At 45.5% G+C, this 122,514-nt stretch overlaps 1 protein-coding gene across 2 annotated transcripts; it reads left to right on the top strand.

Annotated features, from left to right (window-relative positions):
* The first annotated feature begins 19,925 nt into the window (after positions 1-19,925).
* Positions 19,926-113,113, top strand: LOC129712773 (aggrecan core protein-like). Of its 2 annotated transcripts, XM_055661496.1 has the most exons (19): positions 19,926-20,537; positions 52,924-53,000; positions 56,508-56,894; positions 57,751-57,925; positions 60,158-60,285; positions 63,293-63,586; positions 65,812-66,396; positions 67,537-67,711; positions 72,502-72,629; positions 74,827-75,120; positions 80,323-80,682; positions 84,534-87,167; positions 93,048-93,161; positions 95,520-95,633; positions 103,662-103,820; positions 105,016-105,098; positions 105,909-106,053; positions 107,380-107,562; positions 109,178-113,113. In XM_055661496.1, exons 2-19 carry the CDS (start codon positions 52,931-52,933, stop codon positions 109,270-109,272), a joined length of 6,123 nt encoding a protein of 2,040 aa, XP_055517471.1. In that variant the 5' UTR covers positions 19,926-20,537; positions 52,924-52,930; the 3' UTR covers positions 109,273-113,113. The 2 variants fall into 2 exon arrangements, with proteins under 2 accessions (XP_055517471.1, XP_055517472.1); XM_055661497.1 differs by lacking the exon at positions 95,520-95,633.
* Positions 113,114-122,514: the final 9,401 nt, after the last annotated feature.

Genomic DNA, 122,514 nt, shown 5'->3' on the forward strand with positions numbered 1-122,514 from the left:
TTTTGTCCTGCATGGTCATTCATTTACTTGTTCTCAGGTGATAGTTCAACACATCACTGACAAAGCCATCACTCCATCCCTGTTCCCGTGAGGAGGCGATGGTGATCTTTCAGTTCTTTTAGTTTAGTTTTGAGATGCAGCGCGGAAACAGGCCCTTCGGTCCATCGAGCCCGCGCTGACCAGCGATCCCCGCACATTAACATGACAGGGACAATGTTACATAAACACAGCCAATTATCCTACAAACCTTTACGTCTTTGGATCTGACTTCAAGAATCACGGCAGACATATAAACCAAAGAATACAGGTTTGTAGGTTAATTAGCTTGTTATAATTGTAAATTGTCCCTAGTGTGTGTAGATGGTGTTAGTGTGGGGGGGTCGCTGGTCGGCGCTGACTCAGTGGGCTGAAGGTCCTGTTTCCGTGCTGTATCACAAAAGTGGAACTAAACCAAAAACCACTGGCCAGTTTCCTCAGTTAGTTCAGAGGCCTGAAATTGTGCATATAGGCCAGACTGAGTAAGTGCAGCTTTCATGAGACTCACACCCTCAAGCAAACTCTCAAGCCCTCACGCTCAGTGGTGAGAAATTTTGTGATCAACGAAAATGTCAAAACTCGGAGAAAACCCACGCAGTCACGGGGTGAATGTACCCGGTGTCTCTGACACTGTTAGGCAGCAACTCTACCGCTGCACCACCTGATGGGATTTGAACCTGTATTATTATCATCAACCCAGCCTCTGCAGGGCTCCTTGTTCAGCACCTTCCAAACCCATCACTGCCTTCGAGAAGGACAAGGACAGCAAAAGCAGGGGAAATTCCACCACGTGGAGCTCGCCCTCTGAGCCACACACCACCCTGACTTGGGAATGTATCTGTGTGTTTCTGGGTCACGATGCTGGGAGTCCCTGCCTGGCAGCACCGAAAACGCACTCTTCATGGACCACGGCAGTTTCAAGGGCAACAAGGGATGGGCATTAAAGGCATTAATGGGCATCATACCACAGCGATGTGATGGATGTTTATGTAAATTATGTTGTGTCTTGGGTCTATTTGTTTGTAATGTATGGCTGCAGAAACGGCATTTCGTTTGGACCTCAAGGGGTCCAAATGACAATTAAATTGAATCTTGAATCTTGAATCTTAAATGCTGGCTCAGTCCACCAAGCCCACATTCCTTGAATGAATTTAAAAATCTTCTCCAGTCACTGCTTTCACATATGTGGGTGATATGTTTTGCGTGCACATACTGGTATTAGTCTATTACTGCCACCTGTACTGAAACGCAGCGAAAAGCTTTAGTTTGTGATTCATGTACTCCCACCTAGCTTGCTGAAGTGAATAATTAGCTCCTTCATCTTGCTGACATTAAGGGAAAGGTGTGTTGTCTTGGCATCATGTTGCTCAACTCTCAACCTGTTTCCTGTACTCCATCTCGCTGTTGTTTGAGATCCAGCTCACCTCAGTGGTGTCATCTGCAAACGTATATTGAGCAGAAATTGGCCTCGGTGCACAGTGAGTATAGTAAAGGGCCTGTCCCACTTACGCGATTTTTTTCGGCGACTTGCCGGCACCCGTCATAGTCGCAGCAGGTGACCGAAAAATTTCAACATGTTGAAAATCCAGAGGCGACTAGAAAAAGGTACGACTCTTTGGGCGACTACTCACGACCAGACAGGCGTCACCCCGCGACAATTCTTATTATTAATAATTATTGTGGAGGGTGTTTTGTCGCCTATCCTTTACTGAATGTGGTCAAAGGGTAAAGGGTCTGTTGTTGAAGTCAGAGAGGGCTGTTTAGTCCTAGATCCAGGATAAACATCGTCTTAGTTTAGATAGACACAAAATGCTGGAGTAACTTAGGGGGTCAGGCAGCATCTCTGGAGAAAAGGAATAGGTGACGTTTTGGGTCGAAACCCTTCTACTTCTTGAAGAAGGGTCTCGACCCGAAACGTCACCCATTCCTTTTCTTCAGAGATGCTACCTGTCCCGCTGAGTTACTCCATCATTTTGTATCTATCCTCGGTGTAAACCAGCATCTGCAGTTCCTTCCAGCACACAATTTTACCTTAGTTTAGTTTAGAGATACAGCACGGAAGCAAGCCCTTCGGCCCACCAAGTCCACGCCAACCAGCGATTCCCCCCCATACACTAACCCACACTACACACTAGGGACAATTTACAATTTTTACCAAAGCCAATTATCCTACAAACCTGTATGTCCCTTGGAGTGTGGGAGGAAACCGGAGCACTCAGAGAAAACCCATGCGGTAACAGGGAAAATGTCCAAACTCCGTACAGACAGCACCCGTAGTCAGGGTCGAACACGGGCCTCTGGTACTGTAAGGCAGTAGCTCTGCCGCTGCGCCACCGTGCCACCCTGAGGAGTTTGGTGATGATGTTGCCTCTAAGAGTAAACCCCCTGTCCCACTTAGGAGACCTAAACAGCAACCTCTGGTGACCTTGCCCGCCACCCAAAGAAAAATCAAGGTCGAGGTGACCTGCAACCTCCTACCACCTCCCGCGCACATGTTGAAAACCTTCCTCGACTATGAAGAAAACCGGCTTCGGCTAGACCTGCGACTAAAAAATGATCGATTTTTAAAAGGGCAACCGAGGCCGGTTTTAATCATGATGAAAAAACAGCAGCAACCTAGATGAAGCCTCCACCATGCAGAAACCACTTTTGACCATGAGGGAGAGTGACCAAAACCTCCGGTGACCTCATGGAAACCTTGGGTGGCGGGCAAGGTCACCAGAGGTTGCTGGTTTAGGTCTCCTAAGTGGGACAGGGGCTTAACAGTGCATATGCTGTCCCTGCCCACTGACCCAATACCAACTAACACAAAACTCTTCTGTGAAGAGAGGGTGATGCTAACCTTGTCGTCGAGGAGGAAGAGTAGGAAAAGTAAACGAGAATTCTCTTCCATCTTGAAGTGCTCCACCTAGTGTCCTGGGTTAATAACACCACAACCTGTCATACAAGTGAACATTCAAACTCAAATGTGAAAAACAACTTGGATGCAACTACACTTCGTGTGGGAGGAAACCGTTTTGAAAAATATCACGTTGACAATCTATGCAGAACAGCACGTATCACTTGCACTAAATTGCCCTGACACAGTGTTGGACAGACATCCTCTATCTTGGCATCCTGAGTGACAATCACTCACACATTGGATCATATGGAGTTGGGAGAAATGACATTTTTTTTCAGCACATTTGTCACTAGTTATTTATCTTTATGTGTAACTACCTTAGCAGCTAATTATCCCGAAATAAGACGTAATTTTGTTGAGAATTTATCTCACAAAACATAATGGTTATCTCTGTAAATTGCGGCTCAGGCAGCCATGCCTGGATTCCAAACATGGATAGGTGATGTGTCGGGTCAAGACCCGAAACGTCGCCTATTTCCTGTGCTCCACAGATGCTGCCTCACCTGCTGAGTTTCTCCAGCATTTTTGTCTACGTGAGATTTAATTTAATAGCCTTGTGCTCTTTCTATCTGAATGTTGAATGAACATAAGTCATAACCAACTGGTCAGTAACAGACTCGATCTCAGTGCAGGAAGATACCCACACACCCTACACACACTTGGGGCAATTTACACATACACCAAGCCAATCAACCTACATACCTGTACGTCTTTGGCGTGTGGGAGGAAACCGAAGATCTCGGTGAAAATCCACGCAGCGCCACCCATTGAACCCATGTCTCTAGCACTGTAAGGCAGCAGCACTACCGCTGTGCCACCTTGCAACAAGTTAGCGATGGCCATTACATACTGGCCGGACCACCGATTACCGTACTCTACGGATGAATTAAAAAAATGTTTCAACTACTATATTTCTTCCTCTCTGCAGATTATAGACTTTTCTGAAGCGCAAGGTAAACTTTGCAGAATATTCGTCTTGTTTTTTTAAACATTATTTTATTTTTAAATTCCAATTTTGATACTTGCTTGACCCCAATAAATGGTCTACTTGTGAGCTCAAAGACAAGGAGTGCCTTCTTTCTCATTTCAAGATTTGAATCCATCACAGACAGGTCTCATGAAGCTCCCTCTTTCTCTGACAGCTGGAAAGCTGTAAACAAAATTGAACGGAGGCAATCCAGTTCTTGGGGTGAATGAGATTCTACAAAATAAACCTGTTGTCAGCTCTCCGTCGATCAGTTTAATGCAGGTCCTCAAAAAAGGTGTGTACACTGACGGATACATGTAGAGGTGTAGAGATGCAGCGTGGTAACAAGCCCTTCCGCACACAGAGTCTGCATCGACCAGCGAGCATCCCGTACACTGGGGACAATTTACAGAAGCCATTTCACTGACAGACCTGTTCGCCTTTGGAAGGTGGGAGAAAACCGGAGCACCCGGAGAAAACCCACGGGGTCACAGAAAGAACGTACAAACTTTGTACAGACAGCACCCGTAGTCAGGTTCGAACTGGGGTCCCTGGCTCTGTAAGGCAGCAACTCGACCACTGTGCCACCACGCCCCCCTATTTGGAAAAATATTGTGCTTTAATTAAATGCTCATCCCAGTCCACAGCTCTCTCAAAGTGGCAGCACAAGTAGATGAAGGTAAAGAAGGCATACGGTGTGCTAGCCTTCTTCAGTAGAGGCTATGAGTATGAGTCAGGAATACATGATGCAGATTTATAGGACTTAGATTAGGCCTCATTTGGAATATTGTGTTCAGTTCTGGTCACCCCATTACAGGAAGGATGTGGAGGCTTTGGAGAGTGTCCAGAAGAGGTTTCCCCGAATGCTCCCTAGATTAGACTGTATTAGCTATCAGGAGAGGTTGGAAAACATGGATTAGTTTCGCTTGGACATCAGAGGCCTGATAAAAGTTCAAAAATATACAAAAGGCATAGATAGAGTATGCAGTCAGATGCTATTACCCAGGATGGGCATGTCGAAGACCAGAGGAAGAACATTAAGGTGAGAGAGACAAAGTTTAAAGGAGATGTGAGGGGCAGGGTTTTGTACACAGTGGGTGTCTGGAACATACAGCCAGGGGTGGTGGTGGAGGCAGATGTGATAGTGGTGTTTAGGAGGCTTTTAGAAAGGGACTTCGATAGGCAGGGAATGGAAGAGTATCAATCACTTCCAGATGGAGGGGATTACTGTGGTATTTTGTTTGAAACATATAAGATTGTTAAGGGCTTGGACACGCTAGAGGCAGGAAACATGTTCCCGATGTTGGGGGGAGTCCAGAACCAGGGGCCACTGTTTAAGAATAAGGAGTAAGCCATTTAGAACGGAGACGAGGAAACACTTTTTCTCACAGAGAGTGGTGAGTCTGTGGAATTCTCTGCCTCAGGGGGCGGTGGAGGCAGGTTCTCTGGATGCTTTCACGAGAGAGCTCGATAGGGCTCTTAAAAATAGCAGAGTCAGGGGATATGGGGAGAAGGCAGGAACGGGGGGTACTGATTGGGGATGATCAGCCATGATCACATTGAATGGCGGTGCTGGCTCGAAGGGCCAAATGGACTACTCCTGCACCTATTGTCTATTATCTATTGTTTAGCGTGGACATTGTGGGCTGAAGGGCCTCTTCCTGTGCTGGTACTGTTGTATGTTTTAGCCACTGGTTCAGTGACAGAAACAAGGTCCAAACCTTGATCTGAATGGAATTTACTGATGACTCTCTGGGAAACATTAATATAATTGACTTCTTATGTCACTGGATAAAGAATACAATGTTCAAGTAATGTTTGATGGTTCTATATTACCACATGTTCCGAGGGACAGTGAAAGTCTTTATTTTTGCATCAGTAAAGTATTACCACATATAAGCACAATCTTAGATTACGTAGAAACTGTGTAGAAATAGTTCACTGAGACAATATACAAGAGTTGCCAGGTTTTTAGAGTTTTACAGCGTGGAAACAGGCCCTTTGTCCAAACTTTCCCACGCCGGCCAACATGTCCCATCTACACTAGTCCCGTTTGGCCCATATCCCACCAAACCTGGCCTATCCATTTCTAAGGTAAAAGTTGCACTGTGCAACTGGCCATAGACGCCCGTTGTCCTGGCAGCATTTCAGTGTCGGCCTGGCCAAGCAAAGTTGTAGGCGTCCTCCACCACAGCTCCGCCATTCTGTGCCACTGCAGGCCGCGTCTGGTCCGATCCACTCAAGCCCCAGGTTGCTCAGCACGGAGACCATGAAGAGCACAATAGTCAACCAGATGAAGGAGTAGGCCAGCGTGGAACTAAATCAGACTTTATTGTAGGTAGTCCATGAACTCAACAGGATTTACTACTACCTCCTGGCCAATGTACTGGCCCTCATCTGGTGGTTATGGAATCCATCTCTCAGCAAGCATGAAAAATAGACACAAAATGCTGGAGTAACTCAGCGGGACAGGCAGACAATAGACAATAGACAATAGACAATAGACAATAGACAATAGACAATAGACAATAGACAATAGGTGCAGGAGTAGGCCATTCAGCCTTTCGAGCCAGCACCGCCATTCAATGTGATCATGGCTGATCATCCCCAATCAGTACCCCGTTCCTGCCTTCTCCCCATATCCCCTGACTCCGCTATCTTTAAGAGCACTATCCAGCTCTCTCTTGAAAGTATCCAGAGAACCTGCCTCCACCGCCCCCTGAGGCAGAGAGTTCCACAGTCTCACAACTCTCTGTGTGAAAAAGTGTTTCCTCGTCTCTGCTCTAAATGGCCTACCCCTTATTCTTAAACTGTGGACCATGGTTCTGGATGGGTGACGTTTTGGGTCGGGACCCTTCTTCAGACTGAGAGTCAGGGGAGGGGTAGTTTTTAGATGTGGAAGGGTAAGGTGTGAAAACGACCGATCAAAGCCGATGCTGATAGGGAAATGTAGAATGGTTGATTGCTAGCAGCGGGGAAGGTGACAACGAGGCATACAATCAGAAACATTTAATGAGGAGGACAGTAAAACTAGTCGAAGAACTCGTGTGGAGGAGAAAAGGAGAGAGAGAGGGAAAGGAACAGCTACTTGAAGTTAGAGAAGCAATATTCATACCACTGGAGTGTAAGCTGCCCAAGTGAAATATGAGGTGCTGTTCCTCCAGTTTGCGTTTGGCCTCACTCTGACAGTGGAGGAGGCCCAGGACAGAAAGGTCAGTGTAGGAATGGGAGGGGGTTAAAGTGTTGAGCAACCGGGAGATCACGTAGGCCGAGGCGGACTGAGCGGAGGTGTCATTATCCATTATCCTCAGAATCCTCATATCCGCGTCTTTATCCTCAGAAGGAAAATTGGAATGCCGCCCTTCCATGAACTGATACAGTATCTCCCTGTGTCTCCTGCTCGCCTAAGCTCAGTATTTCTTCAGGGTGGTGCAGCTTTTAAAATAAACCCTATTTGATAATGTTAAAATCTGGCACATTCCAGGCTGGAACGGGGCACAGAGAGCTTTCTGTCACCAGTATTACTGGAAAATCAGAGCTCTTCTCTGAAAAGGAGAAAGCTGTGGTGTTGAAGTTAAATGTGGAGACTGTTCTGCCCGCAGCGAGAGGGTTTGCTTCCAGCGCAGGGAGCCAACCTGAGGCACTCTTCCCCCCATTGGTTGTTGAGCCTCAAATCTAAAAGTTGTTTGGACAGCCGGTCTTACGCTTAATCTGCGGCAGCGTGGCGCAGCGGTAGAGTTGCTGCCCCCACGGCGTTTGCAGCGCCAGAGACCCGGGTTCGACCCGGCCTGCACGGAGTTTGTACCTTCTCCCCACGACCTGCGTGGGTTTTCTCCGAGAACTTTGGTTTATCTGTTCAAAAAGGAACTGCAGATGCTGGAGAATCGAAGGTAGACAAAATTGCTGGAGAAACTCAGCAGGTGCGGCAGCATCTATGAAGCGAAGGAAATAGGCAATGTTTCGGGACGAAACGTTGCCTATTTCCTTCGCTCCATAGATGCTGCCGCACCCGCTGAGTTTCTCCAGCAATTTTGTCTACTTTGGTTTCCCCCCACACTCCAAAGACGTACAGATTTGTAGGTTAATTGGCTTGGTATAAATTGTAAAAATCGTCCCGAGTGTAGGGGAGTGTTAATGTGTGGGGATCGCTGGTCTGTGCGGACTCGGTGGGCCGAATGGCCTGTTTCTGCACTGTATCTCTAAACTAAACCAAACTAAAACTAAAATCATTATCACCCTCAATGCCAACAGGCCTTTCAGCCCACTGAAGTCCGCACCAACCATTTAAGACCTACTTATACTAATCCTACCCTAATCCCATTTTATTCTCCGCATATACCCCGCAACCCCTGCAGATTGCGTTCAGCTTTCTGCTTAAGCCCCTGTCCCACTTAGGAAACCTGAACGGAAACCTCTGGAGATTTTGCGCACCACCCAAGGTTTCCGTGCGGTTCCCGGAGGTTTTTGTCAGTCTCCCTACCTGTTTCCACTACCTGCAACCTCCGGCAACCACCAGCAACCTCTGGGAACCGCACGGAAACCTTGGGTGGGGCGCAAAGTCTCCAGAGGTTTCCGTTCAGGTTTCCTAAGTGGGACAGGGGCATAACTCTCAGAAGGATGCCGTTCAGCTCGAAAGAGTGCAGAGAAGATATACAAGGAAGTTGCCAAGACTTGAGGGGCTGAGCTATAGTGAGAAGTTAGACAGGATGGAACGTTATTCCTTGGAGCGCAGGAGGCTGAAGGGTGATCTTATACAGGTATAAAAATTATAAGGGGAATAGATAGGGAGAGTCTTTCACCCAGTTAAGGATCAAGAACCAGAAAGCAGAAGTTTAATATGTGAGGGAAAAGATTTAACAGGAACCAGAGGAGCAACTTTTTCACCCAGAGGGTGGTACAGTAGGTATATAGAATGAGCTGCCAGAGGAGGCAGTTAAGGCAGGTAAAATAACAACATCTAAAAGACATGTGGACAGATACAAGATTGTGGTGCCTCACGACAGCGGCCTCTGCAGTCCGTCTTTTTTTTCTTTTTGTCCTATTAAGTGTATGTTTTGGTTGTATTTTATATAATATTTTTAGCTGTGTGTATGTGGGGGGGACTTTTAAATCTCTTCCCTCTGCGGGGAACTGCCCTTTCCCTGTCGGGTCTCCATTGTCGTTGGGCGCCTAGCACTGTGGAGCGGCCTCCAACCGGAATGACCTGAGGGCTCCAGTCGTGGAGCCTGCGGCCCCATCATCGCGGAGCTGGCCTACTTCGGAGTTATGGAGAGCTGTGGTGGCGCGCGGCTGCGACCCGACTTCGGAGCTTCAGAGGCTCCAGCTGCAGGCCCTGTGGACGGTAACATCGGGAGCTCGTGGGTCCCTGGTGGGGGGTCGCTTTTCGGAGCTCCCGCAACGGCAACCTCTCCCGCCCGAATCGCAGGGTTAAGGCGATCCGGAGCGGGGCCTTACATCGCCCGGCGCGGCTTTAACGTCGGGAGAAGAATAAAGAACAGGGGAGAGACAAGACTTTGCCTTCCATCACAGTGAGGAGGTGTTTGGAAATTCACTGTGATGGATGTTTATGTAAATTGTGTTAATTGTGTGTCTTGGTTTTTTTCTTGTTTGCATGACTGCAGAAACTTAATTTTGTTTGAACTTAAGTTGAAATGACAATAAACGGTATTCTGATTCTGTATTTTGACATGGACAGGAAAGGTTATAGTGGGACTTGGGCCAAACTTGGGTAGGTGGGGATAATGTAGATGGGGCAAACTGGGCTGAAGGGCCTGTTTCCATGCTGTATAACTCTTTAACTCTGTGACTCTATTCTATCACTCAGGTGCATATTAGGAACAATTTACCATGACCAGTTAACCTACCAACCCATGTATCTTTGGGATACGGGCGGACACTGTCACAACAAGAGCTTGCAAACCCCATGCCGTAATGATACCTAGACTAGAGGGCATTAGCAAGGAGACGATGAACCTATTTCCCAGGATAGCTGAATCATCGATTGTCTAGCTCAGAGGGAAAGTCCGTCTAATGGTGTTATGTTTGTAGTCCCCAGTGAGTGGATATAGAGATCAGTTTTTCTGATACATCACCACACCTCAGCTGCAAGTACACAATCACTCCCACCGGGGTCTTTTTCCCCTTGCAGTTTCTTCACTCTACCCACAAGGATTCTAGATAAGTTTTAGTATAGTTCTAGTTTAGAGTACAGCATGGAAACAGGCCCTTCAGCCCAGCAAGTCCATGCCGACCAGTGCTCATCCGTACACTAGTTCCACTCTATTCACTAGGGACAATTTACAGAAGCCAATTAACCTACAAACCTGCACGTCCGTGGGATGTAGAGCTCCCAAAGAAATTCCGCGCCTTCACAGGGAGAACGTACAAACTCTGTGCAGACAGCAGCCATAGTCAGGATCGAACCTGGATCTCTGGCCCAACGTTTCGGACTGAGGCAGCAACTCTACCACCTCGCCACTGTGTTGCCCTGATCTTGTGTCATTCCCTTACCAAGGGTTGAATTTCATTCCTTACCAACAGAGCCACCCCACCCCCTCTGTCCACATGCCTGTTTTTTCGATAATATGCGTATCCTTGGATGTTCAGCTCCCAGCTCTGATCATTTCAGCCGTCTTTCCGTGATGCCCACAACATCGTACCAATCAAGTTCTAACTGCACTAAAAGCTCATCCACTTTGCTCAGTTTACTAAGTGCATTCAAATATAACACCTTCAAGTGTAACACTCTTGACTCTTGACTTTAGTTCAGTATTCACAACCAGTCTTCCCAAACTGACCTTAGACTCTTATCCCTTCTGAAACTTTCTGGCCAATATAGTTTGCTGTCTGTTAAATGAAAACCATGACCAAATGGCCATAAGAGAAAAGAATCCTTGAATACTAGAAGTGTTTGGGGCAATCACACAAGCACAGTGTGAAGCTCAAAAGGAGCAAGTGTCCATTCATATGCTTGTGTGCACAAAGAGGAGTTATTTTGGTCTAGAGATAGATGTAAATGGATTGCAACCAGTCAAAGGAAAAATGGAAATAATTGTGAAAGAAAAGACATTTTTATTGCATTGGAAAAAAACGAATGACTTTCCAAAGAGGATGCATTGATGAACACATGAAAGGGACCAATAACTTCTTGGTACTTACAGTTAGTCTCGCTAAATGTTGGATCGTGTATCATTACAAAATGAATGGTTGAACGGGACATGTTGTTCTGGCTTACCAGAAGGGTCATTCTCTGAAAGTCGACTTGTTTTGCTCATTTATACTTGAGTGCATCATGAAACAAAGTAAACACTTATTTCACCAAGTCATTCCATGTCAGATGGTGCAGCTGACAGGTCATTGAGTTTAGGTCAGTTTAGTTTATTGTCACGTGTACCGAGGTACAGTGAAAACCTTCTGTTGCGTGCTAACCAGTCAGCGGAAAGACAATACAGGATTACAATAGAGTCCTCCTCCGCAGTGTATAGACACATGATAAAGGGAATAACATGAATAACGTCTAGTGCAAGATAAAGCCAGTAAAGTCCGATCAAAGCTAGTCCAAGAGTCGGAGAATTGATAGATCTGAGAGGAGATTAAGAAGATCATATTTAAAGTAAGAAATGCTGCTGTTGGAGTCGAGGTTTAAAAGAATGCGTGATCGCAGATCCACTTTGTGACCAGCACAAAGGCGTTGATCTTGATCTTGGATCAGTGAGAATTGTTGACGAAGTGCAAGTGTTAGAAAGGTGCTCAAGTTCGGCGTTGAGATATTGTGTAACAAACCTCTGACTCAACTCTGTGCGGTTCGGGCAGCACGGTGGCGCAGTGGTAGAGTTGTTGCCTTACAGCGCCTGAGACCCGGCTTCTGTCCTGACTGCCAGTGCTGTCTGAATGTAGTTTATATGTTCTCCCCGTGACCACATGGGTTTTCTCCGGGTGCTCCACTTTCCAAAGATGCATAGGTTTGTAGTTTAATTAGCTTGGGTAAAATTGTAAATTGTTCCTAGTGTAGAGAATAGTATTGGTGTACAGGGTGACCACTGGTCGCCCCGAACTGGTGGCTGTAGGGCCTGTTTCTGCGCTGTATCTCTAAAGTCTATGATCATATCTCATATCATGACAGGTACTACTTCTGCTGAGATCCTAATGCATAAAAGACTCAGAACACGGGGGACGTTTGTTCTGCCAAATCTTGAAGGAAGATTTGAAGATAAGCAATTGAAACAAAAATGAAATGATACTTCAAGTCATGGAATGAGATAGTTGTGGTAACTGAGTAGTGTGCGTGTTAATATTACAAAACAAATCAGACCTTCAGAATTTGCATGTGATAGTGATTGTCAAAGAGTTCCATGTAATATGCTATCTTATGAACAGAGGTAAACTACACTAAACTAGGTTAATTTCTTTCCATTAATGTTCTTTGAAAATCTCTTTGGATTTCCCTTTATATTATCGGCCAGAGCCCCTTATTTGCCCTTTTGATTTCCCGCTTATGCTCCTCGGTTCCCGAAACTCCTCCACTTGATCCCAGCTTCCACTAACTGTCCCATGCCTACTTCTTTTTCCTGACTAGAGCCTCAATTTCTTTCATCATCCAAGCTTCCTTGCTCCCACCTGTCTTGCCCTTCGCTCTAACAGGAGCATGCATGTTGTGAACTTTTGTCACCACACTTTTAAAAGCATCCCACTTTCCAGACGTTCCATTGCCTGCAGATAAGCTACTCCAATCAACTTCAAAGGTTCAAAGGCCAGTTTAATGTCACGTATACCAATTAAGGTACAGTGAAACTCGAATTACCATGCAGCCATACCAAAAAAAAGCAACAAGACACAAAACTACATAAAAGTTAACATAAACTTCCACCACAGCGGATTCCCCACATTCCTCACTGTGATGGAAGGCAATAAAGTCCAATCTTTATTTTCTTTATTCTCCCGCGGTCGGGGCAGTCTAACCATCCGCGTCGGGGCGATCGAAGCTCTTGCGGCTTGGAGCTTCCGAAGTCGGAGTCTAACCAGGGACCACGAGATCCACGATGTCAAGTCCGCAGGCTCCTGCAGTTGGAGCTCCCATAGTCAGTCACCAGCAGAGGCCGTCAGCTATTCGATGTTAGGCCGCAGTGCAGACAGAGATACGATATGGAAAAAAATCGCATCTCCATCGAGGTAAAGGATTAAAGAAAAGTTTCCCCCAACCTCCCACCCCCCCAACACGTATAACAAGCTAATGAACACCAAAACCTACATTAAACACATACTAAAAAACAATAAGGAATGAAGGGACGAGACAGACTGTTGGCGAGGCGGCCATTGCTGGCGCCACCCGGTGGTCAAAACTTGACCTGCCTAATACCATCAAATTTGAACTTACCCCAATTCAAAGTTTTAACTGAAGATAAACACAAAATGCTGGAATAACTCAGTGGGACAGGCAGCAGCATCTCTGGAGAGAAGGAATGGATGTTGTTTCAGGTCAAGACCCTTCTTCAGACCTTTCTTCAGAATTTTAACTGATAGGCCCACGGTGACTTTTCCCACCCTGGGGAATGGTTTCTGACTGTCTACGCTTTCCTACGCCTCTCATGACTTTGTATACTTCAGATAGAAGTATACCCTGTGGTTTGACAGTCCCTGTAGCTGTAACACTCTTCCTAGTCCAGTGCTTCCCTAGACTCAGATCTGCTGGTTCATAGAAACATAGAAAACAGGTGCAGGGGGAGGCCGTTCGGCCCTTCGAGCCAGCACCGCCATTCATTGTGATCATAGCTGATCGTCCCCAATATAGAAACAAAGCAAATAGGTGCAGGAGGAAGCCAATCATCCCTGACTGATTTGCTCGGAAATATTTTCGTCAAGAATTTCTTATGAATTTTGACCCTAAACTTTGTTGTCAATAGTAATTCCCTGCTCTCCCCGGGATGTGGGGAGTGAGAACATACATTTTGGAAAAGAAGGCATTAATAAAAACTGTTTTGATGAGCAGTCATTTGAAAGAATTGAAATACTGTAATGAAACTTGACTTCCTTTGATACCAACCCACACAGGGCAACAAAGGGGAGACTGTGGAGTTTTAAATAGTTTGGTTACAATCGGTTATGTTTTCGACCTTGCCTGGATTGTACTTTTGCTTCACGATCTGCAGTTAATTATAACAGAATAAACAAATTTAAGACTGGAAGCAAGAACTAGGTTCAGCAAAGAGAAGGCTGGTGTCATTGCAGAATGATCCAGACCTGAAACGTAAATCCCCTCTCCATGTTCTTCAGAGATGCTGCCTGATCCGCAGGGTTTTGCATCTATCAGTGTAATTGTCATATTTCGCTTGGACAGCTTACAACCCAACGGTATGAATCATGATGTCTCTAACTTCAAGTAACCCCTACATCCACTCTCTCTCTGTCCCTCCCCCACCCTAGTCCGTGTACTAGTTTCACTGCCGTGCTGTTGAGTTTTGCTGTCTGTATAACTCATTATCACCTATCCCACAGCCAACAATGAACCATTGTGGGCTCCACCTTTCCTTGAACATCGTTGCCTTTTGTATATCTTTCATTCATTTGTCCGATGTACCTTCGATAGCTCTCGTTTCCCTTTCCCCTGACTCTCAGTTTGAAGAAGGGTCTTGATTCGAAACGTCACCTCTTCCCTTTTTTCCAGAGATGCTGCTTGACCTGTTGAGTTACTCCAGCACTTTGTGTCTATCAGTGTAATTCTTGCACATCGCAGAAGGAATGAAATCAGGAGCTGGTCACAAAGTGCTGGAGCAACTCAGCGGGTCAGGCAGTATCTCTGGAGAACGTAGATAGGTGATGTTTCTGGACGGGAACCTTGTTTAGATCTATTGTGGAACGAGAGGGCGGGGAGCGGGGGTGGGGGTGTTTGGTGGAGAAAGCTGGAAAAGAGGTGGGGGCAAAACAACTGATAAGTGGAAACAGGATGAGAGGGAGCGGGGTTTTTCATAGGTAGATGGTTGGTCAAAGGCCAGAGTTGAAGAGACAAAAATTGTGGGATAAGCATAAAAGTGGTACGAATTGTGAAGCCAGAGGAAGGAACATAGATGGAAGAGGACAGGAGGAGGGGGAATGGGAGAAATAGGTGCAAATGGAGTTGGGGCATAGGGAAGGGGATGGGGGGATGGGTGGGGGGTTTGGTAGGTTTGATAATAAAAATTGGAGAATTCAATGTTCATACTGTTAGTTGTTAGTTGTAAGTTACACAAGCAGAATGTTCCTCTAGTTTGCATATGAAGTTCACCTCATTACATCACAAGGAAACCGACACAGTCACAGAGAAAACGTGCAAACTCCGCACAGACAACAACCGAGGTCAGGATTGAACCCGGGTCTCTAGCACTGTGAGGTACTAGTGACTAGAGACCCAACGTACCGCCACTTTGTGAACTTTGCCACTTTCCGGCCTGTAGCCCAGTCTATCACACAAACCCACAAACTAGCCTCCCTACATCATCTCCATGTACATGTCACGATGCATTGGGAAAGCAGTCTACATAATTAAGGACCATTTACACACCACTCATTCTTCCATCCCCACTCTCCTGTCAGGCAGAAGAAACAAAAGCTTCAAAGCACGCACTACCAACTTCTGGAACAGCTTCTTCCCCCACTGTTATCAGACTATTGAACAGACCTCTCATAAATTAGGGTGTGGTCCCGATCCCCCAACCTTCCTCATTGGCGCCCTTGCGCTTTTTCTTACCCGCACTTTATTTGTAAGCGTAATGCTATAACACTGTAACACTGCACTCTGATAATTTTCTTAAGACTTAAATCTTTCGAGATACAGCACGGAAACAGGCCCTTCATTCCACCGAGTCTGTGCCGACCAGTGATCCCCGTACACTAACACTATCCTACACACTAGGGACAATTTATAATTTTACTAAAGCCAATTAACTTGCAAACCTGCGCGTCTTTTTTTTATGATATCTTGATTTCGAACGATTAAAAAAAAAAAAGAAAAGATGAAAATGAATAAATAAAAGGAAAATTATATATATACATATATATATACATAAATACATACACACATACATACATATACATGTACATATATACATACATATACACATATACACACATACACATATACATAACATATATGTACATACATAAATTAAAAAATCAAAAGCCAATTTCAACATAATACACATTAGTCTCGTTCGAAAAGGGATAGGAAGGAGCCTATGCTTGTCAAGTCCTACTCCCATTTGTCTTTGGCATGTGGAAGGAAACCGGAGCACCCAGAGACATCCCTCGCAGGCCACAGGGGGAACGTACAAACTCCGTACAGACGGCACCCATAGTCAGGATCGAACCCGGGTGTTTGGCGCTGTGCAGCAGCAACTCTACCGCTGCACCACCATGCTGCCCCTTCTCTTTGCACCACCTGTTGTATTTGTACATGGCTTGTTGTACTAGTGTATATTGTGATCTGACTGGACAGCACAAAGAAAGTGTTTCACTGTATCTTAGCACATATGACAAAATAAACTAATACCAATGAGAAAAAAAAAATCCTGCCTCCATTTTATTGTATACTCTGTTATCTTGAAGCTTATCTTTGGTTTGTCCACCACTTGGTTTGGATCATCGTTGAACACAAACACCCTGAGGCCCACTAATGGAATACCTGATCCTGATGTTGTGTTTGATCAGTCTCACAATAGATTGATGGCCCTTTCTGTGGGCTCAGGAACTCCCCTACAATCCCTTCCTACCCCCACCAAGAGCGGACAAAACTCCTTCACATTTTTATTCGTTGCCGCCTATGCTTCTGGTCATCACCACTTATCCTAACACCACTTCCAGTGAAACTCAAGAGGCAAGAGTCTATATTGTCATAGGTACCGTAACGGCCAATGAGATTCTTACTCGCAGCAACGCAACAGGTTTGAAAATACTCTATTCAATAGGTAAAATAATAAAGAAATGTTTAAAAAAAGTTCAATAAATAAAAAATCCAACAAAGTATAAAAATGAAAACAAAGTCCAAAGTTCCTTGTGCAATGAAGGTTCACCCCTCAGCCTCCTGCACTACAAGGAATAAAGTCCTAGCCTGTCCAAACTCTCCCTGCAGCTCAGCCCCGCCAGTCCTGGCAACCTCCTCGTAGATCTTCTCTGCCCTCTTTCCAGTTTAATGGCATCCTTCCTCTAGCAGGGTGACCAAAACTGATCACAGTATTCCAAATGGGGCCTCACCAATGTCTTGCACAACTGTAACATAACATCCCAACTTCCATGTTCAATATCCTGATTGATGAAGGCCAATGAACCAAAAGCCTTCTTGGCCATTAGTCACCCACTAATGGGTGGAGGCAGGACAACCGGTTTACTGGCCTTTTCCTACCGACAGTCCCCCCCCCCCCCCCCCCTCTACTCTCAGTTGTCACCCATCCTTTTTCTCCACAGATGCTGCCTGACCCATTGAGTAGCTCCAGGACTTTGGGTCCATCTTCAGCATCTGTGGAGGGAATGGAGAGGCAATATTTCAATCCGCCTGAAGAAGGGTCCCAACCCAAACCATGTATGGAATGTATAGGTAACGTTTCGGGTCAGGACCCTGCCTCAAACTCATCTGTTTGAGGAAGGGTCCCCATTGAATAGTCACCTGTCCATTCCCTCCATGGATGTTGCCTGACCCCGCTGAGTTACTCCAGCGCACTGTGCAAACTGGCATTAGAAATTAAATTGAAACCATTAGTGCATTATTCTTTCATTGAAAAGGATGGTGGCAGGAAAAGACATGGGATAATGAGAGTTGCTGTCAAGACACGTGATGATAACAATTTGTTGGGTGGCCATCAATAAATGTGGCCGTCAATAAATGTCGCCAATTTATGCGTGATCTCTGATGGTTTAGCAGGTAGTAGTGCAGAACAGAGGAATTAGGACATGGTAAACATTTGTGTTTCAATGGAATTGGAGATGATTTGGGATCCACAAAGTGAACAGTGTTTGAGACTCACCTTTATGAAGGGTTCACATTTTATGTTGTAAATTCCACTGAAGAAGGAAGGGTTGACGTAGTGTCTTATAGATAAACCCCAGGCACAGTGAGCAAGTGAATAACTGATCAGGTATTCTGGTCACACTGCCTGCCTTTAATTTTCACTCAACCACCAAGGCTGCTCCTCCCTTAGTCAATGGACGCGAGGGAATATTTTATGGCAGGTCGCTTCAACCTCAAAAATGTGGAGGAGTTTGTGACAAATTGATCATGAAAGCTAAACGGCTGGCTTAGTTTACATTGGTTTGGAGATACAGTGGGGAAACAGGCCCTTCAGCCCATCGAGTCCACGCTGACTAATGATCACACTATACACTAAACTACACACACTAGGGACAATTTTACAACAGATCAAAGCTAATTTTTGAATGTGTGGGAGGAAACAGGGGCACCTGGAGCAAACCTACATGGTCACAGGAGCAACATACAGACAGCACCCATACGCAAGATTGAACCCACATCTCTGGAGCTACAAGGCTGCAACTCTATCGTTGCGCCACTGTGCTGCCCCTCTGGTTAGACACTCATTGCTAAAAGCAACATAGGTCCAGACTAATAACGTGCAGGGACTCTACTTTCTGAAGAAGGATCTCGACCTGAAACATCACCCATTCTTTCTATCCAGAGATGCTGCCTGGCCCGCTGAGTTACTCCAGCATTTTGTGTCTGTCTTTCATGAATTGTGCCTCTGTGCTGCATGGGGATGGAACATCGTGCGTCACTATGACTGATGGTTTCCTGCTAGAGGTTTGAGCTCAAAGTAAAGAGCAAGATCACCTCCCAGCTGGACTGCCGCGGGTAATACAATGAAGGGTGTTGCACACACCTTCATCACCAGAACCACCCGCAATCAGTTGGAGTTTAGTTCAGTTTTGTTTATTGTCACGTGTGCCGAGGTTGCGTGCTAACCAGTCAGCAGAATGACAATACATGATTACAATCGAGCCGTCCACTGTGTACAGTGTACTCGGTGTATTACAGTACGCTTACAGTACAGCAGAAGATAATAACTTAGTACAGGTCCGAAGATAGACAGAAAAATATGTCATTCCGTGACACCTATTCCTTAGAAACATAAAAACATAGAAAATAGGTGCAGGAGGAGGCCATTCAGCCCTTCGAACCAGCACCGCCATTCATTGCGATCATGGCTGATCGTCCCCAATCAATAACTCGTGCCTGCCTTCTCCCCACATCCCCTGATTCCACTAGCCCCTAGAGCTCTATCTAACTCTCCTTCTCTCCAGAGATGCTGCCTGTCCCGCAGAGTTACTCCAGCATTCTGTGTCTATCTTCGGATTAAACCAACATCTGTAGTTCCTTCCTACACATTAGTACAGTACAGTGCAGGGGAACTTAGTACAGTACATTTACAGTATAGTACAAGCCCAGGCTGGGAAAAGCAGCATCTATGGATAGAAGGAATGGCTGATTTTTCGAATCAGACCCTTCTTCAGCTGATCCAAAATGTCACTCATTCCTTCTCTCCAGAGATGGGCTACGTGTCCGGCTGAGTTACTCCAGCATTCTGTGTCGATCTTCGGTTTAAACCAGCATCTGCAGTTCCTCCCTACACATTTCGTCATGGTTCCCTGAGTTTTCCTTTCTCACCTCCTTCCCCTCCCTCGCCTTCTGCCAGCCTCTTTACTTCATCACCTCACCTCCCATCCTTTGGCAATGCCTGCCCCTTGCTCCCCCACCCCATACCCCCCCCCCCCCCCCCCCCCCCCCCCCCCCCCCCCCCCACACTCCCCACCCCACACACTCCTTGCTCCCAGAAACAACACGACTCTTCTCAATGGTTTGCAGTTGTTCAAAGTTCTGTTTCAAAGATCAAAGTGCCAGGTGACAAAAAACCTGCTGCTGAAATTCTCTCCCTCACAATGACCATGAATTATTGCTCTACCCCTTCCTAAATAACGAATGTGTACTTCACCAAAGATTTTGATTCCGTTTTGTTTCCAATCGGGTAGGAAAAGGTAACAATCACTTTAAAACTATATTTATTCGGTGGAGAGTTAAGGCAGTCACGTTCATGCATTAGTCACAGTGGATGTTGGACTGTGTGCTCGCCTTGTGGTATTCTGAAGAAGATGTTGCCACCCCTTCTACCCCACCTACTATGTGATTCAGTGTGTCCCACCTCCAGGTTCTGATCTACAGCTGCCTGGACCCCAGCCGGCGACCCACGGAGGCGGATCCACGACTAATTTGGTCATTTCGAAGCACAGGGGGGAAGATACCCAGAGGCTGCTAAGGAGGAGCCTTTTTGCATCCCAGTTCTCAGCCTCTGCCCATTCTGTGTGGCTCCTGATCTAGGCTTGGAGAAGTCTGCGCTGTCTCCCTCTCTGCCTCTCTCAAGGATCCTGTCTGCTAGGACACGGATAACACATCAGAAGGACAAGCGGAAAAAAAAACCCCAACAAAAAACATAAAAAAGGAAAAACACACACCAACCAAAAAAAAAAAAACACGGAAGGAAGGAACGAACCGAGGAGTGTGTCCACCAGCTCCGGGATCCAAGATTTTAAAACGAAGTTAGTCTCTCTGCAAGGTGTATGGTACTTTTCACATTTCTCGACAACAGCACTGAATTGTTCAAGGTAACTAGCCTTTTGAGCGTGGGCGAGATTGAAGCAAAGCAAACAATGTCCTAACGGTGGAGGCTTTTCGAAAACAGCATGTGCTAGATATTTCACTGGATGTAGAAATGCTTCTGTTCCAGATGTGTGTGTGTGTGTGTGGGGGGGGGGGGGGGGGGGGGGGGAGAGATAATGTAATAACGATTATGCCAGAGAAAAGCTAATTAATCTGTTCTACTTAATATTGAACCCTCGAACCGCGCGGGTTGTAAAGCAAGTCGTTTAGTCGTTGGATTGTGTTACGGACAACTTAAGATGCTGTTTGACAGTCGGTGACTAACTTCAGGATGTCTCATAACAATCAATGCAGTATTTAAACGGCCCTGGCATGATTATTGTTTCCACGGTCTGATACTTTCATGTTTGGAAAGATGCAGAGAGGAAGAAATAGATTGATAATGTTGGCTAGTCAGGAGAGTCTGACATTCCTGTACAAACACGGAGGACACAGTGGAGGCAGTGTTAGGCGCACTGTGCACTCTGCAGCAACCTAAAGATCTCTGTTCTCAGACAGATGTTCAAATATTGCCGGATGAGATGAATGCAGTGTGTGGTGGGTTGATAGACCCGTGTATGATTTTAGCTTGCAATGTTGAATTTGCCTTCAGTGTTGAACTTTAAACACCGTTGGAAGAGAAAGTTGTTTTAACAATGTTTTAAACTGTCAGGGAAAAATGAATGGCAGAGCTGCTGCCTTTCAGCGCCAGGATCCCAGGTTCGATCCTGACCTCGGGCGCCGTCTGTGTGGAGTTTGCACGTTCATCCCTGTGAGTGAACCGCGTGGGTTTCCCCGGGGCGCTCCGGTTTCCTCCCACACTCCAAAGACGCGCGGGTGTGTCGGTTGATTGGCCCCACAAGTGCGCAGTAGAATAACATAGAACTGGTGTGAACGGGTGATCGATGGTCGGTGTGGACTTGGTGGGCTGAAGGGACTGTGTCTCTAAACTAAAAACAAAGAAAGAATGACAAAAATCGGTTTACTTTCAATTGATCTATTATTAATTTATCACGCTTAGAAAATAATAAGCCATGTTTACGTTAGCCAGAAATGCTGGAGAAACTCAGCGGGCGAGGCTTCTTCTGAATATTCTGAATGGTGTAGTCGGCAGGGCGGTAATCTGCATATCGCCAACTTGGACAATTGTTACATTTTTAATCAAGCTAATCTGTGTGGGAGGAAACCGAAGATCTCGGAGAAAACCCTCGCAGATCACGGGGAGAATAATGTACCAACTCCGTACAGACAGCACCCGTAGTCGGGATCGAACCCGGGTCTCTGGCGCAAGGCAGCAACTCTACCGCTGTGCCACCGCGACCGATGAATGAATGATATTAGTGGTGAATCACACACTCAAATTTCCCCCTTCCTCAGCGACCGTGAGTTAGTTAGTAAGTCAGTTAGTTAGTGCGCGGCGTTTCAGCCACCAGATGACGCCTGGCTTCCCTTCTGGTCTTTGGTCTCACCGTTCTCCAAGTCTAATACACTGGCCTCTATGTCACTCCAGCGAGACTCACAGCAAGTAACAAAAGTAGTTTTCATCTGAGCGTTGGACCACATACAGAGCAAGGACGGATTGCCGAAGCTAGGAAAATGAAGGGCTGGATTTTTTTATTTTTACACAGAAAAAATACCCCAACCCCGAACCCAATGCACAAACGGAAACCTTAAGTTTACATTTTTTTGTTCAAAAACAAAAATCAGTCTTTCCATTTGTGTGCACGCCCTCTTGTTACACAGTGTCGGTCTCGGTGGAAATGAACGCTACTGATCTGAAGGGACTTTTTGTGAGGTGGCCACCGAGCCAAAGTTCAAGGGAAAGCAATCTAATCGACTGCAAGTAAAATGCGTTATAAATCAGCTGGCGTGTGGGATAGAATAGCATGAAGGATGATGAGGAAATTGCAATTGCTCAGCCTTTTAAATAAGCGCCTTAATGGTGATAGAGGGAATATTTCTCCTTTTATGGTCGAGATCAATAGTTAAGGCTGTGAACTGGCCAAGATTGAAACCGAACGGGGTTCACTATTATCGCTAAGGGGAAAAATATGTACAATCCTTCACCAGTTTCTACAGGGGTGAGCTCAGGGATTTCTATTTGGCAAATGTGGATGTGTGTGTTCTTAATGTTCTGGGCAATCATTTGTATGTGTGCGTCTGTACATTTGTGGGGTCCTTATCCATGCTGTCTCCCTCTCCTCCACCTTAAAACTATCAGCAGCATCCCGTTGAGTTTTAGTGTCTGTATAACTCGTTATCACCCACCCCATAGTTATCAATGGACCATTGCGGGCTCCACCTTCCCTTAGATTATCATTACTGTTTGCATATCTTCCATTCATAGAAACATAGAAACATAGAAAATAGGTGCAGGGGAGGCCATTCGGCCCTTCGAGCCAGCACCGCCATTTATTGTGATCATGGCTGATTATCCCCAATCAATAACCCGTGCCTGCCTTCTCCCCATTCATATGTCCACACTCTCTCGTTTCCCTCTCCCCTGAGTCTCAGTCTGAAGAAGGGTCTCGACCCGAAACATCACCCGTTCATTTTCGCCAGAGATGCTGCCTGACCAGCTGAGTTAGTTACTCCAGCATTTTTGTGTCTGTTTTCATGTCAACTCTTAATTGCCTTTTGAAATGTATCGGCAAACCATTTAGTGCAAGACAAGTTTGGGTGGGTGACAGTGAATCCAGTCTTACCAGCAATGGCCATGAACGCATTAATTTAAAACAAATATTTCACCTCAATTTTTTTTTACACTCACCTTTGTCGATGCCTGTTTCTGTGGAAAGGAATACGTGTCTTTTCCCCTCCGTCTGAGGAAGGGTCCCGCCTCGAAACGTGGTCTGTATGTTCCTCCAGCAATTGTTTTTTGTTTGCCCAAGAATCCAACATTTGCAATTCCGTTTCCCTCCTATAACAAACCCTATTTACTTTTAGTTGGTTTATTATCAATTTATCATGCTTATAATGGTATATGGACACACTGATCTGTTCTGTATTCATGCCTACTATGTTCTGTTGTGCTGAAGCAAAGCAAGAATCTCATTGTCCTATCTGGGACACATGACAATGAACTTTCTTGAATCTTGAATACTCAAGTAAATATCCTTCAGCCCGTGAATAAGGACAGATTGAGTGCAGGCTTTTCAAAAAGTCCCTTCAGATAAGTAGGGTTCGTTTCCAAATGCAATCAAGCTGCGTTTCACCATGTTGCTTAAGAAAGAACTGCAGATGCTGGAAAATCGAAGGTAGACAAAAATACTGGAGATACTCAGCGGGTGCAGCAGCATCTATGGAGCGAAGGAAATAGGCAACGTTTCGGTCGAAACCCTTCAAGGAAATAGGCAACGTTTCGGGCCGAAACCCTTCAAGGGTTTCGGGCCGAAACGTTGCCTATTTCCTTCGCTCCATAGATGCTGCCGCGCCCGCTGAGTTTCTCCAGCATTTTTGTCTACCTGTGTTTCACCATGTCCCGGGCTAATGTACACCTCCAGTCCCTGAACCGGGAGCAAGTACACACTTGCCCAAATGTACCTTTCATAGCTCTGTGATGCCTGATAACAAACGTGAGATCAATAAACTCATCACAGACCACATCTGATATCGGTCACCTCCTCCACAGCCTTTACGGAGAGATTTTAACTGCCCCGCTGGAACTAGCATAAGACGATGAATCAATTTAGGGTCTGTCAGGGAGCTTGAAGGAGTTTTGCTGGCTTCAAATGTTTCTTCCTTGTTATTGATTTAGCGAGAATGGGTTTTTTTCTTTTCGAATATGGCATTGAATCCGACCTAGTTTAGATCACTTATGATATCAGGTACTTCTGTATTGGGGAGAATCTTACAAAACAAACGATGCATCTCTTAAATTAGTTTCAAGTTTGGCATTCAGCTAATCAGTCGATGTACATATCTTTAACCTGTTCACTGCCAAGTCCCCCCCCCCCCCCCCCCCCCCCACTGTTGGCCATGACCTGAGTATACTCGGCGGGGGGCGGCACTGAACGGGTTAATGAAGTTTGACATTTTTAAAAACTGGAGTAACTCAACGGAACAGGCAGCACATCTTTGGAGAAGGAATGGGTGACATTTGTGGTCTAGACCCCTCTTCTTCAGACTCGAAAAGTCGCCCCATTCATTCAAGCCAGAGATGCTGCCTGACCCGCTGAGTTACTCCAGCACTTTGTGCCTTTCTTCGGTTTAAACTGGCACCTGCAGTTCCTCCCCACACGTGGTTAATGGAGTTTCACGCCACACACTTTTCCCGGGTGCATCACGGAACTAATATCTGACGTTGAGCCAATTATATAATGTGCGGGCAACCAAATTATTTCATCAAATAGCTTTGTTTTTAGTGGTTTATTAGAGGAAGAATGAAGGGGCCGGCAGGTGGATGGGCTTGTGATGGGCTCTCCAGAGTTGAGGGTCTTGATGTTTGAAGGCGTAGAGATTAAACGTGATGGTTTTCAAGAGCCCAGACTTGGGAGGCGTGCAGGTATCTTGGAGAGCTACAGGACTGAAGACAGCTAGCGGGACAGGGACGGGGTGAAGGGATTTGAAAACATTGGTGAACATTTTACAAGCCAGGGGTCGATGTAACTCGGCTAACCCGCAGGTGCTGGGTGAACTGAGCAACTCGACGAGAGTTTGGACCCAGGCAGCAGAACTTTCAATGACCTCCAACCATTTGGAAAATAGAATGTGCAAGGTCAGTTGTGGATCGCCGGGTTACAGACACCCACCTTATGAACAGCTCCCCTCCATACAAACAAGCTCCCTTAATATTATTACATCCAAAAGTCCAACATTGTACATACTTTAATTCCTATTAACAGTAGTACTCGTTTTCTCTCTCCCTCTCTCTCCCCCCTCCCTCCCCCCTCTCTCTCCTCTCTCTCTCCCTCTCTCTCCTCTCTCTCCCTCCCTCCCCTCCCTCTCCCCCTCTCTCCCCCCTCTCTCCCCTCTCCCCCCCCCTCCCCCCCCTCCTCCCTCCCCCCCCCCTCTCCCCCTCTCTCTCCCCCCTCTCTCTCCCTCTCTCCCCCCCCTCCCTCCCCCTCTCTCCCCCTCTCCCCCCCTCTCTCCCCCCCTCTCTCCCCTCTCTCTCTCCCCCTCTCCCTCCCCCCTCCCTCCCCCCCCCCCCCCCCTTCCCCCTCTTCCCCCCTCTCCCCTCTCCCCCCCCCCCTCTACCCCTCTCTCCGCCGCCCCCCGCTCCCTCCCTCCACTTTTAACAACCGTTCTTTGTTATCAGCCTTGCTTGTTTTTGATGTGAATCGGTGCAATGCTGGGGAGGTGTGGTCACCATATGGAGTGATTTTGTGTATGTTCCGACACAGATAAAATCAACTTGGGACATCTGTAATAACGGAACCCGTACTTTACCTGTGGGTAAGCCCCGTGGTGACGGCAGGGCAGCAGAGGTTTAGCTAAAGCAGGGAATCGGATAGCTTCAGAATATAGGAATAGGTGGTCCTAGCCCCGATAAAGGGGCTGAAGCTCCTCCCTAGCAGCAGTCCCAGGGAAGTGGATGGAGCCGATGACTAGGGCATGGCTCTTTGATTGGCACCAAAGACAATGGAAGATAGATACAAAATGCTGGGGTAACTCAGCAGGACAGACAACAGCTCTAGAGAAACAGAATGGGTGACATTTCGGGTCGAAACGTCACCCATTCCTTCTCTCCAGAGATGCTGCCTGTCCCACTGAGTTACCCCAGCATTTTAGACAATAGGTGCAGGAGTAGGCCATTTGGCCCTATGAGCCATTTTGTATCTATCTTCCTCCATAGATGCTGCTGCACCCGCTGAGTTTCTCCAGCATTTTTGTGTACATTTGTATCTATCTTCGGTTGAAACCAGTATCTACAGATTTTTTCCTACACCAAAGACAATGGCTTTAGTGTTCCAGTAATTAGCTGAGGGAAGTTAGTCCTTCTCTGAAACTTGATGTCAGACCATCAGCCTGTAAACCTGGTGATGGAAGGGGAGGCTGGGGAGCTGAGTTTTGCTAGGCGGCAGCTTAAATTGTGTGTGGACATAAATGCTGGAGAAACTCAGCGGGTGCAGCAGCATCTATGGAGCGAAGGAAATAGGCAACGTTTCGGGTCGAAACCCTTCTTCAGACTTTAATCGTGTGTTTGGACCTTGTGCGGAGGAGCAGCGTGTGGGTGGTGGTCGTGGAATGTGGACAAGGAAGTAGGTCCTCGAGAAACACCAGCAGTGACAGAGGAAGCCCAATACCGATGATCCTCCAGCCGCAGTCAGCTAGATTAAAAATATATATGTCGGCACTCCCACTCCACAATGGGGAGGTGCGTCAGAGAGTGGTGTGGCCACTGAGGCAGACAAAACATGTAGTCCAATGGAGTGAATTGAGGACCAGAGGACATCGGTTTAAGGTGAAGGGGGAAAAATTTCAATAGGAATCCGAGGGGTAACTTTTTCACACAAAGGATGGTGGGTGTATGGAACAAGATGCCAGAGGAGGTATTTAAGAAGGAACTGCAGATGCTGGAAAATTGAAGGTGGACAAAAGTGCTGGAGAAACTCAGCGGGTGCAGCAGCATCATAGATGCTGCTGCACCCGCTGAGTTTCTCCAGCACTTTTGTCTGCCAGAGGAGGTAGTTGAGGCTAGGACTATCCTTACATTTGATAAGCAGTTAGCCAGGTACAAGGATAGGACAGGTTTGGAGGGATATGGACCAAACGCGAGGAGGCGGGACTCCTGCAGCTGGGACATTGTTGGCCGGTGTGGGCAAGTTGGGCCGAAGGGCCTGTTTCCACACTGTCCGACTCTATGACGCTGTACAAGATGAGGTACATCAACAGTGCCAAAACCATCGAACATCATGGCAGGATCTGACGAAAGCCAGTTTGTTGCGACGAGATATAACATTAGCACAGCATGTAAAGATCCACTGTTTGATTCTCTCTACTAAATCTACTGCCTGGTTTATTTACATGCACAGGGAAAATTAAGCGTTCAAACATGTCATAAAAGTTACAGGTTACCTTAAGTGCTACAAGCGGATATTTATGTTTTGGTTCTATATGATTGAGGTCATTGCAAGAACACACCATTTTCCTGGCGAAACATTGGCCTGGCCTTTTAGCGTTTCTTCCATTTACTTAAAACATGTTTGCATTTTCACATGTCATTATGAATTACATCCGTCCACAGCCACCCACCATATTGGTACAAGCATTGGGTCTAAAATTAGCCAGAAATATTAAAATAGATTTCAATAAAAACATATGATTCTTTATTTAGGCTTGAGGGGAGGCAGCATCCGTGGAGAGAGAAACTGAATTAACGTCAGAACTCAGAAGACAGATTTTCAGATTACCATATAAGCAGACACATAAACTAGAAGTGGGCTATCAACAGCTAAGAATTGGATTGATAATCGATAAATTATTTAGTTTTGTTTAGAGATATCGCACGGGAACAGGCCCTTCAGCCCACTGAGTCGGCGCCGACCAGCAATCTCCGTACACTAGCATTATCCTACACACTAGGGACAATTTACAATTATGCCAAGCCAATTAAACTACAAACCTGTACGTCTTTGGAGTGTGGGAGGAAACTGGAGCACCCGGAGAAAACCCATGCAGGTCACTGGAAGAACATACAAACTCCTTACATACATGCACCCGTAGTCAGGATCGAACCTGGCGCTGTAAGGCCGTAACTCTAGCGCTGCGCCACCGTGCTGCCCTCAGAATTTACATATCCCTCTAACTGGGGAATTAATCTAAGTATAGTTTGGCAAATGAGATTTAATTTACAAATGCTCTGATTGTTTTAAGGGCCACACCTACACTGACAGCTTTTCTCCACTGCATATCATCCTTTACATTGTTAATGCATGCTGTACCCCATAGTCTTGATGGTGGAAGCAGAAATGGATGGAAGTTGTGATTGTGTTCGCAGTTTCTTAGTTCTACAGGATCACACAGTCTTTGTGAACTGAAGATTAGTATCACAGCAGATGATTCTGAGCAAACCCAGAGTTGTGAATACAAATGATCACTTTTATCTCCATTGTTTGGAGAACTTATGTTTGATGGTTGTCACCAGAATAGAGGTTAATTTAACAGGTGATGTGACTTATAAACCAGAAGACATAAGTTTAAGGTGAGAGGCGAAAGATTTAATAGGAGCCTGAAGGGGCAACTTTTTCATTCAGAGGGTGATTGATGGGTTATCGAGGTGTCAAGGCATGTAGTGAAGGAAGGTACTATAACAACATTTAAAAGACATTTGGACAAGTACATGGATTGGAAAGGTTTTAGAACTGGTCCCATTTGCCAAAGCTGGGAAATGAGTCGAGCTTAGATGGGCCATTTTGTTTACCATGGACGTGTTGGGCCGAAGGGCCTGTTTCCACGATGTATCACTCTATGACCTGGAGATAAGATGTGGGGTGAAGTCTTCTGGAGTATGTCCAACTGGAGTTACTACTTTGCTGACCATGAAGTCACATCTTGACCACAACAAGAACATGATATGGAGAAAGACCAACATGAGAAAAGGTACTACTGAAATTAGACCTTGATGATGTTGAGCGACAATAATAACTTGTGTTTATGCATTTGTACTTGGACTCGCCAGTCACATATAAACTGTGTAATGCAGTATAATAGTAATAAAACAAAACGTTACACTGATTCTCATAAGGTGAAACATCCACAATACATGATTAAGTTTTAAATTTTATGTCTATTAAAAGAGAAGAGAGTTGGTTACATTGAAAAGTTCAGGAAAGAAATCCTGACTCGAGAGCGTAGGTAGTGAAGGGAATGCAACCCAACTTTAACATCATGTTGAAATGTAGAAACAAGGAACTGCAGATGCTAGGTTGCACAAAAGGACACAAAGTGCTGGAGTAACTCAGCGGGTCAGGCGGCATCTGGAGAACAAGGATAGGCATCTTGTCCATATGGTGTTGGCTTATGCCCTCATGGGAATATGCTCACACTATTGTGCACCGTCTGATTTCTTCTATGTCTGCATGGTTTGCTGTCTTTCTTTCTCTCGTTTCTTGAGTTTTTAGTTTTTTCCTTTTAGATTTAGACACAAGGCCCTTCGGCCCACCAAGTCCAAGCCGACCAGAAATCACCTGTGCACCAGTTCTATCCTACACACACCAGGGATCATTTACAGAGGCCAATTAACCTACAAACCTACACGTCTTTGGAGTGTGGGAGGAAACCAGAGCACCCGGAGAAAACCCACATGGTCACAGGGAGAATGTACAATCTCTGTACAGGCAGCATCCATAGTCCGGATCGAACGCACATCTAAATGCAGCTAAAGCGCCAGACCTCAGGAAAACAGTGTGCCCACCTTTCTTTTCAACTACAGTGCCCTTGAATGCCTTTCTTTCTCTTGATAGGGTTTCCCTTTAAAACATGACTGTTTCGAGACTGTCATTTTAAACTTGATTGTGATTGAAGTGACAAGGTGAATCTAATGTGAAACCTTTCAAACTTTCTGCCTGGTTTCTTTGAAAAAGGGAAAAAAAAACAAGTTGCTGTAAACTGGCACAACTGTAGATGATTTGTGGCTAAATAAAAATTGGTAAAGGTTAAAAATAAATTAAAAAAAATAAAAATGAAAACTCTGGATGCTTTCAAGAGGAAGTTTGATAGGGCTCTTAAAAATAGCGGAGTCAGGGGATATGGGGAGAAGGCAGGAACGGGGTACTGATTCAGCCATGATCATATTGAATGACGGTGCTGGCTTGAAGGGCCGAATGGCCTACTCCTGCTCCTATTGTCTATTGTCTCCAGCACTGTAAAGCAGCAACTCTACTGCTGTGCCACAGTGCCGCCCCCAAACCTGAGAGGTTTGACTTCTGCTGGGAAGTCTTTCCATGTGATGTAAGTAGGCCAAGAATAAGCTGGAAGAACACCTTACGTGTACTAGTCTATACACAGGGTTTACAGACAAATAAACAGTTCCTGCCTCCACTTCCAGCAGGGTAGCCCCTCACTCTCACCACTGACCAAGGAGGACTGCAGGTTTATTTTTATTTCTTTCTCTGACAGCCCCTAACTAATAAAATAACAACAAGGGCAGCACGGTGGTGCAGCGGTAGAGTTGCTGCCTTACAGTGCCAGAGAATCGAGTTTGATCCTAACAACGCACGCCAATCCGTAGAGAGTTTGTACTTTCGTCCCGTGACCTGTGTGGGTTTTCTCCAAGATCTTTCGTTTCCTGCTGCACTCCAAAGCCATACAGGTTTGCAGGTTAATTGGCTTGGTATAAATGTAAATGTAAAATTGTGCCTAGTGTGTGTAGGGTAGTGATAATGTGCGGGGATCGCTGGTCGGCGCGGACTCGATGGGCCAAAGGGCCTGTTTCCGTGCTGAACTAAACTAACTAAACATACATTTATATGACACTTTACTCAACAGCTCTCCACAACCAAGAGAGTAGCACGGCAGAAACCTTTTTAGTCTAATCTGGAATGCGAGGCACTTTGATTTATAGAAGGGCTTTAGAGTTGTGATCACCATGACACCCAATCCTAAGAGACCTAAATGGATTGGTTGGAATTCCTAAAATTCCCAAAATTCCCGTCACGTTTTTCTGATTCAATTAGAATGTTTTATTTTTGTATTTATTTCCATAAATAGTCCTTGTCAATAAAGGACTTGCTAATACTGGGGAAGCCCAGTGGTGCAGCAGCTGTTAGAGCTGCCTCATGCGCCAGAGACCCGGGTTCAATCCTGACCTCGGATGTTCTCTGAGTGGAGTTTGAGCTCTTTATCCCTGTGACCGTGTTGAGTTTCCTCCGAGTGCTCCAGTTTCCTTCACATGTATTGATGCCGTCAAGAGAGAGATAAATACAGCTCTTAGTGCTAACGGAATCAAGGGATATGTGGAAAAAGCAGGAAGAGGGCACTGGTTCTGGATGATCAGCCATGATCATATTGAATGGCAGCGCCGGCTCGAAGGACCTACTTTCACCTACTTTCTATGTTTTTGTGTTGCTTTCTATGTCTCTACATCCCACTGATTTAAATCAGCAGGTCAGGCAACATCTCTGAAGAACATGGATCGGTGACATTTCGGGACGAGATGCTCCATTGAGGCTCTCTGGGACCTACATGCAATCCACTGCTTCTCACAAAACCTCTTCCATGCCCTGTGTTCTAGACTGGTCTGATAATGCCTCCCAACTCACCTATCCATGTTCTCCACAGGTGCTGCCTGAACCTCTGAGTATCACTTTGTGTCTTTTTTTGTAAACCAGAATCTGCAGTTCCTTGCATCTCTGTTTTAAATTAAGTTTGATTTGCAAAACCTCGCATGCTTGTGAGTGTCAAATCACTCTGGTATATGCCAATGATTGCCATGAAACTGATCTTATTTCACGGTCTTCATGCGACTGGACAAAAAAATCTGACTTAAAAAAACCACAGGAGGAAAAAATAACTTTCCACATATTCACATTAAACATCGTCAATTAAAAAAAAAATTAAGTCACTTTACAAGTTTGAAAGGATGTGGTTCCTAATTGCAAATCTGAACTACAAGCGACTTAGAGTAAAGCTCTTAATTGGTGGGGATTCTGTCCTTGTTCTTCCTCGACATCACTTAGGACATGTGGAACGGATGTGGCTACCAGATTCATTCAGATCTTTCTCAATGGAGAGGAACCACTGTTGGTCCAAAACTAATCTCATTGACTTAAAGATCTGCGGGATAATTATTCCAAATTATGGACCCCATAATGCCAATATTTAAGGACAAAGTGGATAAAAACTACAAAAGGGATAAGAGAAAACATCAGTCGCTGTATTGCAAGTCCTGCTGAACACCCAAGGAACAGTGGCCCGATTACTGTAAACAAAAGCATGACTTACAAAAACTGTTCCGAACCACTTTGAAAACCATAGCTCTAACCATTGCGGTAAACATTGGCCGGAACTTCCTGCCAGCAGCTTTCTGCCACACACGTTGCTGCCGACACGGTAAGTCCAGGATTGTGGATTGGCCAAGGACAGCTTCCTGGCTGTCCCGATCACCATTAGCAAAGCCTCCACCCCTGCAGGCAAACACCAGTACACAGAGATGGAACGGGAGAAGGAAGGAGCAGAGCTCAACTCGCTCGCGAAACAGATCAAAATCACTTTAACAACCAGATAAATCTTACGGCCAATAGGCAATGGGCAATAGTTGCAGGAGGAAGGCATTCGGCCCTTCGAGCCAGCATTGCCATTCAATGTGATCATGGCTGATCATCCACAATCAATGCCTTCTCTCCATATCCCTTAACTCCACTATCCCTAAGAGCTCTATCTTGAAAGCATCCAGAGAACCAGCCTCCACCGCCCTCATAAGGTCGTAAGTGATAGGAGCAGAATTTGGCCATTCGGCCCATTAGGTCTACTCCATCATCCAATCATGGCTCATCTATCTCTCCCTCCTAACCCCATTCTCCTGCCTTTGCCCCATAACTCCTGACTCCCATACAAATCAAGAATCTATCTATCTCTGCTTTAAAAATATCCATTGACTTCCCCTCCGCACATTTCTGCGGCAACAAACCCCACAGATTCACCATCCTCCATGGCTTAGCCAGCTGTCAAACCCTGCAAGAATGTTGATGGTCAGGATCAAACGTTATGCAGTGTGCCAGTCGGGATAAACAAAACCTACAACATTTAATACCATTCAGTCATTCAACATGGAAACAGACTCTTTGCCACAACAGAATAGCACAGGAACAGGCTCTTGGGCCCACGACGTCAGTGCCGAACATCAGGCCAAGCTAAACTAATCGCATCCGCCTGCACATGATCCATACCTGAAAGTCTGTTAAATGCCACAATCGTATCTGCCTCCACCACCACCCCAGCCAGTTAGTTATTGGCACCAACCACCCCTTGTGCAAAGAAAACCAACACATCTCCTTCAAACTTTGCCCCATTCAGTCTGAAGCTATGCCCTCTAGCCTTTGACATTTCCAGCCTGGAACAAAGGTTCTGACTGTCCACAGCTCCTATGTCTCTCATAATTTGATATACTTCTATCAGGTCTCCCCTCAGCCTCAGATGCTCCAGAGAAAAGAATCCAAGTTTGTCCAACCTCTCCTTACAGCTCAAGTGAGGTGGGATGGGGGAATTATTTTCAGGCTAGGAGTCAGCTAGTCTCTGTACGAACAACCATTGTAAGGTTCACATGTGCCCCTGGTCTCTCCCACTGGGCATTAGCCATTGGTGAACACATCTCCTCCATATATGGTCCCTCTGAAGTTAGTGGAGTTTAAAGTGAGGACTGATTCCCTCACACCCATTTGACATCACCGAAAAGACTCACATTTTTCCAGTTGTCTACTTCTTTCTAACGGCCTTCAAGACCGTCTGCTTCACGTTTTCAAATTTATGAGTTTGTCAGACCTAATGCAAAGGTTCAGTCAATATGACAATCTTTTTTCATTTAGTTTAGTTTAGAGATACAGATTGGAAACAGGCCCTTCGGCCCACCGAGTCCGCACTGACCAGCGACCCCTGCATATTAACACGATCCTACGCACACTAGGGCCAATTTTACATTTATACCAAGCCAATTAACCTACAAAACTGTACGTCTTTGGAGTGTGGGAGGAAACCGAAGATCTCGGTGAAAACCCACGCAAGTCATGGGGAGAACGTGCAAACTCCGTACAGACAGCACCCATAGTCGGGATTGAACCCGGTCTTTGGCGCTGTAAAGCAGCAACTCAACCATGCCGCCCCAAACACAATGTCTTCTGAAATTATTATGCCGGTGAATTTGTATAGTTAACTCCAATCCATAAGCACAGGTCATCACGGCCATTGCTCTCTGGATTATACAAGGCGATTAAAGCTGTGGAATTTTCGGCACTAATGTCTGAAATAACAATTTGCAAGTATGACAAAATTTAGGAAATTAATATAAGATTTCCCGAATACTAGGAAACGTTGTTTAGTTTAGTTTAGTTTGGTTTAATTTAGAGATACAGCGCAGAAACAGGCCCTTCAGCCCAACCAGTCCACACCGACCAACAATCCCCGCACATTAACACAAGTTTGCACACACTAGGGACCATTTACACTTATACCAAGTATACCAAGTATACAAACCCAAGCCAATTAACCTACAAACATGTACGTCTTTGGCTGTCTGACGATGACATGCGGGTTGGCTTGGGAAGGCTTATCGGCGACACGGCGGTGCAGGTGATAGAACTGCTGCCTCACCGCTCCTGAGATCCCGACTCGATCCTGAGCTCGGGTGCTGTCTGTGTGGAGTTTGCATGTTGTCCCTGGGACCATGTGGGTTTCCAACAGATGCTCTGGTTTCCTACCACATCCCAAAGACATGTGCATTTGTAGTTTGTATCCTGTATCTGTGCAGTGTGGATGGTTTAACTGTAATCATGTTTGGTCTTTCCACTGACTGGTTAGCATGCAACAAAAGCTTTTCACTGTACCTTGGGTGTGATTGATGGTCAGCATGGAGTCGATGGGCCGAAAGGTCTGTTTCAATGCTGTATCTCTAAACTAAACTCAACATCTGCTCAAATTACTACTGTTTGAGGTTTTAGAGTCACAATGTCGTACAGCATGGAAACAGACCCTTCAGCCCAACATGCCCACACCAACCAACATGTCCCAGCTACACTCGTCCCACCTGTCTGCGTTTGGCCCATTTCCCTCCAAACCTGTTCAATCCATGTATCTGTCTAACAGTTTCAACTTAATTGTTGGGATAGTCCCAGCCTCAACTACCTCCTCTGGCAGTTAATTCCATACACCCACCACCACCCTTTGAGTAACAAAATCACCCCTCGTATTCCTGTTAAATCTTTTCCCATTCACCTTAAACCTATGTCCTCGAGTCCTCGATTCCCCTACTCTGGGCACGAGACTGTTTGACATTTCATAATTCTCAAAGTCAAAGTTTAAACACAGGACACTTCTTGCAAAGAAATACACACTTGTTGGGTATTGTTTCGCTTCTAAACTGTACAATGAAAACTATTCTAAATCTCATTTATCCCTGTCAATGGGATGTTTCTGCCAGACCGAATATACAGTTGGCTTGACAGTGATATGAAGTCGTAGTGTCAGGTCATATGTAAATTTGGGATAAGCCCCTTGATGCAACAGATAAATTCCATTTGCAGAAGATAATGGGTCCAAATTGCACAAGTGTGAATTTAATTTATTATTAATATTGGGTTTTCAATGAAATTAAGGATATTGATATTGATCTAAGCAATGCTGGCCAAATTGGAAGGATTAGCCAGAGTTTCTACTGATAATCTGTATAAAACACCTCTGTGTCAGCATTGGTCTTGTCGAGTTATGAGTTTGCCTGTCAAATCGGGACTTATACGAGATATCTTTGCACATGGATGAGACACCACACAATGAGTAGAGTTGTTGCTTCACATCTCCAGAGACCCAGGTTCAATCCTCACCTTGGGTGTTGCGTGTGTGGAGTTTACATGTTCTCCCTCTGAATGTGTGGGTTTCCTCCAGGGGCTCCGGTTTCATCACACGTTCCAAAGACTAATGGGTTTCTTGGATAATGGGCCTCTGTAAATGTTTTTTGTGTGAAGGTAGTAGATGTAAAAATGGGGTAACATAGAACTAGTTAACAGATAATCAATTGTTGGCATGGACTCGGTGGGCTGAGGGCCTGTTTCCATGCTCAATCAATCAATCAATCAATCGATCGATCAATCAATCAATCAATCGATCAACCAACCAACTTCAATGTATAGATGTAACACAATCAAAATGGGTGGAACCAGACTTCTTCTTTCGTGTGGGGTGCACAGCCTAAAGTTGTTGGACAACTTGTTCTATTTGATCTTCCGTTTGTGCACGTCGAGTTGATTGCATTAGTCGAAACAGGGCGGGCCACGTGAAGGTTGCAATCTTCCACCCCGGTGGAATTAGACAAATGGGTGTCTTTGTACGGATAGATTGGACATTGCAACTGGATTGAATTGAGGATGGGTGGCATGCTGACAACCCTTGACACAAGTTATCTGCAAAGCTTAAACTAGTTACTGGGCAAGAGAAACAATCTCCATTCTTACAACTGACTGCAGGGATAAAAGGATACCCATGCCTATGATGTCAGCACAAGAGTCATTGTTGAATTCGTACCTGCCAAAAAAATTACAAACTAAGATTAGGTTTCATTGAAAAAGTAGCAAAGTGTCACTAGGAAATAGATACAAATCTCATCGTTGCAAGCTAACTAACTGATACTACCCATGCCTTAGATGGAGAGTAGGTTCCACAGAAGGTATCGCTGTTGGAATTGCATTTGTTCTATGTCATTGCATAATTTTGGAGGAAGTCAATGAAGTCTCCTATTCAAAGCGGGAGTTTCTTTGCAGAAATTTCTGGTCATAAGTTGCTTGGAGTTTTTCTTTGGGTTGAGGCATAGTTAGCTGGAGACCAAGTGCTGGGAAGTGGGGTAGTTGCGGCAAGACGTGATGGTCAACATGGTCATTTGAACTGGAGCGCCAGTTTCTTGGCAATATGACTCTACGACCCTAGACGTATCTTTCATTGGCAGTTCAACATTTTATTTGAGGTGTGGTACATTTGACAAGACAGTATTCACTAAGTTGTCAGACTGGATCGTGAAATGTAGTCTACTGTAGGATTCAACCCTTGAGAGTCCGACCTTGCCTTTGATATCAATTTTCTTGGAATATGTTCACCTTTTCATATTATTGTGCCATTATCAGTACAACATTACACATCAAATGTACATGACAACAAACCAAGGCCTAGCCTGCCCTGTCAGGTGTCAGTATTTAAAGGTCTAATATCATTATTTCACAAAACAGTGGGCCCTTACTCAAAGGACAAAAGACATTTATTATCACATGCACCAAGTGGTGCAGTGAAATTTGAGTTGCCATTGCAGCAAACAAATAAAATAAATACAACATTATAGAATTTAACATTAAACATATAAAAAACATCCCCCCACAGCGGGATCAACGTTTCCCACTGTGAGGGAAGGCAGCAAAGTTCAGTCCACTTCCTCCATGTTCCCCCCATAGTCGGGGCCTATTGAGGCCTTCGCAGTCGCCACAATGGCGGCCCGATGTTTCAGGCCCTCTCGCCGGTATGATGAAACTCCGGCATCGGAAGGATGCTCTCAGCGGCTTGGAGTTCCGAAACGGCCGCTTACTACATGTTCAAAAAGCCAAAATATTATTCATTAATTAATATTGGATATTAAAGAGCTATTTTAAAGCAGGTGACACATTTGTGAATGTTATGTGAGTGCAAAGCAGTATTTATGAAGGGCCTGTTTCCATACTGTATCACACGATGACTCTATGATATAGGTATGTCTGCCTTTAAATGCAATAGCCATTTGCAGTAGATTGAATAAACGCGCTCAGTCCATCAAGGTCTACTGGATCTCTCGATGCTGATGATTTAACTCCCCTTCCCATTCCCTTACTGACTTTTCTATCCTGGGCCTTCTCCACACACAAAACAGTGAAGAAAGCAAATGGCATGTTGGCCTTCATAATGAGAGGATTTGAGTATGGGAGTAAAGAGGTCCTTCTGCAGTTGTACAGGGCCCTGATAAGAGCACATCTGGAGTATCATGTGTAGTTTTGGTCTCCTAATTTGAGGAAGGACATCTTTGATATTGAGACAGTACAGTGTAGGTTCACAAGGCTAATCCCCGGGAAGGTGGGACTGTCATATGAGGAAAGATTGGCTTGTATTCACTGGAGTTTAGAAGGATGAGGGGGTTATCTTATAGAAACGTATAAAATTATGAAAGGACTGGACAAGCTAGAATGCAAAAATAGAGAATCGTGAAATCCCTGCCACACAAGAGAGTTAGATGTTCTAGGGGCTAGTGGAATCAAGGGATATGGGGAAAAGGCAGGCCTGGGTTATTGATTGTGGATGATTAGCCCATGAACTGGTTCAGGGGCCACCACTATATTTCTAGAATCAAACTTGGGAAAGCCTACAATCCAATGATATGAACATTGGTCAATTTTAGGTAAAAACCTCCCTTTATGACCCTGTGCCCCCTCTTGCCTTGCACCTATTTCTTCTCTATCCCTTCCCCCCATCACCAAGATTCCTTCCTCTGGCTTCACAATTTACAACTCTTAAACGGTTTTGTCACACCTTTTTTTTTCATCGATGGCCTTTGTCCAACCATCTGCTTATCAAGAAACACCCTCACCCGTGTTCACCTATTACTTACGCTTTAGCAGCCACTCCTGCCCACCCACGACAATCAGTCTGAGGAAGGGACACGACGTGAAACGTCCTCCTTGTCCTGTTGCCGAAACCAGGCTCCCATTTGACACAACCTTTGTTCCCTGCTCCTCAGACAAAGATTGTTTCAATAGTGGGTCATGGGCTAACAATACTACAAACACACACAGAGGGGATTGGCGATTAGTTTGGGTACTTAATAAAAAGAACATGGAGGAACTCAGCGGGTCAGGCAGCATCTCTGGAGAAAAGGAATACGTGACGTTTCGGGTCGGGACCTTTCAGATTCAGATGCAGATTCAAATTTAATTGTCATTGTCAGTGTACAGTACAGAGACAACGAAATGCATTTAGCATCTCCCTGGAAGAGCGACATAGCAACGATTTGAATAAATAATAATAAGAATGATTGGCAGTCACCACGTTGTTGAGTGAGTGACCCGGAAAGAGTTCCTCAACCTGCTGGTCGGAACAGACCTGTAACTCCCGGATGGTAGGAGGGTAAACAGTCCATGGTTGGGGTGAGAGCAGTCCTTGGCGATGCTGAGCGCCCTTTGCTTTGGAGAATGGGGGAGGGGAACCGGTGATGGGTTGGGCAATTTTCACCACCCTCTGCAATGCCTTCCGGTCGGAGACAGAGGGGCCATACCATACTGTGTGATGCAGTTGGTAAGGATGGGAGGTTATTGTAGAAGTTAGTCAGGAAAAAATAGAGATGAGCCTTCTTGATCAGAGTAGAGGTATTTCAGATGTTAATTCCACTGGTTTGTAAGCTGCCCAAGTGGAATACGATGTGCTGTTCCTCCAATTCATATGTGGCCTCACTCTGGCAATGGAGGAGGTCCAGGACAGGAAGGCCAGCATGGGAATGGGAAGGGAGGTTAAAGTGGCTGGAGCAACCAGGAGATCCCGTAGGCCTTAGGAAGTGAAAGTGTTCAGCGAAATGGTCGCTGAGTCTACGCTTGGTCTCGCCATTGTGCAGAAGGACTCTTCTGGATGGAGATGAAGGAGGGGGTATCAAGGGCAGGTGTTACATCTCCTGTGGTTGCAAGGGAAAGTACCTCGAGACAGAGTGACCTCCATCCAGGGACCTCAGCAGTTCTTTTGCAATGGTAGACAAGAAATGTTGGAGAAACTCAGCGGGCGAGGCAGCAGCTATGGAGAGAAGGAATTGGCGACGTTTCGGGTCGAGACCCTTCTTTAGACTGATGGTTGAAAGTTCCATTGTTGGCTTATCAAAAGATTTTTTCACCTTATCATCCATAATCACAAAAAATTGGGTTGGTTTACCCTGGGATTGTCCGCAGAATATTAAGCACTATTTAAAAATAGTAAACAAATTATTAGTTAATGGGTTGTGATGCATTTTCGATTATCCTGAGGCAAAATCTGAAGGAAATATAACGGCATTAAATCCATCCCTCTAGGCAGTTCTGATAGTCAATATTTTATTGTCCCGAAGAAATGCCTCCTCATCTCCTTCCTAAAGGAACGTCCTTTAATTCTGAGGCGATGAGCTCATTGAATCACGAATCCTCCATTTAACTGTGCATTGCACCCTTGGTTAAAGTCATAGAGTCATACAGCATGGAAACAGGCCCTTCGACCCAACTTGCCTGTACCAACCAGCATGCCCCATCTACACTAGTACCACCTGCTTGCATTTGGCCCATAACCCTTTAATACTATGTGCTTGTCTAAATGTTGCAATTGTGATGTTCACATGTCCAAATTGTTAATGTTGATGAATGTATCTCCAGACTAGACTTTAGATCTAGACTTGACGACATGGCTGAGGTAATCACATTCAGGAACCAAGTTGATCCAATGTCTCCTGGAGAGGTGGATCAAAAGTCTGTTTAGTTTACATACATCATGGAAACAAGCCCTTTGGCCCATTGAGTCTGTGCTGACCAACGATCCCCGCACACTTAAGGGCCTGTCCCACTGTACGAGGTAATTCAAGTGTTCTCCCCAGTTGCCCCTGATTCGAACTCGGAGAATTACGGTAATAGCCGCCCGTAGGTACTCGGGGCTCTCGTGGACATTTTTCACAATGCTGAAAAAACTTCACTAGTTACAGCATTTCCCGAGTACCTGCCGTTAGCGTTACGAGCCGCTACGGGACATCCACAAGCTCCGACGTAGCTGCTACGTACATTCTACGTACATACCACGAGTTTGATTTTTTTAAAAACTCGGGAGATCTCTTGAATTACCTCGTACAGTGGGACAGGCCCTTTACACTATCTTACACACACTCGGGTCAATTATACCAGGCCAATTAGCCTTTAAGTGTTTGGAGTGTGGGAGGAAACCGATGCACCCTAACAGCCATGGGGAGAACGTGCAAACTCTATACAGACAGTGCCGGTAGTCAGGATTGAACTCGGGACTCTGGCGCTGTGAGACACCCTCACTACCACTGCGCCACTGTGCTGCCCGTCCCAGAAACACCCTAATAGCCCCTGTTCCCATCTTGAATTTAATTTTGAAACCTTCCCTGGAGAATAATATGTTTCCAACAAGTTTTGGCATTCAGTGGCATTCTTTGATTCACAGGAGCCTTTGAATAAACTGGAATAAAGTAATCAGATTCATATTTTTAGCAAAAGCCATTCAAGATGTCTGCATTTCTAGATGCTTTTCTCCGAAGGGAAAGCATCCCCAGAGCCAAATTCAACAACCTCCGGAAACAGGTGGCGTGACCGTGAGTCGAGAATAGCCCACGTTCATCGCGAGGAGTGGGTCGTCTGGCTAGCGTTAGCTGCCTAGTCATAGTCATAGAGTCCTAAGGTCATGGGTGACACGAGCAGAACCAGGCCATTCGGCCCATCAAGTCTACTCCGCCATTCAATCATGGCTGATCTATCTCTCCCTCCTAGCCCCATTCTCCTACCTTCTCCCCATAACCCCTGACACCCATACTAATCAGTATTCTATCTATCTCTGCTTTAAAAATATCCATTGACGGACTCCACAGCCTTCTGTGGGAAAGAATTCCACAGATTCAACACCTTCTGACTAAAGAAATGTGTCCTCATCTCCTTCCTAAACAAACGTCCTTTAATTCTGAGATTATGACCACTAGTCTTACACTCTCCCACTAGTGGAAACATCCTCTCCACATCCAAACCTTTCACTATTCAGTAAGTTTCAATGAATCCCCCCCCCTCATTCTTCTAAACTCCAGATAGTACAGGCCCAGTGCCGTCAAACGCCCATCAGTCATAGAGTGATACAGCATGGAAACAGGCCCTTCGGCCCAACTTGCCCATACCGGCCAACGTGTCCTGGCTACACTAGTCCCACCTGCCCGCGTTTGGCCCATATCCAGCCAAACCTGTCCCATCCATGCACCTGTCTAACTGTTTACTTCAACGTAAGGGCAGTAACATGAGTGGAAAGCCCCCAGCTAAAGGCCGGTCCCATTTCTTAAAGGGGATGTCCACTAACAAGCCCTTTAACATCAAGGAAACGGGTGGAAGAAAGTGTGACCAGGGTTGAAGGTTTTCAAAGGCTGAGCAGGAAGCCTTGAGACTAGAAGGGGAATGGAAGAGTGATGTCCTGTAAAACCGACTCACCAGATGCTGTAGATGTTGGAGGAGGTGCATGTCTCAGTTGGAAGGACTGCTGGGGTCCCTGGATGGAAGTTCAGTTTAGTTTGGAGATAGTTTAAGAGATACAGCACTGAAACGGGTCCTTCGGCCCACCAAGTCCGCACCGACCAGCGATCCCAGCGCATTAACACTATCCTACACATACAATGGATAATTTACTATTATACCAAACCTTCCTCTTCTTTCGCGTCTATCTTCCATGTTTCAAATGTTGACCTCGCTGTCATCGTCCATCCTGAAAAGGATGCAAGCTTCCAGCGACAATCAGTGGGAGCCATCACTTGTCGCAATAGATGATGGTGGTAGCAGAATGAGCTGGGGATACTTCCAGTTTCCAGCCCCGCGATGTGGCCACTTCAGCATGGGGCCATCCCATGCCAATTAGCCCACAAGCCTGTACTACTTTGGAATGTGGGAGGAAACCTGTGCACTCGAAGAAAACCCACACAGGTCATGGGGAGAACGTGCAAACTCCCTATAGACAGCACCCGTAGTCAGGATTGAACCCGGGACTCTGGCGCTGTAAGGCAGCATCTCTAGTTTATTGCCGAAGAGCCAGGGCTGAGGGAAGTGGCTCCATCTTGCCCAATCCTCCTCTACACGTCACATCTCATGATCAGCCCACCACCACCTCCATCTGCAACGCCAGACGGGATTGAACTCCTGCTTGATGATTCAATGGTTCAACGATTCTGTGAAACGTTAATGTCACATGTACCTAGGTACAGTGAAATTCATTATTTTTGCAGACAATCCAGTAAAATCAAATATCAGACTTCACCTCGGCAGTACCCAAAGAATCGCCACATCCCTCGTGCCAACAAAGATTCAGAAACTCTTAGTACAGTGTTATCTTCTTGCAGCGATGAACCAGGCCGCACTGGGTCCCTCTTTGTTCTCAGCGGCCCGTCCGCCATTCAGCTCCGCGACACTTCCCAGGAGTTTTTTTTTGCCACTGCGCGGAGCATCCCGGGAGTCTTCTGCCAAACTTGCCTCCCAAACCAGCCAACACAAACCGTTTCCTAATTGTCCATCCAGACAGCCATGAGCAACAGCATGGTCAGAACATCAAGCCGGGAATGAATGTGTCAATTTGTGCCCTTAAGACAACTTCAGTCTTCTGTCCTTCGTCATTCCGTAAATGATTGCGTACTGAGGCAAGTGCGCGGGGTTTATCTCGTGGTTTGAGCAGTGCTGTGGAAGAAGCAGTGAAGTTCCTCCTTCGTGCAAAGTCAGCAGCGAAGGAGAAAGTGTGGAGGACTTCATTTGGGCTTTGGGATGTCCACCTTTGTGCCTATTTCATTCTGGCCCCCTACCTACCACTGAACGAAACTGTTTACTCCAAATGTGATGAGTTAACTGCTCAAAGGAATTGAGTATGTTTTAATTTAGAAACTTTGTTCAGAATTTTTATTTGGTGGCAGTTTTATTTTAGCTTTTTGGCCAAGTGGAAAGCAATGGCCATGACGAAGGGAGAGGAAGGTGTGGGTGAGGCTGTTGATAACCGGAAAATTGAGGATGTCACATCTAGAAGAGGGCGTCATAGAGTCATAGAGTCTTACAGAGTGGAAACAGGTCCTTTGGCCCAACTTGCCCACACCGGCCAACATGTCCCATTTACACTAGTCCCACCTGCCCGTATTTGACCCATATCCCTCGAAACCTGTCCTATCCATGTACCTGTCTAAACGTTTTTTAAACGTTGTGATAGCACCTGCCTCAACTACATCCACCTGTGCTGGACTGTTCTATAAAAATAGTGCTAGAGTAACTCAGCAGGTCAGGCAGCATCTTTGGAGAACATGGATACATGACATTTCATAGAAACATAGAAACATAGAAAATAGGTGCAGGATGAGGCTATTCGGCCCTTCAAGCCAGCACCGCCATTCATTGTGATCATGGCTGAACGTCCCCTATCAATAACCCGTGCCTGCCTTCTCCCCATATCCCTTGACTCCAGTAGCCCCTAGAGCTCTATCTAACTCTCTTAAATCCATCCAGTGATTTGGCCTCCACTGCCCTCTGTGGCAGGGAATTCCATTAATTCACAACTCTCTGGGAGAAAAAGCTTTTGCTCACCTCAGTCTTAAATGACCTCCCCTTTATTCTAAGACTGTGGCCCCTGGTTCTGGACTCGCCCAACATTGGGAACATTTCTCCTGCTTCTAGCTTGTCCAGTCCTTTTATAATTTTATATGTTTCTATAAGATTCCCCCCTCATCCTTCTAAACTCCAGTGAATACAAGCCCAGTCTTTTCAATCTTTCCTCATATGACAGTCCCGCCATCCCAGGGATCAATCAGATTTCAGATCATTGAAATCTGCTGATGTACTGCCATACACACAGGTCTCTGTTCCCAATCCACATTCACCAATGCTCTCTCCATGTCATTGTTATTGCTCTTATTTACATTTCAGACACCAGTTTCAAACCCCAGTTTGTCCCCCTCAAACTGGATGCGAAACTCGACAACGCTGAGGTCTCTCTTTCCTATGGGACCCAATAACTACGATATTATTAAAAGCTCCTTTATTTTATACATGTATTAATAATCTGTGTTTCAGTTCATTCATCAAAGTAATTCAACTGTTGCAGATATGTATAGCAAAGTTTAAGAAAGAACTGCAGATGCTGGAAAAATCAAAGGTAGACAAAAATGGTGGAGGAACTCAATGGGTGAGGCAGCGTCTATGGAGAAAAGGAATAGGCGACGTTTCGGGTCGAGACTCTTCTTCAGACTTAGCAAAGTTATTCACTGTCAGGACATGGATTTTAATGGCAAGACACAACCTCAATTGCGTGAAATCTGACCATCAGTGATATCAGAACACATTTGGGGTATCACGGTGGCGCAGCGGTAGAGTTGCTGCCTCACAGCACCAGAGATCCGGGTTTGATCCTGACTGCGGGTGCTGTCTGTACGGAGTTTGTACGTTCTCCCCATGACCGCGTGCGTTTTCTCCGGATGTGCCAAAGACGTACAGTTAGGGCAGTGTAGGACAGTGTTCGTGTTAGATCACTGGTCAGCACGGACTCAGTGGGCCGAAAGGCTTTTCTCCGGACTGCACCTCTAGTCTAAAGTGAAGGCTAAATTGAGAGGCAGCCCACACAGAGGTGAGAAGAGGCCTCTCAGGTGAGAAGAGGTGACGCGATTGTTTTTACAATAAGCTGGCAGATTTATGACCACTGTTATAGGTGTTAACTTTATTTGCTATTTATTTTATTTGCAAGTTTTAATTTCCAACTGCAAATTTGAATTTAATTTTTTTCCCCACTAAATCAAAGATCAGATACAAGTTCAACAAGTTAGCTCCATGGATGCAGCCTCACCCGCTGAGTTTCTCCAGCTTTTTGTCTACCTTCGATTTTTCCAGCATCTGCAGTTCTTTCTTAAACAGTTCAACAAGTTACTCCAGCACTATCTACGCACTTTTTAATGAAGGTTTTTTGCTAAATTAATTACAAAATCAACGGCTAGAGAGAAGGTTCTGATAGACACAAAATGCTGGAGTAACTCAGCAGGTCAGATAGCATCTCTGGAGTGAAGGAATAGGTGACGTTTCAGGTCGAGACCCTGCTTCATACGATGTGGGATGTGGGATGGGTTGTGTTTGGTATTTGTTCTATATCTCCCCATGTCCATATCTCTGAAAGATAGACACAAAGTGCTGGAGTAACTCAGCAGGTCAGGCAGCATCTCTGGAGGAAAGGAATAGGTGACGTTCAAACATGTCTGAAGAAGGGTCCCAACCCAAAATGTCACCTAGCCAATTTCTCCAGATGTGCTGCCAGACCAGTTGACTTATTCTAGCACTTTGTGCCTATCTTTAGCAGAAGAGAATCCTGTCAGTGTCAGATTAATTTTGCTTTAGATGTTATTACAGGGGGGAAATCAATGGTGCTGACGTACGAATGTTGCCTGGGGCCTTTGGTACATCAACAAGTATTTAACAGCTGCACTAGACTCCTTCAGGTTTCCAGTTTACAAGCCCTCAAACCACAACGGTCAGGGAACGACCTTCTGATTCATGTTGGGCACAGTTTCCTTCCCATTCCCAAACTGACCTTTCTGTCCTGGGCCTCCTCCATTGTCAGAGTGAGGCCAAACGCAAATTGGAGGAACAGCTCCTCATATTTCGTTCGAGCAGCTTACAACCAGCGGTATGAATATGGATTTCTCTAATTTCAAGTAACCCTTACAAACCTCTCTCTCCGTCCCCCCCTTTTGTTTTAGTCTCATTGTCTGTAACTTGTTTTCACCTAAGCCCACATATAACTGTGTCCTTATCATCGTTAATTTCTTACATATCTTTCATTCAATTGTTCTATATCTCCCTATGTCACCGTCTATATCTGTTGTTTCCCTCTCCCCCGACTCGCAGTCTGAAACAGGGGCTCGAGCCGAAACATCGCCTATTCCTTTTCTCCAGAGATGCTGCCTTACCTGCTGAGTTACTCAAGCTTTATTTCGAATTAAACCAGCATCTACAGTTCCTTCTTACACCATGAGATATTCTCTCTCTATCCTACAACATGTCATAGGGAGATAGAGGCAGATACAGTACATAAAGATCATCCCTTCAGCCCATCGAGTCCACACTAAACATCTACCACCCATCCACATCATTGCCCTGTTCTAAAGCACCAGGACAAACCATCCCACATTCCATTCCTGCTTTATGCCAAGTCACATCATCTCAACCACCATGGTGTTTTGGTCCCCAGTGTCCTTTGGATCGGTGAGATAGCATGGGATGTCCTGTTTGATGGATAAACGTTTGCTTGTCATTCTCCGAGGACCTCCGGCAGGAAAATGTATTTAAGGATGAACCCTAGTGTCGTAATGTTATACGGTACGGAAACGGACTCTTCAGCCCAGCTTGTCCATGCCGACCGTGTGGTCAACCTGAGAGAATCCCATTCGCCTGCCTTTGACCCGCACCTTGAGCACAAAGTTACTTACATGCTGGAGTAACTCAGCGGGTCAGGCAGCATCCGAGGAGGCAACATTTTCGGTTGGAACTTGCCTTCTGTTTCCAAATTCCCATTCTTCGAATCAGCCTGAAGAAGGGTCTCGACCCAAAATGCCGCCTATCCAATCCCACCACAGATGCTGCGTGACCTGCTGAGTTCCTCCAGCACTTTGTGCTTTGCTCAAGATTCCAGCATCTGCAGTTCCTTGTATCTCCCACGAAACCTTCCCTGATGGAGTCGTGGGGCTAACTCAGCCGAGTTAGGGAAGGTACGGAGAAGCAGAGGGGTACAGATAGAGTAGCCTTCACATCCAGTGTATTAGCAAGAAGCATCAGTGAATCACTGTTAGATTTTACAGGGCTGAATAAACCACTCTGTTCCTTATTCCCTGTTAAATGCAATCCATTTACCATTAAATTCTTATTTTATGCTTCTGGCCAGAGCTTTGAACAATAAACAAATTGCATAAAGGGCCAGTATTTAAAAAGAGACCAAAACTGAATCAGGATTTAATGGAATTTTTCACCTAAAACAGCTGGAAAAACACAAAGTACACAGAAGTATTTATTTAGATTCCTGTGATGCCAACTCTCTCTGTCCGTCTGCATGGGACCTCTCTTCCCTTGCCGCTCTGAGTCTGGGCTCTGGGCACCAAGGTGCGGAAATGGTGCTGACAGTAGCTCCGTCAAATATTTATTTTGCAGTCGGTCTTGCCATGCTCCTTCTGGGTTGAGGAGACTGCATAAAGCCTTCTTATGTAGATGCAAGATTTGAAAGGGAGGTGCAAGTTCACTTTCGATGCATCAATCCCTCTTTCAGTGGCCATTGGACATCTCTTGGTTCATTTGCTATAACCCTCTGACTGCCTGTTAAGATGGCAGGAAACCCTATTCACGTGAAAGGGGCAAAATTAGGCCATTCGGCCCATCAAGTCTCTTCCGCCGTTCAATCATGGCTGATCTATCTTTCCTTCACAACCCCACTCTCCTGCCTACTCCCCATAACCCCTGACATCCATTGATGAGGCAAGTTTTGCCTCAAAATATGAATATGCAGAGGCTTGAGAGTGATAGCCCAGATTTAGAGCTCAGAGTTTGGAGATGCAGCGTGGAACTTTCTCCACCCACACCCCACTGCAATGGGTCTGAAGAAGGGTACTGACTAAAAAAAACGTTACCTATCCACGTTCTCCAGAGATGCTGCCTGGCCCGCTGAGTTACTCCAGCACTTTGTGTGTTTTTACAGTATAAACCCTCAACTATGCATTCACAAGACTTTCCAGAAATGTCTTATTCAGGTACAAAATATCTCACGGACTAAAGGCAATGTACCTCTCGCTGGGACGTGCCATTTGTTTTGGCCGACCTCAGTCTGTTGCAATAGAGTCACAGAGTCAAACAGCACCTACACCAGTCCCACCTGCCCGCATTTGGCCCATATCCCTCTAAACCTTTCCTATCCATGTACCAGTCCAAGTGCCTTTTAAATGCGGTTATAGTACCTGCCTCAACTACCTCCTCTGGCAGCTCGTTCCATACACCCACCACCCTCTGAGTGAAAAAGTTGCTCCTCGGTTTCTTATTAAATCTTTCCCCTCTCACCTTAAACCAATAGTCATTGGTTCTTGCTTCCCCTATGGGTAAAAGACTCTGTGCATTCACCCTATCCACCCTAGAGATGGGTCCCGACTAAAAAAACTTCGGCCCACCAAGTCCTTGATGACTAGGACTATCACACAATACATTAACACTGCGGATATTTCATAGTTTTTACCAAATCCAACTAACCTACAAACCTGTTTGCCTTTGGAGTGTGGGAGGAAACCGGAGCACCCGGAAAAAAATCCATGCAGGTCATGGAGAGAACGTACAAACTCCATACAGACAGCACCCGTAGTCAGGATTGAACCTGGGTCGCTGGCGCTGTAGGCAGCAACTCTACCGCTGCGCCACCGTGCCGCCCATACACTCCAATACGAAGGGAGTGATGTGCTGTTGGACATGTCACCCTTTAGATGAGAGTGGAAACTGTGGCATTATTTATTCTCTGAGCTGAATACGAGAACATAGAACAGTACAGCACAGGAACAGGCCTTTCGGCCCACAGTGTCCATGTGAACACAATGCCAAGTTAAACCAATCCCCTCTGCCTGTACATGTTACATTCATCCACCACCATCCCTAATAGCATATTCCAGGCACCCACCACTCAAAAAAAGTTCCCCCAAACACCTCCTTCAAACTTTGGCCCTCTCACCTTAAAGATATGCCCTTCCATAAGATAAAAGAAAAAATGAAAATACTGGAAACAGCTGGTTAGTTAGCATAAAACTTTATTCCTTGGAGTGCAGGAAGTTGAGGGGTAATCTTATAGAGATGTATAAAACAATGAAGGGAATGGATAGGGTGAATGCACAGAGTCTTTTACCCATAGGGGAAGCAAGAACCAAGGACCATTGGTTTAAGGTGAGAGGGGAAAGATTTAATAAGAAATTGAGGAGCAACTTTTTCACTCAGAGGGTGGTGGGTGTATGGAACAAGCTGCCAGAGGAGGTAGTTGAGGCAGGTACTATAACCGCATTTAAAAGGCACTTGGACTGGTACATGGCTAGGAAAGGTTTAGAGGAATATGGGCCAAATGCGGGCAGGTGGGACTGGTGTAGGTGCTGTTTGACTCTGTGACTCTGTTGCAACAGACTGAGATCAGCCAAAACAAAAAATGCTGCCCCTTGCCAACAGCATGGAGAAAGGGTCACACGTCCCAGCGAGAGGTACATTGCCTTTAATTGAGGCAACGTCGCCTATTTCCTTCGCTCCATAGATGCTGCTGCACCCGCTGAGTTTCTCCAGCATTTTTGTGTACCAAGGACAATTTACAATCTTTACAGAAGCCAATTAACTTACAATTAACTTACAAACCTTACAACCGGAGAAAACCCACGGGGTCACAGGGAGAATGTACAAACTGTAGGTTTATTGTTAATTGGCCTCTGTAAATTGTCCCTAGTGTGTAGAACAGAGAACTAGTGTATGGGTGATCGATGGTTAGCGTGGACTTAGTGGGCCGAAGGGCCTGTTTCCACGCTGTATCTCTAAGCTAACATTACCCCGGGGAGCTAATTTACCTGTTTAACCTAAGCTAAGCTATTGCAGACTGAGCCAAGAGCTGCTAAAGACATCCCGCCTGCTGTGTAGATACTCAGCCACCAGAGGGAGTTTCTGCATGCTATTCCGTGCTCAGTCAATGGGCACCTTCAGACAGGAACACTTGAATCAAAGTAGCTGATGAAAACCAAGAACAGGTTTGAATAAAACCTTGCAATGAGTGAGTGGATGTTTTGACTAAATTGATATAAACAGAAAATGCTGGAGTTCCACCAGGTCAGATGATATAGATGAAGAGAAGAGCAGGGTTAAGGATGGCACAGCTGGTAGAGCTGCTGTCTCACAGCGCCAGAGATTCAGGTTCGATCCTGACCTCGGATGCAGTTTGCACATTCTCCCCATTGCTTCCCCTCTGCTCACTATTGAGTCACTCAGCATCTCTCTCCCTGTGACTTGCTCAGATCATTAGTGTGTGTGTATCTATCTTGGATGTAAACATAGACGGGTTGAGGAGTTAGTCTGTAGAGGACACCGGGATTGCTGTGGGCGTGGATCGTGAGGAAGGCTGTCAAAGTGTACAGCAGGATTGAGACCTGCTGGAGAAATGGGCAGAGAATTGGCAGATGGAGTTTTATCTGAGCAAGTGTGATGTATTGAAACTTGGAAGGATGAATGTAAGGGGACAATATACAATTAACGGCATGACCCTCAACAGCATTGATGTGCAGAGGGGTCTTGGGGCCCAAATCCATAACTCCTTGAAAGTGGCAACACAAGTAGAGAGAGGGGTAAAGAGAGGATTAAATGTTTATGCATGAACATTGACTTCTCTAATTTCAGGTAGTCCCTACTTTCTCCTCCCCTTCTCAGCTCTCCCTCAGCCCACTGGCTCCACCTCTTCCTTTCTTCTTCTCGCCCGCCCTCAAAACAGTCTGAAGAAGGGTTTTGCCCCGAAACGTTGCCTATTTCCTTCGCTCCATAGATGCTGCCTCGCCCGCTGAGTTTCTCCAGCATTTTTGTCTACCTTCGATTTTCCAGCATCTGCAGTTCCTTCTTAAACAAAATGACAATGGTGCTGTCCATCTACTGCTGAAGAACTTCCAAATGTGCATATTCGGAATAGATACGACTGGTGTAATGTTCTTTCATAAACCACGTGCACAGGAGTCATGGTCCAGTATTAAACCCCAGCTCCATGTTGGAAACCTGCACTGATTGGCCCTCTGTGGGCGTTCTTGCTTAATTCTGCGACGTTCTTAATCTTAATCCTCAAGCAAACAATGTTTCTGACAATTTCTCAATCGCAGGTTGCTAATGACTGGTGGCTGCTGTATTGGGACATTATCAGTTCCCTTCTGAAACTGTGTGTCCTTTTTCAAGAAATCTAATTATAAAATCAATCTTGTCTTTGGTTCCTTCAAATCTTGTTCCGTGCTCCGACCTCTGACACATCCGTTAGAGCTGCTGCCTCACAGCCCCAGAGACCCGGGTTTGATCCTGACCTCGGGTGCTGTCTGTGTGGAGATTGCAAGTTTACCCTGTGACTGTGTGGGTTTCCTCCGGGTGCTCTGGGTTCCTCCCACATCCCACAAGACGTGCATTTGGTCTCCGTAAACTACCCCTAGCGTGTAGGAAGTGGACGGGAATGGAGAATAACGCAGAACTAGTGTGAACACATTTTTGATTATATGGTAAAGAAAGGATCACTAAGTGTTTGTAGTGTTAGAAACATAGAAACATAGAAATTAGGTGCAGGAGTAGGCCATTCGGCCCTTTGAGCCTGCACCGCCATTCAATATGATCATGGCTGATCATCCAACTCAGTATCCCGTACCTGCCTTCTCTCCATACCCTCTGATCCCCTTAGCCACAAGGGCCACATCGAACTCCCTCTTAAATATAGCCAATGAACTGGCCTCGACTACCCTCTGCGGCAGAGAGTTCCAGAGATTCACCACTCGCTGTGTGAAAAAAGTTCTTCTCATCTCACAACCCCAGAGACGTTCCTGTTTCTATATTTGGTTTGTCCAAATCGCAAAAAGAGGCAATTCAAGCCAAACATATGTGGATGATGTATACATGTAGCATTATACCTGAAACCCATTTTATGGCAATAAAAGAGTATATTTTTAAAAAAAGAACTGGTGTGAATGGGTGTTGGATGGTCGGCGTGGACTCGGTGGGCCGAAGAGCCTGTTTCTAAGCTGTATCCCACCCCATCTATCGCCCGTTAGATGTATATTGCCGATGAGATGACGCCTTAAAGTAGCCAACATCTTCTAATTCTCCCAGCCTTCCAGAACGCCTTTGACGTTCATTAATATTTGTTCTGCAATAATGACACAAACTAACTTTGTAACTTTCTTTCCTCCAGGTAAATTATGACCACTCTGCTTTTAGTGTTTGTCTGTTTGCGGGTGATCGCAGCAGCTATATCTGTTGAAGTTTCCGGTAAGTCATGGATTACTGATTCTATACCATCAACTCAATTGTTACATTATTGTTTTAACTGAATCCGTAATAAATGTTACATCTAAATCTAGCACTGAGGTCAAAGTACCTCAAAAATGTCATTGCGAATAAACTTCCCGACCACATAGTCCTCACACTTCTTGGGGTCATTTCAAACTTCATCGATGTCCTTTTTAGATCGGACTGTAGATTAATGATAAATCTGTCCTGAGCCACAATATATATTTAACTGGAGCCTAGGTGCCTTTGGCCTATGCCAAGCCTTTTGCATTCCTTGGCTGGGAAGCCACCAGTACAACTTATTTTTGCCAACTTCTTAGCATTTTAAGGAAGGGCCTGCTTAATAGTAGTGTTCATGTATGGTGTACTTGCTTTCTGCTTGGGGCAACGAGTATAAATGTCAGGAAGTCATGATACAGCTTTATAGGTCTTGGGTTAGGCCGCATTTGGAGTATTGCCCTCAGATCTGGCCTTCACATTACAGGAAGGATGTGAAGGCTTTGGAAAGGGTGCAGAGGTAGTTAACCAGAGTGATGCCTGAGATAAGAGGGATTAGCTGCAGGGAGAGGTTGGACAGACTTGAATTATTTTCTCTGGTTCGCCGGATGTCAGGCGGAGACCAGATTGAAGCAGATAACATAAAAATGAGAGGCACAGATAGGCGAGACAGAACTAACCTTGTTCTCCCCGGATGGAAATATCAAATACTAGAGGGCGTAGCTTTAAAGTGAGAGGGACAAAGTTTAAAAGAGATGTCCAGGGTCAAGTTTTTTTACACAAGTGGGTGATGGGTGCCTGGAAAATGCTGCTGAGGTTGGTGGTGGAGAAAGATACGATTTTTGGCATTTCAGAGACATTTGGATAGGGACATGTAGAGAATGAAGGGATATGAGTTCTTTGCAGGGAGATAAGAGTTGGTCTTGGCATCAAGTTTAGCACAGACATTATGGGCCGAAGGGCAGTACCGTGCTGTACTGTTCTACCTTTAACCAATATAAGGATGCTCCAAATAGTTTGTGATTGATACATCATGAAAGTGTCTGGATATTAGTAGCAAATGGGTTTTTTTTAATTGTCACACCAGATCTTTTCATTCTGTACATGATTTATGGGCATCAGTAATGCTGCTGGCAAATATTGATTAACCGACACCGACTGCCCTTGAGAAGTTGGTAGAGAACTTACTTTTTACACTGAGGCCATCTGTGTCTCTGGAGCAAAAGGATGTGTGACGTTTCGGGTCGGGACCCTTATTCAGACTGAAAGTAGAGGGGGAGGAACTAGAGGTAGGAAAAGGCCAGAATAAATCAGAGCTGGCAATAGATGACTTAGGATAGTTAGAGAACCTGTGTATGAACTACTAGCCTCTGTAGTTCCTTCCTACCCACACATGTTGTGAAAGTATCCCCAGTGTTGATGGGAAAAGGGGTCTCAGGTCTTTGACACGGCAATGGTGAGGAAGCTGCGATCCATGTCAAAGTCGGGATAGTCCATGACATCATAAGATCATAAGATATAGGAGCAAAATTAGACCATTTGGCCCATCAAAAGTGTCAGTACTTCCTCTTCTTTGAATCTCATAGTTTCCATAGCTACTCTCCTTGTTTCCTTTACCTCACATAATTCAATATCCTTCTCCTTGGTGACTACCGAAGAAATTAAATATATCACCCCCATCTCTTTTGGCTCTGCAGATAGCTGTCCACTCTGACTCTCTAATGGACCAATTTTATCCCTCGTTATCCTTTTGCTATTAATATAGCTGTAGAAACCCTTTGGATTTACTTTCACCTTACTTGCCAAAGCAACCTCATGATCATGGCCGATGAGGCTCATTCCATCTCAACCCCATTCTCCTAACTTCTCCCCGTAATCTTTGGCACCCTTGCTAATCGAGAACCTATCAATCACTGATTGTCTGAAGAAGGGTTTCGGCCCGAAACGTTGCCTATTTCCTTCGCTCCATAGATGCTGCTGCACCCGCTGAGTTTCTCCTGCTTTTTTGTGTAACCTATCAATCACTGTTTTGAAAATACCTAAGGACTTGGTCTCCACATGCTCTCTGTGGGAATGAATTCCATAGGTTCACCACCCTCTGGCTAAAGAAATTCCTCCTCATCACCATTTTATAGGTACGTCCTTTTATTCTGAGACTGTGCCCTCTGGTTTAAGACTTTCACTCCACTGGAAACATCCTTTCCACATCCACTCTATCCAGCATTTTCATTATTTGGTATTATTGGTGTTCTTGTCCTCCTCAATAGGTTGCCATTGGTAATGTTATTGGTTAACTGGACAGCGTGAGATCTACTGCATGGGAGTGAAGTGGGTCCATTATAGTTGTATGCGTGTTATCCATGCAAATAATACCACCCTTGAGAATATCAGCTCGGACCAAAGAGAAAATAAACAGAGTGCAGTGTCACAACTACGGAGAATTCATTAATTCAACATCGTTGAAAACATTGGTGACGCAGTGGCGCTGGTTTCCGACGGGAACGGTGACGGACGCACCACACATCTCTGTCCTCCAGTTCCTGCGGACTTCCGACACTGGAAGTGTAGGATTTTGGTGTGTGTGTGTGCTTTATCATCATTCCTTACAATGCCATGTACGACAGTGATCGCAACTTCTACTGAAGTGTGGATGGCCGTTGGCTCGCTAGAAGCTCATCCGCCCTTTGACAGGTCTTGTTTTTGGCCCTGCTGGGGGTCCACAGCCCCCTCCTCACCTGGCAAACCAGGTGGGGGAGACGGTTTAGTCGCCGACTATCCGACCATGGAGCAGGTAGCACGGGATTACATGGTACCCGTGGCGGGGGGGAACTCCCGGGTAAAAAAGTACAGATAAAACAATGGGTGGTGGGGGAGAAAGGTTTGGTGAGTTGCAACTGTGCATGTTGCAGTCAGTGCACAATGCAACACTACACTGGTGGTGAAAGGAAGGAAGGAGAATGCGACAGGTTCCAGGAATGAGTGGGTTAGCATATGATGAGCGTTTGTGAGCACTGGGCCTGAACTCACTGGAGTTTAGAAGGTTGAGGGGGGACTCATTGAAACTTACAGAATAATGAAAGGCCTGGATAGAGTGGATGTGGAGAGGATGTTTCCACTGGTGGAAGAGTCTAGGACCAGAGCTCACAGCCTCAGAATTAAAGGGCGCTCTTTTAGAAAGGAGGTGAGGTGGAACTTCTTTAGTCAGAGAGTAGTTAATATGTGCAACTTCATTGCCACAGAGGGTTGTGGAGGCCAAGTCAGTGGATATTTTTAAGGCAGAGGTAGACAAATCCTTAGGGTTATGGGGGTGAAGGCAGGAAAATGAGATTAGGAGGCAGAGATCAGCCATGTTTGAATGGTGGAGTAGACTCGATGGGTCGTATGGGCGGATTCTACACCTACAACATGTGAGTGATTAGTGTGCTGGTAATCGTGCAGCTCATTCCCAGATTGAGAAGGTGTCCTGTTTGTTTTCCCCGTGTTTGCCAGATAATGCCAAGGCACTGAGTGTGAAGATTGCTTCGCAGTCCCCACTGAATGCTGTGCTCGCCAGCTCCGTGACCTTCCCCTGCTACTTCCTCACCTCCGCGCCGCTCTCCGCCGACTCTCCACTGGCATCTCTGCTGGAGCCAAGGATCAAATGGACCAAGATCGCCAAAGGCGGGAAGGAGACGGTCATCGTCGTGGCGACGTCTGGCAAAGTCAAGATCAACCAAGAGTACAAAGGGCGAGTCAAGCTCCCGAGTTACCTTGATATCCCCAACGATGCCACCTTGGAACTGGATAAAGTGCTGTCCAGCGACTCAGGAATGTACCGCTGTGAGGTGATGCACGGGATTGAGGACAGCCAGGATGTCGTGGAGCTGGTTGTCAAAGGTAAACATCGTGTTTTTATTTAATACTCTTTATTGTTAAGGGCCTGTCCTACGATGTGAGTTTATGTAGAATGGTTCAATCTAATATTACAAATATTATATTTAATCCAACTGTGTTTTAATGTTTATAATTAGTCAGTGGTATTATCATTTTGCATCAATTGCAGGTCTACTTAAGGGCTTGTCCCACTTAAAGCCCTGTCCCACGGTACGAGTCCATTCCAAGACCTCTTCCAAGTTAAAAAAAAATCAAATTCATGGTGAGCACGGAGAATGAACGTAGCAGGCACATCGGAGCTCGGGGATGTCTCTTAACGGCTCGTAATGCTAATGGCAGGTACTCGGGAAGACTCGCTAACGGCGGGTAAGCACGGGAATACTCGTGAAGATTTTTCAACATGTTGAAAAATGTCCACGAGAGCCCCGAGTACCGACGAGTGGCCGTTACCGTAAATCTCCGAGTTCGAATCAGGGCAAACTCGGGAGAGCTCTTGGAATGAACTCGTACCATGGGACAGGGCTTTTTAAGGCGACTCTTTAGCAGCCGCCAGGGACTAGATTTAATGGAATTCACCTACGACACCTGGCGGCAACCTACGGCAACCAACAACAACCTACGACAACCAACAACAACCTACGATAGCAAAAACTGTTGCCAATGTCGCCGAAAATGTTTCAAATTTTGTGGTAGCCGCCTGTAATCGCCCAAAAAATCGCCTAAGTGGGACAGGCCCAACATGAGGTACAATGGACTGTGAGAGCCACACACTTCAGATAAACAGCAGGCAGCCTTTTATTAATGCATTGGTTTAACTCCAGAAGGTGTTTGTGACGTGTCTTTTCTGCTCTGATTCCAGGCATCATTTTCCATTACCGTGCTATCTCCAGCAGGTACACCCTCAACTTCTACAAAGCCCAGCAGGCTTGTGTTGACAACACTGCCACCATCGCCACCCCAGAACAACTGCAAGCAGCTTATGACGATGGATATGATCAATGTGATGCAGGCTGGATGGCTGACCAAACTGTAAGGTCTGGACCAATTCCATCTTTTGTCCCACTAACCTCAAGACTCACGAGTGTTTAATCATCATATGTCTATAAAACCACTTGCAGGAAACTCTGAAGAGACACTGGGCACTGGACTTCTCTCAGTGACAGTGACTGGAATGAAGTGTTTTAAGCTTAGTTTAGAGATACAGCGCGGAAACCAGGCCCTTCGACCCACCGAGTCCGTGCCGTCTAACGATCACCGCACACAATCACACTACTCTACACACACTAGGGACAATTTACACTTATACCAAGTCAATTAACCTACAAACCTGCACGTCTTGGGAGCGTGGGAGGAAACCGAAGATCTCGGAGAAAAACCCACGCAGGTCAGGGGGAGAACATACAAATTCCGTACAGACAGCACCCGTAGTTGGGATGGAACCCGGGTCTCTGGTGCCGCAAGCGCTGTAAGGTCGCAAGTCTCCCGCTGCGCCACCGTGCCGCCATGTACCGACAACACAACAATTAAATTCCGACTTGTGGCAACATAACAGGCTTGTAAACTCAATACTCATAGATAATGTATAATAAACAGAAATTCAAAATTTAATATCCCCAATAGTAATGTGGAAGACAAAGTCCCTCGTGCAACCAAAGACAGCCCGTAGATCATCGTTGAGGTTGGTGCGGTGTAGTGTTCAAGAGCCTGACGGTCGCTGGGAAGAAGCTAATCTTGAACCTGGTGGTCGTAGTTTTCTGACTCTTTTACCTTCTTCCCGATGGTAGGAGTGAAGTGGGAGTGTGGCCAGTGTGGTCTGGGTCTTTAATGACACTGGCTGCCTTTTAGAGGTAGTGTCCACTAACGTGTGGTGTTCAGTACCTGTGATGGTCCGGGCAGTGTCTGCCACACGCTCCTCCAAGTCTATCCGTTGCAGAATGGGGGACATCAAGGTCCATGTGTGGAAAAATCTACAACATGGTAGCAATACTTCACAAAACTATTCAATGCACAAGCCTCCAATCAGAAAGACAATAGACAATAGACAATAGACAATAGGTGCAGGAGTAGGCCATTCGGCCCTTCGAGCCAGCACCCCCATTCAATGTGATCATGGCTGATCATCCCCAATCAGTACCCCGTTCCTGCCTTCTCCCCATACCCCCTGACTCCACTATTTTTAAGAGCCCCATCTAGCTCTCTCTTGAAAGTATTCAGAGAACTGGCCTCCACCACCCTCTGGGACAGAGAATTCCACAGACTCACCACTCTCTGTGAGAAAACGTTTTCCTCGTCTCCGTTCTAAATGGCTTACTCCCTTTTCTTAAACTGTGGCCCCTGGTTCTGGACTCCCCCAACATCGGGAACATGTTTCCTGCCTCTAGCATGTCCAAACCCTTAACAATCTTATATGTTTCAATGAGATCCACTCTCATTCTTCTAAACTCCAGAGTGTACAAGCCCAGCTGCTCCATTCTCTCACCATACGACAGTCCAGCCATCCCAGGAATTAACCTTGTAAACCTATGCTGCACTCCCTCAATAGGAAGAATGTCCTTCCTCAAATGAGGGGACCAAACATGCACACAATACTCCAAGGTGTGTTCCCACTACGGCTCTGTACAACTGCAGAAGGAAGGACCTCTTTGCTCCTCTATTTGATTCCTCTTGTTAGAGAGCCATTCGCTTTCTTCACTGCCTGCTGTACCTACATGCTTACTTTCATAGACGGATGTACAAGGATTCCCAGATCCCGTTGTACTTCCCCTTTTCCCAACCTTAATTGTATCCCACACTGGACTGATGTGGCACAAGTGCTCTGTGTGAGGTGGTGTGTTGGAAGGAACTGCAGACACTGGTTTAAACTGAAGATGGACACAAAAAGCTGGAGCAACTCAGCGGGACAGACAACATACTTTCCTCCAGAGACTCTCTGACCCGCTGAGTTACTCCAGCTTTTTTGTGTGTATCTTCTGTGTGAGGTGGCATTGGGTAGGCCCGACTGAATCACGATCGAGGGGGATCCCCCGAATGCGTGTTTGAGCGAGTCGGCGTTTACCCTGGGCGGTGGTGGTCAACCGGCTGCTGATTCCCGTCCAAATTGTGAACTTAATCCAAAATTTGAAGTACGGGGACATTGGTCTGGCCGCAGACTGTTAGTTCCTGCTTGTCCTCGTTCAACCTTTTACAGCGAGCTCCAGTATTTACAGAGAATAAACAGACAGTGGTAACAGTATCCCTGAGACATGTTTCTGCAATGCTTTTCCCAGGTATCCAATTCATGAACCGCGCGAGGGGTGCTACGGTAACTTGGACGAGTACCCAGGAGTCAGATCCTACGGCATCAGAGACACCAATGAAACCTATGACGTTTATTGCTTTGCTAAAGACTTACAAGGTAAGAACTGTGCTGTTCCCTGATGAAACCCAGACTCAGATCCTCGTTACAGGGGAGATGCATAGAAAGGCACTGCAGATGCTGGTTTCCATCGAAGATAGACACAACTTGCTGGTTGCTGCCTGACCCGCTGAGTGTAATTCCCCTGTCCCACTTAGGAGACCTAAACAGCAACATCTGGTGACCCTGCACGCCACCCAAAAAAAAATCAAGGTTGAGGTGACCTGCAACCTCCTACCACCCCCGATGCACATGTTGAAAACCTTCCTCACTATTGAGAAAACCGGCTTCGACTAGACTTGCGACTAAAAAATCATTAAAAAAAATAATTTTAAAACGGCAACCTATTTTTAGTCGAGGCCGGTTTTAATCATGATGAAAAAATAGCAGCAACCTAGATGAAGCCTCGACCACGCAGAAACCACTTTCGACCATTAGGGAGAGTGACCAAAACCTCCGGTGACCTCGTGGAAACCTTGGGTTGCTGTTTAGGTCTCCTAAGTGGGACAGGGGCTTTACTCCAGCATTTTGTGTCTATCCTCAATACAGGATACAGGGCAGGAGAGAGCACTGGATGAAATCGAACAAGGGATCACAGTTTGGAAACCTTGATTCTTGGGGAGAATGGGAAGATCAAAGGAGCGTATCAGGCCCTGGGAACTGATGTGGTTAATGGTGAACGTGACATGGTCCGGCCAACAAACTGATCGAAAGAGATCCCTTAATCCGTGTGTCACGGAGACAGAATTTGCTCTGGGTGGTGGCGGTGCTCTACTGGTTGCTACAGAGTGTAGAACTAGTACATGAGATGAGAAGAACAATCTCCTTCATCCCATTTCATCTCCAAGTTACATAGCATTGCTCCTATCAGGCAACTGAACCATCCTACCACAACCAGAGAGCAGTCCTGAACTACTTTCTACCTCATTGGTGACCCTCAAACTATCTTTGATCAGACATTACTTGCTTTACCTTGCACTAAACGTTATTCCCTTATCATGTATCTCCACACTGTGAATGGCTCGATTGTAATCGTGCATTGTCTTTCTGCTGGCTGGTTAGCACGCAACAAAAGCTTTTCACTGTACCTCGGTGCACGTGACAATAAACTAAACGGAACTAATAAGTACTTGTTGTCATCTCAGCATATGGCCTGGATAATTCTTATGGGGCTAGTTACCTCATGGAGTGATAGAGTCACGGAGCCATATTAGCATTGAAACAGGTCTTCAGTCCAAAGTCCATTCTGACCAAGATGCCCCATCTAAATTTATCCCATTTTCTTGCATTCCCGCTAAACCTTTCCTGCCGATCTATCTGACAATGAATTACACCATGTCAACCTCCCTCAAAGGAAATAAATAATTCTTAATGTCAGTTTTAAAAACCTGTCATACACATCTTTGACTGTACCCACTGGAAAATTGTGAACATCTTAAATCCCAATCTGAAGATAAAATTGAGATACTGCACTTCATTGTGGACAAGTGCCTTCTCCACTTAAACATGGTGGCACTGCCCGGTCCATGAAATTCCACTGGATGCCGTTCCACATAGTGGGTGCTGGGTATGTGGAATGAGCTGCCAGAGAAGGTAGCTGATACAGGTTATATACCAATATTTGATAGACATTTGGAGAGGTTCACGGATAGTAAAGGTTTCAAGGGAATCCAAGCTGTGACCTGGAGGCATAAATGATGAATAGGAAATAAGGATATGGGCCAAATGCAGGGAAATGGGAGGGTGGTGAATCTGGGGAATTCTTTGCCACAGAAGGCTGTGGAGGCCAAGTCAGTGGGTATTTTTAAGGCAGAGATAGGTAGATTTTTGATTAGTACAGATGTCAGAGTTTATGGGGAGAAGGCAGGAGAATGCAGTTAGGAGGGAGAGGTAGATCAGCCATGATTGAATGGCGAAGTAGACTTGAAGAGCCAAACAGCCTAATTCTGCTCCTATCACTTATGACATGACCTTCTGACTAGCGTAGATGGGGGACCTTGGTCGGCATGGACAAGTTGGGCTGAAGGACTTGTTTGCATGCTCCTTGACTCTGTGAGTAAGTGACACTAAAAAACTCAGAAAAAGACTTCAACTCCATATAAAAGTGATAATTGACTGTTTGCATACTCTTTCCACACAGATGTATCTTGAATCATGTTCGCATCCCTTAACCTGTTAGGTGTCACATCTAACCATGTACGGTCTACTCAGAGCAAGGCTGCCGTAAGAAGCAATGAAGATAACCATTGTTTCTTGCATGAATCTACCCTTCACTGACCACTACCCAGCCTCTCCCAAAACCATCATCTCAAGGCAAACCTTGCCCCTTTGCTTCTACTTATTTATCATTGTGGCCAGTCTCTGACCCTGGCTCCCCACTAACCCTACTCCCCCATCCCTTCTCCTCGATCTATGTGAACTACTGAACCATCTCATGCCCTTATGAATGTGGGTGCCATACACTTACTTATTAGTAACTTTCCAGTAACAAGGTCCTTATATATTTTTCCGGGTTAACGATTGTAGTACTAATAATGTTTTGCAATTTTAAATGAATTGATATGACTAAACGGGGCCTGTACTCGCTGGATTTTAGAAGGATGAGGGGGGCACCTCATTGAAACTTACCGAATAGTGAAAGGCCTGGATAGAGTGGGTGTGGAGAGGATGTTTCCACTAGTGGGAGTGTCTAGAACCAGAGGTCATAACATCAGAATTAAAGGACATTCCTTTAGGAAAGCGATGAGGAGAAATTCTTTAGTCAGAGGGTGGTGAATCCGTAGAATTTATTGCCACAGAAGGCTGTGGAGGCCAAGTCAATGGGTATTTTTAAGGAAGAGATAGATAGATTCAGGGGTTGTGGTGAGAATGGGGTTAGGAAGGAGAGATAGATCAGCCATGATTGAATGGCAGAGTAGGCTTGATGGGGCGAATGGTCTAATTCTGCTCCTACCACTTATGAACATGAACTTATGAACTGATCGATATTTTGTCTTTCTGTTTCCAGGCAAAGTCTTCTACATAACCACCACTGAAAGATATGCTTTCAAGGAGGCAATGGAAGCGTGCTTTGATAAAGGTGCCCAGTTAGCCACCACGGGGCAGCTATACTTGGCATGGAAGGGTGGCATGGATCAGTGCAATACTGGCTGGCTCGCGGACGGCAGTGTTAGATACCCAATATCAAACCGAAGACCCAACTGCGGTGGCAACCTTTTAGGAGTCAGGACTGTCTACCGATTCTCCAACCAAACTGGCTACCCTGATCCCAGCGATCGTCATGATGCCTACTGCTTCAGTGGTAAGCCAACGAGAGTGCCAGTGAAAACAGAAAATACTGGTCGGGCAGCATCTGTGTAATGGGGGCAGTTATCGGCATATTATACGTCTTTGTCTGTATCATGGGATGTTAATAGTGAGACTGTGGGACATCCCCAACATTCAACGGCATTCAATGGTGGCACAGCAGTAGAGTTGCTGCCTTACAGCGCCAGGGACCCGGGTTCGATCCCGACTACGGGTGATGTCTGTATGGACTTTGTACATCCTCCCCGTGACCTGCATGGGTTTTCTCCGAGATCTTCGGTTTCCTCCCACACTCCAAAGACTCAGAGGATTGTAGGTTCATTGGCTTGCTATAAATGTAAATTGTCCCTTTTTTTCCCAAAAAGGAATTGGATAATAATTTGATTTAAATGATATTTGGACAGGTTCATGGATAGGAGAGGTTTAGAGGGATATGGACCAAATGAAAGTGGGACTAGTGTAGATGGGGCATCTGGGCTGGCATGGGCAACTTGGGCTGAAGGGCCTGTTTCCATGCTGGATGACTCTATCACTAAGTCCATGAAAGAAAATTAACTGCAGAACACGAGGGTACGTGCTAACTGAACAGGATAGTTTTTACGAAGAATTGACATAGGTTTAATGCGAGAAGTAATTTAATGGGAGTAATGGTATCGATTCCATGATTCTTCAAAACTTCATTACGAGCAAGGAATTGTTGAACCCAACACGTAATAAAGCAGTAGATAAAGTAATTCACGTATTTTGTACAGGGCAGTCGATATGTGTTTTGAAGAAGATGCATGTAACAGCGACGTGTGGAACAACTTGGTGACTGATGAATGGGTCAAGCCTGATGCTTACTCAACCAAGGGTTTTGTAATGACCACCACAGCCCAAGCACTAACCACCAGCAAAAAGTGAAGGCAGGCACCAATGGAGCCAAGAGGTTCCAATCCTTCCCACAGCTCCACACAAGTTGCAACCATCACGTTTGGTCCCGTGTACATTCTCTATTATAATCCCCCCCAAAACCATTCCCATCGCAATGAGTCCAAAAGCATTGGAAATATACGTACAGTGGCACGGTGGTGCAGCGGTAGAGTTCCGCCTTACAGCGCCAGGGACCCAGGTTCGATCCTGAATACCGGTGCTGTCTGTACAGAGTTTGTACATTCTCCCCATGAATTCTGTAGGTTTTCTCCGGAATCTCCAGCTTCCTCCCGCACTCCAAAGACGTACAGATTTATAGGTTAATTGGCTTCGGAAAAATTGTAAATGTCCCTAGAGTGTGTAGGGTAGTGTTAATGTGCAAGGATCGCTGATCAGCGCGGACTCGGTGGACCCAAGAGCCTGTTTCCGCGCTGTTTCTGTAAATTAAACTAAAAGTACACTCAGTTTAAGCCTGGGTTCCTACCTCAATGGAAGATCGAACAGTCCATGGAGCAAGTCATGTTGTCCTCCGATCAGCCACTGATTGATGGAGAATTAAATTTGATGTTAGTCTATGCTTCCTATGATGTTGGTGCATCTTCCCTGAGGTTTGGCTTTAAGTTTACATTTATTATTGTCACATGTACTGAGGTACAGTGGAAAGCTTTGTTTTGGATGCTGTCCCATCAAATCAGATAATACTACACATAAATGCAATCACTCCAATTCAAGTACAATAGGGAGAATAAACAGTAAGATGCAGAGTACAGAATATAGTTCTCAGCATTATAGCACAACAGTTCCAGAGATAAATATCAATGGAGTATTCTGTGTAGGAAGGAACTGCAGATGCTGGTTTACACTGAAGATAGACACAAACTGCTGGAGTAACTCAGCAGGGCAGGTAGCATCTATGGAGAAAAGGAATGGGTGCCGTTTCAGGTCAAGACTCTTCTTCAGACTGAGAGTCAGGGGCAGCGGGAAACTAGAGGTATGAAAACCAGAGCCAGCACTGATGACCACGGAAAGGTGGAGTCCACAATGGTCCATTGTTGCATGTGGGGAGGCGATGACAAAGGGATCTATGGATGCGACCAGTGGAACTTGGCAGGATGACTAAGGTGGTGGAGGGGAGGAGAGAGAGGGAATGCAATGGTTACTTAAAATGAGAGAAATCAATATTCATACCGCTGGGTTGTACGGTGCCCAAGTGAGGTGCTGTTCCTCCATTTTGTGTGTGCAATTTCCCACCATTTGTAATGTTCTCCCCATTTATAATCTCGTCCACACACTGTCATTTCTCAACAGGCAAGTTTGGTATTGAAACATTCACGGATACTCCACTCGTCTACCCAGCTACAGAGCCGGAGGGGGCATTTACTGATGAAGGAAGTGCCTTTACCATCCAAACCATACCTGATAAGGTGGAGGTGTTCTTCACGAAGACTACTGAACAGAGAGAAGTAAGGGGAGATGTTTTCACACTTAGCCCTTTCACTCCAATATCTCTGCCATTTGCCGAGGTGACCATATCTCCAGCCCCTGAAGAAGCCGTTACTGAGGGAATGGTCCTACTCAACGTTTCAGGCCTACCAGAAGAACTAGTCAACGCCACCAAAGAGATTTCCAGCCCAGAGGTGTCCGTGAGTGTGGTCGCCGTCTCTGTGGCCATCGAAGACCTGACAGCCACAGCGGGACTGGGCGCCACGGAGGTTCCACCTCACACCCCCGCCACCATCGAAGAGCTTGTTCCCAAGGCAACGGCGGCTCCCGATGTCCTGGCAACGCGGCCTGAGGGGCTGACAGCAGCTCCACCTGCCGTGGAAACCCCAATTACGGATGAATTGGACCAGAGCGTGACTCTGTGTCCCATCCGCCCAATGGCTCCAACTGGTGAGTTCAAACCATTCACTGTGACTTTGTTGAAGTGCGGTGGTGGCAGGGTGGCGCAGTGGTAGACGTGTTTCCTTATAGCGCCAGAGACCTGGGTTCGATCCTGACCAGGGGTTCTGTCTCCACAGAGTTTGTACGTTCTCCCCGTGACCACGTGGGTTTTCTCCGAGAGCTTTGATTTCCTCCCACACTCCAAAGACCTCCATGTCTGTAGGTTAATTAGCTTGGTATAAATGTAGATTGGCCCTCGCATGTGTAGGGTAGTGTTAATGTGTGGAGATCGCTGGTCGGCGCGGACTCGGTGGGGGGAAGGGCTTGTTTCTGCGCAGTATCTCTAAACTACCAATTATACCAGATTATGTTGTTATCCTTGAAACATACAATGTTAATTATATTTTTCTGCTCTTTCTCCAACCTCTCTTATGTATTGCCTTTCTCTTAAACATAGTGATTGACTCAAATTCAGTCATTTTTTGTTCTAATACATTCTATGTGTTTTAATCTGATTTTACCATCTGTGGTCCGTGTACAGATATTGTATTCAGATCTCGTTCTCCATTGGGGCAGCACAGTGACACAGATTTTGTTTTTTATATATTAAACTGTGTTTGCAGGCCTGTTAAGCTGTTGCGAGTAAAAATGGCATTGTTCTGATGTTGGTTCTTATGACAATTAAATACTCTTGACCCTCTATTGAACATCGAGCAGGTTAGGTGGCATCTGTGGGGAGGGAAACTGTCAACATTTCTAGCTCCGATACAAGGTCATCAATGTGAAATTTTCTCTGTGTTTCATTCATCACAAATGCTGCCTGACCCGCTGAGTATTTCCAGACTCAACAATCTGGAGTAACTCAGCGGGTCAGGCAACATCTCTGGAGAAAAAGGATAGGTGACGTTTTGGGTTGGGACCCTTCTTCAGTCTAAGAGTCAAGGGAAAGAAAACAAGAGCTATAGATGGTGATATAGAGATATATAGAACAAATGAATGAGAGATATGCAAGAAAGTAATGATGATCAAGGAAAGGTGGAGCCCACAAGGGTCCATTGTTGGCTGTGCGGTAGGTGACAACGAGTTACACAGACAATGAAACTCAGCATTCGGTGTGTTGACGATGCCTGTCTCTTTGTTCCATAACAGGGGTTGTTTTCCATTACCGTGCTATTTCGAACAGGTACTCCCTCAACTTCACCGAGGCGCAGATTGCCTGTCTGGAAAACAGTGCCTATATTGCCTCTCCCGAGCAACTCCAGGCAGCCTACAAGCGAGGATACAACCAGTGTGACGCAGGGTGGCTCTCAGATCAGACCGTCAGGTAAACCCCCGACTTTCCAAACCTCTTTCCATCAAATACTGCGCAAACTAAAATTCCTGTGGACAGCGGCCATTTTAACGTTCAGGTTTACTACTGTCATGTGTATCGAGGTACAGTGAAAAGCTTCTTGTTTTGCGTGCTATACAATCAGATCAGATAAACCATACATTAGTATAATCTATTCAAACTCAAGAACAATAGGTAGAGCAAAGGGGAAGATACAGAGTTCAGAATATAGAATTGTAGAGCATCGGTTCATAATCATAATAATAATAATCGTCATTTATTAGTCAAGTATGTTTTGCAACATAAGAGGAATTTGATTTGCCATACAGTCATAACAAAAATGCCAGAAGACACACAACTACATAAGAATTGACATAAACATCCACCACAGCAGCTTCCCCACATTCCCCACTGTGATGGAAGGCATTAAAGTCTTATCTTTTTCCCTCCCGCGGTCGGGGGAGCCAAACCATCCGCAGCCGGCGATCGAGCTCCCTCATCGGGGTGGTCTAAGCTCCCGCATCGGGGCGGTCGAACTCCGGCAGCTTGGAGTATCCGAAATCGGTCCCTCACCAGGGACAGCGAGCTCCACGATGTTAAAGTCCGCAGCTCCCGCAAGTTGGAGCACCAAAGGCCGACCCCTGGCAAAGGGATCACGCGCCCCGGGACGTTAAAGTCTGCAGGTTCCGCGGTTTTGGAGCTCCGAAAGTCCCAGCAAGAGGCCGCCAGCTCCATGATGTTAGGCCGCAGTGCGGACGGATATACGTCACGGAATAAGTCGCATCTCCGACGAGGAAAGAGATAAGAAAAGTCTGACTATGGGTGCTGTGTGTAAGGAGTTTGTACATTCTCCCTGTGACCACGTGGGTTTTCTCTGAGAACTTTGTTTACCTCCCACATCCTAAAGACATACAGGTTCGTATGATAATTGGCTTGGTATATAAAACGATGTAAATTGTCCCGAGTGTGTGTAGGATAGTGTTAGTGTGCAGGGATCGCTGGTCAGTGGGCCAGAGGGCCTGTTTCCACACTGTATCTTTAAAATAAAATAAACTAAATTGTATTGTATTGTATTGTATTGAAATTTATTGTCATTGTCTCAATTAGAGACAACGAAATGAATTTCCCTTTACAGTCAGTATCATAAAAATAAATAAATAATAAATATTAAAACATATTAAAAAAATAAAATAGAATTTAAAAAAAAGCACAAACACAGAAAATCCACGACACAACACAACACAGTGGCACCAAGGTGAGGAAGGCACCATAGTCCAGCCAGCCTCCCCTCCGATCTTCCCAGATGTTCATCCGTGGTCGGGGCCTTCCGAGCACCCGCTGTCGCCGCCCCGGGTGGCCCGATGTTCAGGCCCTCACGCCGGGCTGGTGGAACGCCGACGCCAAACCCCGACGGTGAGCATCCTCCTCCTCAGCGGCCCGGACCTCCTGATCAGCCGCCTCCCGCAGCCGGAGTCCGCAGCTCCTGAGTCCACAGGCCGAGCCGGGCATTTCAGACAAAAAGTCCAATGCCCACAATGAAGAAAGTTGGAAAATTGGGACAGTACCCTGGCTCATGGAAGGACTATTCAAAATCTGATATCAAAGCGGAAGAAGCTGTTCCTGAGTCTTGTAGCGCATATTTTCAAGTTTCTGCATCATCTGCATCTTCTGCCTGATAGGAGCAGGGAGAAGAAGGAATGAAGGTCCTTCCTTTTTGCACTATGACTGCATAACCCTTAACGTCACACAAAAATATATCTATCAGAGGCTTTAGATTCAAGTTATATAGAAACATAGAAAATAGGTGCAGGAGGAGGCCATTCAGACCTTCGAGCCAGCACCGCCATTCATTGTGATCATGGCTGATCGTCCCCAATCAATAATTTGTGCCTGCCTTCTCCCCATGTCCCTTGATTCCACTAGCCCCTAGAGCTCTATATAACTCTCTCTTAAATCCATCAATGATTTGGCCTCCACTGCCCTCTGTGGCAGGGGATTCCACATATTCACAACTCTCTGGGTGAAAAAGTTTTTTCTCACCTCAGTCTTAAATGGCCTCCCCTTTATTCTAAGACTGTGACCCCTGGTTCTGGACTCGCCCAACATTGGGAACATTTTTCCTGCATCTAGCTTGTCCAGTCCTTTTATAATTTTATATTTCTATAAGGTTCCCCCTCATCCTTCTAAACTCCAGTGAATACAAGCCTAGTATTTTCAATATTTCCTCATATGACAGTCCCGCCATCCCAGGGATCAATCTTGTGGACCTACACTGCACTGCCTCAATCACAAGGATGTCCTTCCTCAAATTAGGAGACCAAAACTGTATGCAATACTCCAGATGTGGGCTTACCAGAGCCCTATACAACTGCAGAAGAACCCCTCTACTCCTTGTGTTACGAAGGCCAACATTCCATTTGCTTTCTTCATTGGCTGATATCTTGGCAACCAGATTTTGGCTCAATATTTTACTTAACTTTGAGTGTAAAGGATTTCTTGATTCTGCTTCTGGTTTGGAGGCATTGGAGAAGGTGAGGAGATTTAGCCTCCTCTCATAGAGCCCCTCAAGCATTTACTCCATGCAGCTGAGAAACTACTCTGAGGTTTCCTTACTTAGTCTAGTTTAGTATAGAGATACAGCACGGACACAGACCCATCGGCCCATCGAGCCTGTGACGACCAGCGATCCCCGCACACTAACGTTATCCTACACGCACTAGGGACAAGTTACAATTTTAACAAGCCAATTAACCTACAAACCTAGCACCTGGAGAAATCTCACCCAGGTGATGGGGAGAGCATACAAACTCCGTACAGACAGCACCCGTATTCAGGATCTAGCCTGGCTCTCTGGCGCTGTGAGGCAGCAACTCTGCCTCTGCGCCACCTGCCCTCAAAACCTAGACCATAGAACACAGAACAATATAACTCAGGAACAGGCCATTCGGCCGACAATGTCGGTGCCAAACATGACGCCAAGATGAGCAAATCTCATCTGCCAGCATGTGATCTATGTCCCTCCATTCACATATATTTCCATCCCGTGTTTTGAAAAACATCAGGAGAACTAAATATATACCTTTTTATATTTACATCCAATGTCAATGAACTGAATCAAAATAGACATAAAATGCTGGCATAACTCAGTGTGACAAGCAGCATCTCTGGAGAGAAGGAATGGGTGACGTTTTGTGAAGAGATCCTTTCTCAGAGTATCTTGTTATTGCGAAAATCATATGCTTTGGGCACTCATTGTACACAAATTGGTTGATGTGTTTTGTACATTACAAGAGTCAGTATAGTTTAGTTTAGTTTAGCTTAGTTCGGAGATACAGAGGAAACAAGCTCCTCGGCTCACCGAGTCCATGCCGACCAGCAATCCCCATACACTAGCACGATCATACACATGAAGGACAATTTATCAAAGCTAATTAACTTACAAATCTGCATGTCTTTGGGATGCAAGAGGAAACCAGAGCACCCAGAGAAAACCCACGTGGTCACGGGGAGAACATACAAACGCTGTACGGACAAGCACCTCCGGCACTGTAGGACAGCAACTCTACCGCTGCGCCAACTGAGATTGCCGCCCGTTAATTAAAAAAAAACTTCATTAAAAATACTTCATTCAAAAATATACTCGACTATAAACTGCTAAGTGATATTTTGTTGAAAAAGATGCTGAATGAATGAGGAACTATTTCTTAAATTGTGGTACTCGATCTCAAGTTGGCTCTGAATATTTTTAGCGTTCCACACCATAAATTCTGGATAATTTTGTTCCTGCCTGGAGTTTTTGCAGAGGTCTCAGAGAATATGCTAGGCCTCACCACCCTCAGCGTTTCAACAGTACCTGATAGAAGCATACAGCAGTAAACAGTGCATCAGGTGACTGACAAAGGTCTCAATTTAGACATGTGCTTTTAAAATCTCACTGAAAAACAGAGTTATGTCTATTGTTTGAATACCAGACTAGACAATGGACAATAGGTTCAGGAGGAGGCACTCGGCCCTTCGAGCCAGCACCGCCATTCAATGTGATCATAGCTGTTCATCCCCAATCAGTACCCCGTTCCTGCCTTCTCCCTATATCCCTTGACTCCGCTATCTTTAAGAGCCCTATCTAGCTCTCTCTTGATGGCATTGAATGATCTGTGAAGGTCTGTGGGAAAAGAAGAGGCCTTTCATCCCATTGTGTGCATCCCCTGACAATGGGCCTTCCCACGAGCACTAAATGCCTTCTGCCCTTCTCTAGACATTGCTGGCAAGACCACCATTCATTGCCTGTCCCCAATTGTCCTCGAGAATGAGCCTGCTTATTACATATAACATAGACCAGTGCAGCACATGAACAGGCCCTGTGGCCCACTATGTGCGTGCCAAATGACTCCTTGAGTCAATGAAGTTCCAGAATTCGGAATAGCGAGAAAAATAAAAGATTTTTGCTCTTTATAAAAATGACCAACTCTGAGAAATGAATGTAAAACAACTTCCAATAGACTGTTCCTTTGCTCCATAGATGCTGCTGCACCCGCTGAGTTTCTCCAGCATTTTTGTGTACCTTCGAACTTCCAATAGACTGGGTCTCTCCAGTCAGCTTCCTCCCTGCTGCATCTGGTGAAATAATTGATTATTGAGATTGAAAAGGTGCCCTGAAGTAAATCATCCGATCAGCCATCCCTACCGCTGAGCCTTATAACTGCTCTTAATTTTTATCTGTAGATCTATTATTGTCCAGGAGTTAACTTTGCAAGGTTTTCATCTCTCAAATATCTTCTGACTAGGTACCCCATGGTGGACCCCCGGGAGCGTTGCTTTGGAGACAAAGATGGCTTTCCCGGTGTAAGGAGCTACGGAGTTCGCAACCCTGAAGAAACTTATGATGTCTACTGTTACATTGAGGCGCTAAACGGTACAATGTGCAGATGCATCTCGGAATTGGTTGTCCCTCAAACAACCGCTCAGTCCGCCTAAACCTACCTAATCTCCCGGTTGTTCAACACTTCATCTCCCCCTCCCAATCCCGCACTCACTGTTCTGTCCTGGGCCTCCTCCATTGTCAGAGTGATGCCCAGTGCAAATTGGAGGAACAGCATCTCATATTTTGCTTGGGTAGCTTGCACCCCAGCGGTATGAACATTGACTTCTCTAACTTCAAGCAGCCCTTGCTTTCCCTCTCTCTCCATCTCTTCCTCTTTCCCAGTTCTTCCACCAGTCTTACTGTCTCCGACTACATTTTATCTCTGACCCACCCCATCCCCTGATATCAGTCTGAAGAAGGGTCTCGACCCAGAACATCACCCATTCCTTCTCTCCAGAGATGTCGCCGGTCCCACTGAGTTACTCCAGCATTTTGTGTCTGGTCAACCCTGATAAGAAACTATTTAAGAACAAACTTTGTGCACTTTTGTGTAAACCAGCATCTGCAGTTCCTGGTTTCTACAGCGAAATGCTTGTTCTGCATGCTAACTAGTCAAATCCTACTGTAGATGAGTGGACTTGATCTTATTCTGGAACAGCATGCAGAGAGCCGCCACATTCTGACACCGTCTTACAACCTGCAGCGAATGCAGATGCTGGAAAACATAAGTAACATGAATAAACATAGTAACCACTCAGCAGGCCAGGCAGCACCTGTGGAGAGGAGAATCAGAATGCCTAAAAAGTCAGGCCATTCTTCTGAACTGAAAAAATATAGAAAATAGCGCAGTTAAACTTGCAGAGAAAGAGGGGTTGTGGGGGAACAAAGGTTGGTGGTGATCAGGGGAGATGTTTCGAGTTGGGACTCTTCAATTTGAAGCAGTCAAGAGCAGTCTGAAGAAGCGAGATATCGTCAGTCCATTCCCTCCACGGTTGCTGCCTGACCCGCTGAGTTTCTCCAGCACCTTGAGTTTTGCTCAACATTACACATCTTCAGATTCTTGTGCCCCACCATGTCTATGCCTTAAGGGCCTGTCCCACTGTACGAGGTAATTCAAGAGTTCTCCCGAGTTTCCCCTGATTTGAACTCGGAGAATGTCTGTAGCGGGTCCGTAGGAGTTCGTGGATGTCACATAGCGGCTCGTAATGCTAACGGCAGGTACTCAGGAAATCCGGTTAACTCGTGACATTTTTTCAACACTGTGAAAAATGTCCACGAGTGAAAAAATATTTGTGATGAAAAAATGAGTTTATTTTTACTCGTACGAGTTCGAATCAGGGGAAAACTTGGGAGAACTCTTGTATTACCTCGTACAGTGGGACAGGCCCATTACTTGGTGCAAAGTTAAACTATCCTCATCTGCCTGCCTGTGGCCCATATGTCTCCACCCCAACATATCCATGTACCGATCTAAAATTCTCTTAAACGCCAATTTCACAGGTGCCTGCACCAGCACCCTTGGCAGTATGGTCCAGGCACCCACCACCCTCTGCTGACCAAAACCTGGCCTGCACATCTACTTGAAACTTTGCCCCTTTTACTACAAAGCTCTGCCCTCGAGTTTTTTAACGTTTCCACCTTGAGAAAAAAGTTTTGGCTGTCTATCTCACCTTATCTGTGCCTCTCATAATTATACACACATGTTCAGAGATTCAGTAAAATGTTTAAGGACACAAAGTGCTGGAGTAACTCAGTGGGCCAGGCAGCATCTCTGGACAACACGGATAGGTAATCTTTTGCCTCAGGACCCTTCCTGACCCAAAACGAAATGTCACCCACCCATGCTCTCCAGAGATGCTGCCTAACCCGCTGAGTTACTCCAGCACTTTGTGTCCTTTTCTGCACTTCCTTGCTTCTGTAGTGAAATGCTTCTTCCACATGCTATCCAGTCAAAGCCTACTTTTGATGTGTATAGATGTCCCCTTCTGGAACAGCACCCAGGTTCTGGCACCATCTTAGAACTTGCAAAACTCTGAAAAATCTTGGCCTAAGGAGAGTTGTGATTATTTATACTCCTACTTTAGGGCCCAATACGTTCCAAACAGCATTGAGGGAAAGCCCTTGATAATTTTATGCATGCTATTTGCCCAATAATGCTATATATTAAATATTCTTAGAAAGGTAGAATAAGTCTTAATGCACCAAACCCTGTTGAGTTTGCCTCACCGTTTCTGCATGCGATTTACAGGGAAGGTATTCCACGCGACGGTGGCTGATGGGTTCACATACGATGAAGCGGTTGACTACTGCGTCAGCCACAACGCTAAGATGGCCACCACGGGGCAGCTGTACGCGGCGTGGAAGCAGGGCATGGACAGGTGCCGCGCGGGCTGGATCTCGGATGGCAGCGTGAGGTACCCCATCCAAACCCCCAGGCCCTACTGCGGCAATGGGCAGGCCGGAGTCCGAACCATCTACCTGAACGTGGATCAGACTGGCTACCCCGACCCCCATTCACGCTACGACGTTTACTGCTTCAGAGGTGAGTTTGACCAAAGTGCCATTCACCTTACTCAATACAAGGAAGATGAAGACTCAAAGAGTTATAGAGTCATACAGTGTGGAAACAGGCCCTTCGGCCCAACTTGCCCACGCCGAACAACATACCCCATCTACACTACAATGAGAAAATGGTGCCTAAATTTTAGTTTTAATTTAGTTTAGAGATACGGCGCGGAAACAGGCCCTTCGGCCCACCAAGTCTGTGCTGACCAGCGGTTACCCTGTACACTAGCACTAGCCTACACACATTAAGGACAATTTACAATTTTACCAAGCCAATTAACCTACAAACCTGTACGTCTTTGGAGTGTGGGAGAAAACTAGAGCACCTGGGGAAAACCCATTCAGGTCACGGGGAGATTGTAAAACTCCGTACAGACAGCACCCGCAGTCAGGATCGAACCTGGGTCTCCGGTGCTGTAAGGCAGCAACTCTACCACTGTGCCACCACGAATCATAGACTAACACAGCGTGGAAACTGGCCCTTCAGCCCAACTTGCCCATGCCAACCAGTATGTCCCATTCGCATTAGTCCCACCTGCTTGCATCTGACCCGTAACTCTATAAGCCTGTCCTATCCATGTTTGTTTAAACATTGTGATAGGAACTGCCTCAACTCCCTTCTCTGACAGCTCGTTCCATATATACACAACAACTTTTGTGTAAAGATGTTGCCCCTCAAGTTCCTATAAATCTCTCCCCCCTAACCTGAAACCTCTGCCCTCGGGTTCTTGATTCCCCTAATCTGGGTAAAATACTATGTATTTACAATATCTATTATCTTATACTCTGCTACAAGATCACCCCTCGTGCTCCTGCGCTCCAAGGAATAAAATCCTAGACTGCTCAACCTCTCCCTATAGCTCAGGCCTTTGAGCCCTGGTAACTTCCTCATACATCTTCTCTGCATCCTTTTAACAACACATTGTAGAATTGATGCATTATGACCCCATCCAACCTCATTGAATGAAGACCCATTGCCAAGTAAATGATGCAGTACCAGTTCTTTCTCAATCAACTTCCATAAATTGCAAAGTGGCTGAGAAAAGCAATAAAATGAGAAATATTATCATCAGTTTTAGTTTTAGTTAAGTTAGTAGATACAGTGTGGAAACCGGCCCTTCGGCCCACCAAGTGCATGCTGCCCAGCGATCGGCCCACCAAGTACATGCCGACCAGCGATCCATGCACACTAACACTATCACACGCAAGGGACATTTTACAATTTTACCAAGCCAATTAGCCTACAAACATGTACGTCTTCGGAGCACCTGGGGAAAACCCACGCAGGTCACAGGGAGAACGTACAAACTCTGTACAGACAGCACCCGTGGTCAGGATTGAAGGTCGGTCTCTGGCGCTGTGAGGCAGCAACTCTATTGCTGCGCCACCGTGTCGATGTAATTCTGTCTTCAGAGTTGGAACTGAAGTACACGGCTGTGTGGTTTGCCGTACATGCAACCCACGCTTCTTGTTTACGGGGCAGTCTGCAGGCTGTTCTACATGATCCTATATCTGACCCTCAAGCCACTGCCAAGTAACAGGTGTCTGGGTCAATATAGAACAGAGAACAATACAGCACAGGGACAGGCCATTTGGCCCACAATGTCTTTGCCAAACATGATGTCAAGATTGACTAATCTCCTCGACCTGCACGTGATCCATATCCCTCCATTCCCTGCATATTCCCCATAAATAAAAGTCTCCTAAACCTCACTATTGTATCTGACTCCATCACCACTGTCTGTGTGAACAAATTGCCCTGCACATCTCTTTTCAACTTTGCCCCGCTCACCGTAAAGTGATGCCCACAAGTCTTTGGCATTTCCATCCTGAGACAAAGCATAAGATCAGAAGAAACAAGGTGCTGCCTCAAAGCAACTCTGCTGTTCAATAGGATTGTTGCTGAGGTGATCTAGGCTTCATCCCAATCAGTCAATGCTGCTCCCTGTCTCTGTTGAATGCCCAATAGTCCAAATATCCCTCCTTCACAATGACTCCACAAACGCCCAGGAACGAAGGAGAGAGTGGTAGACGGCCTGGTCCATCACAGGTACTGACCTCCCCACCATCAAAGGGGAGGTACAGGAGATGCTGCCTCAAAAAGCCAGCCAGCATCATTAAAGACCCACACCACCCTCACCACTCCTGCCGTCAGGAAGAAGGTGTGGGAGTCTGAAAAACGTAACCATTAGGTTCAAGAATAGCTTCTTCCTAAAATCCATCATTTATTTGAACACTGCTCTACACTAACCTGTGTTAGACTAAAGGGCCTGTCCCACTTTCACAACCTAATTCAAAACCTTTTTTACTCGTGGACATTTTTCATCATGTTGAAAAAACGCCCCGACCTACTTGATGCCACGAGTACCTACGACTAGCATCACGACCCACCTATGACCTCCTACGACCTCGTGACGACCATGCTGCGAGTATAAATTAAGGGCAAACTCGGCAAAGGTCGTGAATTAGGTCGTGAAATTTGGGACAGGCCCTTAACACTATGAAATCCCGCCTGAGTTACTCCAGCATTTTGTGTCTGTGAAATCCTATGGGCTGCCTTGGGTTGCTGTTCAGTTACACTCGTATAGACATAGAAACATAGAAACACAGAAAATAGGTGCAGGAGTAGGCCATTCGGCCCTTCGAGCCTGCACCGCCATTCAATATGATCATGGCTGATCATTTTCCAACTCAGTATCCTGTAACTGCCTTCTCTCCATACCCCCTGATCCCTTTTGCCAAAGGGCCACATCTAACTCCCTCTTAAATATAGCCAATGAACTGTCCTCAACTACTTTCTGTGGCAGAGTGGCTGTTAGCTTATTGATTTTTTTTGTTTCTTATATCCTATAACTTGTATTGTGTCTACAGTGTTGTTAAGTTAAAGCCAGTGAGATTATCATTGTTCTGTTGTCAGTACAGATAACAATTAAACACTCTTGATCCTTGACTCTTTGCCCTCTGATGGAAGTAACTCCTGCTTTGAATGGGCTTCCACTTGCCTTGGGACCGTGCTTCCTATTTCTACATGGCTCCCCCATGGAAACATCCTCTCAGTGTTAAGCCCCCACAGAATCTTACATGTCTCAAGGACATCAACACTTATTCTTCTGAACCCCATCAACCAATACAGTTGAGTTTAGTTTAGAGATACAGCGTTGAAACAGGCCATTAGGCCCACTGAGTCCATGCCGACCAGTTATCCGACACACACTCGGGACAATTCTACATTGATACATTTATACCAAGCCCATTAACCTACAAACCTGTATGTCTTTGGAGTGTGCGAGGAAACTGAAGATCTTGGAGAAAACCCACACAGGTCATTGGGAGAACGTACAAACTCCGTACAGACAGCATCCGTAGTCAGGATCAAACCCGGGTCTCTGGCGCTGTGAGTCAGCAACTCTACCGCTGCGCCACCATGCCTTTTATTATTCTCAATTTTAAAATCTATACAAAACAAAACTTTTCACACATTCTTTGTTACATTCAATACATTCAATGTCATACTCAGTAGTGTTAACAACTCCCTTTTTCTTTACACAAATCACCCTTGCCACTCTTGTGGCCCTGTTTCTGCATGCCTTTCCTTGTTTGAGGGGTGTCTCCACCGCACCCTGCCCCCAGTGTCCAGCAACAGAAGGACCCTAAGCTGTGGTCCTCCCCCACCGAGCCTTGGCGTTGGCTGCACCGAGCTTCAGCGCGGCCCTCAGCACGTACATCTGCCGTCTAGAGCGGGCCAGTCGGCAACATTCCCCAACGGACATCTCGCTCCGCTGGGAGGCCAACAAAGTCCAAGCCGACCAAAGAGCGTCTTTCACTGAGCCGAAGGTGTTTCCAGCAGCACGACATATGTCTCCATGTGTGTCCCTGTGAACAGCCCGTAAATCAGAGCTACACAGAACCATTCTCCACAGAGCCACAGAACCATGACAATGACCCTTGCATCATTCTCCAGGCCCTCTTCACAAATCCACACTCTGCCCAGTCTCTCCCCATTAAACATCTTCTTCATCCCAACAATCTTCGTAGCGAGCCTTGGCTGATCAATTCAATTATAGATTTAGTAGGAACCTGAGGGGTCACTTTTTCACACAAAGGGTGGCGAGTGTATGGAACAAGAGTCAAGAGTGTTTTATTGCCATATTACATAGACATAGAACATAGTAACATAGAAATTAGGTGCAGGAGTAGGCCATTCGGCCCTTCGAGCCTGCACCGCCATTCAATATGATCATGGCTGATCATCCAACTCAGTATCCCGTACCTGCCTTCTCTCCATACCCTCTGATCCCCTTAGCTACAAGGGCCACATCTAACTCCCTCTTAAATATAGCCAATTAACTGGCCTCAACTACCCTCTGTGGCAGAGAGTTCAAGAGATTCTCCACTCTCTGTGTGAAAAAAAGTTTTTCTCATCTCGGTTTTAAAGGATTTTCCCCTTATCCTTAAGCTGTGACCCCTTGTCCTAGACTTCCCTAACATCGGGAGCAATCTTCCTGCATCTAGCCTGTCCAACCCCTTAAGAATTTTGTAAGTTTCTATAAGATCCCCTCTCAATCTTCTAAAGTCTAGAGAGTATAAACCAAGTCTATCCAGTCTTTCTTCATAAGACAGTCCTGACATCCCAGGAATAAGTCTGGTGAACCTTCTCTGCACTCCCTCTATGGCAATAATGTCCTTCCTCAGATTTGGAGACAAAACTGTACGCAATACTCCAGGTGTGGTCTCACCAAGACCCTGTACAACTGCAGTAGAACCTCCCTGCTCCTATACTCAAATCCTTTTGCAATGAAAGCTAACATACCATTCGCTTTCTTTACTGCCTGCTGCACCTGCATGCCTACCTTCAATGACTGGTGTACCATGACACCCAGGTCTCGCTGCATCTCCCCCTATCCCAGTCGGCCACCATTTAGATAATATTCTGCTTTCCCGTTTTTGCCTTATTCTCAAAGGGAAAATGTGCAAACTCCACATAGACAGCACCTGAGGTCAGGGTCGAACGCTGGTCTCTGGCGCAGTGATTTAGTTGGTCGGGACTGAACCCGGGTCTTTGGCGCTGTGAGGCAGCAGTTCTACCAGCTGTGCCACCGTGCCACCCTGTTTGTCTGCGGTAATGCTTCAACTATTGATCTCCCGAATTTCTGTTGTCTTGTCCCCGTCCTTGTTTTAGAGACCGTTGTCCCTGTGGTGACGGAGGAGCCAGCGGTGGTGAAGCTGACGGTGCCTGTGATCCTGGTGGAGCAAGTCACGTGGACTCCCGAGGTTGCCAGGACCGTGCAGCCTGAGGAGGCGGAACAAGGCAGAACTGATCTCTTCATCAAGGAGACCGCTGAGCCGCCCACCGCCACCATGGGTTTGATCGAAGAGACCATAGCAACCCAGGTGGCACCGCATGTGGCGGTCTTGCCCCCTGAATCATCGACAGCACCCCAGGCTTCTGAGCCCACCACAGGAGCCATCCCAGATCTGTACATCACAACCGAAGAGGCTGGAACCGTCTTTCCATCGGCAACTCCCACAGCAGAACCCGGTGAGTTTATTGAGGGGAAGGCAGGGTGATGGTATTCATCGAGCTAGAACACCCTGTCCCACTGTACGAGTTCATTCAGAGTTCTCCCGAGTTTGCCATGATTCGAACTCGGAGATTTACCGTAATGGCCGCTCGTCGGTAATCGGGGCTCTCGTGGACATTTTCAACATGTTGAAAAACCTTCTTGAGTATTCCCGAGCTTACCGCGTTTCCCGAGTACCCACCAGTGGCGTTACGAGCCGCTAAGAGACGTCCCCGAGCTCCGATGTACCCGCTACGTTCATTCTATGTGCTTACCACGAGTTTGATTTTTTTTAAAACTCGGGAGAGCTCTTGGAATGAGCTCATACCGTGGGACAGGGCTATTACAACCAAGCACCTGGAGTATTATGTGCAGTTTTAGTCTCCAAACATGAGGAGGGACATTCTTGCTATTGAGGGAGTGCAGGGTAGATCAACGAGGTTAATTCCCGGGATGGAGGGACTGTCATATGTTGATAGATTGGAGCGGCTGGGCTTGTACCCTCTGGAGTTTAGAAGGATGAGAGGGAATCTTATTGAAACATATAAGATTACTAGTCTAAGTGGGACCCGTTGGGTCCCAGCTTCACACGGGAGGGCTGGTCCCCCAATGCAATATTCCACCTCTGCACCACTTCCAATATTGCTGACCAGTGGGGGGTGCAAGCTTTTGAAACAATAGTCTTTTTTTTTTAAAGCTTTAGAAACAATAGACTTTTTTGTAAGCTTTAGAACCAATAGACATTTTTTGCAAGCTTTAGAACCAATAGACATTTTTTGCAAGCTCTAGAACCAATAGAGAATTTTTTTGCAAGCTTTCGAACCAATAGACAATTTTTTTGCAAACTTTAGAAATAATAGATACATTCTGCAAGCATTTTAGAACCACTAAGGGCACTTAAATTTGAGTTGACATGTGTTCAGTGTTATTCACAGCTCAGAGAAATGTGACCCTCTGCCTTCCTCCATCTTGAAGAGACTGTGAGGCACACCACTTCCTGGTTTTATAGTCCCTCCCCCCTGCTGCCAGTGGGAGCAGCAGAGAGAATTGGGAATTTTGTAAAAACATTAATATCTCTGTCATTTTCCTTCGACGGGAAAAATCCTCGGCACACATGCGGCGGAGGGGGGCTCTGAGCAAGGTGGCCAAAAATGACGGCTGTAGGTGGCGCCGTTCTCTCGGAAATCGCAGCACAGATGGCCAGAACCGGTCAAGAACAGACTTTTAGTAATATACTAGACTAAGGTTTTGGACAGGCTAGGGGCAGGAAACATGTTCCCGATGTTGGGGGAATCCAGAACCAGGGGCCATAGTTTAAGAATAAATGGTAAGCCATTTAGAACAGAGATGAGGAAAAACTTTTTCACACAGAGAGTTGTGAGTGTGTGGAATTCTCTGCCTCAGAGGCCAGTGGAGGCTGGTTCTCTGGATGCTTTCAAGAGAGCATTAGATAGAGCTCTTAGGGATAGTGGAGTTAAGGGATATGGAGAGAAGGCAGGAACAGGGTACTAATTGTGGTGATCAGCCATGATCACTTTGAATGGTGGTGCTGGCTTGAAGGGCAAAATGGCCTACTCCTGCACCTATTGTCTAAGCACTCAATGTTAGAGGAACTGAACTGTCCACCATTAACACGCTGTACGTTATATATCTCCAAATCCATCCCTTCATTTCTAAAGGTGCCCACCAGCTATAATGTTAAAGACTGAAGGGGAATGTAATCGAGGTGGTTAAAATGAGGGGAGGTTGAGACAAGATGGTGAATCTGTGGAATTCATTGCCACAGAAAGCTGTAGAGGCTAAGTCGATGGATATTGTTCAGGCAGAGAAAGATAGATTCTTGATTGGTACCGATGTGAAGAGTTATGGGGAAAAGGCAGGAGAATGGGGTTGAGAGGGAAGGATAGATCAGCCAGGATTGAATGGCGGGGTAGACTTGATGGCCCGAATGGCCTAATTCTGCTCCTGTCATTTAATGAGGTATCTGAAACTCAGTGCCTGAAAGAATGATGGAGCATGAACTGTCACCATATTTTTTTAGTTTAGTTTCGTTTAGTTTATTGTCACGTGTACCGAGGTACAGTGAAAAGCTTTTGTAGCATGCTAGCCAGTCAGCAGAAAGACAATACATGATTACAATTGAGCCGTCTACAGTATACTGAAGTACACATTTCTATACCTTTTGCCTGATGGAAGAGAGGAGAAGAGGGAGTGACCAGGGGTGAGACATGTCCTTGATTATGCTGCTGGCCTTGCCAAGGCAGTGTGAGGTGTAGATGGAGTCAATGGAAGGAAGGTTGGTTTGCGTGATGGTCTGGGCTGCGTCCACAATTCTCTGCAATTTCTTGCGGTCTTGGATGGAGCTGTCCCCAAAGCATGCTGTGATAAAATGCTTTCTGCGGCATATCTGTAGAAACATGAGGATTTGGAGCTCTCTAACCTGTGGTTGGTACGGGTGTCAGGGGTTATGGGGAGAAGGCAGGAGAATGGGGTTACGAGGGGGAGATGGATCAGCCATGATTGACCCATTGTTGGCCCATTGTTCATGTTCATGAATGATAAGAATTGGGCCATTCGGCCCATCAAGTCTACTCCGTAATGGCCTAATTCTTATCATTTATGAACATGAACAATGGGCCAAGAAATAGACAGATGATAACAGATGACAAGAAATAACAGAACCTGTTTTTAGTTGGGCTGGATATGGCAATCCCCCCTTCGGACTAATAACTAGCAGTGCCCCTGGCATAGGTAGCACCAGACAAGATAAGACAGAGTAAGACTAAGACAAGACACCAGACCAAGACAAGATAACGATATAAGATGCGATAAGATAGAACTATATTTTTCCCTCCAGGGATAAATAATGTTCTATCGTATAGAAGCTGGTTTTATCTTGTCTTAGAGGCCGTGATAAGAGAAGGGGGATAGAAACAGAGAAACATAGAAACATGGAAAATAGGTGCAGGACTAGGCCATTAGGCCCTTCAAGCCAGCGCCGCCATTCAATATGATCATGGCTGATCATCCAAAATCAGTACCCTGTTCCTGATTTTTTTCCCATATCACTTGATTTAGCTGAAGGATGTGCTAAATGCTAAGTGCTAAAGGATGCGAGTCAGATGCGTGGCCTTGAACCTGCAGTTGGATCAGATCAATTGATTCATACAGCCATCCAACATGGAAACAGGCCCTTCAGCCCAACTCGTCCGTACCAACCAAGTTATCATTCAGGGCTAGTCCCATTTCACTCCATTTGGTTCAATCTCACTGGAAGTTATTGCTGGTGTGCACCAGGTCACTAATTGCTTTCTGGGGGGGGGGGGGGGGGGGGGGGGGGGGGGGGGGGGGGGGGGGGGGGGGGGGTATAAGATAGAACATAGAACACTCTTAGACTGTGAAACAGCATCCCTCTTCGCATCAGAACTCCATTGACTCTTTTAAGTCAAGACTCAAAACTCATCTTTACTCTCAAACCTTTCTTGACGTCCTCTGAGGGAGGGCTATATGTATGTATTTATGCATGTACTTTTATGCATCTATGAACCACTGTTGTATAATGTTAGTACCTCCACCAATGTAAACTTTGGTCAACGAGAGTTGTTTGTTAAATGTGCTATAGAAATAAAAGTGACTTGAATTGAAGAATAGTTCATTGCAAAGTATGTTCAAGTAATCCTTATTTTAAAATATCTATGACATGAAGGATGCAGGTGAGAATGTTGTTGGTATTTCTTCACGTATGAGGATCTAAAATGGTGTCCAAACAAGCAATGTTTGCTCTGCAATTTGCCTGTGATTTAAGATTCCTTTTTGTATTTTCTTCCAGGATCTGCTGATGTAACGCCTCTGCCAGAAGCTGAAGTGAGCGGGGAACCGTCTGGAATACCTGATATTAGTGGACTGCCTTCTGGAATACCGGGTATTAGTGGAGAACCTTCTGGAATACCCGACATAAGTGGAGAACCTTCTGGAATACCAGATGTTAGTGGAAAACCTTCTGGAATACCCGACATAAGTGGGGAACCTTCTGGAATACCCGACATAAGTGGGGAACCTTCTGGAATTCCAGATGTTAGTGGAGAACCTTCTGGAATACCTGACATAAGTGGAGAACCTTCTGGAATTCCAGATGTAAGTGGAGAACCGTCTGGAATACCTGACATAAGTGGAGAACCTTCTGGAATTCCAGATGTTAGCGGAGAACCATCTGGAATTCCAGATGTTAGTGGGGAACCTTCTGGAATTCCAGATGTTAGTGGAGAACCTTCTGGAATACCTGACATAAGTGGAGAACCTTCTGGAATTCCAGATGTTAGTGGAGAACCTTCTGGAATATCCGACATAAGCGGAGAACCTTCTGGAATTCCAGATGTTAGTGGAGAACCTTCTGGAATACCTGACATAAGTGGAGAACCTTCTGGAATTCCAGATGTTAGTGGAGAACCTTCTGGAATACCTGACATAAGTGGAGAACCTTCTGGAATTCCAGATGTTAGTGGAGAACCTTCTGGAATACCTGACATAAGTGGGGAACCTGGAATTCCAGATGTAAGTGGAGAATCTTCTGGAATATTGGATATAAGTGGAGAACCTTCCGGAATACCTGATCTAAGTGGAGAACCTTCTGGAATACCCTACATAAGTGGAGAACCTTCTGGAATTCCAGATGTAAGTGGAGAACCTTCGGGAATACCCGATGTTAGTGGAGAACCTTCTGGAATACCTGACATTAGTGGGGAACCTTCTGGAATTCCAGATATTAGTGGGGAACCTTCTGGAATACCTGATATAAGTGGAGAATCTTCTGGAATATTGGATATAAGTGGAGAATCTTCTGGAATACCTGATCTAAGTGGAGAACCTTCTGGAATCCCTGACATTAGTGGGGAACCTGGAATTCCAGATGTTAGTGGAGAACCTTCTGGAATACCTGATATAAGTGGAGAATCTTCTGGAATATTGGATACAAGCGGAGAACCTTCTGTAATACCTGACATTAGTGGGGAACCTTCCGGAATACCTGATCTAAGTGGGGAACCTTCTGGAATACCTGACATTAGTGGGGAACCTTCTGGAATTCCAGATGTCAGTGGAGAATCTTCCGGAATATTGGATATAAGTGGGGAACCCTCTGGAATACCTGATATCAGTGGGGAATTTTCCGGAATGCCTGATTTTAGTGGAGAACCTTCTGGAATGCCCGATCAAAGTGGAGAATCTTCTGGAATATTGGATATAAGTGGAGAACCTTCTGGAATACCTGATCTAGGTGGCGAACCTTCTGGAATATCTGATCTAAGTGGAGAACCATCTGGAATATCTGATCTCAGTGGAGAACCTTCTGGAATATCTGATCTGAGTGGAGAACCTTCTGGAATATCTGATCTAAGTGGAGAACCTTCTGGAATACCTGACATTAGTGGGGAACCTTCTGGAATACCTGACATTAGTGGGGAACCTTCTGGAATGCCGGAGAGCAGTGGGGAGAAGTTGGAAGCTGTGGATGTAAGTGGTGAAGCTTCAGGGATTCAGGTGGTCCTCATTACAACAGAGGACCAACAGTACCCAACGGTGGCCACTGAGTTTGTGGAGTTGGGGAAGGGACTGATTGAAGAACATATTCCTGACACCAGTGGGGAGCCTTCTGGGATCCCTGAAATATCCGCAGAAGCATCCGGCATTCCCGACATAAGTGGGGAGCTATCTGGGGTTCCTGAGATAAGTGGGATTACATCCGGTATTCCCGACCTAAGCGGGGAGCCCTCTGGGCTGCCTGAGATTAGTGGGAGTCCATCCGGCATTCCCGATATCAGCGGAGAGTCATCGGGGCTTGATGTGATGAGTGGGATCCCATCCGGCGTTCCCGACATAAGTGGGGAGTCATCCGGGGTTCCTGAGATACATGAGATCCCATCCGGTATTCCAGATATTAGTGGCGAGCCATCCGGTATTCCTGAAGTCAGCGGTGTGGCGTCTGGCGCTCCGGACATAAGTGGGGAACCGTCTGGGACTCCGGTTGTGAGCGGAGAGCTGGACGTCACTGGAAAACCAGACGAGGTTAGCGGCGAACCTTCCGGATTTTCCCAGACAATCATTACTTCGAGAATCATAGACATTAGCAAAGATCCTGAAGTGGATGAAGAGCCTTCAGGAGCTCCTGAGGTTCCTGCTGAACCCTCCGTTATGCCCGTCCCCATAGCACCTGGTGTTACGGACTCTTCCATTGCAAGACAGACAGTTGTGGAAACAACCCATGTAGAAGTCAAACTGCCCGAGGAAGGTCAGCGTGAAATTGAGGAGGTTTCTTCAGTATCAATAGACAGCTCAACGGCTGAAGAACATCCAGAGACTGTGGAGGTCCTAGCAGTTACACCTCCCGCACCTGTCCTCCTCTCAACAATTCCGCCTCAAATCTCACCGGATACTGTGGCAATTGTCGATGAGCCCACAACAGCAGAAGGTACTAAGCACTTTGATTCATATTCTCTACCTGAGTACCTTTTTTTAATCATGATCGGAGCATGGCAAATTCTGTACCAAAAGACATTGAGAATAGACTGTGTTTTAACCGGTGGGATATCTGTATACTCTAATTACATTTTCAGAGGTTGAATTCAAGAGGAAAGTATACAGTTCATGGCAAGACCCTTAAAAGCATTGATGTCCAGAGGGATTTTGGGCTCCAAGTCCATAGCTCCCTGAAAGTGGCAGCACTAGTAGATAGCGTGGTAGAGGAGGCTCATGGTATGCTTGCCTTCATCAGAGTAGAAGAGTCAGGAAGTCATGTTGCACCTTTGGAGGCCTTTGGTTGGGTTGCATTTGAAGTATTATATATAGACTTGTTGCCCATTGCAGGAAAGATGTAGAGGTTTTGGAAAAGATGCAGAAGAGATTTACCAGAAGGACACCTGGATTCGAGAGTATTACATAAGGAAGGTTAGACAAGCTTGTGTTGTTTTCTCTGGAATGTCGGAGTTTGAGGGGCCTGTTAGAAATGTATAAAATTATAAAAGGCATAGAAAGGGAAGACAGAGAACCTTTTGTCCCAACGAGGATATGTCACTGGAGTTTAGAAGGATGAGGGGATATCGTAGCGAAACATATAAAATTATAAAAGGACTTGACAAGCTAGATTCAGGAAAAATGTTCCCAATGTTGGGCGAGTCCAGAACCAGGGGCCACAGTCTTAGAATAAAGGGGAGGCCATTTAAGACTGAGGTGAGAAAAAAACGTTTTCATCCAGAGAGTTGTGAATTTGTGGAATTCCCTGCCACAGAGGGCAGTGGAGGCCAAGTCACTGGATGGATTTAAGAGAGAGTTAGATAGAGCTCTAGGGGCTAGTGGAATCAAGGGATATGGGTAGAAGGCAGGCACGGGTTATTGATTGGAGACGATCAGCCGTGATCACAATGAATGGCGGTGCTGGCTCGAAGGGCCGAATGGCCTCCTCTCGCACCTATTTTCTATGTTTCTATGTCAAGGACATAGCTGTGAGATGAAAGGACCAAAGTTTCAAGAAGATGTGCAGAGTATATTTTTTTAGTGGTGGGTATCTGGAACATAGAAACATAGAAAATAAGTGCAGGAGTAGGCCATTTGGCCCATCGAGCCAGGACCACCATTCAACATGAGCATGGCTGATCATCCAAAATCAGTATCCCTTTCCTGCTTTTTCCCCATATCCCTTGATTCCATTGGCCCTAAGAGCTAAATCTAACTCTCTCTTGAAAACATCCAGTGAATTGGCCTCCATTGAATGGTGGCAACAGATGTAATAGTGGTATTTAAGAGGTTTTTAGATAGGCACATGGATATGCAGGGAATGGAGGGATATGGATCACATGCAGGCAGAGGAGATTAGTTGAACTTGGCATCCATGTTTGGCACGGACATTGTGGGCTGAAGGGCCTGGTTCTGTGGTCAGAGTTTGTAGAAACAAAAAAACTGCAGATGCTGGTTTATACCAAAGATAGACACAAAGTGCTGGAGTAACTCAGTGGGTCCGGCAGCATCTCAGAGAAAAAGGATGTCTGAAAAGAGTTACCCGACCCGAAACCTCACCCATCCTTTTTCTCCAGAGATACTGCCTGATCCGCTGAGTTCCTCCGGCATTTTGTGCCTGTCTTTATTTACTCTTTGTTGAGGGATGCCGGTTTATTTCATTGTCGGTTGCCTGATCAGCAGGTAATTAGTTATCCTCTTCATTCTCGTGCCTATACCATGACAGGGAGATGGAAAAGAGAAGCTTGTTACCAGACGAGAGTCTGCTCATCCTGTTCCCATCGTGACATTCAGTTCCTTGAAATCAATGGATCCAAATGTGGGATCATGAAAGCATTCAATCATCAAAGTCCTCTAAGCCCCACTGCATAGAAATGCATTCTCTGGTGCATGCACTCAATATTAGCCCAGATGCACTGAAATCGCTCTGGAACTCAGTTCCACTGAAGTCTGGTGTCGTTGCTTTTACTGCACTCAAGCTTTAATGCTGTAACAGCCGCTGCTTCACTTTTAGACTTTAGAGATGCAGCCTTGGAAACAGGCCCTTCAGCCCACCTAGTCCACGCTGACCAGTGATCACCCCGTACACTAGCACTATCCTACCCACTAGGATCAAATCACAATTTTTACCGACGCCAAATCTGTACGTCTTTGGAGTGTGGGAGGAAACCAGAACACCAGGAGAAAACCCACGTGGTCATGGGGAGAACATACAAACTCCGTACAGACAGCACCCGTGGTCGGGATTGAACCCGGGTCTCTGGCTCTGTAAGGCAGCAACTCTACCGCTGCGCCACCGTGCCACCCATCCAGTACTCTGCCAACATATCCCAATAAATGATCACGGAATTTGCACCATCTTTGTGCAGGTGGTAATAAAATCCCTATCTGTCATTGCACTCTAGGGTCCATAGCTGTAGGTGTGAGGATAATTCCGTGTCTAACGTCATATATTAGGGAGTCAACAGTGGCATAGCTGGTAAAGCCGCTGCCTCACAGCATCAAAAACCCGGGTTCGATCCTGACCTCTGTGTTGTCTATGTGAAGCTTGCATGTTCTCCCTGTAACCGCTTGGGTTTTGTCCGGGGACTCCAGTTTCCTCCCACACGCCAAAGACGTACAGGTTCGTAGGTTAATTGGCATCAGTAAAAAATGTAATTAGTTCCCTAGTGTGTGTAGGGCATGGGGTGATCGCTGGTCGATGCAGACAAGGTGGGTAGAAGTTTCCCCATTGTATCTCTAAAGTCCAAAGTCTGAAACATCATTGATGTAGATGTTAGTGCAGGTTTGGGTGGTTAATTAGCTTCTGTAAATTGCCCATAATGTGTAGAGTGGGAAAGTAGAATAATATTGAACGGGTGATTGATGGGTGGTGTGAACTCGGTGGGCTGAAGGGCTGTCTAACACACTGAGTTACTCCAGCACTTTGTATCACATATTCATGCTGCAATCATTACAATTTTTCCATTATTAAACAACTTCTAAACTCTCTGCTCCTCAAGATAGACCAGGTAGTTACCAACCAGTTAATCTCGACGTGAGTTCAAAATGCCGCAATGTTTTGTTTTTTCATTAACTTTAATTCAACACAATCTGTGGCGTCCAATTCCTCTTAGTCTGCACCTTATCGCAGACATTTCTTATTTATTTATTTGTTTATTTTTTTGTTAGAAGCAATTGTACAAAAAAAAAATCTACATAGCAGTTATACAGTTTTCGTACAGCTTCAGTTTTAACATTTTACAAACTATTAACTAGATAGGAATAAAAAAAGAGAAAAAAGGAAAGAAAGAAGAGAAGGAAAAAAAGCAAGGAAAAAAAAGCAGAACTAGAAAAGGTGAAAAAGAAGCGGAGATATATCCAACTACCCTTCCGTACACGCCCGCTCACCCGACCCTACCATCGGTTTTGAATTTGTGTTCAACCATTATGTTGTTGATGAAATTCAATAAAAAGGAGACCATATTTTTGAAAATGTATCTGGTTTGTCAGAACAAGACAAGCCGTATTTTTTCTAGATGTAGTGTCTTGGTCATTTCTGTGATCCACATCTTCACTGTAGGGACTGTTATCTTTTTCCAGAATTTAAGTATAAGTTTTTTTGCAGTTATTAAACCATAGTCAAGGAAGCGTCTTTAAAATTAAAATTAAAATTAAAATTAGCGCAGCTAATATTAGGACATTCCTAATATTATTCGTTTTGGATCTGGCTCCAATGGAGTTTTAGGTGTTTCAGAAATAATATTGAATATTTCCATCCAGAAGTTACAAAGGTGTGAGTTAGGGTGGCTTCTTGAAAGTGACATTTATCACAAAGAGGAGAGACAGTTGGGAAGATCTTGTTCAATTTGTTTTTTGAGTAGTATAACCTATGCGATACTTTAAATTATATCAGGCAATGCCTGGAATAGACATTTATTATTTATGCCTCCTTTCTACAGTCCACCCACCATCTCCCCAACCAACACCACACTCAGCAAGTTACAGATCCCTGGCCTCTCTTTTGTGTCCTCTCTCCTAGTTTCAAACAAAGGTCACTGATTTCTGAATCATCAGGTACAACTCACAACACAATCTCAAGCTTTAAAAAAAAACACACAAAGTGCTGGAGTAACTCAGCGGGTCAGACAACATCTCTGGAGAACATGGGTGGGTAACATTTCGGGTCAGAACCCTCCTTCAGATTCCATTTGAAGAATTGTGTCATGGAATACACAGTCTGAAGAAAGGTCTCGACACGAAACATCACCTATCCATTTTCTCCAGAGATGCCGTCTGACTCGCTGAGGTACTCCAGCACTTAGTCATAGAGTGATACAGCGTGGAAACCGATCCTTAGTCCCAACTTGCCCACACTGACCAACATGTCCCAACTACACTAGTCCCATCTACCTGTATTTGGAGCATATCGCTCCAAACCCTGTCCTATCCATGTACCTGTCTAACAATTTCTTAAATGTTGCAATGGTCCCTGTCTCAACTACCTCCTCTGACAGCTTGTTCCATTCATCCACCACCATTTGTGTGAAAAAGCTACCCCTCAGATTCCAATTAAATATTTTTCCCTTCACTTTAAACCTATGTCCTCGGGTCCTCGATTCTGTGCACCTACACGATCTATTCCTCTCATGATTTTATACATCTCTATAAGATCACCTATGCGCTCACAAGAGTCCCAGCCAATTAAGCCTCTCCCTATAGCCCAGACCCTCGAGTCCTGGCAACATCCTCGTAAATCTTTTCCGTACCCATTCCAGCTTGGTGTCTTTTCTTTAGTAAACCAGCATCTGTAGTTCCTTGTGTCTATTCTCAAGCTTTTAAAGTTGTGTTTGGGAACAGTAATATCAACTCAAGGCATTCACACTCTTCATCTGTCATTCTAACTCATTCTTCTCATAGGGACCTCCTCCAAGGAGGATAGGCTGATTAATATCTTCCTCCTTCCTCTACACAAATCCATCTTATTTTTCCAGATGTCCGACCACCTAAGTAAGAATCCGTAAAGTTCCCTATTCCCGGCCGGCTCTAAAATCCAAGCCTGAGAACTGAACTTGCAATTTACAGTATAGCCTCAAGTATTTTAAACCGCAAATACTGAGCACTTCTCCCCGCATACCCCCCTTCCCCCCCCCCCCCCCCCCCCCCCCCCCCCCCCCCCCCCCCCCCCCCCACCCCCCCCCCCCCCCCCCCCCCCCCCCCCCCCCCCCCCCCCCCCCCCCCCCCCCCCCCCCCCCCCCCCCGAAAAAAAAAAAAAAGATTTCTCCAAAAACCTCACACAGACTGTTCATCTTTGCAATATAACCAAATCATTTGATCACATCATCCTCTGTCTTGGAGACAAACAACTTGGTGGCACAGTGGTGCAGCAGGTGGAGCTGCTGCCTCGCAGCGCCAGAGACGCAGGTTCGATCCTGACTATGGGTGCTGTCTGTGTGGAGTTTGCCCGTTCTCCCTGTGATCCCGTGGGTTTCCTCCGGGTGCTCTGGTTTCCTCCCATGTTCCAAAGGCATGCAGTTTTTTGGGGTTAATTGGCTTCTGTAAATTGTAAATTACCCCTAGTGTGTGTAGGATAGTGCTAGTGTACATCTGATCACTGATATGGACTTGGTGGACCTAAGGGCCTGTTTCCACATCGTATCTCTAAAGTAAAGTCTAAAATAAAGTTGGTGTGGCTGAAGGGCCTGTTTCCATATTGTATCTTTAAACTAAATACAATTAATTTGGATGTAATAAAGAGATTGGTTGCAGTTGTGTTTTATGTGCCTGGATCTCCTGGTTATTGCCTGTGCCAAATATTGAGTATCTGTATCACTCTGTGATCTTCCTGGTCTCTCCATAGTTGTCCCTGACCCATGCCAAGACAGCCCCTGTGGCCAAGGAACGTGCGTGGTGAGAGACGGCAGGTCCATGTGTGATTGCCCAGTTGGATGGATAGGCACGCATTGTGAAATAGGTACGTGAGCCAACTCTTACTTTACCCAACCAAGTGGGAAGTTGTTCGATCGCACGAAATGTGGCCTTTCACACGTGTTTATCTCAAATTCTTCCAAAATGCAATGGCAAGATCAGCATATGGGGAAGTGGGATCCACGTGGATAGGTACAACAAGGTGGGCCGAAGGGACGTAGTCCGTGTTGGATGACTGTTACTATCTGTTCTGTATCATTCCTGAGAATGATCCCAGGAATGAGTAGGTTAACATATGATGAGCGTTTGATGGAACTGGGCCTGTATTCGCTGGAGTTTAGACATCTACAGCGTCTGCAGTTCTGTGTATCTCCTTGACAATGCTTTAGATTGATTTACGAGAAGAATGGACTAACGAAAAGCCACCCATCATTTCCGCATTGTTGGTATCACACACGAGCAATGCCACGATACCTTTTACGCAAACTCACTGCATTCTGAACACGAAGGTCACTCCTACTGTCGCTCGCACTGTCCTGGAAAAGCAGATGAGATGTGGTCTCCTTCTTCCTGCCTGTGGTGTGCACAGCTTAAAGTTGCAGATCAAGTGGCGCGAAAAACTACATCTATTTGTTTGATTGCATTCGGGTTGATTGCATTAGTCGAAACAGGGTGTAAACCACGTGAAGGTTGCAATCTCCCACCCCGTGAGATGTGGTGTAAAACTGGGTTGGGGATTGCAGCTCTGAACTGTGCCTTTGCAGAGAAAATTGGGATTTCCCATTGCAATCCATTCCATTTACATGAAGTTATGAACATGTCTAACATTTGTATCTGAAGTTATTTTTACAGGGTAAGACACCAAGGTTTGTGTGAAACGGAAATACGGACTGCCCACAATATCTTTTGGCTGCAAATATAGGACTGTATGATGTGGTCAATTAAACCCAATGCAATTGTCACAATGGAGGAGCAAAGTTGATTGAACTATTTGTGAAGAACAGTGCAATGCTCTGACATTTGTAAAGACTAACTGTTTTACTAGTCGCTCTAGTTTGCTCAACAACTGTTTCTCTGTACCTTTGTAAAACCTTTGCATTCGGTCCTGAACGTTTGCTTCAGTCATTCACTGAGGTTTTACAGTTTCAAACAATGTTGCTCTGCTAGTTAGCTGCTGCATTCCCCCCCTCCCCCGAGTGCCACAAGGTCTGAGTAACCTGGGCGCCATTTTGAGTAACCTGGGTGCCATTTTGAATGCGATATTCGCTCCTGCCCCAACATTCCTCATTCCTGGACTCTTGCAAAAACTGTAACCCTCTGCTTATAGCAGGTACTAATGAAAGGGGAGCACTTATCCACAGACCTCCATCTTGAACCATGCATGATGAAGCTGCTGAGGAGTTGCATGCTGATGTAGCGTTAGAAACATAAACAAGGAAAGAATTAGGTTATTTAGCTTTTAACATGTTGCAGAATGAGCCAAACGTCATCCCCAAAATAAGTCTCCAATTTTGACAAGGCCCAATGATTTTCATTGTTTGCTTCACGTTGACAGAATTATAGAATTGTACAGCAGTAAAACAGGCCCTTCGGCCCACCATGTCCATACTGACCATTTTGCCTATAAACACTAAACTCATGACTCTATGACTATGACAAAATCAGAAGTCATTCCAAGTATATATTCCAGTGAGAAAGACAGGAATCCGATTAGTTCTTGCCAGGTTATCCCATAACAAACTACTTGGAGTCTCATGTTGCCATTTCAAATTCCTACAAAATAAGTGTAATGGACAACTCAAGCAAGATGATAAAATCTTAGGGGAACCAAAAGGGAAGTTTGACAGAGTGGCCGGCACGGTGACAGAGCGGTAGAGTTGCTGCCTTACAGTGCCAGAGACCTAGGTTCGAACCCGACTACGGGTGCTGCCTGTACGGAGTTTGTACGTTCTCCCCGTGACCTCCGAGAGTTTTCTCCACTATGTCCGGTTTCTTCCCACACTCCAAAGACGTAATGGTTTGTAGGTTAATTGGCTTGGTATAAATGCAAATTGTCCTTGGTGTGTATAGGATAGTGTTAGTGGGGTTAGGATAGCTAGGATAGTGGGGATCGCTGGTCGGCACGGACTCGGTGGGCCGAAAGGCTTATTTCCGCGCTGTATCTCTAAACTAAACTAAATGAAGCTAAATAATGATAATAGATCCATTCAGAAGTTCACTGAAGCAATGTCAGGTTTCAATTGCTCAGCATGCTTCTCTAGAGTAGTTGCGACATTACAGTCGATCATGGCAGCAAATGGATGCCTCCAGATAAGTGTGCCGAGGAATCCCCTTTCTCTTTCTCCCAACCCCGTCCAAGAATTCCCTGCTTGAAATCCTAATGGCGGAACTTGATTTCTTGCAGAGATTGATGAGTGCCATTCGAGCCCTTGTCTGAATGGAGCTACCTGTATGGATGGCATCGACTCTTTCAAATGCTTGTGCCTGCCCAGCTACGGAGGAAACCTCTGTGAAATTGGTACGAGAAAGAGGCTTCAGCTAATTCTACTAACAGCTTACAAACTTGCGCCCAACTTAGCCTGGGCAACTTATTCTGGGTCTGACTTCCACCGTGTTTCATTCCAGTTTCCTGATTAACATTTTCTTCCCTTTCTTAGGGACTTGACTGTGATTTTTCGATAGTTTGTGCACAATAATGGGAAAACTTGCTGCCCTAATGCAGCATGGTGGCGCAGTGGTCGAGTTGCTGCCTTACAGCACTCACAGCGCCGGAGACCTGGGTTCAATCCTGACTATATCGTGCTTGTCTGTACGGGGTTTGTACATTCTCCCTGTGACCGTGTGGGTTTTCCCTGAGAGCTTCGGTTTCCTCCCACGTTCCATAGAAGTACAGGTTTGTACGCTAATCGGCTTGGTATAAATGTAAATGATCCCTGGTGTAGGATAGCGTCCTAATGTGCACGGATCGCTGGTCGGCACAGACCCAGTGGGCCGAAGGGCCTGTTTCTGTGCTGTATCTCTAAACTAAACTAAACTAAATACTTCCCAATACGTTAGATTCATTGCAAGGACACCATCCATTGTTTCCAATGAAGCACCAAGCCTGGGGGGAAATGACAGGCCCACGAATATCTTGGACCTTTCTGTGAAACTCGCTACAGCCCATATCAGAAATTTCACTGAAACATTGTCACAAATCAAGTTTGAGTTTGTGAAATGTAAGTTTCTGTGTGATGATGAATATGGGCAACAAGAGGGTGGTGAATCTGTGGAAATTATTGCCACAGACAGCTATGGAGTCCAAATCTATGGGTGATTTTAAAGCGGAAATTGTCAGGTTCTTGACTAATAATGGTGTAAAAAGGTTATGAGGAGAAGACATGAGTGGGATAGGTAGATCAACAATGATTGAATGACAGAGTAGACTCGATGGGCCGAATGGCCTTGTCCTGCTCCTATGACGTGTGAAGTTATTATGAACTCCAGATTGTCACATTTTTCAGCCTGAACCCAAGGTTCAAGCTAGACACCAAATGCTGGAGTAACTCAGCGGGACAGGCAACATCTCTGGAAAGAAGGAATGGGTGAGGTTTCTGGTCGAGACCCTTCTTCAACCATGGTTCAAGCATTGGGCTTTTGAGAAGGTAAAGAGCTTTGGTTTAACTCCCATGAAGTTCTGACAAACTCATTGGTAAACTTGTCCCACAGGACAAATGGGGTGGATTACAAGGAGATAAGCTACTGAACTTTGAACTTGTGTCTCCACTCCGCTCAGTCCAAATACACACTTGTCCCTTTTTCTCCCAAGGATTCATGTCTGCTCCGTTAGACTACTGTTGTCAACGGTGACCATGCCTGGTATTTCCTTTGAATTGTCTTTTCGGATCAGAGCACTGAACCAATTGCAATGCCCAACTTCTCCAGAAGTGCTAAAATTAAGATCACCATGGTAAGAAAGGGAGCAGCAATTAAACCTGGAATCCTGCCATCAGTAGCCCTAACCCTGTCTGAAGAAGGGTCTCGACCCAAAACGTCACCTATTCCTTCTCTCCACAGATGCTGCTCGCCCCGCCTGAGTTACTCCAGCATTTTGTGTCTATCCTACCATTAGTGTGGACTCCACATTGCACTCCATTCCTTTACTAGTCAGCTTACAGTGAGGCTGCTATACATTGTCAACCTGGCTGGGGCAAAGAGTCTTCGTGTCCATCTTAAAGGTGCAAACCAATATATGCCCGAAGGAATTTTGGGATATGTATCGGGCCAGTGGAGCAATGGATAATTATTGATCATATGTATTGATTGTAGGTTTGACTCCTGGCTGGCTTGAAGCTTTCAAGGTGGCACAGCGATGCAGCAGGTAGAGCTGCTGCCTCACGGGGCAAGAAACCCAGGTTTGATTCTGACCTCTGGTGCTATCTATGTGGAGTTTGCACATTCTCCCTGTGACCATGTGGATTTTCTCCAACATCCCTAAGATGTGTGGGTGTGTAGGTATTTTTTAGTTAAGTTTAGTTTATTGTCACATGTACTGAGGTACAGTGAAAAGCTTTGAAATTGCCCCCGGTAAGCAGGGAGTAGATGGAAAAGTGGGATAACATAGAACTAGCATGACAATAGACAATAGGCGCAGGAGGAGGCCATTCGGCCCGTCGAGCCAGCACCGCCATTCAATGTGATCATGGCTGATCATCCCCAATTTGTACCCCATTCCTGCATTCTCCCCATAGCCCCTGACTTCACTATCTTTATGAGCCTTATGGACCTCTCTCTTGAAAGTATCCAGAGAACCGGCAGAGAATTCCACAGACTCACAACTCTCTGTGTGAAAAAGAACGGGTGATCGGTGGCCAGTGTGGACACGGTGGGCTGAAGGGCCACTTTCCATGCTGTAAATAAACGAAACTAAATATTAAATTCTCAACATCCCAAGATTTCACTCGATCTCCAGAATTCTGTGCAACGATCCATTTCCATGCCTAAGGTTGCTTAGAAGTTTGGGATGTTGTCCAGCATTCAAGTCAAGTCGTCAAGTCAAGAGAGTTTGTTGTCATGTGTCCCAGATAGGACAATGAAATTCTTGCTTGCTGCAGCACAACAGAATATTGTAGGCATAAATACAGAACAGTTCAGTTCAATATACACATAAATAAGCAGATAGGCTGTTACAGTTCAGAGTCTGTTTGTTGGCGAGTTTAATAGCCTGATGGCTGTGGTGAAGAATCTGTTCCTGAACCTGGATGTAACAGATTTCAAGCTCCTGTACCTTCTGCCCGATGGTAGCGGCGAGATGAGTGCGTGGCCAGGATGGTGTGGGACAACATTAGCCAACACAGACTAGATGTCTAACTCAAAGTCATTTCATCTTCTGCATCTGATTTTCCTTTAAAGAGAAACAGACAGCTATCTCAAATGGACAATATTGTCCATGATGTTAACCAGGTATTTCTGCAGCAAAAACTGATTAGATTGCAGAGTAAGTGTGAAGGAGCCAGTCCACAAAAGGTGCAGTCACATTATTGAAGATAGGCACAAAATGCTGGGGTAACTCAGCGGCTCAGGCAGCATCTCTGGAGAAAAAGGATGGGTGATGTTCGGGTCGGGACCCTTCTTCAGACTGAAAGTAGAGAGGAGGGAACTGGAGATAGGAAAAGGCCAGAACACATTATTGAGTTATTTATCTGAAAGGGAAAATGTTCTCCCAGCTTTTCCTTGGTGGTCCAATTTGTGTTAACTCTGATCAAGAGAGGGCAATGAGTTGATAATATTGAGAGGTGCTTCAGTATGGATGCGAAAATGCCGTACTCTTCTCAACTGCTGCCCTGCTAATGGTTTGGTGGGTTTTTCTTCGAAGGTGTCAATCTCAGTTTATGGCCAAGAATACATTGAAGATCCCAGCTACAAACCAATACGGTTTAAATTTTGTGAGTTTAAATCTTGGCTCAAGAAGGGGGCAAATTATGGTAGCCTTGCAGGTAGATAATGGATGTTGCACAGAAGCATTTATAAGATTACACCAAGAATAATCCAAGTGATAAGATTAAACGATGCAATACGATGGCACGTTATATCATTGACTTCTGCAGATTTGACAATGGAATAGGGAATTCTTCTTCAAATTCAATATCTTCACCATCACCTTGCAATGGAGATGGCCTCAAATTAGCATTGAATGAGCGGGTCTCAATATCCCTCCCAAAGCTCCTGGAATATTGTCAGTGATTCATAGTAGCCAAATTTTTTTATTACACGAAGCACTTATGAACAGAAATGCAACATTTCTCTGCTCTATGCCGACTTCCATATAATCAAAGTCGTTCAGCCCAATTGTACAGGTAGAAGTGCTTGGTTACAAGGTAAAGGGACAACCATCCAAAATTGCATAAGTAGCATGTTGTAAGGTTGGGCTTAGCTGAGCCAACCCTTCAGTCAAATCGCAAATTAAAACCAGTACGTGAAGAATGGTCACGTGATTATTGAGGATCAGTCGGCTCAGAAGGAAGTGGGTGGAATTATGGTATTAGATGGTGTCAATGATGCAACGAACCCCTCATTGTATCCATCTTCGTATCTGCTCACAGCTTTGGGATTCCAGAACTTCTTCCCCTTTTTCCTTTGGCATTCATTGTATGCAAAATTAGATTTTTTTATTCCCTTTGAATTCAACTCTTGAATTGACATCTTTGAGATAGAATCCACACTTTACTCACTAAGTGGACGACTAAACCAGCTGTATTAAACTGAGAATTAGAATAGTTAGATATATGAATAATATCAAGGTAAGGTCAAGGCTATTGCCATCAAACATGAGGGCAGCACTGTGGCGCAGCAGGTAGAGCTGCTGTCTCACAGCGCTGGAGCCCAAGTCAATCCTGACCTCGTGTGCTGACAGTGTGGAGTTTGCACGTTCTCCCTATGACCGTGTGGGTTTCCTGCGGGTGCTCCGGTTTCCTCCCACATCCCAAATATGTGTGGGTTTGTAGGCTTCTGTAAAGGGTGCAGGGAGTAGGTGCAAGAGTGGGATAACATAGAGCAGGGGATCGATGATCAGTGTGGACTTGCGGGGCCAAGGGACCTGTTTCCATGCTGTATCTTGCATTCAATCAATCAATCAATCAATCAATCAATATTCTGCACTATTTTGACGCGAGACATTAAGGATAAAATCTTCCCTGAAAATCTAACCTCAATGGAATAAGTGGTCTCCTTTTCCACATCATGTGTTGTGAACAAACTATTATAGATCACATAGATCTTTGTAATGAGACTTATATTTAAACCTTTGTAACAATTGACTTTTTTTTTCCATTTCATATTGCTTGTTGACCCTTTGGCAAAATTTTCACCACAATTCAATTAATTCCTGCATATCGTCTCTGAAAAGCAAAACGTTGCAGACACAGGATAGCTGAGATAAGAGCAGAGATATAAACGGGACATGCTGAATCGATGGAACAGAATGAACCATGTCAGCTCGCTGGCTTTCCATCAGAGCAGTTTACTCTCTCCCACTGATGCCGCATGACCTACAGTTTTGATTTCTGTTTTGCCCAACCCTGATTGTTGCAACCCTGGTATCTGTCCTTTCCCCTCCAGCACTGACAGGGTTAACTTGGGCAGCTTACAACGCACCGGTATGAGTATTGATTTCCCTAACTGCAAGTAACCCCTCTCTCACCGTCGCTCCCCTACCCAAGTCATTGTCAATGTCTTCCTGATGAGTTTCATTGTCTGTGACTCGTTTTCACTTGGCCCACATCTAACGATGGCCTGCTTCCTTTATCATCGTTAGTTTTTTAGCATATCTTACATGCATTTGTTCCATATCTCCCTAAATCAGCATCTATATCTCTTGTGGGTAGGCACAAAATGCTGGAGTAACTCAGCGGGACAGGCAGCATCTCTGGAGAGAAGGAATGGGTGACTGAAGAAGGTTCTGAAGAAGGGTCTCGACCCGAAACGTCACCCACTCCTTCTCTTCAGAGATGCTGCCTGTCCCGCTGAGTTTACTCCAGCATTTTGTGTCTACCTTTGATTTAAACCAGCATCTGCAGTTCTTTTTTACACATCTGTATCTCTTGTTTTACACATCTATATCTATACCTTTCCCCTGACCCTCAGTCTGAAGAAGGGTCTCGACCCGAAACGTCACCTATTCCTTTTCTCCAGAGATGCTGCCTATCCCGCTGAGTTACTCCAGCTTTTTGTGTCTATCTTCAGTTTCAACCAGCATCTGCAGTTCCTTCCTACACTAACTGGGTTAATACTTTGTTTCCTTGATAAATGCTGCACTGAGGTTCTGGGAGTCTTGCCATACAGGTGGGAGCTATTGTTAATAGATTTAACAGTTGGCCACTTTTGTGATGCCTCCCAATTTTCTTTAATGTTAGCAAATAAACTTTTAATTTGTTAAGTGAACAGGTGCTGGATTGTTGCAAAGATAGATAGATAACATTTATCTTTTGAAGGAGTCATTCGCTTAACCTTTGAAGGGGCACAGACGTCTGCGGAGACCGTCAATTGATAGTTTTAAGCTGGAGATTGGCCAGATTTAGTGCAGGTGTCAGGGGTTATGGGGAGAAGGCAGGAGAATGGGGTTGAGAGGGAGGGATAGATCAGCCATGATTGAATGGCGGAGTGGACTTGATTCTGCTCCTATCACTTATGAACGTATGAACTATTCTTGATAGAGTCACACAGCATGGAAACAGGCCTTTTGACCCAGCTTTGTCCATGCCGACCAAGATGCCCCATCTATGCTAGTCCCACATGCCCACGTTTGGCCCACAGCCTTCTAAACCTTTCCTATCCAAATGTCTTTTAGCTATTGTTGTTACAAGAAACTTGAACAAGTTTATCCATTTTACCGACAATAGTGAGTAGAATTGAGGATCAAACAGCTTGTAATATCTATTGACAGCAACTCGGTTTATGTTAATGTTATACCCAGAATGATTATTAACCTGTTCTTCCTGCCATCTCCTGAATCTATTCGTCTCCACACTTTTCCTTCCAGTTCATCCACTAATCTAATCTTTGAGTTTGGATCAGTCACGTGATCTATGTAGTAAGCATGTGGAGACAAGTTAAATATTTGAGTGCAGTCTTTTCATTACACAAAGTACATGGGATATACATGGGATATACATGGGATATTATCAATCAGCCCTTCAGGGTTCAAGAAGCAACAATCAGGGCCATTCCTAAGTTCTTGCGTCTGTATGAATTCAGGCCATAACAAGGTGAAAATTCTGCCATAAACCTTAACAACTTTTGCAGACGCCTGGTATACAGTGTTAACCGAATACATTAACCTTCTGTTGATCTGATTATGTCCTTGAAGTTTTAAAGTCCTTGACGTTTTGAAGTTCTTCTCCTCGTTATGAATTCATAACTTTCTCCAGTGTTTTACTGATTATATTCTGTGTTCATTGGGTGTTGTCTATTATCGTTGTATACACTGTCGATTACTATGGTGATGTACGATGGACTAACTTCTCCCTCAGCTTTCAGGCTGCATTACTGGGAGCAAGGGGAATAATGGAACCAATGTTAGAAAGTGTTATTAGAACATTATGTGTAGAGAGCTGCATTACTGCTATAGACAATAGGTGCAGGAGTAGGCCATTCGACCCATCGAGCCAGCACCGCCATTCAATGTGATCATGGCGGTGCTGGCTCGTGGGTGCCAGGAATGAACTCAGCCATGGGCGTGTGGGGAGGGTGCTAATGAGGCTGGTGTTGGTCACGTGGGATAACTGCTGGGTTGATTGGAATGGCACAGTGGCGCAGCGGTAGAGTTGCCTCTCCAGGGACATGTGGCATGGACGTAACCCCGGAAAAGGGGCAGGCAGCCGACCGCTGTGCAGCCGTCGACTGCCCGCTGCCTGGACCCGCGAGTGGCCATCTTGGCCAGGCCCAGGTGCAGACTGACAGGGAGACCCCCTCCTCCTCCCTCCCGACCCTCCCCCCTCTGTCACATGGGTGCTTTCTTTGCTGGACGTTCTCCAACAGAGGGCAGAGATTTGCAGCACTTCTCAGCAACTCACACCCAAAGCCTACAACTCCATGAACAAGGGGAGGGGTGCAACACCGCAATGAAGCAGAATTCTGCAGGGTGGCAACTGAGTGAGGTGCCAGGAGACCAGCACAGAAATAGGCTACAGCCTCCGGTAGGAACTGTGATTGCAATGGTAGGAAAATGGGTCACGTTCAAACTGTTCAAGTGAATGAACCGCAGGCTAACATGGCACGAACCACAGGTCAATTAAGAACAGGTATAAGCGATGACTAAACATTGCACTATGTACAATCACAGCAATGTCATAGATTACTGGGTGACACAGCAAGCACAGTATAGGTCAAAGCTTGGTGTTAAATCTTCCTGGTTTTAAGGGGATGATTTTATGAGAGCTTTGTGTGCTGTAATCAGTTGTTGATGATGATTTTTTGAAAGCAAATTTCTGAATGATGCTCCAGTGTGGAACTGAGCTCCAGCGATCCAGGATTGTAAGGCGGTGTGTAACGGACTCGTTTTGCTCCGTAGATGTGGAGAAGTGTGACGTTGGTTGGGCTAAGTTTCAGGGTCACTGCTACAAGCACTTTGCTGACAGACAGACTTGGGAGGAAGCGGAGCATCAGTGCAGGAAGCACGAAGCTCACCTGGCCAGCCTTATCACTCCGGAGGAACAGGCCTTTGTCAACAGTGAGTAGTATTTCAATCGTACCATGGTTCTTTATTGCCACAGCGAAATTCTTTGGCACAACCCACAAATGCACAGTCGTCATATTCTGGCGCCGTTTACAAAGAAAAAGTCCAAAGTCCACAGGAAGTACTGGAGTGCCCCCGATCCAAGTAGGCCCCAGGCTGCTGTAGGCCCCAGGCTGCTGCAGGCCCATGGCCCAACTTACTCTCCTCGCCCGACCGCCTCTGTGTATCAGAGGCACCTCCTACATCCGACCTTGATGGCGCTGGAGGCAATACCTAGTTCCCTCTCCTACCGGCCCACTCCTCGCATCCGTAGTCACCAGCAGCGGAGTTTCCGAGCTTCCCCTCTAGGCATCGGACCATAGGGTCTTCATTTGGCCACAGGATCCATCCTCGCTCTCGACCAGCCGCCGATTGTCCGCATTGTATTTGACGCATCATAAGGATCACGTGTGATGTTCAAACTGTTAATATCACGGCACCTTCTCATCTGGCCTCCTCCATCTTCTAAATGTTCCTAACTTTTTGTCTCCAATCTCAAATGAAATGTTCGGTTCTCTTCCATCAATGAACATGCTTCCAACCAGCTTTGTCACACACCAAGCACTTCCTTTCCATCAACAATGCACAATTCCTTACAAAAGGTTGCAAAACGCTTCATAAATGTTCTTGCATGTGTGCAAGTTGTTCCAATATTCATTGCCAATTTTTAGGGCCAATACAATGATTATTTTCCCTTCTTGCCTTCAATCGTATTGTCAATTCTATTTTACCTACATTACTTTGGTCAATGCTGCTTCGGATAGATGTAACATCTTTAAGAGGACACGAACTGCTAGAATAAGTCAACAGTCAAGTAGCATCTGTGGAGGGAATAGGCAGAAATACCTCTTCCGACCCAACCTGAATCGTCACCTCTCCATTCCCTCCACAGCCGCTGCCTGACCCGCTGAGTTACTCTAGGACTTTGTGTTTTACTGTCAAGAGGTATCTGTGCACTGCCTCTTTAATTTGGCGTTCAGTGGTGCTTTGTCACAGTGAAATTCCTCTCTTGCGTACAGTTCAGTGAAATCTTACTGTACATGAACACATTCGTATTTAAACACAAGAGTGAAAGAAAAGGTATATCCATAATATTTCTTCTGCCGAATACTGGCCAAAGTAAGACGTGCCTTTTGCTGTCTCTCTGCAGGTTATGCCCAGGATTATCAATGGGTTGGATTGAATGACAAGACAATCGAGGGGGATTTCCGTTGGACCGATGCCAGCCCATTGGTGAGCTTTGACTGCGGATTCACGAACTATCTCTTAAATGTTGCGCGTTCGGATTGTGCATTGTGGGTTAGGGTTGTGCAGGTTGGGTCAAGGACCTGATGGTTGTAGGAAAGTAGCTGTTCCTCAACCTGGTGGTGTGGGACTTGAGGTTTCTGCATCTCCTGCCCGCCGGTAGCAGTGTGAAGAGGCCAAGGCCCAGATGGTGGGGATCCTTGATGATATAAAACATAAAATTCCTAAGGGATTGCACAGGCTAGATGCAGGGAAAATGGTTCCAATGTTGGGGGAATCCAGAACCAGGGGTCACAGTTTAAGAATAAGGGGTAGGCCGTTTAGGACTGAGATGAGGAAAATCCTTTTTCACCCAGAGAGTTGTGAATCTGTGGAATTCTCTGCCACAGAAGGCAGTGGAGGCCAAATCACTGGATGTTTTCAAGAGAGAGTTAGATATGCAGTAGCTCTTCGGGCTAACGGAAACAAGGGATATGGGAAGCAAGTAGGAACGGGGTACTGATTTTGGATGATCAGCCATGATCATATTGAATGGCGGTGCTGGCCTGAATGGCCTACTCCTGCACCTATTTTCTATGTTTCAATTATAAAGTAAATGTAAGCTACCCACAGGAGAAATAAGAACAAAATGGTGAACCTTGGCAAATGAACGTCAAGAATCTGCAGTGAATAAATAATCAAATCTTTAACTCAGCAAACTTAATTGAAATATCACTGAAGAAGCTAGCCACAAATAGGCGTTGTTTTATCCTATATTACTTATTCCAGATAAGGTGATTCATTCTTTCTCTCGAACAGTTGTACGAGAACTGGCGGCCCAGTCAACCTGATAGTTTCTTCAGCACTGGCGAAGATTGTGTGGTGATGATATGGCATGAGGGCGGCCAGTGGAATGATGTCCCCTGCAACTACCACTTGCCTTACACGTGCAAGAAGGGAACAGGTAAGCTGGAGGCTGACTGATTTAGCTTCAATTTTGAACTTGGCAACACACCTACATTCAGGAGTGAGTTTATTGACTAGTTTAGTTTAGTTTAGAGGTACAGAGCGGAAACAGGCCCTTCGGCCCACCGAGTCAATGCTGACCAGTGGTCCCCGCACATTAACACTATCCTACACACACTAGAGACACTAGGAAATAATTGATTTTTCTTTCGTGGGATGTCATAAGAACTGATTTCTTTGCTTTTAAATGGAGGCTAAGGGATTTAGTTTAGACATTAGATTTAGACTTTATAGATACATATTTTAGTGTGGAAACAGGCCCTTCGGCCCACTGAGTCCACACTGACCAGCGATAACCCTGTGCCGTACACTAGCACTATCTCACACACTGGCAATAATTTACAATTTTTTACCAAAGCCAATTAACCTACTAACCTGTACGTCTTTGGATTGTGGGAGGAAACCGATGCACCTGGAGAAAACCCACGCTGTCATAGGGAGAATGTACAAAGTCCATACAGACAGCACCCGTAGTCAGGATCGAACCGTAGTCAGGTCTCTGGTGCTGTAAGGCAGCAGCTCCACTGCTGTGTCACCGTGACACCCTCAAAATCATGAATATCCATCAGAACTGACATATGACGTACACTCCAGAGTTTAGAGAGGGGATCTCATTGAAACATATAAGATTGTTAAGAGCTTGGACATGCTAGAGGCAGGAAACATGTTCCCGATGGTACAAAAAAAAGCTGGAAAAACGCTGAGTTTCTCCAGCTTTTTTTTGTACCTTCGATTCTCCAGCATCTGCAGTTCCTTCTTAAACAACATATTCCCGATGTTGGGGGAGTCCAGAACCAGGGGCCACAGTTTAAGAATAAGGAGTAAGCCATTTAGAACGGAGACGAGGAAACACTTTTTCTCACAGAGAGTGGTGAGTCTGTGGAATTCTCTGCCGCAGAGGGCAGTGGAGTCTGGTTCTCTGGATGCTTTCAAGAGAGAGCTAGATAGGGCTCTTAAAAATAGCGGAGTCAGGGGATATGGGGAGAAGGCAGGAACGGTGTACTGATTGGGGATGATCAGCCATGATCACATTGAATGTCGGTGCTGGCTCGAAGGGCCGAATGGCCTACTCCTGCACCTATTGTCTATTGTCTATTGTCTGTTAGATGTTCTTTTGAAAGTTGATGCCAGCAAGCAATGCAGCACAACACACACAGATGCCAGTTGAGCTATGGTGGGTTAAGGTGGGTTCAGTTTACAGTATCAACCATCAGTGGTTCTTTAAGTAATGATCTTTGTTTCCTCCTCCCCCACCCCCAACCAGTCGCATGCGGTCAACCTCCAGAGGTGAAACACGCCAAGAGCTTTGGAAAGAAGAAAGAGCGTTTTGAAATTAATTCCTTGATACGATATCAGTGTAAAAACGGATTCCTACAGCGTCATTTCCCCAACATCAAATGTCAGCCAAATGGCCAGTGGGAGCAGCCAAGGATCGTCTGCATAGACAGTAAGTAAAAAACCTCGTCACAAAGTGCTGCAGTAACTCAGCGGTCAGGCATCATCTCTGGAGAACATGCATAGGTGGCGTCATGGGTCAGGACCACACTTCAAGCTCATGTACAAATTTGAGTTTGCATTTTGTTTATTTTCACGAGTACTGAGGTACCGTGAAAAGATTTTGTTGCGTGTTAACCAGTCAACAGAATGACAATACATGATTACAATCGAGCCATCCACAATGTACAGATGCATGATAAAGGGAATGATGTTTGGTGCAAGATAAAGTCCGGTAAAGTCTGATCAAAGATAGTCCGAGGGTCTCCAATCATCTTGTGTATGGGGTGCACAGCCTAAAGTTGTAGGACTACTTGTTCTATTTGATCTTATTTGATTGTGCACGCCGGGTTGATTGCATTCATTGAAACAGGGCGGACCACCTGAAGGTTGCAATCTCCCATCCCGGGTCTCCAATGAGGTAGATAGTAGCTCAGGACTGCCCTCTAATTGGTGGTAGGATGGTTCAGTTGCCTGATAACAGCTGGGAAGAAACTGGTCCTGAATCTGGAGGTGTGCGTTTTTGCACACTTCTATACCATTTACCCGATGGGAGATGGGAGAAGATGGAATGGCCGGGGTGATATTGGTCCTTGCTTATGCTGGTGGCCTTGCCGAGGCAGCATCAAGTGTAAATGGAGTTATTGGAAGGGAAGGTTGGTTTGTGTGATGGTCCGGGCTGTGTCCACATCAGTAAAATAAAATTTGGAGAATTACGGTAATAGCCGTTCGGAGGTACTCAGGGCTATTTTTTTAACTTGTGGACATTTTTCAACATGTTGAAAAAACGTCCCGACTTACCTGATGCCCCGAGTTCCTACGGCTGGCATTACGAGCCGCTACGAAATATCTACGGGCTCGCTATGGACTCGCTATGGACTCCTACAGACATTTCCCAAGTTCGAATCAAGGGGAAAACTCGGGAGAGTTTGTGGGTAACTCGGGAAAGTGGGACAGGGCCTTTAAGATCTTGCAGCTCTCATGTACTTCTTCACCTGACACACTAACGTGTGGAAGATGTGTGCTGCACTGCCCACTGAATTGGTTCTCACACACACACACACACGCACTAGGATGCACGCAGTCCATGGATCACTCTGTCTTTATCTGCAGGTCCCAGCTCAATACTGTCATCCCAAATCGGTTACATCCCCTTTGAGGTAGTTCTTGCTCAAATCTCAAGGCTGAATAGTTACAAGGCTTGATATGCACAAGGCTAGATACGCATCCCTTACCCGCTGAGAAACAATTGTCCTGTCACCCTAACTTTGCAAGCCTTGTACAACACCACGTCACCCACCATCTCCTCACCATCTCCTCTCGTGTTGGTCGAGGGTGTGAATGAAATTAGTTCATGAGGCAAGGACTGTAGGTTTACTGTAGTTTCAAAATACAGCGCGGAAACTGGCCCTTCCGTCAGGAACGAGCCCTGGTCTCGGGCGCTGTAAGGCATCAACTCTACCGCTGTGCCACCGTGCCATCCTAACCCACGGCAAACCATGAATAATTAAACTTGTGCAAAAACGTAAAGATAAATCGCTAACTTTTTATTTCTTTTCTTTTTGCAGCCACCACGTATTACCGTAAACCTCAGAAGAGAGTTGACACAAGCAGGTCACACACTCAAAATGAATCAAGTGCTTCACAGAGCTCTGCCCCTTAAGTGTATAAAAAGTTATAATTCTGTTTCAGAACATTTATATTAAGAAAAAAATAATAATTTTGTCAGATAAGAGATTTGTTTTCCCAGCCTATATATAAAACACCAAAGCATCCCTAGATCCAATGCCTTTTTTTCTCGATTTCAAGTCAAGCATTATCATTTGGGTTGAATTCTTCAATCTGCCGTTCGTGCCTTTGGGATGAGATGCCGAAGATTTTATATTCAACCCGCCACACATCGTAAGAAGTACCGTACCAAGCTAACAGCTGGGCGGTGCCAGCTGAGATACACCAACATAGTGTCAAACAATGTTGGAATGTAAAGTGCAAACTGAATTGTTCCAAAAAAAAATGCAACACATTCACTGTTTTTAATTGTTTTCAAAATGAGAAAAAAATATATAGTTTCTATGCTGTGAACGCAAATGCAAGTGAATGTCTGGTGCAATTCAACCAAGACCATGCAGTGCATGGCAAAATGGTCTGTTATTTGTTGAGGTGCATGTTAGAAATCAAAGTGCCAACCCCCGTGTCAATTGTAGCAGTCACTTCCAGCCTTCGTAAGTGCTGTTACACAAAATAAATCTTGCATTTTCATGACCTCCGAACTGGAAAACGAGCAAAAAATAAGATGGATTTGGTTTAACTGTGAGGGGGAAAAAGAAATTATTTGACAAAATGTGTCCTTGAACATGTAAAATAAAATATAAACCGTTATATTTTATCCTGAGTACAGAAGACAATAACAGCTTTTTAAACTAATAATAATTCAATGGAGTGTGTGAGTGTGTGTGTGTGAGTGTGTGCGCTTATTTTAATGAAACTGTGAATGTTTGAGAGATTACAGCATGTGTCTGCACTCAGCTGGAAATAAGTACAGAAAAAGCTTTGCTTTTATTAAATTTTAGTTCAATGTAAAGAGGGGCTGGTGACTGTAAGCCGGTTTTGAAACTTGTGGAAACAAATTGAATCATTGACATTCCTCCCAATTTGAGCCCAACATTCAGAGAATTTCTTTTGTTTTAAAGGGAAATATCCTCTAGTAGCAACGGCAAACCTGGTTCCCTTTTAAAAAAAAAAAATTAAATTGATCTTTTATGATGCAGAAAATTAATAGTTTATAATTTTCCAATGTTATTACTGCCCATTTTAATTTTGATGAGAGAGAATTGCAGCGTCCTTCTAATCCTTGGATCTGACTTGAACCCAGATCTGGGGATGTATCTTAACTCTCTGCTCACAATCCTCGAACGGAAAGAGTTAAAGGGGGTCCATCAATAGCCAAACTGCCCCTGAGATACACTGCTGTAGGAAACAGAAGTATCACGCTCGTATTGACAGGGGCACCAAGCTCAGATGATGTTGGGATGGTTTCAAACTAAAGCAACAGGCCATGCCATGCTATGCCCACCAAGCAAGTGCATGGCACTGCCAATGTACCTCCAACTGGTGAGTTATAGCACAGATGTGTCCCCCCCCCCACCTTCCCCTCGCCGTAAGGAATATATGAAGCCACAAAACCAAATAATTTTGTACAGGTGGTACAGAGTGAAGGCAATCCTTCAGTCCGATACTCATCCACCCTAAACACAATTTCTTCACAATTTTCAGATTTCAGTTTACCGCAATGCAAAGGATTATCTAGATGCCTCCGTTATGTTATACCTGCAGCTTCAGTGCCGGGTGGTTTGATTCCATACCAAATTTGAGTCGGGAGATGTGGCCTCCAGCAGGCGATAGAGAGTCGCCCTGCCTAGTTGTAGATTGATGCTGCATCTTGGTTCGTTGCCTCTGCGACTCCTTGTTTATACCGATGTGGAATCCAAACCCTCTGCGCTGACTCTGTGAGTCAATAGTGAAAGGAAGATCCCTTTTCATAAGTTAGCCTGACCCTCCGTATTCCAGGAGCCCCTGAAATGCTATGTATGGTTGCTGGATCAACTTGCCACAGTGCACCCCCCCCCCCCCCCCCCCCCCCCCCCCCCTCCCCCACCTACTGACGCTCTCAAATCCAGATTTAAATTGGCTGGCAAGCAAAGAGAGGCGCAAGCAGGGTACCATGAGACAGTGGCAGTTCCTCAGTCAACAGGCTTGGGGTAGGAATGCAAGGAGAAAGGAATTTGTAAGGCGATGATCATTTATTGCCCTGTGGGTTTGTTCTCTGGATTTCATTGCAAACTAAATCATCTCAACTCTGCAAATCATTGGCGTTTCCAACCATTTCACATCTTTGCTTCCTTTCTTCTGAGACAGAAATGCCTCCTTGTGAAGCCTACCATCAGTTCAAACACTGGAAAATAACCCCTAATGCAAACAGCTCAGAGACGTTACAGAGGTTGATCTCGCTAAGTTTGGTTGCCAAGGCTACCAGAGCCTCACCAGCAAACGTTAGCTTGCAACGTGTCTGACCCGTTTCTTCTGCTGTTTACCAGGTGCAATACACCTGGAGAACACCTAATGTCACAAAGGAGTTCCTACAGGTAGCTGTTTTATCATCAGGACAACCTATTAAAGGAGAAATCCGTGCAAATCGTTTTTTTCTGGATAATTCATCTCTGAAATAAAAGTTGCTCAAGTTCCCCAGCACCATTACGCACACACCGATCTTAAAACCAAAATCCTGGGTTTCATAGTAGCTTTTTTCTTAATAGTAAGACTGTATCATAGCATCATCGAATCCACCATTTCGCACTTCCAGTTTTGTGGTAAAGAAGGGATAGTATTCAAACAAGAAAGAGTAATTAATTTTATTTTATTATTAATTAAAAAAAGGGATAGTATTCAAACAATCTTAAGAAATAGTTATTACCGGTAATTTTATTTTACACCAGCTTGTGATAAATAGATAATAGACAATAGAAAATAGGTGCGGGAGTAGGCCATTCGGCCCTTCGAGCCAGCACCACCATTTAATGTGATAATGGCTGATCATCCCCAATCAGTACCCCGTTCTGCCTTCTCCCCATATCCCCTGGCTCCGCTATCTTTCAGAGCCCTATCTAGCTCTCTCTTAAAAGTATCCAGAGAACTGGCCTCCACAGGCATAGAATTCCACAGGCCATAAAGAAGGGATGGAATCCAAACAATCTTAATAAATAGTGATTAATTTTATTTTACACCAGCTTCAGATCAAGAAGAGATGGTATTCAAATGATTATAAGAGGTAATAATGAATTTTATTTTATAAGACGGGATGGTATTCAAACAAACTTATGAAATAGTGATTAATTTTATTTTATACCGGTTTCAAATTTGTAAAACTGCTTTAGAAATGATTTAGATCATTTCTCCAACAAACGCTGTGAGAGTAATGGATGTGTGCACCTTGTTTTAATGTTCTTATGTACACTCTAAGCAAGCCTGAACTGAATGCTTCTAAATGTTTATAGTAGGAGCTTTGTATTTGCTGGTAAGAGAAACAGATTGTACACCCTGCTTGATAGGACTGTATGTGGTTTTTTTTTTGCCATTTTGTAACATTTATTGATTTATTTAAAACATCAGCCCACAAATGCAGGTGTTCATTCAAGCACGGCCCTATAGTAATGATGAGGAACCCCATTGAATTGTGTACAATAAACTGTATCCCATGCTGCACTGACTATCAACTAACCCGGTGACTTCAGGAAAGTCTGATATTGCCTCGAAGGAGAGGGAGAGAGAGGGAGAGAGCGATATTGGGAGCATGTGTGCATGTTATGCATGTGTATTGTTGCCTTTTCAACAGGAGGGCTACAGCAACAATTCATTTTGCCTGCTGAACCTCAAAACAGTGAAGACTTGTTTCTAACGTGCCTTGTGGCTGTGCACATATGTATTTAAATAAAGTCACTGTCACAGAACTGGAGTCTCTGAGAGTGTAGCCATGCACGTTTTGCCTTCTTTATTAGACCACGTGTTCATCTTAATTGCGCAGCTCTGACAAAAGCCGTGCGGCACGGTGGCGCAGCGGTAGAGTTGCTGCCTTACAGCGCCAGAGACCTGGGTTCGATCCCGACTACGGGTGCAGTCTGCACGGAGTTTGTACTTTTTCCCCGCATCCTGCGTGTGTTTTCTCCAGCTGCTCCAGTTTCCTCCCACACTCCAGAGACATACAGGTTAATTGCCTTGGTATAATTGTATCAATGTAAAATTGGCCCTAGTATGTGTTGGGTAATGTGTGGGGGTCGCTGGTCGGTGCGGACTAGGTGGGCCGAAGGGCCTGTTTCTGCGCTGTATCTCTAAACTAAACTCAACTCAAAACTAAAAGTCCCTCTCACTCAGTGATTATGTTTTAACCCAAACTATTGCACCTGGAGTGATTGTAAAATGGCCCAAATCTGCAGCTTTGACGACAAGAGCATTAATTTACAGCTGCCTAGGAAGGAACTACAGATGCTGGTTTCCACCGAAGATAGACAGAAAATGCTGAAGTAACTGTCTGAGACAAGTCTGACCCGAAACGTCGCCCATTCCTTCTCTCCACAGATGCTGCCTGTCCCGCTGAGTTACTCCACCATCTTGTGATTAACTTACAGTTTCACTGGCTACTCGTCATCGAGGTGATTATATTTCCAAACAAGTCCTCACTTCTAACAAAGATTTCTCTCCAATCAATAAATACTTAGCAGCGGCAACAAGCAGCAGTGGCTTGCTTGCTCTGCCATCAATGACATCCATTTACATGACATCCATTTAACACACGTACCCATAGTCCAATTTTAAACCTTCTATTCTTAAGACTGCTGTTGAAGTTTCACTCTGGTTGTATAAACATGGGAATCTAACTGTACATTCTATTGAAGGATGTGAATTTTTACAAAGGAACAGAATCGAGTCATAGAATGGAGCGGCACGGTGGCGCAGCAGTGGAGTTGCTGCCTCACAGCGCCAGAGACCCGGGTTCAATCCTAACTATGGGTGCCGTCTGTACGGAGTTTGTTCATCCTCCCTCTGAACTCATGGGTTTTCTCCGGGTGCTCAGGTTTCCTCCCACACTCCAAAGACGTACGGGTTTGTAGCTTAATTGGCTTTGGTAAAATTCTTAAATTGTCCCTAGTGTGCAGGGTAGTGTTAGTGTACGGGTGATCATTGGTTGCCATGGACTTGATGGGCCAAAGGGCCTGTTTCATAGAATCATAGAAAATAGGTGCAGGAGTAGGCCATTCGGCCCTTCGAGCCTGCACCGCCATTCAATATGATCATGGCTGATCATCCAACTCAGTATCCTGTACCTGCCTTCTCTCCGTACCCCCGATCCCTTTAGCCACAAGGGACACATCTAACTCCCTCTTAAATATAGCCAATGAACTGGCCTCAACTACCTTCTGTGGCAGAGAATTCCAGAGATTCACCACTCTCTGTGTAAAAAATGATTTTCTCATCTCAGTCCTAAAAGATCTCCCCCTTATCCTTAAACTGTGACCCCTTGTTCTGGACATCCCCAACATCGGGAACAATCTTCCTGCATCTAGCCTGTCCAACCCCTTTAGAATTTTCTAAGTGTCTATAAGATCCCCCCTCAATCTTCTAAATTCTAGCGAGTACAAGCCGAGTCTATCCAGTCTTTCTTCATATGAAAGTCCTGACATCCCAGGAATCAAGTCTGGTGAACCTTCTCTGTACTCCCTCTATGGCAAGGATGTCCTTCCTCAGATTAGGAGACCAAAACTGTACGCAATACTCCAGGTGTGGTCTCACCAAGACCCTGTACAACTGCAGTAGAATCTCCCTGCTCCTATACTCAAATCGTTTTGCTATGAATGCTAACATACCATTTGCTTTCCGCATTGTATCTCTAAAGCCTAAAAATCTAAAAATCCAAAAAAAGAAAACTCTGCAGCGCGGAAGCTGTCCCTTGCCCATGCCACCCAAGTTGGTATTCTGGGCTAGTCGCACTTGGCCTATTGCCTCCTAAACCCTCTACATTCTCTGCGATTCATCCCAAACTATTGTTTTGAAGTCTGCTAGTTTCGCAAAATTAATTTCTCCAGTGCTGATCCAGTTTTTTTGGGAACGACACCTTGCCATTAATAACTGCACCCAGTGTGGCACAAGGGAATTGGTATTAACTGGTTCAAACACAATTGAGTCTGGGGTCTTCTGGGAAAGATTCGCCTATCAACCTCCGATCTAAAAGCAAAACCCGCAGATGCAGTGAATAAGCACGAGAACCAAATTGCTGGAAATACTCAGCAAATCTGCCAGCATCTGTGGAGAAAAAAAAAAAAACAATACTGCTATAACATTTTTCACCAGAACTCCCAATCTGGACAAACATGATGCTGATTTAATATCCATCACTTTTGTGAGTTGAGAAAAGACACTCATGCAAAGAAGGATGTCAATGTTCCGTTTCGGGACATTTGACAATAAAACACTCTTGACTCGTGAACACCTCTTGAACATCTTTGCAAGAGTAATAGACAGATCAGGTAGATGACCCAGTGTAGGGGAATCAAGGACAGGAGGACTAAGGTATAGGGAAAGATTGAAAAGGAACCTTAGGGACAGCAGAGGGGGGTGGGTACATGGACCTAGCTGCCAGAGGGAATAGTTGAGGTAGAAACTATAACATTTAAAATATATTTAGACAGGTACATTGATAGGAAAGGTTTTTATGGGCCAAACGTGGGCATGTGGAACTAGTGTAGATGGGGCTCATAGGCTGGCCTGGGCTAGTTGGGCCAAAGGGCCTGTTTCCATGGCATATGATTCCAATCATTCACAACCTCCAATATTTCGACGTTGTTTTGTCCGACATTTTTACAAATTTCAATTTTTACAGAAATAGTTTCTGAAAGACACCACAGAACCCAAGCTTATAATATTATAATCCAAGAGATGTCAGAAATGGCTAACTGTATACCTGGACATTTGAACCGTCCTTTTGCTAATCCCTAGCATTATTATTAGGAAACCAGTTCACTGCAAAATTCATTTGGACAAAAATAATGACAGAAGATTGGGTCAGAAAGTGCTCCAGAAAAATCTTTTTAAAATGAACGCACGGTGGATTAGCAATAGGGCTACTGCCTTACAATGCCAGGCACCCGGGTTTGATTCTGACTACGGGGGTTGTCTGTACAGGGTTTGTACGTTCTCCCCATGACCTGCGCGGGTTTTCTCCGAGATCTTCGGTTTCCTCCCACACTCCAAAGTTGTACAGGTTTGTAGGTTAATTGACTTGGTGTAAGTGTAAAAATTGTCCCTAGTGTGCGTAGGATAGTGTGCGGGAATCGCTGGTCAGTGCGGACTCAGTGGTCGAAGGACTTGTTTCCGCACTGTACAGTATCTCTAAATTAAACTAAACTAAAAATTTACTCGAGGAATATAATAAAATAGTGGTGATTCAGGAATCATGTTATTGCTTATATTATACAATAAAATTACATTTTAATCCTTCTGGGTCAATAACTAGGCTACAGACACTCACTGTATCTTGGATATGGAGAGAATGGTTCCACTAGTGGAAGAGTCTAGGGTTAGAGGCCATAGCCTCAGAATTTTAGTTTAGTTTAGTTAAGAGATTCAGCGCGGGAACAGGCCCTTCAGCCCACCGGGTCCGCGCCGACCAGCGATCCCCGCGCATTAACACTATCCTACACACACTAGGGACAATTTTACATTCATACCAAGCCAATTAACCTACAAACCTGTACGTCTTTGGAGTGTGGGGGGAAACCGAAGATCTCAGAGAAAACCCACGCAGGTCACAGGGAGAACGAGCAAACTCCGTACAGACAGCGCCCGTAGTCAGGATCGAACCCGGGTCTCTGGCGCTGTAAGCGCTGTAAGGCAGCAACTCTACCGCTGCGCCACCGTGCCGGCCCTGTATTAAAGTACAATTAAAGGACGTTCTTTTAGGAATGAGATGAGGAGAAATTTCTTCACTCAGAGTGTGGTGAATCTGTGGAATTCAAAGTCAATGTATACATATATATATATAAGGCAGAGATAGGTAGATTCTGGATTAGTACAGGTGTCAGAGGTTATGGGGAGAAGGCAGGAGAATGGGGTTAGGAGGGAGAACTAGATCAGCTATGATTGAATGGCGGAGTAGACTTGATGGGCCGAATGGTCATGACTGACCATGGGAGATGCATCCTAGTTGTTGGCTGCTTGCTCCAAACCTGGACTAGAGCAGCAGGTGATGTGTGGTCGGATGCAAGCCTGGGCGATGTCATATGGAGGACAGGCTGTTGCCCAGGCAACACGTCCACCCTCTCCACGTCACTGATCGATCCAAAGGAACAGCAGGGCCATTACAGTTGGCACCAGTGCCATCGCAGGAGCTGCCAGAGCGAGGTTGTAGACAACGACGAACTGCCTTAGGGGCTCCGGCTCCGGATTTTCTTGAGGTTTACTCCTGGAGCTTTTTCCATGACTGGGTATGGCCACAAGGCAGTGAAGGTTTTAAATCAGAGTTTTCCCTCTCCTAGACGGACTGCCTCCCCAGGCTCACGAGCCCCATCTGCCCGAGACTCATGGGGGCGGGAGCTTCCTGTGCAGGTCTGTAGCACGTACCCACTGCTCTCTAAACTAAACTAAACTAAACTAAACTGCTACATTCCATGTCCCTACTTTTAGACTTTGGCTGCAGTTGGTTCCCTGTCACCTCATTAGCACAATTCATATCCCTATTTACTAGTTATAAGCCCTCACTATTCTTGCCCCTGCAGTATTGACATCACATTGATGTGGATTACCTGGGTCATTATTACATTGCTTTCTGTAGGGTTTTGCTATACACTTTGGCTCCCCCACTTCCTCCATGTTGAAGGCTATATTTCAAATGTACCCTTCATGGCTGCTTGGCAACGCCATAAAGAAACATTAAAAAATTACTTCAGAAATACAATTCTCCCTTCACTTGGTCATCTGCATAGCCTTTGTCATTTGTTGAGCAACCTCATTCAATGCGATACAATACGATATGATTAAACTTTATTGATCCCAGGAGGGAAATTGATCTGCCCGCAGTCATAAAAACACAAAATACATGAAATATGAAAATTAAAGTGATGTTTAAAGGATTGGGAATGTGCAGAGATTGGGAGGAGGAGAGGGAGAGGGGGGAAGGGGGGGAGAGTCAGTACCCCACGACAGAAGGGTTGTACAGTTTGATTGCCACAGGGAAGAAGGATCCCCTGTGGCGTCCTGTGCTGCATCTTGGTGGGACCAATCTGTTGCTGAAGGTGCTCCTCAGGTTGACCAGTGTGTCATGGAAGGGGTGAGCTGTATTGTTCAGGATGCTCTGCAGTTTGAGGAGCATCCTCCGCTCCAAGACCAACCTCCCATGAATCCAACTCCACCCCCAGGACGGAGACAGCCTTCCTGGTGAGTTTATTGATCCTATTGGCGTCCCAGGCCTTTGCCCTGCACGTCCAGCAGAGGGCAGCGAACAAGGTGGCTATATGGTTATGATGGCTCTATAATTGAGAAGGGTGATCGATAGTTGGCATGGACTCTGTGGACCAAAGGTCATGTTTCTATGCTGTATCTTTTGATCAAAAACCCAAATTAAAACTGGGAACAAAATTAGTTCAATTAACCCTTTTCCATTGCAGGCATAACTCCATTATAGACGGACAAAAGTATCCTAAACAAATATTTACTAAAATGGCACTGCAATAGTCAACAGCTCTTCCTGAGTCTGGTGAGTAAAATCTCTTACCAGGTTATTACAACATACTGCAGATAACATCTCTTTCCATATCAGCCACACTTGATCCATTTCAGACTTAAGAAGGATTCCTCGAGTCACACAGCATAGAAACAGGCCCTTCGGTCCAACTTTGCCATGCCGATCAAGATGTCCCATCTACACTAGTCCCACATGCCTGCCTTTGGCCCATATCCCTCTAAACTTTTCCATGTACCAATCCAAATGTCTCTTAAATTATATTATTATGGCTAAATTACTGCACTAATAAAACAGAACCAGGAGCTATTGAGCTTTATTCCAATCCCCACTCTAATGGTGATGCAAATTTAGTTAATTGACATTATTTAGAATATACAGTTAATTAATGAAAAGAAATATCACTGGTTGCTAATGGAAACAGTTCTTGTAGCATTGGAACGCTATACTCTGTCTAATTCATTCCATTGAATGCAGAGTAATGAATATTGAGGGTAGAATGTGAAGTGGATGTGGAGAGGATGTTTCCACTAGTGGGAGAGTCTAGGACCAAAGGGCACAGCATCAGAATTAAAGGACGCTCTTTGTGGAAGGAGATGAGGAGAATTTCTTTAGTCAGAGGGTGGAGAATCTGTGGAATTCTTTGCCACAGAAGGCAATGGAGGCCAAGTTAATGGATATATTTAAGAGAGATAGATAGATTATTGATTAGTACGGGTGTCGGGGGTTATGGTGGAAAAGACAGGAGAAGGGATTTAGGGGGGAGAGATAGATCAGCCATGATTGAATGGCAGAGTAGACTTGATGGGCCGAATCGCCTAATTCTATTCCAATCACTTATGATCTTATGATCTTATGCATCAACAGTGGCTATTCAAACTCACCATATCTATGATAGATACAAAATGCTGGAGTAACCCAGTGGATCAGGCAGCATCTCTACAGAAAAGGAACGGGTGACACTTGGGTCGGAAGCTCTCTTCGATAGAAGTGGCTGCTGGTGGGGGGAACTAGAGTCAAGGAAAGGCCAGAACACATCAGGACCAGCAACAGATGACCTCAGGAAGGGTGGAGTCCATAATGGCCCATTGTTGGCTGGGAAAGATGAGCTGACGAGAAGGAAGACAAGAATTCGAATGGCGGTGTACAGGAAACTCAGCGGGTCAGGCAGCATTTCTGGAGAAAAGGAATAGGTGACTTTTCGGGTCAAGACCCTTCTGACCCCGCTGAGTTACTCCAGTTTTCAGTGTCGATCTTCGATGCTAACTATAATACTGGTAGGACAATGATTAAGAAAGAACTGCAGATGCTGGAAAAATCGAAGGTAGACAAAAATGCTGGAGAAAACTAGCGGGTGTGGCAGCATCTATGGTAGGACAATGATGGTGGGGGAGGCAGGGAAGAGAGGCGAAGGAATACAGGAATTGCTTGAAATGTTTTTAATTGGCACTATCGGAAAAGAGCTACCCAGTCTAATCCCCCCCTTGGTCGATGTCCCTGCAGGTCACAGATCTTCCTCTGTGCTATTTCTGCTTCTTTCCCTTTCTAACAAATCAATCTCTGTCATCATCTGGATGAAAATATGTTATCTCAGCTTTTAGTATTAGAGTTCCAGCATGGAAACAGGCCCTTCGGCCCACCAAGTCCCACTCCGATCATCGACCACCCGTTCGAACCAGCTCCATGTTATCCCACTTTCTCACCCACATCGACATGTTGAGGACATTTGATTTTGCTGAGGCCCGACTAACCTACAAACCCGCACGTCTTTGGAAGGCGGGTGGAAACCAGAGCACCCTGGAAAAACCCACACGGTCACAGGGAGAAGGTGCAAACTCCACACAGACAGCACCTGAGGTCGTGATCGAACCTGGGGCTCTGGCGCAGATGAGACAGCAGCTCTACCAGCTGCACTTCTGTGCCTCCCTCGTTCTTTCAGCAATAAAATGACCTCTCCACATTTGTATGCTCTGGAAAATATAATTCCTTTCAATCTCCTGCACTTTTTGGGGTAGATTTAAATTGAACCTGAGTCTTCTAGCTTGTGTTCACTGTATGTTCATTCCCTCTCCATCTCCTGGGTCGTGCATGGATAAAGGCTCTCCTTTGTCCTCTGTTCTCTGCTGAATGTAAACACAGCTCACAGCATACCAAGTTTTCAATAAACGTATTTATTGAATACGTCTTTAATAAATAACATTGGAACAAATTGAAAAGCCTATTGCCCATAGCTTTTCGTTTGAATAGTGTTTTATGCGGGGCATACTTTAATACAAGGGACTAAACTCCAACATTGAATTTGTCCATCCCAAAATGTCTCCGTTTCTCTCCATCTTAAAATGTCCATGTTGCCAGAGGTTCATACGTTCCTCGAGCATAATTAGACCATTCAGCTCATCAAGTCTACTCTGCCATTCAATTGTGGCTGATCTATCTTTCCCTCTCAACCCCATTCTCCTGCCTTCTTCCCATAACCACTGACACTTGTACCAATCAACAATCTGTCTATCTCCGCCTTAACAATATCCATTGACTTGGCTTCATAATCTGTCTATCTCCGCCTTAACAATATCCATTGACTTGGCTTCATAATCTGTCTATCTCCGCCTTAACAATATCCATTGACTTATCCATAGTCTTCTGTGGCAAAGTATTCCATAGATTCACCACCCTCTGAGTAAAGAAATTCCTTCTTATCTCCTTGCTAATGGTACGCCCTTTTAATCTGAGGCTATGGCCTCTGTTCCTAGACTCTTCTACTAATGGAAACATCCTCTCCACATCTACTCTATCCAGGCCTTTCACTAATCGGTAAGTTTCAATGAGGTTCCCCCTCATCCTAAACTCTAGTAAGCTGAGGCCCAGTGCCGTCTAACACTCATCATACGCTAACTCAACCATTCCCGGGATCATGCTGCACATCTGGAGAGGAACATCTGTTCGCTGGTCGATCCAGACGTGCAAGGGATAGCGACAGCTGGAGGCCCTGCGGCAGCCTGGGGCTTGCCTGGATCGGACGCTGCTCGTAAGACCTAGAGTCTTTGAACTGGACTTTGAAAATGGCTCCAAAACCTGACGCCTCGCGTATAGTCTCAGTGGACTATTTCTGTACACGTTGCTAGTCCGGCTTTATGCTTGAGTGTGGTAATACTCCACTGAACTGTATGTAAGGAATGACAATAAAGCACCTTTGACCATTGATCACCCATCAGCTGTATAAATACATCCACAGGAGCCTTTTCTGTATTTCATCTCCATCTTCTCCTTTCTCCACCCAAACATGAACAGCTCATGTAGTGACATGTCTTCAAGAATCTTCCACTACTTTGTACAAGTGTTTATTCTCCATGCATAGAAACATAGAAACATAGAAAATAGGTGCAGGAGTAGGCCATTCGGCCCTTCAAGCCTGCACCACCATTCAATATGATCATGGCTGATCATCCAACTCAGTATCCTGTACCTGCCTTCTCTCCATACCCCCTGATCCCTTTAGCCACAAGGGCCACATCTAACTCCCTCTTAAATATAGCCAATGAACTGGCCTCAACTACCTTCTGTGGCAGCGAATTCCAGAGATTCACCACTCTCTGTGTGAAAAAATGTTTTTCTCATCTCGGT

This window comes from Leucoraja erinacea, chromosome 33, assembly GCF_028641065.1.
Source record: "Leucoraja erinacea ecotype New England chromosome 33, Leri_hhj_1, whole genome shotgun sequence".
Lineage (NCBI taxonomy): Eukaryota > Metazoa > Chordata > Chondrichthyes > Rajiformes > Rajidae > Leucoraja > Leucoraja erinaceus.

Excerpts from the sequence above, each read along its gene's own strand:
- LOC129712773 (XM_055661496.1), top strand. The coding sequence starts at position 52,931 with ATGACCACTCTGCTTTTAGTGTTTGTCTGTTTGCGGGTGATCGCAGCA. Across the intron at positions 53,001-56,507 it reads TATATCTGTTGAAGTTTCCG|ATAATGCCAAGGCACTGAGT; the intron begins GTAAGTCATGGA and ends CGTGTTTGCCAG. Across the intron at positions 72,630-74,826 it reads TTACATTGAGGCGCTAAACG|GGAAGGTATTCCACGCGACG; the intron begins GTACAATGTGCA and ends TGCGATTTACAG.